The sequence below is a fragment of the Anomalospiza imberbis genome, chromosome 4, assembly GCF_031753505.1.
Source record: "Anomalospiza imberbis isolate Cuckoo-Finch-1a 21T00152 chromosome 4, ASM3175350v1, whole genome shotgun sequence".
NCBI lineage: Eukaryota > Metazoa > Chordata > Aves > Passeriformes > Viduidae > Anomalospiza > Anomalospiza imberbis.
Window position 1 is genome coordinate 71,604,338 of NC_089684.1, and position 141,612 is coordinate 71,745,949.

The 141,612-nt window shown below is 51.2% G+C and overlaps 2 protein-coding genes across 6 annotated transcripts in view; both read left to right on the plus strand.

Moving 5' to 3' along the window:
• The window catches only part of LOC137473281 (transcription factor COE4-like), a 19,479-nt gene extending 11,978 nt beyond the window's left edge, over positions 1 to 7,501 (plus strand). The window contains 9 exon segments of the mRNA XM_068189162.1: positions 1,034 to 1,151; positions 2,580 to 2,713; positions 2,794 to 2,920; positions 3,683 to 3,771; positions 4,222 to 4,287; positions 5,022 to 5,163; positions 5,485 to 5,664; positions 6,421 to 6,612; positions 7,123 to 7,501. Of these exon segments, the coding sequence (XP_068045263.1) occupies positions 1,034 to 1,151; positions 2,580 to 2,713; positions 2,794 to 2,920; positions 3,683 to 3,771; positions 4,222 to 4,287; positions 5,022 to 5,163; positions 5,485 to 5,664; positions 6,421 to 6,612; positions 7,123 to 7,193 (1,119 nt within the window). The 3' untranslated portion in view covers positions 7,194 to 7,501.
• A 5,081-nt stretch (positions 7,502 to 12,582) lies between these two features.
• DYSF (dysferlin) lies at positions 12,583 to 83,806 on the plus strand. Of its 5 annotated transcripts, XM_068189163.1 has the most exons (57): positions 15,115 to 15,303; positions 16,997 to 17,052; positions 17,551 to 17,642; positions 18,730 to 18,835; positions 20,217 to 20,331; positions 20,414 to 20,607; positions 20,964 to 21,092; positions 21,202 to 21,264; positions 21,381 to 21,431; positions 21,509 to 21,539; positions 21,937 to 22,052; positions 22,832 to 22,958; positions 23,228 to 23,331; positions 23,967 to 24,035; positions 24,113 to 24,156; positions 24,259 to 24,341; positions 25,911 to 25,952; positions 26,660 to 26,775; positions 27,081 to 27,194; positions 28,536 to 28,713; positions 29,724 to 29,848; positions 30,778 to 30,884; positions 32,761 to 32,953; positions 33,657 to 33,812; positions 34,516 to 34,647; positions 34,963 to 35,129; positions 35,419 to 35,533; positions 35,625 to 35,730; positions 36,221 to 36,363; positions 37,804 to 37,977; positions 38,637 to 38,742; positions 38,982 to 39,059; positions 41,771 to 41,952; positions 42,776 to 42,916; positions 43,735 to 43,764; positions 44,463 to 44,489; positions 45,314 to 45,355; positions 47,308 to 47,409; positions 47,997 to 48,158; positions 48,710 to 48,875; positions 49,615 to 49,688; positions 53,386 to 53,448; positions 58,363 to 58,461; positions 59,032 to 59,160; positions 59,897 to 60,052; positions 61,273 to 61,364; positions 63,016 to 63,186; positions 63,657 to 63,799; positions 66,415 to 66,554; positions 67,286 to 67,374; positions 67,591 to 67,686; positions 69,637 to 69,778; positions 77,109 to 77,208; positions 77,469 to 77,647; positions 78,435 to 78,544; positions 79,477 to 79,624; positions 80,735 to 83,806. In XM_068189163.1, the coding sequence occupies exons 1-57, from the start codon at positions 15,210 to 15,212 to the stop codon at positions 80,771 to 80,773; spliced, it is 6,348 nt and encodes a 2,115-aa protein (XP_068045264.1). In that variant the 5' UTR covers positions 15,115 to 15,209; the 3' UTR covers positions 80,774 to 83,806. The 5 variants fall into 5 exon arrangements, with proteins under 5 accessions (XP_068045266.1, XP_068045268.1, XP_068045264.1 ...); XM_068189165.1 differs by lacking the exons at positions 15,115 to 15,303; positions 45,314 to 45,355; positions 53,386 to 53,448 and adding an exon at positions 12,583 to 12,695; XM_068189164.1 differs by lacking the exons at positions 45,314 to 45,355; positions 53,386 to 53,448.
• Positions 83,807 to 141,612: the final 57,806 nt, after the last annotated feature.

Here is a 141,612-nt window from a genome sequence, read left to right on the forward strand (position 1 = left end):
TTGGTGGGGCTGGGGTGGGGTTGGGGGTGGCCCTGAGGGGTTTGGGGTCCCTGGAGGAGTCTCAAGGGGGTCTCTTGTGGGGCTGGGCTGGGCTGGGCTTGGGGATGGTCCTAAAAGGGGTTTGGGGTCCCCTGGTGTCCCCTGAGTGTCCTGGGGGAAGGAGCTCGGCAACCTGGGGGTCCCCTGGGGGGGCTGGTGACCCCAGACTGTGGGGGCCACCCTCGGGCCACCCCTGTGACACCGTGGGACACCACCACTGGCCCCTCCTGTGGTGTGACGGGGTGGGGACATTGTGGGGACACCATGGGGACACCACAGCCAGCCCCTCCTGTGGTGTGACAGGACTGTGACAGGGATGGGGACATCGTGGGGACACCACACACAGTGTCCCTGTGGTGTGACAGGGATGGGGACATCGTGGGGACACCACACACAGTGTCCCTGTGGTGTGACAGGGATGGGGACATCGTGGGGACACCACACACAGTGTCCCTGTGGTGTGACAGGGATGGGGACATCGAGGGGACACCACACACAGTGTCCCTGTGGTGTGACAGGGATGGGGACATCGTGGGGACACCACACACAGTGTCCCCACTCTGTGCCACAGCCGTGGCAGGGGAGAGGATGCCACGGGGACACTACAGGGACACCGTGGGGACACCACACCCTGTTCCCCTGCGGTGTGACAGGGATGGGGACATCGTGGGGACACCACACACATCATCCCTGTGGTGTGACAGGGATAGGGACAGCACAGGGAAACCACACACAGTGTCCCTATGGTGTGACAGGGCCATATTAGGGGAGGGGACACCATGGGGACACCACATCCTGTCCCCCTGCAGTGTGACAGGGATGGGGACATCGTGGGGACATCAGGGGGACACCACACACATCATGCCTGCAGTGTGACAGGGCCATGTCAGGGGAGGGGACATCTGGGGACACTACAGGGACACCACAGCCGGTGCCCCTGTGGTGTGCCAGGCCAGGGGACACCGCAGGGTGACCATGTTCCTTGTCCCCGCAGGTGGTGGTGTCCACCACGGTGCACGTGGACGGCCACGTCCTGGCCGTGTCCGACAACATGTTCGTCCACAACAACTCCAAGCACGGCCGGCGCGCCCGGCGCCTTGACCCCTCCGAAGGTCAGGGGACACCTGGGGGACAGCTTGGGGATACACGCTGGGACCCTGCCAATGTGGCCTGGCACCCCCTGGGTGACCTCTGCTGTCTCCACCCTGCTGTCCCCAGTGTTTGTGCCCATCCATGATTGGGTGTCCGTGGGTTCCTCCTCATCTGTGTCATCATGGCCACCTGGGGACACCTGGGGACATCTTGCGGACATGTGTTAGGACCCTGCCAGCATGGCCTGGCATCCCTTGGGGTGATCCCTGTGTCCCCACCCTGCTGTCCCCAATGCCTGGTGGGCCCATCCATGGGTGTCTGTCCCCATCCATGTCACTGTGGCCACCATGGGGACATCTTGGGGACAAATTTTGGGAGCCCCCAGCCTGGCCTGGCACCCCCAGGGTGATCCCTGTGTCCCCACCGTGCTGTCCCCAAGTGTCCCCATCCAGGTTGGGTGTCCGTGAGTGCCTCTGTTTGTCTCCACCCGTGTCACCGTGGTCACACGTGCATGTCCCCAGCCATGTCCCTGTGGCCACCTGTGATTGTCCCCATCTGTGTCCACACGTCTGTCCCCAGCCATGTCCCTGTGGCCACCTGTGTCCCTCCGCAGCCATGTCCATGTCCCTGTGTCCCCGTATCTGTCCCCATCCATGTCCCCATGTCCCTGTGGCCACCTGTGTCTGTCCCAATCCATGTCCGTGTCTGTCCCAGTCCATGCCCTCATGTCCCCATCAATGTCCCCATCCATGTCTGTGTGTCTGTCCCTACCCATGTCCATGTCCCCATGTCCCCATGTCTGTCCCAATCCATATTCATGTCCCCATCCATGTCCCCATATGTGTCCCTGTGTCCTTATGCCTGTCCCAGTCCACATCCATGTCCCCATGTCTGTCCCAATCCATATCCATGTCCCCATCTGTATCCATGTCCCTATGACTGTCCCTGTGTCCCCGTGCCTGTCCCCATCCATGTCCCCATGCCTGTCTCCACATCTGTCCCACTCCATGTCCATGTCCCTATGTCCCCATACTGTCCCTGTGTCCCCATGCCTGTCCCCATGTCTGTCCCAATCCATGTCCCCATCCATATCCATATCGCTATGACTGTTCCCATGTCCCCGTGCCTGTCCCAGTCCATGTCCCTATGCCTGTCCCCTCTTCCCTGCCTGCACCCCACTGTCCCTGTCCCCTCCACCCCTCTGTCCCTGCCATCCCCGTCCCACGACCCCTCTGTCCCCGCCATTGCTGTCCCTGTCCCACCCCTCTGTGTCCCTGCCATCACTGTCCCTGTCCCCTCCACCTCTCTGTCCCTGCCATCGCTGTCCTTGTCCCCTCCACCCTTGTGTCCCTGCCATCCCTGTCCTGCCACCCCTCTGTCCCTGCCATCGCTGTCCCCTCCAGCCCTCTGTCACTGTCCCCTGCCATCGCTGTCGCTGTCCCCTCCAGCAGCCACCCCCTGCATCAAGGCCATCAGCCCCAGTGAGGGCTGGACCACAGGCGGTGCCACCGTCATCGTCATCGGGGACAACTTCTTCGATGGCCTCCAGGTGCTCTTCGGCACCGTGCTGGTGTGGAGCGAGGTACGGGCCCGGGGGTGGCTCGGGGACAGCTCGGGGACACCGCGGGCCGGGCTGAGGCCGTGTCCCCCCCCCCCCCGCAGCTCATCACCCCCCACGCCATCCGCGTGCAGACCCCCCCCCGCCACATCCCGGGGGTCGTGGAGGTGACATTGTCCTACAAGGCCAAGCACTTCTGCAAGGGCGCCCCGGGACGCTTCGTCTACACCGGTGAGGGATGGGGACAGCGGCACTGGGGACAGCGGGACTCGGGAGGGGACAGCGGGACTGGGGACAGTGGAACTGGGGACAGCGGGACTGGAGTGGGGACAGTGGGACTGGGGAGGGGACATTGGGATTGGGGTGGGGACATCAGGACTGGGTTGGGGACATTGGGACTGAGGGGGGGACTGGGAATGGGATAGAGACTGCTGGGACTGGGATGGGGATATTGGGATTGGGATAGAGACTACTGGGACTGGGATGGGGATATTGGGATTGGGATGGGGACACCTGGGACTGGGATGGGGACATTGGGATTGGGATGGGGACACCTGGGACTGGGATGGGGACATTGTGAATGAGATGGGAACACCCAGGACTGAGATGGAGACATCGGGAATGGGATTAAGATGGGGACACTTGGGAATGGGATAGAGAGTCTTGGGATTGGGATAGAGACCTGGGAAGGGGACACATGACCCCATAAAGGGGTAGAGACCCACGAGATTGGGATGGAGACCACCATGAATGCGATGGAGAGTCCTGGGAATGGGATGGAGACACCTGGATTGGGATGGGGACACCTGGGACTGTGACCCACACTCGTGGGATGGGGGCACAAACCCCAGGCAAGGAACACAGACTGTGGGAAGGGGACAGAGCCCCTGTGACAGAGACACAGACACCTGGGACAGTGCCCCAGCCCCTTGGGACAACGTCCCCGCCCCCGGGACATAGTGACAGTGACGCCATGGTGTCCCCTGTCCCCAGCCCTGAACGAGCCCACCATCGACTACGGGTTCCAGCGGCTGCAGAAGGTGATCCCACGGCACCCCGGGGACCCCGAGCGCCTGCCCAAGGTGGGGGACAGCGACACCCCCGGGGGACACCCCGGGGACATTGGGATTCCCTGGCAGTGCCCCAGGGGCAAAGGGCGGGCAGGGAGGGGGTGACAGTTCTTGTGTCCCCCGGGTTTGGGGCAGGGAGGGACGGGGGGGGATGCTGGGGACACAGAGGGGACACGGGGTGGGGGTCATTGGGGACACAGAATATGGGGGCAGGGGGGACACGGGGGGGATCATTGAGGACACAGAGGGGACACCGGGGGGTCACTGGGGACATGGGGGAGTCATTGGGGACACAGGGGGGACACAGGGGGGGAACACAAGGGGGTCACTGGGGACACAGAGGGGACACAGGGGGGTCATTGGGACACAGAATGGAGACACAGGGGGACCATAGGGGCTGGGCTGGGGTTGCAGCACCCCCTGACCCCCCTGTCCCCTCCCCTGTCCCCTCGCTGTCGCCAGGAGGTGCTGCTGAAGCGCGCGGCCGACCTGGTGGAGGCGCTTTATGGGGTCCCCCACAGCAACCAGGTGTGTGGGGACCCCCCCGGGACACCCTGGGACCTCCCCAGGACCCCCCATCCTGGGACAACCCCGGCGACCCCCCCAGTGTCCCCTGGGACCCCCTATCGTGGGACACCTCCCTGGGACCCCCTTGGGGACACCCCTGGGACACCTGGAGGGTCCTGGCCCCCTCCCCAGCCCCTTCCTGGCCCGTGTGTGCCCCGGGAAGTGACACCAGCTGGGACAGTCCCCGGGAGGTGACACCAGCTGGGACAGCCCGAGCCACCCCTGGCCCATCCTCTGGTCACCCCGGGCTCTGTGGCTGGTGGGGTGACACCGAGGGTGGCACTGAGGGGTGACGCTGTGGGGTGGCACTGTGGGGCACCATCGAGGGGTGACACTGTGCTGGAAGGTGGCTTTGTGGGGTGACAACGAGGGGTGACACTGCAGGGCACCATCGAGGGGTGACAATGAGAGGTGACACTTTAAGGTGATGCTGTGCTGGAGGGTGACACTGTGGGGTAGCACAGAGAGGTGACACTGAAGGGTGACACCAAGGGCTTACTCTGTGGGGTGACGCTGTGGGGTGACACCGAGGGGTGACACTGTGAGGTGACACCAAGGAGTTACTCTGTGTGGTGGCACCATGCTGGAGGGTGACACCGTGAGGTGGCACTACGAGGTGGCACTGCGGGGTGCCACCCAGAGGTGCCACCAAGCAGTGCCACCCTCACCCAGTGACGCCGCTGCCGTGTCCCCAGGACGTGCTGCTGAAGCGGGCGGCTGACGTGGCCGAGGCGCTCTACAGTGTCCCCAGGGCCCCCGCGCATGTCACTGTCCCCTCCTTCGGCGGGGGACAGCTTGGCCTCGCCATGGGCGACTCCCCGCAGGGCTCCGAACAAGGTGCGCGGTGGCCTTGGGGTGGCGGGAGGGCTTTTGTCACCTCCCCGGCTGGTGCCACCTGTCGCTGTCCCCTCAGGGCTGTGACCAAGGTGCGCGGTGGCCTTAGGGTGGCCGGGAGGGCTTTTGTCCCCTCTCCAGGAGGTGCCACCTGTCGCTGTCCCCTCAGGGCTCCCCATAAGGTGCACGGTGGCCTCAGGAGGGCTTTTGTCCCCTCTCCAGGAGGTGTCGCTGTCCCCTCAGGGCTCCCCATAAGGTGCACGGTGGCCTCGGGGGGGTTGTGTCCCCTCGGCGGGCGGTGCCACGGTGTCGCTGTCCCCGCAGGGTTCTCGCGCAGCCCCGGGACGCCCCCGGCGCGGGGGTTCGGCCCCCCGGGCTCGACCCCCCAGCAGGGCTTTGCCGGGGCCACCGGTGGCTTCGGCGGGGCCACCATGGCCGGGCTGGGGGTCCCCGGGTCTCCTCCGAGCTTCCTGAACGGCTCCACCGCCACCTCCCCCTACGCCAGTAAGTGACACATCTGGGGACACCCCTGGTGGGGGGTGGACACGGGTACGTGGCGGTCCCCAAAGACGCGTGACAGCCTTGGGGGGTTCCTGAAGTCATGGCTCCTCCCAAGGGGTCCCCAAAGTCATTGTGGGGTCCCAGGGGGTCCCCAGGGTCATGGGTCAGCCCTGTGGGGTCCCCAGAGCTGTGTGACAACCCTGGAGTGTTCCCAAAGCCATCACTGAGGGCAGGAGGAGGGAGCAGGGACATGGCCAGCTGAGGTGGGACAGCCCTGTCCTTGTCCCCATCCCTGTGCCCATCCCTGTTCCTGTCCCTGTCCTCGTCCCCATCCCTGTCCCAGCCCCATCCTGGTCCCTGTCTCTGCCTCTCTCCCCATCCTTGTCCCCTTCCTTGTCCTGGCCTTGTCCCGGCCTTGTCCCTGTCCCCTTCCCTGTCCTGGCTCTATCCCTGTCCCCATGCCTGGGCCCATCCTGACCCTGTCCTTGTCCCAGTCCCTGTCTCTGCCTTTCCCCGTCTTCATCCCCGTCCCTGTCCCCGTCCCTGTCCCCGTCCCTGTCCCCGTCCCATCCCTGTCCCATCCTTGTCCCTGACCTGTCCCTGACCTGTCCCTGACCTGTCCCCGTCCCTGTCCTGTCCCTGTCCTGTTCCCATCCCTGTCCCATCCCGGTCCCTGTCCCTGTCCCTCTCCCACCCCACCTCCTGTCCCCTCGCGGTGTCCCCTGCTCCCACCCAAGCCATGTGTGGCTATCCCCTCAGTCCTGCCCGCCAGTCCCCCACTGGGCGCCTCGTCCGTCGCTGTCACCTCGGGCCCTGGCACGGCCACCTCGCCTGGTGGCTTCTCCTTCTCTCCGGTGACGATGATCTCGGCCGTGAAGCAGAAGAGCGCCTTCGCCCCTGTGCTGCGGCCACAGGGGTCCCCCCCGCCCGCCTGCGCCAGCGCCCTGCAAGGTCAGGCTGTCCCCAAGGCCACCAAGGCCACCAAGGTCTTTGACACCCAGCCCTCGTGCCCCATGGAGGGTCCCCAGTGTCACCACACTGCTGATGTCCCATACCTGGGCGTGGTCAGCTCTGCCCTGGGCCACCCTTGTCCCTCTCTGTCCCCAGTGTCCCCAGTGTCCCCAAGGTCCATGACATCTGTCCCTGGGTGGCCCTGTTCCACAGAGGGGCCTCGGTGTCATTGTAATCCTTGGACCTGCCCAATGTCCTGCCTGTGGGCGTGGCTGGGGCTGCCCTGTGCCACTCTGGGGCCTGTCCCCAGTGTCCCCAATGTCCCCAGTGTCCCCAACACCCACCCCCCAAGTCCCCCTGCCCCACGGAGTGTCCCTGATGTCACCGCACTCCCTGCCTGATGTCCCTGCCCATGTGACGCCCATACCCGGGATTGTCCCATGCCACCCTTGTCCCTGTCCCACTCTGTCCCCAGTGTCCCCTGGCTGACGCTGTCCCTGCCCCGCCCAGACCCAGCTTTCGAGGACTCGGACAAATTCCACACTCCGGCGCGGCCGCTCCAGGGATTGGCCTATTCCTAAGGACGGCGTGTCCCGAGAGGCTCCAGACCCCCCATCCCGCCGGGACAAAGACTGGGGACATCCCTGTCCCCTGTGCCCTCCTCTCAGAGATGGGCGGAGCCACCAGGCGGAGCGGGATCAGGGGACCCGGCCCCCCGATGTCCCCACCCGTGGTGGCCCTGGCCTGGCCCGGCTGAGGGGGGACTTGGGGAAATCCTGGAAGGAGCCAAAATTCCTGGGTTTGGCCTCGGGAAGAGGTGGAGAGAGCCGGGAATGGGGGCAGAGGAGGGAGCCGGGGTGGACACGCCGGGATGGGCAGGAGGGGTGGTCCAGGATGGGTGGGATGGAAGCTCTGGAAAAGGATGGGAGCTCCAAGGTGGGATGGATGCTCCAGGTTGGGATGGATCATCCAAGGTGGGATGGATGCTTCAGGTGGGATGGATATTGCAGGGTGGGAATGAAGCTCTGGAAAAGGATGGATGCTCCAGGTTGGGATGGATGATCCAAGGTAGGATGGATGATCCAGGTGGGATGGAAGTTCCAGGATGGGTTGGATGATCCAGGTGGGATGGATGCTCTGGGATGAGATGGATGTTCCAAGGTGGGATGGATGCTCCAGGTTGGAATGGATGCTTCAGGTGGCATGGATGTTCCAAGGTTGGATGGATGCTCGGGAAAAAGATGGATGATCCAGGATGGGATGTAAGCTCCAGGGTGGGATGGATGCTCCAGAATAGGGTGGATATTGAGGATTAGAGGGATGATCCAGGAAAAGATGGATGCTCCTGGGTAGGGGGAATGATCTGGAGGGGGATGGATGGATGGATGGATGGATGGATGGATGGATGGATGGAGGAATGATGGATGATGGATGGCTGGGGTGATGGATGGATGGATGATGGATGGATGGCTGGATGGATGGATAGATGGATGGATGATGTATGGATGGGTGATGGATGGATGGATGATGGATGGATGGCTGGATGATGGATGGCTGGATGGATGGATAGATGGACAGATGATGGATGGATGGATGGATGGATACTCTGAGGCAGGAGGGATGATCTGGGACAGGATGGATTCTCCCAGGAGAGATAGATACTCCAAGGTGGGACAGATGCTCCGGGTGGGAACATCCTGGATACCCCAGGATGGGACAGATGCTCCGGAGGGACCTGGCTCCCGCTGCTTTTCCCGGCTCTCTCCTCACTAAAATCCAGATCTCACCCACAATTCCAGAATCCGATCCCAGAATTCCGGGTCTCCGCCTGTCCGGGATCAGGATCCTGGTGCCACCTGGAGTGTGGTCTCCTGTCCCCTGGACACCGTGGTCCCTGTCCCCTGCCATTAATTATCGCCATTATTATCGATATTAATTATCAGAATTATTTTGACCACAGGGAGGGGGGAGGTCCCTGGGTGTCCCTGTCCCCTCCCCCAGCCGGGAATTTTGTACATAAAACGGGAAGAATTCCCAACATTCCCCCTTTTTCCCCGCTCGGGAGTGGCTCGTGTCCCTCCCCTCCGTGTCTGTCCCCTCTCGGTGTCACCGCGTGTCCCCCCCACCCCGGGCTGGGGGGTGACCCTTGGGGACAACGTCCCCCCCCTCGCGGAGGTGGCGCAGGGCGTGGCCGGGGGCCGGAGTGGGAATTAAAGACCTTGTGGAAAAGCTGCGACTCCCGGGATTTGTCACCCCCGGGATGGTGACACCGGTGTCACCCCGCTGTCCCCACCCTTTGGGGACACAGCGGGGATGTCCCCATTCCCAACGCTGGAATCCCGGGAATGCTCCAGGCGCGACTCCCGGGAGCTGCCCCAGCCCCGTGTCCCCTCCCCCCGGTCCCCTCCAGCTGCGGTGTCACCTCCTGTCACCTCCCCCCGCCCCCGCGCGCCGGGATGAGCGCAGGAGGAGCTGGAATTAATTGCATTAATCAAGAAAGGTTAATGAGGAGGTGGCGGTGCCAGCGCGGGGGGGTGGCACAGCTGGCACCGGCACGGGGATGGCGACACGGGGCGGGGACACCGAGCGGCGACACGGGGCTGGCAGCGCGGCTGGGGACACCGCCTGACCCCCGTGGGGATAGCTGGTGACCCCCGTGGGGACGGACCACGCGTGGTGGGGACGGAGGTGACACCGTGACCAGCCTGGGGTGGTGGCACCGTGAGTGAGCATGTGTGGCACGGGTGCTGGGGACAGTCTTGGGTGTTGGGGACACACGCAGGTGGTGGGGACAGTCATAGCTGATGTGGACACACGCAGGTGCTGGTGACATGCAGAGGTGTTGGGGACGCACGTGGCACAGGTAGGGGGACACTCACATGGCGCTTGTTGGGGACACACAGAGGAGTTGGGGACAGTCACAGGTGATGGGGACAGGCACGTGGCACAGGTGGTGGGGACGCGCACAGGTGTTGGGGACACGCATGTGGCACATGCCATGGGGACACTCCCTGGTGTCAGGGACGTGCACAGGTGGTGGGGACATGTGGTGGGGACATGCACAGGTGTTGATGGCACACATGTGGCACACGGGGACACGCATGTGGCACGTGCTGTGGGGACACTGACAGGTGTTGGGGACATGCACGTGGCACAGGTGGTGGGGATGCTCCCAGGTGTTGGGGACACACAGATGGCACACGGGGACACGCATGTGGCATGTGCTCTGGGGACACTCACAGGTGTTGGGGACACACATGGCACTTGTCATGGGGACACTCAGGCAGTGGGAACTTGTTCAGGTGTTGGGGATATGCATGTGGCACGCTGTGGGGACACTTACAGGTGCTGGGGACATGCTCAGGTGTTGGGGACATGCACATGTGGTGGGGACACACAGGTGGCAGGGACGTGGTGGGGACATGCACATGGCACATGTGTTGGGGACACAGGTGCTAGGGACACACGTGGCACATGTTGGGGACATGCACAGGTGTTGGGGACATGCAGAAATGTGGGGGACACACATGTGGCGCTCATTGAAGGGACACATGTGGCACTTCCCATGAGGACATTGACAGGTGTTGGGGACATGAGGTGGGGACAGGCACATGGCACAGGTGGTGGGGACACTCCCAGGTGCTGGGGACACACAAGTGGCACACAGGGACAAGCATGTGGCACATGCCGTGGGGACACTCACGAGAGAGGGGGATGTGGTGGGGACATGTGCATGTTGGGGACAGGTGGTGGAGACACACGTGGCACTTGTCACGGGGACACTCAGGCAGTAGGAACTTGTCCAGGTGTTGGGGACACACATGTGACACACTGTGGGGACACTCAGAGGTGCTGGGGACACGCATGTGGCACGCTGTGGGGACACTCCGAGGTGTTGGTGACACACTTGTGACACGCTGTGGGGACACTCCCAGGTGTTGGGGACACGCAGAGGGGACACGCACGTGGCACAGGCTGAGGGCACTGGTGATGGGGACACTCGCAGGGCTTGGGGACCCTCGTGTGGCACAGGGCTTGGGGACATGCACCGGTGGCCCTTCCCATCCCCGTGGGTGCCCTCGGCTTTGACCCCTCCCAAATCCCGAATTTCCCCCAAATCCCCAGGTCCCAATCCCTGCTCTCCCTGGTTTGGGGTTGCGGCCGATCCCGGGATTTGGGTCTGGGAAAAATGGGAATGGGATAAACTTCAAAAAGAGGGAAAAGCGGGAATGGGATAAACCCAAAGGGGGAAAAGTGGGAATGGAGTTGGATAAACCCAGAAAGGGAAAAGTGGGAATGTGGTGGGATAAACCCAAAGAAGGAAAAACAGGAATGAGATAAACCCAAAGAAGGAAAAATGGGAATGGGATAAACCCAAGCAGGGAAAAGCAGGAATGGGATAAACCCAAATAAGGAAAAACTGGAGTGGGGTCAGATAAACCCAAAGAGGGAAAAACAGGAATGAGGGGATGGATCAGGGGGATATCAGGGAACAGGGGGATCCCAGATCCTGGATCCCATCCCGTTTTGGGGTGGGATTGGGGATCCCGGATCCCATCCTGCTTTGGTGCGTGATTGGGATCCCAGATCCTGAATCCCGGATCCCATCCCAGTTTGGGGCAGGATCGGGGATCCCAGATCCTGAATCCTGAATCCCATCCCGGTTTGGGGTGGGATAGGGGATCCTAGATCCCAAATCCCAGTTCCCATCCCAGTTTGGGGTGGGATCAGGATCCCAGATCCTGAATCCCGGATCCCATCCCAGTTTGGGGCAGGATCAGGGATCCCAGAATCCTGGATCCCATCCCAGTTTGGGGTGGGATCAGAATCCCAGATCCTGAATCCTAGATCCAGTATCCTAGATCCTGTCCCGGTTTGGAGCGGGATTGGGGATCCCAGATCCCATCCCGGTTTGGGGCGGGATCTCCCGGAGACGCTTTCTGGGAAAGGCGCGGGCTGGAAAGAATTCCCAAAAATAGCCGCGGGCGGGGCCATTCCCAGCTGTTCCCACCGGGAATGTGAATCCCATAACGGGGCGGGGGACACCCCAGAATCCCCCTGGGGACACGAAAAGGGAGTTGGGAACCCCAAATTCCCATCCCAGGGAAAACTGGGGGGATGGGGATCCCAGAATTTCCTTCTTAGGGATAAGGGGGGGGGATTGAGGACCCCAAAATCCCTCCTGATGTCCTTAAGGGGGGGTGGGGAACCTCAAAATTCTCACCTTGGGGACAATAGGAGGGGGGTTGGGACCCCTAAATTCCCATCAGGACACAAAAGGGAGTCTGGGAACCCCAAAATCTCCGCCTGGTGACAATGGGGAGTTGGGCACCCCAAAATCCCTCCTGATATCCCCAAAGGGGGGGGTGAGAACCCCAGAATTCCCTTTCTAGGGACACTGAGGGAGTGGGGACCCCAAAATGGCCACCTTGGGGACAATGAGGGGGTGGGGACCCTAAAATCCCTCTTAATGTCTCCAAAGGTGGGGTGGGGACCCCAAAATTCCCTTTCTGGGGACACTGAGGGAGTGAGGACCCCAAAATCCCCCTGATGTCCCCAAAGGGACTTGGGCACCCCAAAATCCCTCTCAATGTCCCCAAGGGGAGGGGTGGGTACGCCAAAATTCCCTCTTGGGGACAATGGGGGGGGACCTCAAAATCCCTCCCGATGTCCCCAAAGTGGGGGGAGGGGACCCCAAAATTCCCGTTCTGGGGACACTGGGGGAGTGGGGACATCAAAATTCCCTCTTGGGGACAATGGGGGGGGGGGGATGGGGACCCCAAAATCCCACCCAATGTCCCCAAAGAGGGGCTGAGAACCCCAAAATTCCCTCCTGGAGACGATTTGTGGCTGTAGTGTCCCCAAAATCCCCCCGGAGCCGGGCCCCTTTAAGGGAGGCGGAGCCTTGGAGGGGGGAGGGGGGAAAATCCCGTTTTTTTTTTTTTTTTTTTTTTTTGGGAAGTGGGGGGGATGCAGAGGGGAGGGGGAGGGGACGATGCTCCGCGTCTTCGTCCTGCGGGCCGAAAATGTCCTCACGGGCGACAGCGACATCAGCGACACCTACTGCTCCTCCACATTCCAAGGTGGGAAGCTCCAGAGGAGGGGAAAAAAAAAAAAAACCAAAAAAACGGGATTTGGGGTGGTTTTGGGGGATTTATTTCGGGGAGGTTCGGCAACGCCCGCCTTGGTCCTAAAAGCTGGGAGGAGGCTGGTAGAGCCGCGGGTCCCCCCCTGTCCCCGTTGTCGCCGCCACCCCTTCGGTGTCCCCTCCCCATTCCAAAGTGGGAAGCTCCAGAGGGGGGGAAAAAAAAAAATCGGGATTTAGTGGAATTTTGGGGGGATTTTGGCGGCCCTAAAGGTTGGGATGGGGTTGGAAGCACTGTCGGTCCTCGCTGTCCCCGTTGTCGCCGCCACCCCTTTGGTGTCCCCACCCCCTTCCCGCGTGAGAAGCTCCAGAGGGGGAAAAAAAAAATCGGGATTTAGGGGGATTTGGGTTTTTTTTTTTGGAGGGATTTGAGGGAATTTTGGCCCGAGAATTTGGGATGGGCTTGGAAGAGCCGCGGGTCGTCGCTGTCCCCGCCGTCGCCGCCCCCCCCCCGTTGTGTCGCCGCCCCGCTGGTGGCACTTGGGGACCCCCCCTAAAGCCACCCCCGTCCCCGCGCGGTGCCGGCGCCGCGGTTATTTTGGGATTTTCCGCGCTGGGGGGGGAGGGGACGATCCCAAATTTGGGAATTGTCCCTTCCCGGGGTCCCTTCCCGCGGTCCTTTCCCGCTGGGGACAAAAGTGACATTGAGGGGACAAAGGGCAGTGACGTCACAGGCTGGTTGGGATATTTTATTTTATTTTATTTTATTTTATTTTTTTTTTTTTTATGGGGAAAAATCGGCTTTTTGGGATTCCCCGGGTGTTCCTGGATGAGGGAGCGTTCCCGGTTTTCCATGGAATTCTCCCGGTGTGGGTGTGGCATTCCCGGTGTTCTGCTCGTCCGGAATTCCCAGGTTTTGGGATTTTGGTGTTCCTGGGATTGCAGCATTCCCAAATCCCGGTGTCCTGGGGCTGGGGCATCCTCAGGTCTTGTAGGATCCCAAAATTCCCAGGGATTTATTTCCCATCCCTGAGGTTGCCAGCATTCCCAAATCCCGGGGTTTGGGGGATCCCTGGGGTTTGCAGCATTCCTGGGATCCAAGGATTTTGTTCCCCATCCCTGGGAATTGCAGCATTCCCAAATCCCGGTGCTGGGTCATCCTCAGGCCTTGGAGCATCCCTGAATCCCAGGGATTTATTCCCCATTTTTGGTGTTCCCAGCATTCCCAAATCCCGTTGCCAGGTTATCCCTGGGGTTTCCAGAATTCCTGGATCCTGATGTTTTGATTTCCCATCCATGGGAATTGCAGGATCCCTGAATCCCAGGGATTCATTCCCCATTTTTGGGGTTCCCAGAATCCCTGGATCCCAGGGATTTATTTCCAATCCCTGGCACTCCCATACATCCCAAATCCCGATATTTTGCCATCCCTGTTATTCCCGGCATTCCTGGCTCCCAAGGATTTAATTTCCCCCCTTTGATTCCCTGGATCTGGTGACTGATTCCCCATCCTTGGATCCCAGGGATTTATTCCCCATCCTGGAGTTCCCAGCATTCCCAAATCCTGGGGTTTGGGCATCCCTGGGGTTTCCAGAATTCCTGAAATTCCGGGATTTAATTCCCCATCCCTGGGAATTGCAGCATCCCCAAATTCCCATGCTGGGTCATCCTTAGGCCTTGGAGCATCCCTGAATCCCAGGGGTTTTGGGGTTCTCAGCATTCCCAAATCCCAGTGCCCGGTTGTCCCAGGGGATTCCAGAATTCCTGGATCCTGATGTTTTGATTTCCCATCAATAGGAATTGCAGGGTCCCTGAATACCCCAGGGGATTATTCCCTATTTTTGGGGTTCCCAGCATTCCCAAATCCCAGTACCAGGTTATCCCTGGGGTTTCTGGAATTCCTGAATTTCCAATTGTTAAATTCCCCGTCCCTTGGAATTGCAGGATCCCCAAATCCCAGGATTTTATTCCCCATTTTTGGGGTTCCCAGCATTCCCAAATCCTGGTGTTTGGGTATCCCTAGGATTTCCAGCATTCCCAAATACCGAGGTTTTGCCATCCTGGATGTTCCCAGCATTCCTGGCTCCCAAGGATTTCATTTCCCACCTCTGATTCCCTGGATCCGGTGATTGATTCCCCATCCCCGGGATTTGCAGATTCCCTGGATCCCGGTGCTGGGGTATCCTTGGTACTTGAAGCATCCCTGAATCCCAGGGATTCATTCCTCATTTTTGGGGTTCCCAGCATTCCCAAATCCCTGTGTTTGCCATCCCTGGGAATTGCAGCCTCTTTGAATCCCAGGGAATTAGTCCCAACTCCCGCCCTCCCCTTATCCCCCCAATCCCAGCTCTCCTTCCCACCAACCCGGTTTTTTTCCAGCCCCTCCAGGGGCGTTGCCGTGCTGGGAAGGGCCGAACCGGGAAGAGGGGGTGGGAATGGGATAAGGGAGCGGATCCTTATCCCGGCTTTCCCGATCCCGGCTTTCCCGATCCCGGCTTTCCCGATCCCGGCCATGCTCCGCTGCCTGCTCCAAAGGGCTTCCCAACTTCCCAACCTGGAAAAACGGGATAAACAAAGCGATCCCGTGGCCAGCCTGACATTCCGAGGTGAGGGAATCCCGATTTTTTTTTTTTTTTTTTTTTTTTTTTTGGGAAGAAAGGAAGGGTTTGGAATATTTTTGGCTGCTTTGGAAGCAGCTCCCAGGAAAATTTGGGACCTGGGAAGCTCCCAAATCCTCGGAAAATCCTTTGCTTGGCAGCTTTTATCCCCCTGATCCCAAAGTTTTTTAAATGCACGCTGGAATATCGCTGGGCATTCCATCCCTTTAAATCCTTGAATTCTGCACTGGGATGGATGTGATTAATCCCACATGGAGCAGGGGTTATCCCATTCCCGAGGGATGGATTTCCTGGGAAAACGGAGGGGTTTGCACTCCCGAAATTTCTGCTGGAGGACGGCGCTGCCCTGGCATTTAACTGGAGCTCGGAAAAATGGGAAAAATTCCGATTTTTAACAAGCATTAGGGAAAAGGACGAGTGGGTTCTGGTCCAGGTTTTCCATTTGGAATGGGGGTGCCGCTGATCCCATTCCCGCCGGAATACCTCGGGAGAATCTCGAGAGCTCCATCTTCAACCAAATCCCGATCCAGGGCAATTCCAGGGCTCTGAATCCCGGCAAAAATCAGGAACTAGATGGGAATGAATCTCTGGATGAGGAAAAGCAGCGGGATGGGTTTTCCATATTCCCAGAGCCGGGAAGTTCGGCCTTTCCGAATCCCAAACAGGGAAGGAGTCTCTGAACGGTGCGAAAAGAGCGGAAACCCGGTAATATTTGGAATATCCCGCAGTCTCCCGGGATTTGAGTCACCTCCATTGTTTGGCCTTTTCCTTTTCCTCTTCCCGCAGGGGTCCCTCCCTTGGGATGCGGCGACATTCCAGGAGGGATGAGGGGGGCGTGGCTTTGGGAAGGGGGTGGGAGGTGGGGCTCCCCCCAGGGCTCCCCCCTCACGCCCCTGGAGCATTCCCAGGATTGGGAATGTTGGATCTGGGGGAATCCCGGGATTCCCACCCACAGATTTTGGGGGATCCTGGGGAAACTAAGGCACAATCCCGAGGTTTGGGAGTGGAGGGAGTGGAATGTTTGGGATCTCCTGTGGCTCTTCACACCCCAAATTCCCAGTCCTTAGAAACCTTTGGATGCCTCTGGGGAAACTGAGGCACAGCAAGGAGGGGGTTCCATGGGATTTTCCAGTGCATTTTCCAGCCTGGAAGGGTTGAGGATCCAAGTGGGATCCTGGATCCAATCTCTGCATTCCCAGCCCTGCTTGGGAACAGGGAATGGGGCTGGATCCTGATCCAGGGAATTGTGGGAATTTCTGGAAGCTCAGTCCTAGCTGGGAGGACAGAATGGGATCCAGTCCTGGTCCTGGGAATTTCTGGAAGCCCAGCTCCACCTGGGATCAGGGAATGGGATCCAGTCCTGGTCTTGGGAATTTCTGGAAGCCCAGCTCTAGCTGGGATCAGGGAATAGAGCCTGATCCTGCTCCTGGGAATTGTGGGAATCCCTGGAAGCTCAGCTACCCCTGGGAGCAGAGAATGGGATTCAATAATTTTTTCTAGGAATTCTTGGGAGTTCAGCTCCAGCTGGGAGCAGGGAATGAAGCCTGATCTTGGTCCTGGGAATTCTGGGAATCCCTGGAAGCTCAGGCCCAGCTGACATGGGAGTTTCATTCTGGGATCCTGATCTTTGGGAAGCTCCTGATCCCTGGGAAGATCCCTATCCCAGTTTTTCTCCTTCCAGGTGTCAAGAAGAGGACAAAGGTCATCAAGAACAATGTGAATCCTGTCTGGAATGAGGTGAGAATTCCCAATCCCTAAATTTATCCCTGTTCCCAGAAAATGGCCCGAGTCCAGGTGATTCCCTGGGGCTTCTTCTGCCAGAAAGTTTGGGATCGTTCCCTTTCTGCTCTGGAATTCCAGGTAGAATTCCAACCTCTTCCCCTTCCATCAAGGTCTTATCCCGACCTGGCGTGAACGTTACACGAAATTTCCATGGAATGGAAATTTTTCCAGCACCTTTTCCCTTCCAACCCTGTCCTTGTGCTCCCATGGGCCAAAATTCCAAAAAATAAAAAGGGAATTTGGTGGGAAAACAGGCACAGATATGGGGCTGGAGCAGCTCCTGGGATTTTCTTCCTGGCAATCCATGACCAAGCAAAACCTTTTCCCAAGGCAATTTTCCTGGTGGATTTGCTGGGAAATTTGGCTTTGGGAATGCTGTGATTCTGAGGGGCTTTGGGATTTGCGTTCTCCATTTCCAGGTGCTGATCCTGGCTTCTCCCTCCTCTTTTTCAGGGATTCGAGTGGGATCTGAAGGGAATCCCCCTGGATCCTGATGCCGAGCTCACCGTGGTGGTCAAGGACCATGAAACCGTGGGAAGAAACAGGTGGGAAAAATTCCAGAGCTGGACACGGCCCCTTCTCCCTTTTCCCATTCCCAGGATTCATCCGGCTCTTCCCAGACTCCACGGATTCCCTCTGTGGGATGGCCGTGGGAGGCTGGAGCCGCATTTTTGGGCTGCTTTGCTTGGAATCCGGGGGGAAATTCCAGCGTTGGAAGGTCGGGAATACACAGGGGGTGGTTGTTTGGGGATGGACACTTCGGACACTTGGCCAGGTTTTGGGAAGTGCTGCCAAGATCATTCCCACGGCACCGGCAGTGCCGGGAAAGGCGGCAGGAGCAGAGCCTCCGGTTTCCTTCCTCCGGCTGATCCTGGTGCCTCCCCATTCCAGGGGTTCCCCATGGATTGGGGGCTCTTGCTGGGTGAGGATCGAGGGGATTTCAGTGATTCCCAGCCTTTCCCGGCTCTGTGGGGTGGGACAGCTGCTTGGAAGAGGGAAAAAATAGAGGAAGGGATTTATTTTTAGGGGTAAGATGTTGGGAATGCGGCCCAGGGTGGGAAGGATCCTGATTCCAGGGCTGGAGCTGAGGCTGGAATTGCTGCTGGGCTGAAATCCAAGGGAGCTGGAATTTGGGACTGCTCCAGCTGCTGGGTGCCCATAAATAGCCACGGGAAAATGGGAGGAGGGTCCTGGATCCCAGAGCAGGAAGATTCTGGCTGATGCCTCCCAGGCTGCTGCAAGCCCCATCCCAACCTGGCCTTGGGCATTCCCAGGGATCCAGGGGCAGCCACAACAAATCTGGGAATTCCAGCCCAGCCCCTCCCCACCTTCCCAGCCAGGAATTCCTTGCCAAGATCCCAGCCCAATCTCCCCTTTCCCAGTGGAAGCCATTCCCTGGGTCCTGTCCCTGCAGGCCTTGTCCCCAGTCCCTCTCCAGCTCTCCTGGAGCCCCTTCAGGGCCTGTAAGGGGCTCCGTGAGGTTTCCCTGGATTTTTCCCTTCTCCAAGGGAACATTCCCAGCTCTCCCAGCCTGGCTCCATCTCCGTAGCCTCCCCTGGATTCCCATCCCTGGCTCTGGAATGGTTTGGATGCCCTTGGATCAGCCCTGAGCCCTCTCCCTGTTTCCTGCAGGTTTTTGGGAGAAGCCCGGGTGCCGCTCCGGGATGTTCTGGGCACTCCCAGCCTGGCGGCCTCGTTCAACCTCCCCCTGCTGGACTCGCGCAAGGAGAGCACTGGGGTGAGTGCCCGGCTCCCAGTTTGGGACCAGTACGAGCCATGGCATGGCCAGGGGGGCTCCCAGTTTGAGACCAGGTGGGGCTCCAGTATGGGACCAGTACCAGTCATGACACAGCCAGCTGGGGTCCCATCTTGGGACCAGTTGGTGTTCCCATTTTGGGACCAGTTGGTGTTCCCATTTTGGGACCAGTACAAGCCATAGCATGGCCAGTTGGGCTCCCAGTTTGGGACTAGATGGGGCTCCCAGTTTGAGACCAGTACAAGCCATGGCACGGCCAGTTGGGGCTCTCATTTTGGGACCAGTTGGTGTTCCCATTTTGGGACCAGTACAAGCCATAGCATGGCCAGTTGGGCTCCCAGTTTGGGACTAGATGGGGCTCCCAGTTTGGGACTAATATGAGCCATGGCACAGCCAGTTGGTGTTCCCATTTTGGGACCAGTTGGTGTTCCCATTTTGGGACCAGTGCAAGCCATAGCATGGCCAGTTGGGCTCCCAGTTTGGGACTAGTTGGGGCTCCCAGTTTGGGACTAATATGAGCCATGGCACAACCAGTTGGTGTTCCCATTTTGGGACCAGTGCAAGCCATAGCATGGCCAGTTGGGGCTCCCAGTTTGGGACGAGTACAAGCCATGACATGGCCAGCTGGGACTCCCAGTTTGGGACTAATATGAGCCATGGCACAGCCAGTTTGGGCTCCCATTTTGGGACCAGTACAAACCATAGCATGGCCAGTTTGGGCTCCCAGTTTGGGACTAGTTGGGGCTCCCAGTTTGGGATCAGTACAAGCCATGACGTGGCCAGTTGGGGCTCCCAGTTTGGAACCAGATGGGGCTCCAGTATGGGACCAGTACAAGTCATGACATGGCCAGCTGGGGCTCCTAGTTTGAGACCAGCTGGGGCTCCCAGTTTGGGACCGGTACAAGCCATGACATGGCCAGTTGGGGCTCCCAGTTTGGGGCCAATATGAGCCATGCCATGGCCAGTTGAGACTCCCATTTGGGACCAGTACAAGCCATAGCATGGCCAGGAATCCTCCCAGTTTGAGATCAGTTAGGGCTCCCAGTTTGAGACCAGTAAGAGCCATGGCATGGGCAGGGGGGGCTCCCAGTTTGGGACCAATCTGAGCAATGTCCCTCCCAGTGGCAGCTCTCAGTTTGAAACCAGTCTGAATCACTTCCCTCCCAGTTTGATCCCAGTCCGAGCCACATCCCTCCCAGGCTGAGTCCTGTCCCTCCCAGTTGAAGATCCCAGTTTGACACCAGTCTGAGTCCCTTCCTTCCCAGTTTGATCCCAGTCTGAGTCCTGTCCTTCCCAGTCTGGGACCAGACTGATCCCAGTTCTGCCATCCCAGCCTCTCTGACACTCATTCCCTGTTTTCCAGGCTTCCCTGTTCCTGCAGGTGTCCTACATCCCCCCTCCGGGCGCGATCCCACTTTTCCCAACTCCAGCTCCTCCAGAGCCGGCCCCGGCTGCAGCCGAGCTGGACACGGTCACCGGTAACCACAACCCCTTCCCATCCCAGATTTTGGCATCCAAACCCATTCCCAAGTCCCACATTTCCCTTCTCCCACTGGGCAGAGACGGCTGGAGAGGAGGACACAGAAGATCCGGAGGCCGCGGGGGACACAGAGCCCTCGGCATCCTCAGGAGCACCGGGCTCGGAGCCACCCTCATTGCCAAGGAAACCGCCTGGGAATCACATCCAGGGGATGAAGAGGAGGAGGAGGAGCTCGCCTAAAAAACCTTTATCCAACAAACCACAGGATTTCCAGGTGGGATGAGCTGTTCCCATAAAATCCTGCAGGTTGTCCTGGTGATTCCTTGTCATCTATGCCATGGGATGATCCCAGTGATTCTCTGGCCTCCATCCTGTGGGATAATCCTGGTGATTCCCTGTCCTCTATCCTCTGGGATGATCCTGGTGATTCCCATTCTGGTGATTCCCTGTCCTCCATCCCATGGGATGATCCCAGTGATTCCCTGTCCTCCATCCCAGATCCTCGTGATTCCCTGTCCTCGATCCTGTGGGATGATCCTGGTGATTCCCATCCTGGTGATTCTCTGTCCTCGATCCTGTGGGATGATCCTGGTGATTCCCATCCCGCTGATTCCGTATCCTCCATCCCAGATCCGGGTGAGGGTCATCGAGGCCCGGCAGCTTCCCGGGATCCAGATACGGCCGGTGGTGAAGGTGACAGTGGCCGGACAAACCCGGAGAACGCGGATCCGGAAAGGGAACAGCCCCTTCTTCGATGAGGTCAGCGGGAATTCCCACTCCAACAATTCCTGGGAGAGGCTGGGATGTGGGAATGCACTCTGGGGGGAAAACTCGGATAATGTCTCATCCTCATCCCGGTTTTCCACAGACTTTTTTCTTCAACGTCTTTGAATCCCCATTGGAGCTGTTTGATGCTCCCATTTTCCTCACGGTGAGTGTTGGGAAATCCTGGAATTCTCCCCTTCCCAGTGAAACCCCACCCTATTCCCCAGGATCCTCCATCCCAGCAGGATTTGGGTTGGATCACCCATTTTTCCTCATTTTCAGGTCGTGGATTCTCGGTCGTTCCGCACGGATTCAGTGATCGGGGAATTCCGGGTAAGATCCCATCCCCCTTTCCTGGCATTTCCCGCTGTGGATGAACTCTGGAATAAACTTTTCCTTTAATCCCGCAGATGGATGTGGAGACCGTTTACTCCGAACCAAGTGAGCCTTGAGAAACTCCTTTGGTTTTTTTTGGGAAATGCACCCACACATCCCAACTCTTCCGTAGAGGAACCCCAAATCCATGACCATGGAATCCCAGAATGGTTTGGGTGGGAAGGAACCTTAAGGATCATCCAGTTCCATCCAGGGAAAAATTCCACCATCCCAGGTGGATCCTGGGATCCTGGCCTTGGACACTTCCAGGGATGGAGCATCCACAGCTTCTCTGGAATTCTGTTCCAAAGACCTCTTCCACTTCCCTGGTCCCTTCTCAAGAAAGGAACTGAAATATTCCCTTATCCATTTCCAAGATTTTCATTTAAACCCCACCCAGGAGCATCCCTGACCTCCCTGCACATCCAAGGAGTAATTCCCAGTTTTCCATGTTTTCCTGCAGAACACGCTTTCCGCAGGAAGTGGCTGCTTCTCTCGGATCCGGAGGATTTTTCCGCAGGAGCCAAGGGCTACCTGAAGGTCAGCGCATGTGTGCTGGGCCCTGGAGACGAAGCTCCTGTAAGTATTCCCACTGGGGATGGGCGGGGGGGGGGTGTCATTCCAGCCCTGGGACATTCCAGTTCTGGGATATTCTGGCCAAGAACCACCAACTGCCACGGCCATTCCCAGGGAAGTCACAGCTTGGATTTTCCTCTGTTTTTGGGGAAAAGTGCTGCATTGTCTCATGGAATCCTGGAATGGTTTGGTTTGGGGGAGATCTTAAATCCCATCCCATTCCCACCCAGGGACACCTCCCACTATCCCAGGTGGATCCAAGCCCCAGTGTCCAACCTGGCCTTGGACACTGCCAGGGATCCAGGGGCAGCCACAACAAATCTGGGAATTCCAGCCCAGCCCCTGCCCACCCTCCCAGCCAGGAATTCCTTGCCAAGGTCCCAGCCCAATCTCCCCTTTCCCAGTGGGAGCCATTCCCTGGGTCCTGTCCCTCTGTCCCTTGTCCCCAGTCCCTCTCCAGCTCTCCTGGAGCCCCTCCAGGCCCTGCAAGGGGCTCTGAGCTCTGCCTGGAGCCTTCCCTTCTCCAGGGGAACATTCCCAGCTCTCCCAGCCTGGCTCCAGAACAGAGGGGCTCCAGAATCCTGGAATGGTTTGGTTTGATTAAATTCCGCCCCCATCCATGGGCAGGGACACCTTCCCACCATCTCAGGTTGCTCCAAGCCCCATCCACCCTCACTTTCGACACTCCCAGGGATGGCAAATCCACCCAGCCTCTGTCTTTTGGGATTTTCCAGCTCATTCCTGAACCGGGGGTGACTTTTCCTGTTGTCCTCTTCCCACAGCTGGAGAAGAAGGAAGTGGCCGAGGACAAGGAGGACATCGAGGCCAATCTTCTGCGCCCCACCGGGGTCACCCTCAGGGGGGCCCAGTTCTGCCTCAAGATCTTCAAAGCCGAGGATTTGCCCCAGAGTAGGTTTTTCCCTCAGATCCTTCGGAATCGTGACATTCCGGGCAGGAATTAGGGCCCGGAGAAGGGAACGATCCATATCGTAATCCAAGGATATCGGGCAGTTTTATGGGAGAGGAGTTTCTTACTTGTCCAAACTGGTTTTATCCCCCTGCTTTTCCCGCCTGGAGAGCGCCTCCTCCATGGGAATGCTCATCCCGCTGGTGGGACAGCTGGGACCCTCTGGATGCTGCGTAATTCCATGGATTTTGGTATCTCCCTCTTTTCCCAGTGGATGACGCCGTCATGGACAATGTCCGGCAGATCTTCGGCTTTGAGAGCAACAAGAAGAACCTGGTGGATCCCTTTGTGGAAGTCAGCTTTGCCGGAAAAACGGTCAGCGGAGCGGGATGCTCCGGGATCCTGGGAATGGCAGCGGGAGGAACCCAGGATTGGGATGGCAGCAGGGTGTTCCCGGGATTGGGATAACAGCGGGATGATCCTGGGATTGGGAATGACAGTGGGACATTCCCTCCCAGATCTCTGGGACTGGGATTTCAGTGGGATGCCCTTGACGCTGGAATGGCAGTGGGACATTCCCTCCCAGACCTATGGGATTGGGATGGTACTGGGATATCCTTGGGGTTGGAATGTCAGTAAGACACTCCCTCTGGATCCCTGGGATTGGGATTTCAGTGGGATGTCCTTGAGGCTGGAATGGCAGCAGGACAGACACCAGGAATTTGGGATTGGAATGGCAATGGGACATTCCCTCCCAGGTCTTTGGGACTGGGATTTCAGCGGGATATCCTGAGGCTGGATTTTAGGGAATCTGAAGTTGGATTTGGGGGAAATCTGAGCCTCAATTTTCGGGAACCCGAGGCTGGGTTTTAGGGAATCTGTCGCCAGATTTTAGGGAAGCTGAAGCCAGATTTTAGGAAATCTGAGGCTTCCTAACTCCATGAACTGGCCCAGCAGCCGCTTTCCTGGGACGACACCAACTTTTCTCTCTTCCCATCCCTCCCTTCCAGCTCTACTCCCGGATCCTGGAGAAAAACGCCAACCCCCAGTGGAACCAGTGCCTGACGCTGCCGGCCATGGTGAGCACTGGTGTCCCCAGCGTCCCCTCCCGGTGTCCCCAGCGCCACTCACCCTCTTCCCATATCCCTTTTCCCAGTTCCCTTCCATGTGTGAGCGGATGAGGATCCGTGTGACCGACTGGTGAGCGGGAAAGGGCATTCCTAGTGCCCGGAGCAGCGGGATGGGCATGGGGGCATCCCCTCCCCCCACCATGGTCCCCAAAGTGACGATGTCACCTCACAGGGACCGTCTGACGCACAATGACGTCATCGGCACCGCTTTCCTCGGAATGTCCAAGATTTCGGCCCCTGGCGGGGAGCTGGAGGGTAAGGGCGGGAAGCAGGCCGGGATTTGGGATGCATGGCCTTGGAGGAGCTGCATGGCATGGCTGGAGGTTGGTGGTGGCTTTGGGGATGTCACTGTCCCCATCTGGGGACATAGGATGGGGTCCTTCGGTCACTCCAAGCTCTGCCCCATTTCTGGATGGATCCAGCCACTCTGGATTTGGGATTTGGTGGATTCTTGGGAATAGGGAAAGGAAGTTGCAGGTCCATGATGTGGCTGGAAGTTGGTGGTGGCTTTGGGGATGTCACAGCTGTCACCATCGCCACCTGGGGATTTGCGATGGGGAGTTGGGGTCACTCCGAGCTGTCCCCCATTTCCAGATGGATCCAACCCTTCTGGATTCTTGGGATTTGGTGGATTCTTGGGAATGGGGCTATGGAGGAGCTGCATGGTGTGGCTAGAGGTTGGTAGTGGCTTTGGGGATGTCACAGCTGTCAACATCCCTGCCTGGGGACAAGAGATGGGGTCCTGGAGTTGCTCTGAGCTGTCCCCCATTTCCAGATGGATCCAACCCCTCTGGATTCTTGGGATTTGGTGGATTCTTGGGAATGGGGTATGGAGGCTGCAGGTCCATGGGTGCTGGAGGTTGGTAACACCACTGCTGGCAGCCATGTCCCCCTTGAGGTGTCCACCCCTCTGAGGTGACATTTAGGGGCTGTCACAGGGTGGGAATTCCCATCCAGCCCGTGCTGTTCCAGATCCTGGGAATTTTCTGAGGATAAGGACTCCCAGGCATGGCAGGGCTCAGCCGGGTGTCACTGTCACTGGTGCCAGGTGGGAGGGCGGGAATTTGGGACATGGCTTTGGAGCTGCTGAGGGCTTGGAGCTTCCACCTGCACGAGCTTTTCCTGCTGCCAGTGCTTCCATGGAATCTGCGATCCCAGTGTGAATTCTGCACTTGGCTTTGGGACCTCCCCATGAGCTGCAGGGACACGGGATGGCCACGCTGGAAAAAGCTTGGAGCATGCTGGGATAGTGGGATGTGTCCCTGCCCATGGAATGGGATGAGCTTTAAGGTCCTTCCAAGCCATTCCATGATTCTGTGGATCAGGACACGATCCAGAGGCTCCACCCGTGTCCCACCCCTGGCTTTGTGCAGTCCCCTCTTCCCAATCCCAACACAAATCCTGGGATGGGCTGGAGAGAGACAGAGAGGCTGGGAGGGAGGATGGGAGTGGTGGGATCCAGGATTGGCATCTCCCTTCCCACCACTGGCATCTGCTTGATCCTGAGGAAATGCCTGGGAATGCAACTCAGGGATGCTCCAATCTCGCTCCACCCCAATCCCAGAGCCTCTGGAATTATCCAAGGCCAGGCTGGACAAGGCTGGGAAGTGTCCCTGGATGGGCTTTAAGGTCCCTTCCCACCCCAACCATTCCATGGTTCCTTGATTCCATGATTCCATGATTCCATGAAAAACTTCTCCCTTTCTCTCTCTCTCTCTCCGCACTAAAACCCATGGGAATCTCCCCCCTCATTCCCATCTCCGTCCCTTTTCCATGCTCCTCTTCCAACCTTTCCCAACCTCTCTCCCTCTCTTTGTGCCTCAGATGAGTTTCCTGCTCCTGTGAAGCCTCTGAAACCCTCGGATCGTACGTTCCCAGTAACATCCCAGTTTTCCAGTGCCTTCCGGGTCTGGTTTTACTGGTTCCACAATCTGGACTGGGGGAGGATCAGCTGGGATGAGTTGGGCACCTGGGGAAAAGGGAATGGCTCCGGTTTGGCCCTTTGGGGATTCCTGGGATGCTGTTGTGTCGGGAATGTGGAGCCAGCCAGACGCACAGAGCTCAGGGCAGGATTCCCGCTCAAAATTCCATAAAAACGAGTGGCTCTCCTCATGGAATCACAGGATTGGAAAATCCCTCTGATCCATTGGCTGCCAAGGCCACCCCGTATCCGTGTCCCCACATGCCACATCCACAGGGATGTTCAATCCCTCCAGGGATGAGGACAGCCCTTTTCCTGGAAGGAATTTTCCCAAAAATCCAACCTAAACCTCCCTTGGCACATCCTAAAGCTCTTTCCTCTCTCCTGTTGTTCTTACTCTTGTCTGACCCCTCTCTGACCTTGCTCTTTTACGTGGGGACTTTTCCTGGGATTGGGGATTCCCAGGATTCTGCGCCACACCCTCCGTATCTTTCTCCTGCTCCAAGGTGAGGTTGTGGGATTCAAAAGGGGTGGAAATTCCAGGATTTTGGTGGCCTCCAACTGTGTGATCTCTGTGATCCTACAGCGAGCGTGATACATTCCCAAGGTTCCTCCAGGAATCCCTAATCCCTCTTTTCCCTGCCATTCCCAGTGGATGATGGTCTGGGATTCCTGCCGACCTTCGGGCCCTGCTACATCAACCTGTATGGCAGCCCCCGGGAATTCACCGGATTTCCCGATCCCTACGAGACGCTCAATTTGGGAAAGGTGACATCGGCTGCTTCCCAGCACATCCCAAAATAACCTCTGGCTCCTCTTTTCCCAAATAAAAGCTGCTTCTAACCCAACCTGGCTTCGTCATCAGGAGCCTGCACTGCGTTTCCTGCTCCTGGTTATTCCTGCTAACGCCTCCCAATCCTGCTCTGCTCTCAAAATTCCACCTTGGAAGCACCGGCTGGAATTCTTTGCCTGCTCCTGCTGCTCTGTGATGAAGCTCCTTGGAAGCAAAGGCAGAGCTTGGCCTGGGGAAGGGAATTCTGGGATCCTGACTCCTGTTCCTGGTCTATCCCAAGGGCGAGGGGGTCGCGTATCGGGGCCGGATCCTGGTGGAGCTGGAGACCAAACTGGTGGAGCACATGGAGCAGAAGGTGGAGGAGATTCCTGCCGATGACATCCTGAGGGTGGAGGTATTGGAATTTCTGGAAAATCTCTGGGATTGGCATGTGGGACACAATGGAAGGGATGTTGGCCATGGGTGGGGATTGTCCCATGGTCTGTGAGCTCCTGGAGAGGTCTCCTGCTGGATTTCCATCCTGAAGTGTCCAGGTTGGTCCATCTGAGCTGGTCCTGGTAAGCATGGAATTGTGGGGTCATTAAATGCTTTGGGTGGGAATGGACCTTGAAGATCATCCCATTCCATGGACAGGGACAATTTCCCTGATTCCAGGTGGATCCAAGCCCCAAAGTCCAATCTGGCCTGGGACACTGCCAGGGATCCAGGGGCAGCCACAGCAAATCTGGGAATTCCAGCCCAGCCCCTCCCCATCCTCCCAGCCAGGAATTCCTTGTCCAGATCCCAGCCCAATCTCCCCTTTCCCAGTGGAAGCCATTCCCTGGGTCCTGTCCCTGCAGGCCTTGTCCCCAGTTCCTCTCCAGCTCTCCTGGAGCCCCTTCAGGCCCTGCAAGGGGCTCAAAGGTCTCCCATGATTTTGTGGGAAATTTCCCTTCATTCCGGCTCTCTCAGATTTCCTCCTTTGGCTGTTTTCCCATGAGAAGTTGCAGCCTCCTCTTCCATCTGCTTTTCCTAAAATTACCCCAAAATTCCTGTGGTGCAAAGTTTGTTGTTCCCCCTGCAAGAAAATTCCCATTCTGGGATCACTGAGGTTGGAAAATCCCTCCAAGATCATCCAGTCCAATCTGTGCCCAATCCACACCTTGGCACTGAGTGCCACATCCAGGACTTACTTGGACACCTCCAGGGATGGGGATTCCAAAGCTCCCTGGCCATGCTTTCCATGAGGAAATTCCTGCTGATGTCCAACCTGAGCCTCTCCTGGGACAACCTGAGGCTGTTCCCTCTTTTCCTGTTATTCCCTGTGATCAGATCTCAACTCCCACCTGGTTCCAACCTTTCAGGGAGTTGTGCAGAGCCACAAGGTCCCTCTGTATCCTCCTTTTCTCTGGAATGAGCCCCTTTCCCTGCTCCCTCAGCTTTTCCTGGTTCTTCAGCCCCTTCCCAATTCCCTCAGCTTTTCCTGGATCTCCAACCCCTTCCCAGTTCCCTCAGCTTTTCCTGGATCTCCAACCCCTTCCCAATTCCCTCAGCTTTTCCTGGTTCTCCAAACCCTTCCCAATTCCCTCAGCTTTTCCTGGTTCTCCAACTTCTTCCCAATGCCCTCAGCTTTTCCTGATTCTCCAGACCCTTCCCAGCTCCCTCAGCCCCTCCTGAGGATTTATCCTCTTCCGGCCCACCTCATGGAGATCATTGGCAGCATCTCCTCCACGTCCAATTCCTGTTCGCATTCTAGAAATACCTGCGTCGACGGAAATATTCCCTCTTCGCTGCCTTCTACTCGGCCACGATGCTCCAGGGCGTGGATGGCGCCATCCAGTTCGAGGTCAGCATCGGGAATTACGGCAACAAGTTCGACACCACCTGCCTGCCCCTGGCCTCCACCACCCAGTACAGCCGGGCTGTCTTCGATGGTGAGCACAGCACGGATTCCATCCTTCGGGATGATCCAAACCCCGCTGGTGGAAGAGAACCCTGGAATTATGGAATAGTTTGGGATGGAAGGGATATTAAATCCCATCCTGTTCCAGCTCAGGGACACCTCCCACTGTCCCAGGTGGATCCAAGCACCAAAGTCCAACCTGGCCTTGGACACTGCCAGGGATCCAGGGGCAGCCACAGCAAATCTGGGAATTCCAGCCCAGCCCCTGCCCACCCTCCCAGCCAGGAATTCCTTGCCAAGATCCCAGCCCAATCTCTCCTTTCCCAGTGGAAGCCATTCCCTGGGTCCTGTCCCTCTGTCCCTTGTCCCCAGTCCCTCTCCAGCTCTCCTGGAGCCCCTTCAGGGCCTGCAAGGGGCTCTGTGAGGTTTCCCTGGATTTTTCCCTTCTCCAGGGGAACATTCCCAGCTCTCCCACAGCCGAGGGACTCCAGAATCCCAGAATGGTTTGGGTTGGAAGTGACCTTAAATCCCATCCCACCCCATCTGTGGGCAGGGACACCTCCCACTATCCCAGGTGGCTCCAAATCCCAATGTCCAACCTGGCCTTGAACACTTCCAGGGATCCAGGGGAAGCCAGAGGTTGTGTCCAGGTGATCCTGCTGAAGGTGTCCCTGCTTGGACCAGACAACTCCAGAGGGTTTTCCCACCTCAGCCATGGGGAATTTTTGTCTGGGAAGGAGCAGGGAAGCTGGGACTTCTCTTGGCTCCATGGGGTGGTTTTTGGGACCACCTTTCCCTGGCTTCCATCCCATCCCACCAGGAATGCTGAGCTGGTTTCTGGCCTCGCTGCCACAGCCATGAAGCTAGATCCTGTTGGATCTTGGGATCTCAAGGATTTGGGGAACACCATTCCCATCTTTCTCCTAAATACCTTCCAAGGGGAATTCCCATCCCAATCACGCTCTTCCCCCTTCATCCCCACTGCCGAGGGGTGGATCCCGTTATCCCAACATCCTGAGGTGACACCGTGCTGTCCCCCAGGCTGTCACTACTATTACCTGCCCTGGGGGAACGTGAAGCCGGTGGTGGTGCTGTCCTCGTACTGGGAGGACATCGGCCACCGCATGGACGCCCAGAATCTCCTGCTCTACGGAGCTGAGCGGCTGGTGAGTGACCGGGGACGTCCCTGGGGACCCCAGGAGGGGACAGAGGCCACCTCCAGGTGGGGAGTGTCCAGTGACATCCCTGGGGACACCTCTGAGCTGAGGAGTGTCCAGTGACATCCCTGGGGATATTCTGGGGACACTGGCAGGGGACAGAGGCCACCTGCAAGCTGGGGAGTGTCTGGACACAGCTGTGTGTCCACTGCATGAGGAACTTCATGGAATCATGGAATAGTTTGGGTGGGAAGGGAACTTAAATCCCACCCAGTTCCACCCCCTGCCATGGGCAGGGACACCTTCCACTATTCCAGGTGGATCCAAGCCCCAGTATCCAACCTGGCCTGGGACACTGCCAGGGATCCAGGGGCAGCCACAGCAAATCTGGGAATTCCAGCCCAGCCAGGAATTCCTTGCCAAGATCCCAGCTCAATCTCCCCTTTCCCAGTGGAAGCCATTCCCTGGGTCCTGTCCCTACAGGCCTTGTCCCCAGTCCCTCTCCAGCTCTCCTGGAACCCCTTTAGTGACTCTGAGGATTCCCTGGATTTTTCCCTTCTCCAGGGGAACATTTCCAGCTCTCCCAGAGCATTCGTTCCATCCTGGAGTCGTTTGCATTTGGAGAAACCCTAAATCCCACCCCTTTCCATGTTCAGGGACACCATCCCACGTTTCAGGTTGCTCCAAGCCCTGTCCAACCTGGAGACAATTCCAGCGATCCAGGAGCTGTCCTTTAGCTCCTGTGAGTTGGGGATTTCCCACTGGATTTCCCTGTTTGTTCCCCTGGACCTCCAGCCATTTGGATGCAGATCCCTGGTGGGACCCAGAGAGGAATCTCTGATCCCTGGGAGTTTCCCCAGCCTCTTGCTGGGAATATCCTGGAAGCAGGATGGGATTCTGGCTGATTCATCAGCTCCTGATCCCCACTTTTCCTGCAGGAAGCAAACCTGGAGAAGGTCCATGTGGCTCTGAAATCCAACCGTTCTCCGATTGAGCTGGAGGCTCTGGGATCCCAACTGCTTGATGACGTCATTGCTGACTGCAGGTACTTCGGGAATTCAGGATGGGAAACCTTTCCGGATGTTTCTTCTTCATCTTGGAAGGAACCACAGCCTCTGCCCCTCTTCTCCTTTCCTTTTCCCCCTTTGTTCCTCTTTCCCCCTGCTTTTTCTCCCCTTTTCCCTCCGTTTGCCTCTTTTCGTCCTTTTCCTTCTCTTTTCCCATTTTTCCTCTTTTTTTCCCCTCTTTTCCACTTTTCCACCCCTTTTCCTCCTTTTATCCTTTTTTTTATTCCCTCCTTTTTTGTCACTTTTTTCCTATTTTCTCTCCCTCCTTTCCCCCTTTCCCCCTTTTCCTCCCTTTTCCTACTTTCCTTTTATCCATATTTCGCCTTTATTTCAGTTTTTCCTTTCCCATCTTTTTCCCCTTTTCCCCCCTCCCCCCTTTTTTGCTTTCTTTTTCCTTTTCCCCCTTCCGCCTTTTTTTCTGTTTCTTTTTTTTTCCTCTTTTTTCATTTTTTCCCCTCTTTCTCCCTCTTTCTCCCTGTTAACATTTTTCCACCCCCATCTTTCCCCCCTTTTCCACTACTCCCCTTTCCTTTTTTTGTTTTTTTTTTCCTTTTTTCCCATTTATTTTTCCCTTTTTCCTCTTCCCTCCTTATCCCCCTTTTTCCTTCTTTACCCCTTTTTTCCATTTCCCCCCTTTTCTCCCTTGTTTCTCTTTTTCCCTTTTCCTCTCTTCCCTTTTTTTTTCCATTTTTCTCCTTTTCCTGTTTTTTTTCCTTTTTTTTTGTCTTTCCCCCTTTTATTCCCTTCCCCCTTTTTTCCCCTTCTTGCCTTTTCTTCCCTTTTTTTGTTTTTCCCTTTTTTCCTTCCTCTCCCTTTTTTTATCCTTGCTTCCTTTTTTTATCTTTACCCTCTTTTCCCCCCCCTTTCCCCCCCCTTTTCCCTCTTTTTCCAACTTATCCCTGCTCATTCCCCTTCACTCCAAATTCTTATCCCTGGAAGTGTCCAAGGCCAGGCTGGATGGGGTTTGGAGCAACCTGGGATAGTGGAAAATCCCAAACCATTCCATAATTCCATGTTCTCCCTCTTTACCTGTATATAAAAAATGGGATTTACAGATCCCAATCCCTATTCCTGAGGTAGGGATGTTGCATCCTTAAAAATCTCCTTCATAACTCTCCACGGCCTAAAAATAAATTTATCTTTCTTTCCATCTATTTTTTCCGGAGGAAATCCTGATTTGTGGCTTGGGAGCTGGGAGCAGGAAGTTCATTTATAGCAGCGGATCCATAAATCCTTGAATTTTACAGGAAAACCTCCCAGTTTGGCACCTGATCCATTTTTCCAGGAGCTTGGATAATGGATATTAAAATGTGGGCATGGCTCATTCCCATCCTGATTCCAGGGGGAATTCCAGCTGTGGTTTGAAGCTCTCTTGCTCTTCCTGTTCCCAAATATCTTTGGTGGCTTCTCAATTCCTTGGAAACTCGCCGAAACTATGGAAAAACCATTAAAAAAGGCTGGAAAATCCCACAAGAAGCTGGATGAGCTATTGGGAGTGGATTTGGGATGGGTTAGTGATCATTAATGATGATTAGTGACCGTTAATGACCATTAATGACCATTGATGATGATTTGTGACCATTAGTTACCATTAATTACCATTAATGATGACTGGTGACCTTTAATGACCATTAATGAACAATTCATGATGATTGGTGGCCATTAATAACCATTAATTACAATTAGTGACCACTAATGACCATTAATCACCTTTGATAAAGATTGGTGACCATTAGTGACCACTAATGACCATTAATCACCATTAATGATGATCAGTGACAATTAACAATCCTTAATGGCCTTCAAAGTCCATCCTGATCCAACCCAATCCCTGATTCCCGCCTATCCCTGCAGCCTGAAGCTTCCCGATGTCCTGGGGAAGGCATCCAGCACCCACCTGGATCAGAACCTGTTCCGCTTCCGGACCACCCACCTGGAGCAGATCCTGAAGGTGGCCCTGAGGCTCAAGCACGACAATTCCGGCCTTTCCCAAATCCTGGATCAGGCGGAGGATTGGCTGTGCCGACTCCGGGCCATGGCGGAGGAGGTGACTCTTCCTGGTTTTCCCATTGTAGTTTTGGTGGGAAATGGGGGTGATGTTCTATCCTGGCTCCCAAATCCATGGATTCTCCCACGGTGCCAGGTTTGGCTCTGATGGTTGAGATTGGTCTTGCTCATGGATGGGTTGAGGTCAACTCATGGATAGGGAGCAGCCCTGGGAGAAGGACTTGGAATGTTGGTGGGTGGGAAGTTCCATGTGCTCCGGGCTGATCCCACAGCAGGAAAAGTGGAAATCCTGGAGTCCCTCTGCCATTGAACCAGGCTGGGAGAACTGGGAATGTTCCCCTGGAGAAGGGAAAAATCCAGGGAATCCTCAGAGTCGCTAAAGGGGCTCCAGGAGAGCTGGAGAGGGACCGGGGACAAGGCCTGCCGGGACAGGACCCAGGGAACGGCTTCCACTGGGAAAGGAGAGATTGGGCTGGGATCTTGGCAAGGAATTCCTGGCTGGGAAGGTGGGGAGGGGCTGGGCTGGAATTCCCAGATTTGCTGTGGCTGCCCTGGATCCCTGGCAGTGTCCAAGGCCATGCTGCATGGACTTGGATCCACCTGGGATAGTGGGAGCTGTCCCTGCCCATGGAAGAGGATGAGCTTTAAGATCTCCCCGAAACCATTCCATGATTTCCCGATCCCATTCTGGGCTGTGCTGGTGGATCCCTCCTAACGGTATCCCATGGATTTGTGTTTTCTAGCCCCAGAACAGCCTCCCGGACATTGTCATCTGGATGCTCCAGGGGGACAAGCGTGTGGCCTTCGCCCGCATCCCAGCCCACCAGGTCCTGTATTCCCGGAACATCTCCAACTGCTGTGGCCGGAACTGTGGGAAGCTCCAGACCATCTTCCTCAAGGTACCTTTGGAAGCATGTCCATGTTGATTTTCCAAACAGTTTTCCCACTAAATTTCATTAAAAAAGATGGAAAATCCAGCAGGAAAGCTCAAATCCCAACACAACATTCAGCTCCGGTTTCATGGAATCATGGAAAATTTTGGGTTGGGGGGAGACCTTAAATCCTAGACCTTGTCTGTGTTCCTGTCCCTCTCCCTGTCCTTGTCCTTGACTTCGTCCATGTCCCTGACCTTCTTCCTGACCCCGTCCTTGTCCTTTTCCCTGGCCTTGTCCCTAACCCTGTCCTTGTCCTTGTCCATGTCCCTGAACTTGTCCCTGTCCTTGATCTTGTCTGTGTCCTTGTCCCTGTCTCTCTCCTTGTCCTTGTCCCTGTTCCTGACCTTGTCCTTGTCCCTTACCTTGTCTATGTCCTTTTCTCTATCCCTGTCCATGTTCTTGTCCCTGTCCCTGACCTTTCTGTCACCTTTTCCTTGTCCCTGATTCTATCCCTAATCCTGTATAGGACTACTGGAATTCTGAAGTTCCTCAAGATCAGCTGGGGTCACATTTTAGGGACGTTGATGGTGGCATTGGGATGATCCTGAATGTCTTTTCCAGCCTCAATTCCATGATCCCAAAGCGCTCCACTCCTGACATTATCCCATGACTGCTCCATGTCCCACCTGCCCCATCCAGGGTCCCACCTGCCCCTTTTCCTTGTCAGTACCCGCAGGAGGAGGCGATGGGGCCACGGATCCCGGCACAGATCCGGGTGCGGCTCTGGTTTGGATTGGCCGTGGATGAGAAGGAATTCAACCAATTCGCCGAAGGAAAACTCTCCGTCTTTGCCGAAACCGTGAGCATTCCCAAGGGACCTCCATCCCAGTGGTAAAAGGGGGTGGGCTGGACCTAAAACCTCATTGTTCCCTAAAAACTGTGGGAAGGAGGAGCTGTTTCCACCAGCTCAGCCTGGAATGCTGAGGGGAAAATTGGGAATGAGCCATGGAGCTGCATTGTCCCTCACAACGGGAAAATCAGGATGCCATGGAATGGGTTGGGCTTTTCCCAGGAAGTCTGTCCCTCTGCAGGGATTATTCATGGGATTCTATGGGATCATTCATGGAGTTCTGTTATTCCAACCCCAAATCCATCTTTCTTTTGGCTCTCCCAGTATGAGAACCAGACCAAGCTGGCGCTGGTGGGGAACTGGGGCACCACCGGCCTCACTTATCCCAAATATTCCGATGTCACCGGCCGGATCAAGCTTCCCAAGGACAGCTTCCGGCCTTCTGCAGGATGGACCTGGGCCGGGGATTGGTTCATCTGCCCAGAAAAGACGTGAGTGGGGCTTTTCCACCAGGAATTCCTGGGAATCCCAAAATCTGATGGCAAAATCTGGGATGCCCCCATGTTTCCTTGTCTTTGCCCACAGATGTGATTCCCCCTCATCCAAATCTTGGGATATTCCAAAACTGAGGAGCTTTGGGGTGGGATTTTCATCCTGGTTTGGTTTTTTCCTGAGGAGGAACTTTCCTTGGAAGGGTGGGAGAAATTTGGGAGCGCTGAGGATGGCACAGGAGGAAGGTGGGATGGAGAATCCCCGATTTTGGGTATTCCTGGGATTCAGGTTGTTGCACGACGTGGACGCCGGACACCTGAGCTTTGTGGAAGAGGTGTTTGAGAACCAGGTCCGGCTTCCCGGAGGACAGTGGATCCACATGACCGACTCCTACACGGATGTGGTGAGGGAAAACTAGGAATTCTGTGAGCCGGGCTGGAATCCCAGGGGAAACATAGGGATTGGTTTGGGTGAGAATTCCCTGTGTCCCACAGAACGGGGAGAAGGTCCTGCCCAAGGATGAGATTGAGTGTCCTCCAGGCTGGAAGTGGGAAGATGTGGAATGGGACACGGATCTCAACAGGGCTGTGGATGAGAAAGGTACCAAAGATGGAATTTTGGGATCTGGGATTTGGGAAGTTTGGGATTTCTCTCCATGGTCTATGGATGAAAACATTCCCATGGCTGTAGGAACTGGATCCGGAGAAGGGATCAGACTCTGGGGGATCATTTTCCTTTTTCTCTGCTTGGAGCTGTGGGAATTCCCAAAGGCAGTGCTGGGATAATCTGGGAAGATCCTGGTGGAAAAGAAACAGAAAACACCAGGCTGGAGAGTGCTGGGATGGTCCTGGGAGCTGGAATGGCTGGGGGGAGGGAGGGAAGAGTCCCCAGCCTGGGATTTGGAGCCAAGGACACCATGGATCCATCCCTGGGCATTCCAGAGGGATGGATTGTGCCATAGGGAAAGAAATCCAACCAGGAAATTTTGCTGGATTCAGCCACACCTTCTCTATTGGAAATTCCTGGTGGGAGCCAAGGTGGTGGGGGAGGCTCTTCTCCCACCTCCACCACGTATTCCCTTCTTCCCAAGGCTGGGAATACGGGATCACGATCCCGCCGGAGCGCAAGCCCAAGGCCTGGGTGCCGGCGGAGAAGATGTTCCACACCCACCGGCGCCGGCGCTGGGTGCGGCTACGCCGGCGCGACCTGGAGCACATGGAAGCCATGAGAAAGGTGGGATTGGCCGGGAAAAGGTGCCACTGGATCAGGATGTGGCCTTGTCCCTCAGGTTGGGTGCCTGGCTTTGTCAGGATCTGCTTTTCCTTGGAGGTTGAGGGGGGCTCGTCCTGGTTTCCAGTGGAAAATGCCACATTCCCAGGGGTGGAGAACATTCCGGAGGGATTGACAGGGATGAGGGGTGGGATGGTGACATCCAGGGAAGTCCCCGAGTGTGGGACATGGGGGAGGGCCGATGTCCCCAGCCTGTCCCTATCCCGCTTCCCTCTAGATGGTGCCATTGGACCGGGAATGACGCTTCTGCTCCTCAGTCCTCCCCCACCGGTTCCCAAGGCCACTTGTCTCCCTTCCCAGAAAATTTTCGGGATAACTGTAGCCACTGTCACCCCATTTGCTGTGGGTGTCACTGGGAGAAAAACCTTCCAGGCTTGGGGTGGATGATCTAGGGAGAATTCCAGAGGTGGCAGAGCCATGGGAGGGGTTGGAATGATGGCAAAGGGAAAAGCAGGATGGGAAACGGAGCTGCTGGAGCTCCACAGGTCTGGGCAGGATCTGGCCCCAGCCCAGCGATCCCGCTCCAAATGGGATTCACCCAGGGATGGGTGGAGGGCTGCTTTCCCAGTGTGGATCCCATACCAGTAGTGGTAATGGTTGGATTGGGACAATCCACCTCCATCCTGGGAATTGTCCAAGGCCAGGTTGGACACTGGGGATTGGAGCAACCTGGGATAGTGGGAGGTGTCCCTGAACATGGATGGGGTAGAATGGGATGGGATTTAAGATCCCTTCCCACCCAAACCATTCTGGGATTCTGGAGCCCCTCTGCTCTGGAGCCAGGCTGGGAGAGCTGGGAATGTTCACCTGGAGAAGGGAAAAATCCAGGGAATCCTCAGAGTCCCTGAAGGGGCTCCAGGAGAGCTGGAGAGGGACCGGGGACAAGGCCTGCAGGGACAGGACTCAGGGAATGGCTTTCACTGGGAAAGGAGAGATTGGACTGGGATCTTGGCAAGGAATTCCTGGCTGGGAAGGTGGGGAGGGGCTGGGCTGGAATTCCCAGATTTGCTGTGGCTGCCCCTGGATCCCTGACAGTGCCCAAGGCCATGCTGGATGAGGCTTGGAGCAGCCTGGGATGGTGGGAGTTGTCTCTGGAAGTGGCTGAGCTTTAAAGTTCCTTCCATCCCAAACCATTCCATGATTCCATGACAATCCCCAGGGCCTTTCCCAACCAAAACCAAATGACCTCAGAGATCTTTCCCAACTTGAATATTCCTATGATTCTCCAAACAATTCCATTACTTCCGTCCATTATTCCAGCCTGGGGGAGACACAGGGAAACCCTGAAGTGGAACAACTGTATCCAACAACATCCCGAAAAATCTAAATCCATCTTTTGGGTCAGTCCTGGAAAACCTGATCCCTGTGATCCCTGTTTGGCAGCACAAGCAGGAGGAGCTGGACGGGGATGGTTGGGAATATGCTTCCCTCTTCGGCTGGCGCTTCCACCTCCAGCAGCGCCGCTCCGACTCCTTCCGCCGGCGCCGCTGGAGACGCCGGATGGAGCCTCTGGAACGCACCGGACCTGCTGCCGTCTTCGCCTTGGAAGGAGCTCTGGTAGGGAACAGCTTCTCCCATTCCCAAATTTCTGCCTGGGAATGTTATTGGCTGCTCGTTATGTGCTTCCGGTTAACCCGTTATTCGCCCTGTTTGTTCCCTGCTTTCCCTCTTTGTTCCCAACTTTCTCCACACTCTGGATTTCCCAACCTGCCACTTTTCCAATGATTCCATGAGAGCCAAAGCAGCACAAAGCTCCCATTCTGTGTTTTTGTGGAATTTTTTCCTCTCCTGTTTGGCTTTTTTGCCCCACCTTCTTTCCTTGCTCTGTATTTCCCTCCAATCCAGAGTTGATCCCTTTGAAATAAAAGCAGCTCCATGGTGTTTTCCATGAGCTGTTCCCATCTCAGGGGATCCTGACTGCCTCTCACCCCCAGAGCTCCCAGCAGGAATTTTCCTAGTCCCTTTTTCCCATGGGATCTGCAAATCGGAATTCTCAGCCTTGGAAATTGCTCCTTTTCCCACAAATATTCCAAGGCCAATGGGGAATTAAGAGAACTTTGGAATCTCCAAGAGCTGATCCAACCTAAATTTTAGGATTCTGGGGAATACTGGAAGCCCAGACTCCTCTTGGATGCCCCAGAGAATTCCATCCCAGTTGGGAATCCCGGCTCTGGAGTTAATCCCGGCATCCCGACTTTCCATTGTTTTCCTTGCAGGGAGGAGTGATGGATGACAAAAGCGACGATGGAAAATCCGATGGAAAATCCGCATCCACCCTGAGTTTCGGAGTCAACAGACCCACGATCTCCTGCATTTTTGACTGTAAGGATCCCAGGGGAGCAGGAAAGGTGTTTCCCATCCTTTTCCCGGAAAAAGATGGAAAAAAGAAAGATGGAAAAAGGGTGAAGGGGAAGATGCTGCTTATGGGAACATCCACAGGCTCCATGATCGGAGCTCGGGATATCCTGGGGGGATTAATCTGGGATTCCCTCAGATGGGAGACTGGGAATGATGGAATAACATCCCTGAGATCTTTTCCATGTTTCCCATTATTCTGGCAGCTGGGAACAGATTCCACCTGCGCTGTTACCTATACCAGGCGCGGGATCTCATGGCCATGGACAAGGACAGCTTCTCCGGTGAGTCCAGATCTACACTGGAATGGAATTCCGGGAACAGAGGGACAATCCATGGGCCAGGACACCTCCTTCCCCTATCCCAGGTGGATCCAAGCCCCAGTGTCCAACCTGGCCTTGGACACTGCCAGGGATCCAGGGACAGCCACAGCAAATCTGGGAATTACGGCCCAGCCCCTCCCCACCTTCCCAGCCAGGAATTCCTTGCCAAGATCCCAGCCCAATCTCCCCTTTCCCAGTGGGAGCCATTCCCTGGGTCCTGTCCCTGCAGGCCTTGTCCCCAGTCCCTCTCCAGCTCTCCTGGAGCCCCTTTAGGCCTGGAATGGGCTCCAAGGAATCTCTGGAGCCTTTCTCTTCTCCAGGCTTTATATGATGGAGCACAGGGAGAAACTACCATGGGACGTGCCCAGGGAAAATTCCAGAGGGTGACAGGATTTAATCAGGACCTCAGCACAGTCTGCCCCCTTCTTCTCCAGCCTCCTCAGGAAATTCCTTGTTGGATTTGATCCAGTGGAAGGTTCCCAGCCCATGGGGTTGGATCTGGATGATCCCTAAGGCCCCTTCCATCCCAAAACAGTCAGCGGTTCCATGATTCCATAATTCCTTATCATCCCCCTTCTCCCAGCTGCACAGGGGGGCAGCAGTCCCTGGGGTTTGGGATTTAGGAAGGGAATTTCTGTGGGAAAAAGGGAATCCAGGTAGAAAACAGGGGCTGGCCTTTGTGGAGGAGTTTTCCATGTCCTGCTGCTCCACCATTTCCCAGCATAACTCCAGGGATTTCTGAAATTCCCAGAATTGTGCTGGTGTGGTTGGGACTTCCCACACTGGGGTTTTTTAGGATAGGAAAGAAGTTGAGATAGAAGAAATTCTTTTATCCATGGGATTTCCATGCTGGAGGTGCTTGGAAGGTTGGACACAGATGGAACATCCCTTTGGAATGTGGTTGAGGGGGGATGGAATGCCTGGAATTATCCCAGCAGCCGGAAAATCCCACATCTTCATCCCTGGAGGCTGGGCCATCCCAGTCAGGTATTCCCACTAATGCTTTGGAGCTGGAAAAGCGGGAAAAGGGAATGTCACCTCCTCTGGATCAGAGCTGGGATAATGTGGAATGTCCCAATTCCTGGGAAAAGAGTCCACTGGCGGGAGAGATCCAACATCCCTCCAGGGCTATCCCTGCGTGATTCCCATTAGAATTTACAGAGGGATTTGTGTGGGATTTCCCTCCAAATTCTGGGATTTCAACCCCTCTTAGAACAACACATCCCAGGAATGATGGGAAACAGGGACAATCCCAAAACTGGGGGAGCAGCTGGACCGTGATCCCGACGGAATCCTGCTTCTCCCAGTAGTTGGAATAATGTGATTTTTGGGAATAAACACCCCCGAGCATCCAAAAAATCCCCCAGTGCCTGCTCCCACCTGGAATTCCCACAAAAGGCTCCTTGTTGGGATGAGGAGGTGGGAGCGAGGTGAGCTCATGGCCCAGGAGGGGAGTCCAGAATCGTTTTCCTTTGGAAAAATCCCGGCCAAGGACAACATGAGCAGCAACGTTCCACAATGTGGGATTGTGATTCCCGCTGCCGGGAATAAAGGAGTTCATTAAAGGGGCTCGGCAGTTGGAAAAATAAACATTCCCTGCTCCCAACAAAGGGGCTTTAGAGAGGCTTCCATGAAAAAAAAAAGAAGGAGAAGGGAGGGAAAAATGGAAAAAAAAAGAAAAAGAAAAAGCAGCTCCAAATCCAGGGGTTTTTGTTTATTGTAATGGATTTGGCTGAGGAAAAGTGGGAAAGGCTCTTCCCAGAGTGGGTTGTTGGGAATGTCCGAGTAGGCCTGGATTGTTAAGTGTGGATAGAGGGGGAAATCCAATCCTTGGTTTCCCAGTTCCTGGGAAAAGGGGGGAATGCTGCTGGGATCAGCTGGCCCTGCTTCCAGGGGGTGTGGGATAATCCTGGGATCTCAGTCCAGTGGTTTATGGGAACATCCTGGGATCTGAATCCAGGAATGTGGGATTTTCCTGGGATCTAAATCCAGGGATGTAGCATTTTTCTGGGATCTGAATCCAGGGATGTGTGTGGAGTGTTCCTTGGATCTGAATCCATGCGTGTGGGATAATCTTGGGATCTGTACCCAGGGATTTGTGGAATAATTCTGGGATCTGAATCCAAGGGAGTGTGGGATAATCCTGGGAGCTGCATCCTTTGACTCCCATTAAAGCCCCCAGGGATGTGTGGGATGTTCCTGGAATCTGCATCCAGGGATGTGTGGGATGGTCCTCTACCTCCCAGCCAGGAATTCCTTGCCAAGATCTCACCCCAATCTCCCCTTTCCCAGTGGAAACCATTCCCTGTGTCCTATCCCTCCTTCCCTTACCCCAAATTTCCAGCTCTCCTGGAACTCCTTTAGGCCCCGGAAGTGGCTCCAAGATTTCCCTGGATCTTTAGAACAATCGCAACTCTCAGACTGAGTCTTTCCAGCTGGAAAACTGCCTGGAAAACCAGGCAATTTGGGCTTGGAATGCCAAATTCCAGGTGGAATAGACTGGGCAACTCCTTTCTCCTCAAGCAAGACCTGAGGAATCTCAGGATGAGATGGAGCGAGCTGAGAATTCCCAAATTCTTTGGGAGCTGGTTCTGGATGGAGCTTGGAATTCTGAGAAGAGCCAGAGCTGGGATCCATCCCTGAATCCCAATCCTTGAATTCCATTCCCACAGATCCCTATGCCATCGTGTCCTTCCTACACCAGAGCCAGAAGACGGTGGTGGAGAAGAACACCCTGAATCCCACCTGGGATCAGACCCTGATCTTCTATGAGATCGAGATTTTTGGGAATTCTCAGGATGTGGCCGAGTCCCCTCCCAACATCCTGGTGGAAATCTATGACCACGACACCTATGTGAGTATGGCGATTCCCGCAGAGAATTCCCAGCCTCTGGAATGTGATGTCTGGCATCTCTGGGTGGTTCAGGCTTTGAGGTGGACATTCCAGAGGGGAAAAATTCCAGGGAAAATCCTGTGGTGTCCTTGAGGTTCCATTCATTGAGCTTCCTCACTGTCATTTAAAGGGGGAAAAATAACTGAGTTTCCTCATGGAAAAACCTTGGGATAAAGTCGGAAGCAGTCATGGAAGTATGGAAATGCCCTCTGCTGTTTGCCATGTCCAAAGGGCCTGGGAATGATGGAATTCTGGGGGGTTGGTGGCAGGAACTCGAGGTTTTTCCCAGAAAAACCATGCTGGGAAAAAAAAAAAAAACCTGGAAAAACCAAGTGCAGGAGGGAATTCTGTGGAAAAACACTTGGAATACACCTCGGGAAGGGCTTGGGAATATCTCAGGAATCTTTTTCCCTCTCTCCTGCTCCTTCCCAGCCAGAAGCAGGAAAGATTCCAAAGATCCCAGTGTGAAGCAGGGAGTGGGATTTTTAGGAGCTGCCAAAGGCTCCGAGTTCCTGCTCTGGAAAACTTGGGATAGGAATTCCTATAAAGGTGTTTTTCTCCTAAAAAAGTGTTTTTCCAGCCTTTGGAATTCCTGGGAAGAGTTGGAAAACTGGAGGCTCTATGGGCACCAATCTTATTTGTTTTCCCTGCCCCAATACCATGAGGGGATCATCCCTCGCTCCCGATTTTTGGCTGAGGGTGGGAATGGATTTGTATGGGAAAAGGGATCGGAAGGACGATCCCGATTCCCACGGTTCCCAATTCCCTGGAATTCCCTTTCTAGGGTGCGGATGAATTCATGGGACGCTGCATCTGCCGGCCCAGCCTGGAGCGCTCACCCCGTCTTTCCTGGTATCCTGTCCTGAAATCCGGCCGGAATGTCGGGGAGCTCCTGGCTGCCTTTGAGCTGATCCAGAGGGAAAAGGTGAGATCCATCCCTGAGCCTGGAATGCTCTGAAATTCCGGTTATTCCCCATGACCCAACTTTTCTAGGTGTTGGGTTTTCCACTGGTACCATTGGAGCCTGCAAAGAGCTGGAGGGATTTGGGATTTGTCCCTTTTTGAGGGATAATTCCATAGGATGAGGTTTTCCAGGTGGGAAAAGACATGGCTTAGGGTTGGCCTGATGGAAAACTGCAGGATTCCAGGTGGGATGGGCTGGATGGATCCTTCTGTCCTTGGACAAGTTCTGGGGGGAGAGGGGGGGGTCTCAGGGATATCGAGGGAGCTGGGAATTGCCAAATCCCTGAGGAATGCTGCCCTTTCCTTTGAATTATTTCTGGAGGGGGTTTAGGAGAGCTGAAGCCACTCTGGCTTTTCCAACGTCTGTATCCTGGATGTGCCAGGGAAAAGGGATGGGTTGGAAAGCTCAGTCCCTGTATCCCATTCTTCCTTCTGAGCCCTGAGGTTCTTCTGGGAATGGGAATCCTACAATTCCAACTTCCCTGGAAATCCTAGCCCAAACACCAGGACCGGGCCCCAGATATCCACACGTGGCCTCTTCCTCCTCCTCATTCCCTCAGAACTGGGTGGGAAAGGCCTTAGAAAGGCCTTGGAATTAGATGTGCTCCTGGAGGAGGTGTTTGATCCCTGTGGGAATCATCTGGGTGGATTTGGTATTTCCTGGCTGGATGAGAGTCCAGGATTTTTAGAGCTGGGAACTGAAGGGGCTGAAGTTTCCCTGCTGGAAAAAGAGGAATTAGCAGTGGGAATGTTAATGGGAATTGTGTTCTCTCCCTGCAGCCGGCTGTTCATCACATCCCTGGATTTGAGGTAATTCCTGACTCCTCCTTGAAAATCTAGCACCATCCCCAGCTTTCCCAGGGATTTGGAGCCTGTTTCCAGCCTGGCAGCAAACCCTCCATCCTGTCCTAGGGAATTCTTTTAGGATGAAGGAATTCCCGTGTAGAAATTCTGCTTTTCCTCAGCTGATAAGGAAAACTGGGAATGGGGTAGCTCCTCCCTGACAGGGCAAATTTATCCTATTCCAGGATCCATAGGATCCCATGGAGATGCTCCAAAGGCTCTGGAGCCAGGCTGGGAGGGCTGGGAATGTTCCCCTGGAGAAGGGAAAAATCCAGGGAAACCTCACAGAGCCCCTTGCAGGGCCTGAAGGGGCTCCAGGAGAGCTGGAGAGGGACTGGGGACAAGGGACAGAGGGACAGGACCCAGGGAATGGCTCCCACTGGGAAAGGGGAGATTGGGCTGGGATCTTGGCAAGGAATTCCTGGCTGGGAGGATGGGGAGGGGCTGGGCTGGAATTCCCAGATTTGCTGTGGCTGCCCCTGGATCCCTGGCAGTGTCCAAGGCCAGGTTGGATCCACCTGGGGTAGTGGGAGGGGGTGTCCCTGGATGGGATTTAAGGATTTTTCCTCCCCAAACCGTTCCTTGATTCCCTTTGGATGTCAGCTCCAATTATAAACCTTAGGATGAGAATTCCTCTAATTCCATCCTCTCCTCCTCTTTCCTAGAGCGAGCTCTCCTCTAGCCTGGATGAGGTGAGTCTTTGGGAATTCCTTGTTTTTCCTCTTGGAATTGTCCAAATTTGCTTCCTTGGGAAATCCTCTTTTTCCCAGATGGGTTAAGCCAGGAGCATCAGGATGTTGGGAATATGAGTGACCTCCAGCCTCCTGGCCGGGAATGTTGGGATCCATTTACCCTATGGAATGAGGTGTCCCATCCTTTCAACCCAGGCATGCCAGAGCCGGAATGTTGGGCTGTCCTTGGGAAATCCCAATTCCAAACTTTCCATAGGGAATTTACTGTGAATCGAGGATGTGCTGGACTGTTCCAGTTGTTATGAAGGAAATTTTCATCCCTTGTCCTGGGAAAAATTCAGGGATAGTTTGGATGGGGCTTGGAGCAACCTGGGATAGTGGAAGGTTCCCTGCCCATGGAATGGGATGAGTTTTCCAATGGAAACTATTCCATGAGATTCCATAATTCCCGTGATTCTGATTCTACACCCAGAATCCCAAGACTTTATCCTTGTGCATCCCATGGAACCTATCCCAGTCTGAACCAAGAGTTGGGATCTTGGAAAACTCCAGGCAGGGAAAGGGAACAACTCTTGGAATGTTGTGGTGGCCCTCGGAGATGTTAATCCCAAAATCCAGGAGACGAGCTAGGAAACACCTGAGCTACATTCCCAGGAAATGTTGGATTGGGTGGGATAAACACATTTTTCCAAGATTTTTTTCCCACCCAAGCCACCTTTCCTTGGGAGCTCATCCCACTATTCCGTGTGTCCATAATAATATCTTTCCTCTTTTTTCCTCTGTTTCTTCCCACTGCCGGAATTCCGGGATGGGGCATTCCACAGCTCTGCATCCCTGCCTTGTTCTATGAGGGGCTCCTCCAATGGGTATCACTCTCTTCCCTTTTCCCTTTCCTTCCCTTTTCCCAGAATCCAAGAAAATCCCATCAGAGCCTTTCAGGGAGAGCAGGATTGCAGGAACCCCATCCTGACAAAATTCCTGAGACTGCATCCCAAGGATTGGTGCTGGCCAGAGCATCTGGTGCCTCATGGATGCTCCTGAAGGACCAGGCTGGCTCCATCCTTATCCATTTTTTCTTGGGAATGGCCTTTTGGGGCTAAATTCATGCTGAACTCTGGCATTTATCTTTGGATCACATCCCAGCTTCCCTAAAAACTGGGAATCTTTTCCAGCCTTTTTTTTTTTTTTTGACCTCATCCATGTTGATTTTCACTCATCCTGATCCAAATCCGGGTTGGAATCCATGATCTCCAGAGCTCCTTGCCACCTGGATTCCCTCGGATTTATCCTTATTCAACCCATCCTGGCTCCCAGCAGGATTTTCATGGATTTTCCTCCCTCCAGCCAGCTTTGTCTGGGAATTACTTTTCCCCACTCCCATCCTGATCCTTCCCTGCTCCCCCCTCATCCCTGGCATTTCCTGCTCATTCCCATCCATTCCAACATTCTGTCCTCTGACATTCAGCTGGAAACCAAGAGAAGGCCTGGAAAACCACTGGGAGAGCAGCAGGAAGGACTTAAAAAACCCTGGAAAGACGCAGGGTTAAAATCCAAGTTGATCCTGGAAAGGATGGATGGGGCAGGAGTTTTTTTCCAAGGATTTCCCATTGGATTTGCTGAAGGATTGATCACTAAAATCCATTCCAACCCAAACCATTCCATGATTTTCGGCCTGAGCAGCCTGGAATGAGGCTTTTTGGAAATTAGAGTTCCAGAGGTAACCCAGGGAATGTGGGAATTCTCTGCAGCTCTCCATTCTTTTTCGGATTATCCTGGATAAAATTCCCACTCCCTGCTAGCACTAACTCACGCTGGGAGCAGGTGGATCATGGGATGGAGGAGTGGCTGCTCCATGTGGGAATCCCAGGCACCTCTTCCCACATGGAATTCCTGAAAACCTTCTCCTAACAAGCAGCTGGACTCAGGAACCAGCAATTCCCAAGGAAAATGAAGTTTTATGGGAATAAAATGGAATTTTATAGGAAGGGGGGTTAGAATTGGATGATCCTTAAGGCCCTTTCCAACCCCAACCATTCCACGATTCCATGTGGAAAATCCCTTTGGAGAGCCAATCCCTCACCCAGTTCTGTAATTAAAACACACCCACACGTCATTGAATCCAATAAAATTACAGTTGGATGAGAATTCCATGCTCCTGGGATGGATTTTCAGAGGTTTTGCTTTCATTCCGGCCTTTCTGGGGGCTCTGGGAGATGCAGGAAAAGAAAAGGGGAGGAATTCTGGCTCCCACTTTCCTCCTCCAGGAAGGCAAATTGAGACTTCCTTGGCTGCCTCCCAGATTTGGGATGATCCCAATGCAATTCCCAGGTAATTTCACCCGAACCCTATCCCATGGATTTCTGGATTATCCATGAAGTGTGGGATGAACCACAGCCCCTTCCCAGATCCAGAGGCAATGCCAATCCCCCATCCCACAGTGCTGCTCCCACTAAATTCTTTGCGAATTGCCCAACTACGAACCAGCTGCTGCTGCTTCATCCCTTTCCTCATCCCGCCGTAATCCCACGATGTGATAGAGGCGGTTCCATCCCGCCATTCCCTAAAAAAGGTTTAACCTTGGAGGGCAGATCCCTGGGAAAAGCTCAGGAATGTTGGATCTTCTCCAGGATAAATTAAAGAGTTAAAACCACTTTTCCGGCACCTCCATCCTGCCATTCCCACCTCTGGCTGTCCTGGATTTCCTGGGAGAGAAGAGTTTGGCAAGGATGGAGATTCCTTGTGGATCCAACATGGAAAGGGGTTTAATGTCCCATCCTGGCACTTCCTGATGTTTTCCTTTCCCTCTCCGCTCCCGCAGTCCGCGGATTCTGACCTTCCCTATCCGCCACCGCAGCGGGAGCCCAACGTTTACATGGTCCCGCAGGGAATCAAACCCATCCTGCAGCGCACAGCCATCGAGGTGAGCCACGGATCAGGGAACGAGAGCCGGGAATGGGATCCCAGGTGGACTCTGGGGTGCGAGTCCGAAAAAAATGGAGGCACCAGGGGGAACTTCTGGCTCTTCACAATTCCGTGATAGGAAGGTGGAGATCTTGGTGGAAGGTGGGGATGTTGGAGTCTGCTCCCAGGGAACCAGGGATGGGATAAGGATGAAGCTCAGGGAACGAGGGCTGGGATAAGGATGAAGCTCAGGGGATGAGGGATGAGATAAGGGTGAAGCTCAGAGGCTGAGGGATGGGGTAAGGGTGAAGTTCAGGTTGGATATCAGGAGGAATTTCCTCATGGAAAGGATGGTCAGGCATTGAAAGTGCCCAGGGAGCTTTGGAATTCCCATCCCTGGAAGTGTCCAAGGAACTCCTGGTGTCGAGATGGGGATCAGTCACAGGTTGAACTCCATGACCTTGGAGGTCTTTTCCAACCTCAGGGATTCCATAATTCCCACCACTGCTTGTCCTACATGGTTTGAACTCCTCCACTACTGAGGAGCTCCATGGGAACCTGGAAGCAGAGCTTTGGCTCAGGATTTGGTGTCCCCTCATCCCACAGATCCTGGCCTGGGGGCTGAGGAACCTCAAGAGCTTCCAGCTGGCCAGTGTGACCTCGCCCAGCCTGCTGGTGGAGTGCGGGGGGCAGCGCGTCCAGTCCGGCGTCATCAAGAATGTCAAGAAGAACCCCAACTTCGACATCTGCGTGCTCTTCATGGAAGTGGTGAGGTCCCAATGGGACTGGGGTGGTGCAGGGGGAAGGGAAGGTCCTCAAAAATGGGGTGAAGTGCCTTAAAATTCTATAAACAAGGACCTCAAAGTCCCATAAAGGTGGATCTTGTGAAGGGCCTGGAGGTCCCATAAAAATGGTTCTTGTGCTGGAGGACCTGGAGGTCACATAAAATTGGATATTGTGGTGAAGTACCTCAAAATCCCATAAAAGTAGATCTTGTGATGTAGGACCTCAAAATCCCATAAAAGTAGATCTTGTGAAGGACAGTCCTGTAAAAATGGATTTTATGGTGAAGGACCTCAAAATCCCATAGAAATGGATCTGGTGGAAGACCTTAAGACCCCATAAAAATGGACGTCATAAAAGTGTCACATGTCATGTGGAAGTGTCATAAAATTAGTTCTTCTGGTGAAGGACCTCAAAATTCCATAAAAATGGTTCTTCTGGTGAAGTTCCTTCTGCCCTTGGTTTTTTGGGGCTGGTGCAGAACCTCTGCCCTCCCTTTCCAGCCTCATTCCGTCTTCCCTTCCCTCTTCCCGCAGCGTCTGCCCAAGGAGAGCCTCTACAGCCCCCCCATCATCCTGAAGATCATCGACAACCGCCCCTTTGGCCGGAGACCCGTGGTGGGACAGTGCACGATCCGCTCCCTCCAGGAATTCTACTGGGATCCCTCCCAGCAGGACACGGGGGCTCCCCAGGAGCAGCCAGGTACGTGGGAATGTTGGGATTTGTGTCCTTCATGGAGTCATGGAATGGTTGGGTTGGGAGGGAACTTAAAGATGATCCCATTCCACCCCATCCATGGGCAGGGACACCTCCCACTATCCCAGGTGGATTGAAGCCCCAGTGTCCAAGCTGGACTTGGACACTCCCAGGGATCCAGGGGCAGCCACAGCAAATCTGGGAATTCCAGCCCAGCCCCTCCTCACCCTCCCAGCCAGGAATTTTTCCCCAATATTCCATTGAAATCTCCCCTCCTTCAGTTCAATCCATTGCCCCTTGTTCTGGCACTCCATGTCCTTGTCCCAAGTCCCTTTCCTGACTCCTTGAAGACCTGGATGGGATAGGGATCATGGGATTGGGATCTTGGAGATGAGCTTTGGGTGGTGAGAAAAGTCTGGATGATGTTGGGATCATGGAAATGAACTTCATGTGGTGGGAAGGGTCTGGGAGATCTTGGGATTATGGAGAAAAACTTTGGATGGTGGGAAGTGTCTGGGATGAGTTTGGGAGCATGGATATCAACTTTGGATGGTGGGAAGGGTCTGGGATGAGTTTGGGATTGTGGAGATGAACTTTGCATGGTCTGAGAGTTCTGCATGGGATTGGGATCATGGAACTAGGGTCTGGGGAAAACTGGAATCACTCCTGGAGGTTGATCCCAAGGTTTTTGGGCTCTGGGATTCCCAAATCCCAGGATCACGGTGCCTCCCCACTGTGGTTGCAGATGACGTCAGCCTCACACCCAGGGACGACGTCCTCATTGACATCGATGACAAAGAGCCCCTGATCCCCATCCAGGTACGGGAAATGCGCTGGGAAGGTCCTGGATTCTTTCCGTACTCCAGTGGATCTGGTGAGGGTGGATCTGAGGTGCCAATGTGAGGCCAGATCCAATTGGATCCATCCATTTCCGACTTCCATGTGTTTTCCCTCCCTCTCCTCACCTGCACAACCCCAAATTCCTCCTCATTCCCTAGGAATGAGAGGCTGGATTTGCTTTCCCGATGGAGAGAAATCCATGCCAGCTTCTTCCCAAGGAAAGCAAAAATTCCCTGAGGCTCTGTCGTCCTTGCTCCATGGCCGGGTCTCCTTTTCCCAGTTTGGCTCCTGGCTTGCAGGAATTTTACTGGACTGGGGTTGCAGAATCCCAAATCCATGCTGCTGGGAGCGGGGAATTGGTGCAGTTCCAATGATTTTGAGAGATCTCAGCATTCCCTTGGGAATGGATCAGGATGGACACACCCCTGGAGCTCCCATTCTTCCAGAAACTTCCCGTATCCAGAGCCCTCCGGTTCCTTCTCCAGCAGAAGGAATCTTTGGGACAGACCTGTGCCGAGCTGTGCATGGGATGCACGGATCCCAAGGCGATCCCGATGCCTCTGGAGAAGCTGGGAATGGTGTCAGAAATGTTTGGTGGATCTTTTCCCAGTCTCCCATCCCTTGGTGGGATATCAAGGGCTGGAATTTCCCTTCTCCCTATTCCTGGATGCCACAGGGCTGGAAAAGCTGGAGTTTCCAGAAGGAATCTGCCTTCCAGGTGTTTCCTGCCTCAGTTTCCCTGGCCTTGAGCAATTCCAGCTGTGGAAGAGCTGCTTAATCCAAGATGTCCAACTTGGGCATGGATCCTGCTCTTTATCCACATCCTTGGTGACTCCTGGGGATTTCTATTCACAAGGATTTTCTGGTGCTTTTGGATATTTGTGGTGTATCCCAAGCCAAGCTTGGGCTGGGTCCCACATCAAGCTGGGAATCAGGAATTTGGCTAATTCCCAAAAAAACTGTGGATGTGGCCCTGCTCATTCCTGCTTATTCCAAATCCTCATCCCTGGAAGTGTCCGAGGCCAGGTTGGACGGGGCTTGGAGAAGCAGGGATAGTGGGAGGTGTCCCTGCCCATGGAAAAGGTGGAATGGGATGAGATTTAAGATCCTTCCCACCCAAATCATTCCATGATTCTGTGATCCTATTCACAGCTCCGTTGGGATCTTGTCCTGAAATCCTTCAGCCTCCGCTGGGAATGGGACAGGAGAATTGGGAAATTTGGCTCCAGTGAAAAGTGTGGAAAGCAGCTCCCGAAATTGCTCCTGATTGGAGCATTGAGAAATTGGGAGAGCAGCCTCATTCCCTCCTTTTTGCTTCCCATTTAAGGATTTATCCTTCAAATTTACAGCTAGTCTTCATCTTTTGTCAGGGAAGTAACTGGGGCTTGTCCATAGAAAACATGGAATTTGGGAACGGGACTTTTTGTAATAAAATCCCCCTTTTTTAAGTCCAGGACAGAGAAACTTGGGAGAAAACTGAGGGAATAATGTGGGAATCAATGAGATCCCAACTTGAGATGTGGATCTTGATCCCAGTTTCCCATGACCCAGATCCAGGGTTTCCCATGATCTGGAATTAGGATTTCTCATGGTCCAGTGCAGGAAGCACTCGAACATTCCCATTGGTGGGATTCCCAGTTTGTCCCGTTTTTCCAAGTGGTCAGGATGGGGGGAACACCCTGGGATGCCCAGAGTGGGATTGGCCATGCCCATGATTCCCTGGAATCCTCTGCTCAAATTTCCATGATTAATTAATGGAAAACCACAGTGGTGGCGAACCTGCTCCAATTTTTTCCTTTGGGAATAAAATCTCTGGTTAGAGACACATCTCCCTTTATACCCCCTGGAACTCTGGGAGCTGATCCTGGGAATTCGGGATCCCATCCCAAAGATTCCAGAGGAAGGAATGAGACAGAGCTTTGAAATCCTGGAGCTTCATTCCCTGGGGTAATATTATTGGAAGTGTCTCTAAACTCGGATCAAATTTAAGGGAGAATTTAAACAGCAGGAAAACTGGGAGAGGGATGTGACAAAACCATTCCAAAGTGGAAAAATCTGGCAATTTTTCTTGGAAAAATCATTTCCCAAACAATCCCCCCTGCCACCAATGGAGATCTTCAGTTTGATCACAGATTTGTCCTCTGTTTGTTTCTTTCCTTGTTTTTCCTGTTATTTCGGGAAAGGAGGGAGCTTCTTCCTGGAAAGCCAACCCAAAATTCCCGCCTCGGAATTTTGGCCCTGGAAGCTGCTCCTCTCCTGGAGGTGGACATGGATTGAGGTGTGGAGGGACCATTGGGATCATTCCGCCCATCCAGGGCCAGATTTGGCAGGTCAAGGAGCAATCCCGGCTCCTGCTCCGCTTTCCTGGGAAAAGGGATGGATCCCAAGCCAGCAGTTCATGCTCAGGGCTCTTTAGAAGCAGGCGCCAGGATTTTTCATGGATGCATTTCCTTGTGTGGCTCCGGAGTTTTTCTCCCTCCTTGCCAAGCCTGGCTTTGGTCCCTGCTCCAAAGGATGGTTGGAACAAAGGATCCCTTTGTTGCTTTCCCTGGAAAATCGGGAAAACAACCAGAGGTGAAATCCGTCTGCTCTGAGGTTTGGGAGCACGTTATCCATCTCATTCGAGTGGGATCAGGAGTTCAGCTGGAGTTTAAAACCAGTTTAATTGTACGGGAATCACATCCCAGTCACCCAAAGTGAGGAAAATCCTAAAAATCATGGAAAAGCAATTTTTCCTGGCTAATCCCCTCTAGTTTGGTTCTTTGGGAAAAGGACACGGAACAGGGTTTTGGAAAGGTGGAATTTGTGGAAGAGGCTGCTGGATCAGGCCTTGTCCTGCCTGCTCTGCTCCCAGTGTTTTCTGAGGGTTCATTCCCATGGGAAGAGGCTTGGGAAGGACTTCCACAGTGCCACAGAATTTGTTCTGTCTACTCATGGATAAACCATCTGGAAAGGAGCTGTTCCTGGCAGCCACTGGGAGCCGTGAGGGAATCCTAGTGGAAAATGATCCTCAGGGAAGTTTTTCCTTGTAGAACAGCTGGAAATTGTGGAGTTTGGCCCAAGGATGCGGTCTGGATCTGCTGGGATCAGAGCAGGGTTTTGGGAACGAGCCTGAGCTGGATAACTGGGAATGCTGTCAGGATTGGCCTGATCCTCAAACCTGGCTGTTTTCTGGGAAGAACCTCTCATTCCTCCCTTTTTCCACATCCAAGGGATCCTTGGAATCCTGGAGCAGCGCTGCCACTTCCTGCCCATGGAAGGGATCCCAGGTTTTGGTTTGTCCAGGATGAGCCAGGCTTGGACCTGGACCTTGATCCTGAGAATTCCCAATCCTATTCTAAATCCCCCTGGCTCAGATCCTTCCCTGGATTCAGGGATAACTCCCTGAGTTTGCAGCCCTTGATATCTAGGGAAAAGCCTCTCCTCCACTGGGAGTTACTAACAGCTTTTCCATATTTTTCCCCTTTAATATCCCATTTTTCCTGTACCTCATTACAGCTGTTTGCCGAACATCCCTAAAAACAAACCCTGCACTCATCCCAAATTTGCCTCCTCTCAGGAAACCCCAGGGTTGGGAATTTTAGTTTGGATTAATCCCTTTAATTGTTGCTTTCGCTGCTGCGTGTTCATCCTGGTTCCCGGAATTCCTTGGATAACGGATCATTTTAATTTGTAGCTTTCCGAGGGTTTGACGAGCTCAGCACTAATTAACATCCCGGATTCCCGGGCCCCGCATCATGTAGGTATTGCTTCCTTTCTAATTGCTAATTAATCGCTTAATTAATTAACCGCTTAATTAATGACCTGAGTCCATGAGAATACAAGGATGAAGATGGAAGGAGGTGTTTTCCTTCTGGGAATGATCCCGCTTGCTGCTTAGGAAAATGGCAATTTCAGCTGGCTCCCAGTGTGTCCTTGGGTTTTCCATTCATTCCGAAGGGAATGAGGGGGGGTTTTGAAGGAATTCTGTCCCCAGCTCTGGGATACCAGCACAGAAAGGACATGGAAATATGGGAGTGACCCAGAGGTTGGACCAGGATGATCAGAGGGATGGAGCAGCTCTGCTGGGAGGAAAAGCTGGGAGAACTAGGAATGTTCACCTGCAGAAGGGAAAATTCCAGGGAATCCTGAGTCACTAAAGGGGCTCCAGGAGAGCTGGAGAGGGACTGGGGACAAGGGACAGAGGGACAGGACCCAGGGAATGGCTTCCACTGGGAAAGGGGAGATTGGGCTGGGATCTTGGCAAGGAATTCCTGTCTGGGAGGGTGGGGAGGGGCTGGGCTGGAGTTCCCAGATTTGCTGTGGCTGCCCCTGGATCCCTGGCAGTGTCCAAGGCCAGGTTGGATTCACCTGGAATAGTGGAAGGTGTCCCTGCCCATGGAAAGGGTGGAATGGGATGGGATTTAAGGATCCCTTCCCTCTTCCTGCTCCCTTTCTTTTCCATGAGAAAAGCAGATGTTGGGATTTTCCCGGGTTTTATAGGGAGGGCAGAGGAGCTGCTTCGCCTTCTCAGGGATAACACTCCAGAGGAGCAATTCCCTTAATCCCAAATTCATCCCGATCAGATTCCCCATGGAATCATGGAATGGTTTGGGTTGGAAGGACCTTAAATCCCATCCCAGTCCACAGTTTCCATGGGCAGGGACACCTCCCGCTATCCCAAGCCCATTCCAACAGGATCTTGGACACTTCCAGGGATCCAAATATTGTCCAATGGATGGATTTTTCCATCCCAGAGAGGTGGCAGTGCTGGGATCCCAACTATGGAAGCAAAAATTCCTGAAATAACCCCCCATCCCACTGTCCATCCACATTTTTCATTTCCATGGATATGTTTTTGGTTTAGGACAAACAAAATCCAGGGGAAAAAATAAGAGGGAAAAGTTGCAGAGCATTAATTTAAAATCAAACTTCAGGAATATTAGGTGGGAATAAACCATCCCGTTGTACAGGTTTTTCCAGGATCCTCCAGGAATGGGAGACAATGTGATAAACCCCAGCTTGCAGAAAGAAGGGAATGTTTCCTTGGGAAAACCATCTTGTTTGGAAAACTGAGTTCCCATCTTCCTTCCCGGCTCCTTCTCCTTTATGTGTCTGGAGCGCCGCACAAAAGCAGGAGCTGGGAATGAGGCCCAGGGGCTGCAGCTGGGGAAATCTTGGAAAAAAGCTTTTCCAGCCAAAAAAGTCCAGCTCCGTGCGGAGTGTGTGAAGGAGGTCCTGGATTTCACTGGGATCTGCCTCCGGCTGGGGTGTTATTGGTGACGGGGAAGAGTTTACACTGCCAGAGGGCAGGAATGGGTAGGATCTTGGGATGGAATTCTGCCCTTTGAGGGTGGCAAGGGGGCTGGGCTGGAATTCCCAGATATGCTGTGGCTGCCCCTAGATCCCTGGCACTGTCCAAGGTCAGGTTGGACACTGGGGCTTGGATCAACCTGGGACAGTGGGAGGTGTCCCTGCCCATGGATGGGGTGGAATGGGATGGGATTTATGGCCCCTTCCAACCCAAACCATTCCAGGATTCTGGAGCTGCTCTGCTCTGGAGCCAGGCTGGGAGAGCTGGGAATGTTCCCCTGGAGAAGAGAAAAATCCAGGGAATCCTCCGAGCCCCTTGCAGGGCCTGGAGGGGCTCCAGGAGAGCTGGAGAGGGACTGGGGACAAGGGACAGAGGGACAGGACCCAGGGAATGGCTCCCACTGGGAAAGGGGAGATTGGGCTGGGATCTTGGCAAGGAATTCCTGTCTGGGAGGGTGGGGAGGGGCTGGGCTGGAGTTCCCAGATTTGCTGTGGCTGTCCCTGGATCCCTGGCAGTGTCCAAGGCCAGGTTGGACACTGGGGCTTGGATCCACCTGGGACACTGGGAGGTGTTCCTAGATGGGATTGGATAAGCTTTCTGGTCCCTTACCATTCCATAATTCCATAATTCCATGATTCCCGGGCACCTCCCAGAGGAGAGGAGCTCAGGAGGGACTCCTGGACACCTCTGCTCCTCCATTCCCTGCTGAGGAGCCCTGCAATGCAATTAGTCCGCCCTTACTCCACTGATACTCCAGCTCGTGCTGCTTTCCAAATCCCTCATCCCAGGACACGTTAGCGGAGTCGAGCGGAGCCAATTCCAGCTGATCCATGTCTGTAAACTATTTGGGATAATTGGTTGTTTGCTGTGCTTGCTCCTTCCAAATCCAAGCCCACATTTCACGGCTTCTCCGATTACTGCTCCTTGGAGGAGCTCTGGGTGTTGGATGGCTCCTCCTGGGAATGGTTCCCATCCCAGCGCTGCTCCCCCTGGAATGTTCCTGATGGTTTTGATATTCTCAGTTGGGAGCCAGCCCATGGCACTGCCACTGGGGAGGGGAAAAAGTATTCCCAGAGAAAACTTTGGGATTTCCACAGTTAGGGTTTGTAGGATCATGGAATGGTTTGGGTGGGATCTGAAAGCTCATCCCAGTTCCATGGGCAGGGACAACTTCCCCAATCCCAGGGTGATCCAAGTCCATCCAGCCTGGCCTTGGGCACTGCCAGGGATCCAGGGGCAGCCACAGCAAATCTGGGAATTCCAGCCCAGCCGCTCCCCACCCTCCCAGACAGGAATTCCTTGCCAAGATCCCAGCCCAATCTCCCCTTTCCCAGTGGGAGCCATTCCCTGGGTCCTGTCCCTGCAGGCCTTGTCCCCAGTCCCTCTCCAGCTCTCCTGGAGCCCCTTTAGGGACTCTGAGGTTTCCCTGGATTTTTCCCTTCTCCAGGGGAACATTCCCAGCCTGGCTCCAGAGCAGAGCAGCTCCAGAATCCTGGAATGGTTTTGGTGGGAAGGGACCTGAAATCCCATCCAATCCCACCCCATCCATGGACATGGACACCTCCCACTATCCCAGGTGGATCTAAGTCCCAGTGTCCAACCTAGCCTTGGACACTCCCAGGGATCCAGGGTCAGCTGCAGCAAATCTGGGAATTCCAGCCCAGCCCCTCCCCACCCTCAGTGCCAGGATTTTTTTCCATAAAGGAGAAATTCTCTTTCTTCCAGCTATGCTTTGTTTCAGGAACTGCTGCAGCTCCTGGAATGACGGGATTGGGTGAAATGATCCTTTTATTCCCAGGATATCCAAATGATGGGTCCCTCTTGGGAAAAAGGTTGGAGTTCCAGGGTGGTGAGAGGGAAGAGGGATAGAACAGGCTTAAAGTGACAGGAAAACTCTGGATAATCATGGCAACAGGTTTTCAGGTGGGAATAAGCTCCTTTTCCAGGAAAATTTCAGGATTTGGTAATTTGAGGTTAAATTTATCCACAAGGGATTCTCACCCGGGGGTTGTGCCTAGTGGGATCCATGAAAAAGCTGGAAAAGGAGCACAAATCCCAATCTCAGAGATCGTCTGGGCCATGGATAAACCCCCGGAGATGCTTTGGGATACCTGGAGGGAATTTTATCCATCCCCTGGATAAGGGAAATTCCTCAATCCATTCTTTGTCGATGCATTGGTTTCCATGGCTTTCCCATTCCCAGATGGAGTCATATCCAGCACCATCAACATTCCAGCCACTCCCCTTCCCTCCTTTTTATGTTTTCCCTGTTTTTCATTGGAATATTGGTCAAAATCCACCAAAAGCTCTAATCCAGCTCTTTCTCTTGGGGCTGCAGAGGATTCCGTGGGTAAGTCCTGGGATGAATTCAGTCATTTACCTTCTATCCCAATACCTGTGGAATGTCACAATGTCCAAATAGAGCCTTTGAAACAATAAAATGGGAAGTGACAGAAGGAAAATTGGGATTTCCACCCCCCCCAAAAAAAGGAGGTGGCAGAAGCCTTGGAGTGAATTTCCAGAATATTCCAATTAAATCCAATGTCTATCCATTAAATCCCGCGCCATTAGCTTCAATTTTAAATCAAATAAAACTCCATTTGGAATCCTCCGTGAGGTCACCGAGCTGGAATTCTGTGGCCTCCTAAAAAGAGACACCAGAATTTTCCAGGAATTTTTCATGGATTGCCAGCAAAGCGGTCTCAAAAATGGGATTCCTATAAAATCCATAGAATATTGAGCCATCATAGTCTGTATTTCCTCCTGGAATGGTTTACACTGGGAATAAGGCAATGGGAGTTGGTGAGAGCTGAGGTTTTGTGGGATTTTCCCTTTTTTTCATACAAGGGTTGTGTTTTTCTGGAGACCTGAGCACCGCTGAGTTTTAATGGAAAGATGGGAATTGTATGGATTCATTCATTTATCCACAGGTTTTGTTGGGATGGGGAGGTTGGGAGGTGCTGAGATAAAACCAGGAAGTCAATCCCTGTCTCTCAAATCCCAGAAATTTCCAGGGAAAACCTAAAATTGGGGCATTTCAAGCTGTTAACACCAGAGTTTTTGGTTCATTCCCTGCATGGAAATCCAGGGAAACCATCCTCTGAGGCCAAAAATTCCCTAAAAATGCTCCAAATTCTTGGAATATTCTTCTTGGAGCTCTACCTCATCTTCCCATGAGGAATAATACTTTTGGGAATATCCACAGTGGCTGTAACACCCAGATTTGGGCTGGGAGCATCCCAAAAACCTGGAAATCAGGGATAAGGTTGATGCAGGGTTCGCTTCCCAATCTGGGAGCTGATGCTGTTTTCTCGGGATTTATTTGTGGAAAATGAGTAACTTTGGGACCTCTGGCTGCAGGAGGAGGAATTCATCGACTGGTGGAGCAAATTTTACGCTTCCACAGGAGAGAGGGAAAAATGTGGATATTACTTGGAAAAAGGATTTGACACCTTGAAGGTGAGTGACCTCCGTCGGGTTTGGATCCTTGGAATTCCACTCTCCACGGTTTCTTTGGGATTTTCAGCATTTTTTCCCATCTTGGTGCAAAAAAAACCCAAAACATTTTCCCCAGGTGTGGAAAATTCTGTTTCCTGAGGAAAAGCCTTTTGGGAAACTTCTGGGAATTTTCCCTTGGGAAGTGGTGGAGGGAGTGGGGAACTGCCACCTTGGGAAGGGTTTGGGAATGAGAAAAGTCAGGGATTTCCCAGAGAGGAGGGAGATTAAGGCACAAGAAATGCTAAATTTAACACAAACTCCTAAATGGGGAAGATTTTCCTTGGTTTTAAGGAAAATATTCCCAGCTGGAAGATCTCTATCCATGAAAACCCCCCCAGGAGACCTTGGCTTTGTCTGGGTCATTGGGATGGGCTGGAATTTATTGTGGGTTTCCCAAATTCTCCTCTTCTCATTGCTCCAGAGGGAAATAAAGGGGAAAATTCCCAGAAATTTCTCCCTGTGGGATGAATTTTCCCAGGATTGAGGAATTTGGTTGGAAATTTTTTCCCTGCTCCATCTTTTCCTCCTCAGGTCTACGACACGGAGCTGGAAAATGTTGAGGAATTTGAGCATCTCTCTGACTTCTGCCACACCTTCAAACTGTTCCGGGGGAGATCCCAGGATTCCAGTGACGACCCCTCGGTGGTGGGGGAATTCAAGGTGGGATGGGCCCTCTCCCCCAGCATTGTGTCCGTCGGGGTGGGAATTGTGGGATCTTTAAAGTCCTTTCCAGCCCAAATTGTTCCCTGAGTCCAGGAATTGTGGGAGCTGTGGAATCCTAATCCATGGAAGTGAACAAGGCAGCTTGGAAGGGGCTTGGAGCAACCTGGGATAGTGGGAGGTGTCGCTGCCTATGGAAAGGGTGGGAATGGGATGGGATTTAAGGTCCTTCCAACTCAAACCATTCGAGGATTCTGGAGCTGCTCTGCTCTGGAGCCAAGCTGGGAGAGCTGGGAATGTCCAGCTTGGAAAAAAGAAGGATCTGGGATTAACTTTGAGCCCCTTGCAGGGCCTGGAGGGACTCCAGGAGAGCTGGAGAGGGACTGGGGACAAGGCCTGCAGGGACAGGACCCAGGGAATGGCTCCCACTGGGAAAGGGGAGATTGGGCTGGGATCTTGGCAAGGAATTCCTGGCTGGGAGGGTGGGCAGGGGCTGGGCTAGAATTCCCAGATTTGCTGTGGCTGCCCCTGGATCCCTGGCAGTGTCCAAGGCCAGGTTGGATACTTCGGCTTGGATCCACCTGGGATAGGGGAAGTTGTCCCTGCCCATGGAATGGGATGAGCTTTCAGATCCCTTCTCACCCAAACCATTCCATAATTCCATGATTCATTCTGGTCATTCCAAGTCTTCTCCCATTTACATGCGCTCTTCCCTGAATTTCCGTGTCCTTCCCAGGGTTCTTTCCGGATTTACCCTCTTCCCGACGATCCGCGCGTTCCGATGCCTCCCCGGCAATTTCAGCAGCTCCCGGCCAGGGGACTCCAGGAATGTCTGGTCCGGGTTTACATCATCCGTGCCTTCGACCTCCAGCCCAAGGATTCTAATGGGAAGGTATCCCGGGGGGAATGCTCCGGGTTGGCTCCTGTAGTGGATTCTTGCAACAGCTCAGCCCTTATTGGTCAAAATTGGGTCAAAATTGGGTCAAAATTTGGTCAAAATTTACAAGTTTGCCCTAAAATTTAGGAATTTGTTTCTGTTTTCTGCCCCCCACCTTGGAATATCTAGGAATTCTAGGGGGCAAGTCTTCCTTTGCCCACTGGGATTTTTCAGCATTAGTTCTGTGAGTTTTGAGTTTGGTTTTATTTATTTTTTTTTTTTTGGTGTTTTTGTGCTGAAGGGAATAAAATCCCATTTTTCCCAAAATTCCCTTCTTGCAAAGGTTTGCTGGTCTGGAAGGGAAATTCTGGGAAAATGGGAACTGTGTAGGTCCAGAACTCCCCAAAATTCAGGGAAGGAAAAAATCCTTTTTAATTATCTTGGTTCCACTGGAAAAGAGGGGAAAATTTAAGGAATACTGTGGGAAATATATGAGGAAGTATCTAAGAAAGATAGATGGGAAAACAGTAAATACACATGGAAAATTTATGGAAAAATAATGAATAGACATGAAAATGTATGGAAAAACATATGGAGAAAGTATATGGAATATATAGAAAAATAGATGCAGAAATTCCAACCACTTTTGAATTTTCCCCAGTTTTTTTAAATGGATTTGGAATGGAAGTGTTTAATTCCTAAGAAATCCACCATGAGTAATTCCTGAGGATGAAAAAGAAGGAAAAAAATATGGGAGTTTTTCTGTTTAAAACCCCAAACCAACCTAAATTTGATCCTAAATTTCCCCTGGGATGGGAATTTTACGGAGGCTGATCCCAGCCCAAGGAATACCTGGGTGCTCATTCCATTCCCTGAGTGCTGTTTCCCATCCATTCCTTAAAAAACAAATCAGCAGGAAAAGGAAAATCTGGGAGAAGTGATGAGAAAACTTGGCCTGGGCGTTTTCTCCAGGGAATTCTTGGATGTGACTGGGATGGTGGATCACTGTAGATCCAGGTAAAGTCTTTTAGGTGGAATTGGATCTTTCCCTTGATTTTTTTTTCCTTCTCCTGGCAAAAAACCCAATTTGATTTAAATTCCCCACTTTCGAAGTTGGTGCCGAATTCCCAGAATAATTTTATGTGGGAGAGGGATGGGATTTGGAACTGCCTATGGAGCAGGGTGGGACTGGAATCCCATGGGATTTTTGTGTTTCTTTTTGTGCCCACCTCCAGTGTGATCCCTATGTGAAGATTTCCGTGGGAAAGAAATCCATAAATGACCAGGAAAATTACCTTCCCTGCACTCTGGAGCCTGTCTTTGGGAAGTAAGTATGGATTCTGTTTGGTATCCATGGAATTTCTTGGATGTCCTATTGAGGAAATTGTGCGGGGCCAACTGGAACTTCCCATTCCAACACCCATTTCCAGGTTGGAGCAACCTGGGATAGTGGGAAGTGTTCCCTGCACACGGCAGGGATTGGGAATGGGATAGATTTTAAGGTTTCTCCCATCCCAATCTATTCCATGATTCCCTTGGCTCTCGTTCACCAGTCCCTGGGATTTCTGACCTGTGGATTGCGGAGCTGGAATTCCATAGTGGAGGAATCTGGATCATCCCATTGTTGGGAAAGAGTCTGGGGAACTTCTCCTCATCCAGGAATTTTTGATCTAATGTCTGAAGGAAAAATGTGAGGAATGGGGAGGAATGGGACACATCCACATGTTCTGGAAAAGGATTATCCATGGATAATTGAATTGTTTCCCTCAGAAATGGGATAAAATTCCAAGGATAATGGTTTGTTCAGGGAAAAGGTGTTTGGCAAGACTGGAAAAGGAGCAGGGAAACTGAGGAAAGCTCAGTTCCATGGGGTTTTGTTCTCCCAGAAAATCAGAGAATCATGGAATAGCCTGGGTTGGACAAGACTCGTAAGGATCATTGATCCGACTCCTTCCTCCTTCCCAGGACAGTCCCAACAATCCCACCCTGTCCCTGGGAACACTGTCCAAATGCTCCTGGAGCTCTGGCAGTCTTGGGAATGTGGCCATTCCCTGGGGAGCTGTTCCAGTGCCCCACCACCATCTGGATGAGGAATCTGTTCCCAGTATCCAACCTAACCCTCCCTGGAACAGCTCCAGCCATTCCCTGGGCACTGTCCCAGAGATCGGAGCTGCCCCTTGGGATGAGCTCCAGGCTGCCAAAATCCAGGACTTGGGGCACAAGCAGGGATCAAATCCTGCTTCCCATAAAATCCATCTGATTTTCAAGGCAAAGCAAGAGGAAGAGGGAGATGAATTTAAATGAGATCTTGGCAAGGAATTCCTGGTTGGGAGGGTGGGGAGGGGCTGGGCTGGAATTCCCAGATTTGCTGTGGCTGCCCCTGGATCCCTGGCAGTGCCGAAGGCCAGGTTGGACATGGGGGCTTGGATCAACCTGGGACAGTGGGAGGTGTCCCTGTCTATGGGTGGAGTGGAATGGGATGGTATTTAAGGTCCTTTCCCACCAACACCATTCCAGAATTCTGGAGTCAGACTGGAAATGTTCCCCTGGAGAAGGGAAGGCTCCAGGCAGAGCTCAGAGCCCCTTGCAGGGCCTGAAGGGGCTCCAGGAGAACTGGAGAGGGACTGGGGACAAGGGACAGAGGGACAGGACCCAGGGAATGGCTCCCACTGGGAAAGGGGAGATTGGGCTGGCCCAAGGCCAGGTTGGACACTGGGGCTTGGATCCACCTGGGATCGTGGAAGCTGTGGAATGAGAAGGTCATTAAGGTGTCTCCCAATCCAAACCATTCCATGATTCCATGATAAGCGAAGCCAGCACAACACAGCCATGGCCTTGCTGGATCAAGGTGATGTGGAAGCTCAGGGACTCTGATCCATCCCATCACCGGTGGGTTGGGATGGGGTGTGGGTCCATTCCCATGGAATTCCAGCAGCCCGATCCTCTTTTCCCAAGCATTTCCCCATTGCCGTTTCCAGGATGTTTGAGCTGAGCTGCACCCTGCCCCTGGAGAAGGACCTCAAGGTCACCCTCTATGACTATGACCTCCTGTCCAAGGATGAGAAGATCGGCGAGACCGTCATCGACCTGGAGAATCGCTTCCTCACCAAATACGGGGCTCGCTGCGGCCTCCCCCAGACCTACTGCGTGTGGGTTCCTCTGTGCGCTTGGCATGTCCGTGAATCCCGGGATTGGGATGCTGAGGTGGCCACGGGATCACAGCAGTGTTGTCCTGGGGGACCTGGCTGAAGCTGCGCATCCCAGAGTCCTGGTTCTCATCCAGGGAGGTCCTGTTGCATCCCTGGTGGCTCCTGGTGACCTCGGGCTGAGGACACCCCCAGAGATGTGGCTTTCCCATCCCAGGAACAGGAGATTGGAGTGGGATATTGGCAAGGAATTCCTGGTTGGGAGGGTGGGGAGGGGCTGGGCTGGAATTGCCAGATTTGCTGTGGCTGCCTCTGGATCCCTGGCAGTGCCCAAGGCCAGGTTGGACACTGGGGCTTGGATCAACCTGGAACAGTGGGCGATATCCCAGCCCGCGGCACTGGATGAACTTTAATGTCTGTCCAACCCAACCCATTCCACGATTCCATGATTCCATGATTCTGTTTGGTTTCAGCTCCGGCCCCAACCAGTGGCGAGACCAACTCCGCCCTTCCCAGCTGCTCCACCTCTTCTCCCTGCAGCACAACTACAAAGCTCCCACCTACAAATCTGACCGGATCATCTTCCGGGATCAGGAATACGTCCTCTCTGAGCTGGGTAAGATGTCAGGCATGCTTTGGGATAGCTGAATTTCCTTGCTCCAGACAAAGGGATGGAGCTGGACGTCATGGAGACATCACCAGCTTTGAGTGATGGCATTGTCCACATCCTCCTTCTCTCTGTCCACATTGGTTCTAAGCCATTCCCAAGCTTGGCTGTGCTCCAAATCCTGGGATCGAACCCAGACCTTCAATCCAGGGACATTGACCTTGGGTTTGTGGGAAGCTCCAAACTGATGTTTCAAGTGCACGGAAACATCATGAGGAGCATTATGGAGGCCAGGATTAGGTAGTGGACGTGTCCTCCTCCTCCTCCTCCTCCTCACTGGCCATGTTGGCTCTGGACTATTCTCAAGCTTGGCCATGCCCCAGATCCTGGGATTGAACCCAGACCTTCAATCCAGGAGCATTGACCTTGAGTTAGACCAAACCTAACATCTCTGGATTGGGAACAAGAAGCTCCAACCTGATAATCCAAGTGCTGCCAGAGCCAGAAGAGCAACTCTTCCATTGGAATCTCATTTTGGGAATGGTCACTAGAGGGAGACAATATCCCACACACAGACCTGGGAATTCTTTTGGGATTTGGGGAACTCAGGGAACAAACCCAACTTCTATGAAGAGGAGAAAAGCCCCGGACTTCTGGGGAGGAGTTTTTGGTCTGCCCATGGCACCTCCCCCTGACCCAACATTCCTGGGCCAGGAGGCTTTTTTTGGGAAAACGCTGCTTTAAGGCACAAAAAGAGGGTTTTAGTCCCAGGAAGAGGTGAAATCCCACTGGGCCTGGCCCAGGAGCTGAAGTTTGGAATAATGGAATGGTTTAGGTTTGGACAATAAACGTGATCCCATTTCACCCTCTCCATGGGCAGGCACACCTCCCACTATCCCAGGTGGATCCAACCTGGCCTTGGATACTTTCAGGGATCCAGGCACAGCCGCAGCTTCTCTGGGAATTCTCTTCCAGGGCCTCCCCACCCTTAGAGCCAAGAATTCCCAATATCCCACCTAGATTTTGGTTGGATTTTTTAAGGCCACCACACCCAAGATGTCACCAGAGACACAGAACAAGGCACAGCCCAGGGCTGATCCCTCTCTTGGGAAAGTAAGCATGAATCCCTTCAGGAATTCCAGTTTTCCTCTGGGGAGGAGGGAAGCAAGGAATCCTCATGGAAAAGTTTTCCTGGGAGAACTGGGTAGGTGTTAAAATGTGTTCCCCCCATGGCAGCGCCTGCTGTCACCTTCTCCGGCTTTAACGGCAGCGAGTTCAAACAGCAGAACAAAGCCCGAGGCTTGACCCGGAGCAGATCTGGAATCCAGCTGCAAGCTCCGGACGGGGAATAAACTGGAGCTGTTAAACACGAGAGCCAGGATTTTACAAGCCCCTCCCCCCGGCCCGTTATTCCATAACTCCCAGATTTTGTTGTTCTCTGAGAGGGGCTCATTCATTTCTTGGCGCATAAAGCCGCACGTGTGCGCACACGCCAGAATTCCAGGGTTTGGGAAATGGTTGGGAATTAGCCAATCATTTGGTGGTTGGAGTGGAGTGTGTCCTTGCCGAGGAAGGAGCTGGGATATCTCACTGGGATTTGGTGGAGTTGGAATGATATTTATGGAGCACATTGTGTTTCAATTGTCCTGGAAGTTGCATGACCAGAGTGGGGTGAAGTCCCCCAACCCCAGCCTGGGATTTTGGGATTGTTTGGGTTGGAGTCAGAGAAACAGGGAATCTTTTAGGTTGGAAAACACCTTGAAGATCCTGGAATCCCAGAATTCAGATTGGAAAAGACCTCCAAGATTGAGACCAACTTTGTCCAAGTGTCCTGTCCGGTTGTTCCTGGGACACCTCCAGGGGTGGGGACTTCACTGCATCCCTGATATCCAAGGATAGGGCATCATGTCCCATCCCAGGAATGGGATGGGGAGGCAGGAGTTGACCATTGGCTGTACTGGGATGGATCCATGGATGGATCCAGACCAGGAAGAGAAGGCAGCAATGTCCATTATTGAGGAATCTTGGCCCATCTGTGGTGGGATCAGGTTGGTGTGAAGTAGGTCAGGCAGAGGAGATAATTCCAGGTCTTCTGTGGATGGAGGACCACAAATATCCTGGAGGGACTGGAGCAGGGACTTGGACCGGAGTAGGAACTCGGAAAAACCCCCTGGCTGTGCTTGTGATGTTTCCATGTCCTTTCTCCTCCTCCCATTCCCGTCTTTCACCCCAAATCCCGCAGAGAAGAAATGGCATCCCACTGGGACCTCATTCCTGTCTGCCCAGCTGAAGATCCTGGATGGATTTAAACTGTTGGGAATGGGAACATTGGCAGAGGATTGATGGGAATCCTGATTTCCAGGACTTTAGGAGACCTGGATTCATTGGATTCTCCTTTCCATGGGATCCAGCTGGATCCTTGTCATGTTTTTCTGGCTGTGATTTGTGAGGTAGTTGCACAAGGGTCTCCATGGGTTTTCCCACTGGGAATGGTATCCCTGTGCCCAGCAGGGTTTGTGGTGATGGATTTGGGAATGGAGGCTGTGCTGCTCCAGCTGTTCCTGGCCAAAATTCATCCCTCTTCAGAGTGAGAGGGATTCACTCTGCTCTCTTCCCTGTGGCAGAAGATGGAAAACCCCCAAATCCGCACCTGGGGCCGGTGGAGGAGCGGCTCGCCCTGGCCGCCCTCCGGAAGCAGGGATTGATTCCGGAGCATGTGGAGACCCGGGGCCTTTACAGCCCGCTCCAGCCGGACATTGAGCAGGTGGGTCCTGGAATGTGGCCGGGATGTGCCCAGGAGCGGCATCTCCTGATCCAGCCGTATCCAGGGGGAGAATGCTGCTGGGAATGTCTGCCCTGGGATACGGGATTTTCCCTGGGAAGGGAGGTGGTTGTTCCCTTCGGCATATGCTCCAATTTTTAAATTAAATTTTACTTGATTTAGTTTAATTTAAATTAATTTTACATTTTTGGTTTAAAAGTGCTACTCAGAATTCTTCTCCCAGAATCCTGGGAATATCCAGGAATTCCTTGGACACCTCCAGGAATGGGGATTCCAAACCTCAGTGGGCGCTTCCAAGGCCTGACCACCCTTTCCATGAATAAATTCCTGCTGATGTCCAACCGGAGCCTGAAGCCATTCCCTGAGGCCATTTCCATTTTTTTCTGTTATTCCCTGGGATCAGATCCCAACTTTCAGGCAGTTGTGGAGAGCCAGAAGGTCACCCCGATCCCTGTTTTTTCCAGGCTGAGCCCCTTTCCCAGCTCTCTCAGCTTTTCCTGGTGCTCCAGCCCCTTTCCCACCTCCCTCAGCCGCTCCTCAGGATTTACATTCATCAACACATTCCCAACTATCCCTCAAATAATTTAAAAATAACCTTTAATGCCACTTTTCCATGGAGGAATCCTCCCCTCCCACCCAAGGGTCCCAGATCTCCCTGGGGAGGTTCAGGTTTGGAATCTCCCAAGGTTTCAGGGCTCTGTTTTTCCATGCAGGGAAAGCTCCAGATGTGGGTGGATCTGTTTCCCAAATCCCTGGGACATCCCGGCCCCCCTTTCAATGTCACTCCACGCAAAGCCAAGAGGTAACTTCCCATTTCTTCCTCATCTTTTCTTTAGGAAAGGAGTTGGGAATGCTTGGAAGCCTCAGGTGGGGATGGATTCATCCACCTGGATGAGGGACAGGTGTGGAATAATCTCCAGGAAAACGGCTCCCGCAGGGAAATCTATCAGTGGGACAACCGGGCTTCCAGGTGGATGAGTTTTCCGCCTTCTCATGGTTTTATTCCCGGATTTTCCAGGTTCTACCTGCGCTGCATCATCTGGAACACCAAGGACGTGATCCTGGACGACCTCAGCATCACCGGGGAGAAGATGAGCGACATCTACGTCAAAGGGTGAGTGTCCCGCTCCGGAGCCTCCTGGATTCCGGAGGCTGGAGCTGCAGGAGTAGCAGGGAAGGAGTTAAGGTGGTCCTTGGATTGGTATTGCTGGGATAGAATTGGATTCTGCTGGGATGGAGGGATCATCATGGCTCTCCAGTTATGGATCCATGAATTTCCAACTGTGGATTCATATCTTCAAGTATGGATCCACACTTCTCCAACCATGGATCCACACCTCTCCGACTATGGATCCACACCTCTCCAACTGCGCATCCACCTCTCCAGCTATGGATCCACACATCTCAGGCTGTGGATCCACACGTCTCCAGCCATGGATTCACACCTCTCAAATCATGGATCCACACCTCTTCAATCATGGATCCACCCTTTTCCAGCCATGGATCCACACCTCTCCATCTCTGGATACAGAGATATGGAGATACATCTTTTAGGAAGACACGTTTCTGCTGAGCTCACAACCTTTTTCTTCACACTTTTGGGATGATCCCATGGCAGTATTTTTCCTTGGACTACTTGGATGTTCCTATAGTGGGATAAGATATAGAAGCAGCCTGGCCATGGGGAGAGGAGCTCGTTGTCTACTCATTCCCAGCTCCTTTCCCATGCTCATAGGTTGGATTATTTGCATGGCTGCTTTCTTTGGAATTCCCTTTATTCCTGGAAACAGCCCCTCTGGCACCTTCCCTTCCCTTCCCTTCCCTTCCCTTCCCTTCCCTTCCCTTCCCTTCCCTTCCCTTCCCTTCCCTTCCCTTCCCTTCCCTTCCCTTCCCCATTTAGGATTTATCTTGTGTCCAATGGTGCAATCCCAGCCAAGGGAGTTCCTTTTTTTTGTGCTTTTTTGAGATTTATGGGCAGGAAGAGGCAGGATTTGGGAGCAGACTGTAAATCCCTGGTTTACAATCCTGGTTTCCCCCCTGTAAATCCAGAATGCCGTGCAGTTTTCCTGGTATTCCCATCAAGTCTGTTGTTATCAGCTCCGGTTGAGCTGTTCTGTGTCTTTTGGGGCTCCTAAAAGTTGTGCTGCTGGAAAAGCGGGATCATCCAGGGGTTGCTGAGATCTCTTTCCCAATTTTTAGCATCCAAGAGAATCCTGCAAGGCTTGAAATGAGTAAAGCCTTGCTCAGCTTCCACATCTTCCAGCCCAAGGAAAGTCATCCTGAAAAAACCTATTGGGAATGGGTGAAATGATCCATTTGTGTCTCAGGATCTACCTACGGATCGGGAATCCTGTGGAGAAAGTTCCTTCCGTCCATTGCTGCCTCTGGAACCTGCCTATCCTAGATTGGGTACTAGGGAAAAATTCTTCATGGAAAAGCTGTTGAGCACTGGAAAGGATTCCCAAGGAATGTTCAGGCTGAGAGAGCTGGGAATATTCACCTGGAGAAGGGAAAACTCCAGGGAGAGCTCAGAGTCCCTGAAGGGGCTCCAGGAGAGCTGGAGAGGGACTGGGGACAAGGCCTGCAAGGACAGGACCCAGGGAATGGCTCCCACTGGGAAAGGGGAGATTGGGCTGGGATCTTGGCAAGGAATTCCTGGCTGGGAGGGTGGGGAGGGTCTGGGCTGGAATTCCCAGATTTGCTGTGGCTGCCCCTGGATGCCTGGGATTGTCCAAGGCCAGGTTGGATGGGGCTTGGATCCACCTGGGATAGGGGAAAGATGTCGCTGTCTGTGCCTGGGGTGGGATGGGATGATCCTTAAAACCCTACCATCCCATACCATTCCATGATTCCGTATTTCTGGACTTGCTAGCTCCAGCACTGATTCATCTCCCAGCTCTGGGACTGCTGCATTCCCTTTCCCATCTCCAGGTTTTCCTCACCCCCAGCAGCCATTGGGATCAGGAATATTCCATTTCCCACTCGCTGATGTTGTGACATTGGGCGAGATCCCAAATCCTTCCCACAATCCTGATTTTCCATAGGCTCTGTTTGTCCCTTGCAGGTGGCTGGTGGGACACGAGGAGAACAAGCAGAAGACGGATGTCCACTACAGATCCATGGGAGGAGAAGGGAATTTCAACTGGAGATTCGTCTTTCCCTTTGATTATCTCCCAGCGGAGCAGATGTGCTACGTGGCCAAGAAGGTGAGTGGTCCTGGATGGAATTCCTGCATCCCTGTGGGAATCCTGGGGTGAAATGGGAATGTCAGACTTTCACAAGTAGAGCCGTGCAAAGCTTGGCCTTTCCGTGGTGTTGGCAGCAAAATTTTGGGAATTTTGTTTAAAAATCTGCATTTGGAAGCAAAATGGAGTTGGAATTAGAGGTGATTTTTTGGAGAGACTTATCCCTCTGGGAAAGATTCATCCAGGCTGGAGCAGGAAAAACACTGGAGCAAGTGTCCAAATGCTCTTGGTCGACAGGGTTATTCCAAAGCTGGAGATGGCGATTCCATGGGGATGGTTTGGTGGGAACCTCTGTTTTCCGGCATGGAATAATGGGCATTGTGTTGTGCAAAAACTTCCCAAAAATGCCAAAAATGGGGAAAAGAAAGACCTGACTCCAAATTCCTGATGGGAACATGGGTTGGGATGTGCCACGGGAAGAAAAGCTTTGAATTCAGGGAGATGATTGGATTGGGAGTTGAAGTGGATGGGGTTTTTTGGATGGGATTTTGATTCCCTTGTTCCTCCAGCTGCTCCAGGTGTTCCTTGGATCAGTTCATGGGAATTGCACGGATGGAAGGAAACAGGAATGGGGTTGGGATGGGTGCACAGAATGATGCAGTGGAAAACTGGATGATGGAAATGATGAGAATCAGGGAAAACTGGACACCAAGCAATAGAGGAGATCAAATAATTTAAATTTCCTTCACCTGGAGATTAAAGGGATTAAGAGGAATAATCCAATGGAAATTCCCTATTCATGTCAGGGGGTGGAATCGGGTCATCTTTAAGGTCCCTTCCAACCCAAACCATTCCATGATTCTGTGACTTTTGGCTCTTTGAGGTCTGTGGACAGCAGGGAAAATCCTGGCTTCCTGTGGCACCTCCCTGGAGGCTCAAAGTCCTTCATCCACCTCATCCCGAGCCTTCATCCCTTGAGGATGCTCAGATTTGGGACACCAGCAGGAATTTCCTCATGGAAAGGGTGGTCAGGCCTTGGAAGTACCCAGGGATGTTTGGAGCCCCCATCCCTGGAGAAGTCCAAGGAATTCCTGGATGTGGCACTGAGTGCCAAGGTGGGCATCGATCCCAAGTTGAACTTGATGATCCCAGAGGATTTTCCAACCTCAGTGATCCCATTATCCCTGCTCCCTGCTTTTGCTCAGCCTCAGTATTCATGGAATATGAGGTGCCCAAAGATTTCTGCTCGCAATGGGACCATCCCTGAAACCCACTGTGATCCCCAAAACCCACTGAGATCCCCATCCCATCTTATTTTCCATGGAAGCAGCGCCTCGGCCGGGAAGATGCCAAGCAAATCTCCCATCCCAGTCAATTCCCAAATTCCAAAGCCCTTGCTGGGCAGTTCCAATGATTGACAGAATCCCAGCTAGGCCCATTTCACGCCTCATATCCCACAGATCCCAAGTACAGGGTGTACTACATCCAATTATCCTGCTTGGAAAAAGCCTAGACCCCCTCCATAAACCCCTTTAAGCAAATCCATCCCACTGTGCCGATCTGGAATCTTTTCCCACCACATGGCTTCCAATGCTGGATCCGAAAATAAACACCTTGTAAAAGCTCTCTGTAAAGGCTGGAATAATGAAGAAAAAGCCAGATAGAGCATTCCGGCCCCAGGAATTTTTTGATCTTACCATGTGCTGTTTGAACTCCAGCTTGGTTCCTGCGGCCGTAAAAATCCCGGCTGGAAAGGCAGGCGCTGGAAGGTGGAATTTCAATCAAAGGTTGGGAGTGACTGTGGGGCATTGGGAGCTGCTCAAAACCACCTGTGCCCAACCAGGCCGGGAGGGAAAGGGTTTTCCAATGATTCTCCTTTTTTTGCTCCATGCTGGAGCTCCCAGGAGCGTGGCCAGGTGGATTAGGAATCATGGAATTATGGAATAATTTGGGTGGGAACAGACCTGAAAGCTTAGCCACTTCCATCCAGGGACAAATTCCACTATCCCAGGTGGATCCAACCCCAATGTCCAACCTGGCCTTGGACACTGCCAGGGATCCAGGGGCAGCCACAGCAAATCTGGGAATTCCAGCCCAGCCCCTGCCCACCCTCCCAGCCAGGAATTCCTTGCCAAGATCCCAGCCCAATCTCCCCTTTCCCAGTGGGAGCCATTCCCTGGGTCCTGTCCCTGCAGGCCTTGTCCTCAGTCCCTCTCCAGCTCTCCTGGAGCCCCTTCAGGCCCTGAAAGGGGCTCTGAGCTCTGCCTGGAGTTTTCCCTTCTTATTCCAACGATCCCAATTCTCCCAGCCTTTCCCACAGCAGAGCTGCTCCATCCCTCTGATCATCCTCATGCCTCCTCTGGATCGCTCCAAGAGCTCCAGGTCCTTTCCATGCTGGGATTTCCAGAGCTGGAATTCCTGTAGGTGAGGACTCCATGGGTCATCCCAACTCAGGTTGCAAATACTGTCGCCAAAAAAAACCAAGGATTCCCCTGGATAAGATGGTGTCCATGTTATTTTGGTCTGATGGGAATGCCTGGGGTGCTTGGGAGCCTGGAAATCCAGGGAAAACCATTGAAAACCCAGGGAAACCCAGTGCCACTCTTTTTCCTGCTTTTCTGAACCTTCCAACCACTTCAGGATGGTGTTCCGTGACTTTCCTGGCTGGGTTAATGTTATTAAGATTTTTCTTCTCCTTCTGAGAGGGGAATTTCTCCCAATCCAAGTTTCCAAAATATTTCCATGGAAGAGAAATAGTCCCATCTTTAGGACAGCTCTTAAGAAAGCATGGAAATGCTTTTTTAATGCTTTTCTCAGCATTCCTTTCTAATTTCCATCTTTGTTCCCGTGTTTTTTTGGTGCCATCTTCCTCTTCCAGCCCTGGAAAATTCAAACCATGTTGGCTGCATGGGAAGAGCACATTCCCAGGTTTTTGAGTCCTGCAGGAAATCAGTTTCTGGGGTGGAAAATGAGAAAATCATGGAATGATTTAGGATGGAAAAGCCTTCTAACACCATCAGTTTTGCCAAGGCCACCACTGACCACGTCTCCAAGTGCCACATCGAGAGGCACTTTTTTTAAGTGCCTCTTAAATCATTCCAGGGATGGACATTCCATAGTTTCCCTGTGCAGCCTCTGCATGGCTGGACAACCCTTTCCATGAAGGAATTTTCCCTAAAATCCAGCCTAACTTGGAAATTTAAACTTTGGATTCCCAGTTAAGCGTGTTACCGTATGGGTCATGGGACAACCAGGACAATCCGAGGTTACCTGGATGTGGATCCCATTTTCCCAGGCATCCACTAAGGGAAGAGCTCGGCTCCCACAGCCCGCAGGTGCCATGGGGTGGAAAATGCATGGAATTGCTTTTGGAACGTTCAGCTTCCCATGCCAATTCCCGCAGCAGCTGGATGTGGTTGCCACATCCAGATCTGGGAAGTTCTGTAGGGTAGGAAAGGGTTTGCATGAAATGTTGGAGCAAACGGCATCCCCATGGATGTGTCAGGCCTGGTTTTGGGATTCCTATGGACATAGAGGGGCTGGAGCGTGTCCAGGGAAGGGAACGGAGCTGGGAAGGGGCTGGAGAATTCCTGAGGGAGCTGGGAAAGGGGCTCAGCCTGGAGAAAAGGAGGATCCAAAGGGACCTTCTGGCTCTCCACAACTTCCTGGAATGTTTGAACCAGGTGAGAACTGGGATCTGATCCCAGGGAAAAACAGGATAAGAGGGAACGGCCTCAGGCTGTGCCAGGGGAGGCTCAGGGTGGACGTCAGCAGGAATTTCCTCATGGAAAAGGTGCTCAGGCCTTGGAAGTGCCCAGGGAGGTTTGGAATCCCCATTCCTGGAGGTGTCCAAGGAATTCCTGGATGTGACACTCAGTGCCAAGGTGGGGATTAGACACAGCTTGGACTGAATGGTCCTGGAGGGATTTTCCAACCTCAGGGATTCTGTGACATCCAAGGGGAGTCTCCTGAATGTCCAGGACTCCCAAATTCCTGCAGGATGCACCTGAAATGGGACTTTTTGGGAGTAGACTTCCTCTCCTTCCCAAAAATCAGGTTTTCTCTTTTGTATTCTGGAGCACATCCACAGTCCGGGAGAAATGCAGCCCTGTCAACACTTTCCCGGGAATTGGAGCCGATTTTTTCCCTGCTGCTTTATCCACAAAAACCCATAAAATATCCCAAAGCCTCCCCTCGCTTGGAAAACAAACCCCCACACAATAATTCCAGCCCTTTTTCCCCATGGCTTGGACAAGGCCGGGATATAAATTTCGCGCTCTGTGTTGTTTTTATAGGGAATGTTCGGAGCTCCATTTAATCACGGAAGCGAATTTCACGCTGCCTTGAAAGGGACCCATAAACTTCACTCGGCATCAAATTCCCTCTTCCCAATTCCCTGTTCCTTTTCCTGCCTTTCCAGCGGAGCTCTGGGTGTTCCTAGCTGGACAGGGCTCGGAGCAGGGAGGTTTTGTCTCCGGCAAAGTGATATTTTATGGTGTTTTTATATTAAAAAAAAAAGTGTGTGTGGGGGGGAATTTGGAGAGATGGAGCATTGAATTCCCACCTGGAAACGGTCAAGCCCCACCTGAGTTATCCCTGGAATGCCGGGATGTTGTTCTGAGAGATTGGGATGCAAAGCCAAGGTTTTGTTCCCTTTTTCCTTGGACATTGCAGTGGGAAGGATGAAAGGTGGAATCCCAAAGTCTGCTGAGTTTGCCAGCAGTTCCATGGAATCATGGAATGGTTTGGAATGGGAAGGACCTTAAAGCCCATCCAGGGACACCTCCCACTGTCCCAGGTGGATCCAAGCCCCGTCCAACCTGGCCTTGGACACTTCCAGGGATGCGACAGCCATGGCTTCTCTGGGAATTCCATCCTAGATCCTCCCCACCTTCACAGCCTGGAATTCCTTCCCAATATCCCATCCAACCTTTCCTTCAGCTTCATTGTCCTGAGGGACATGGATCCAGTTGGGATAGGTGGGAGATGATCCCGAGTGCGAGGTTTTCCTCAAGTTTGGCTCCACGTGGATGGGATGGGACCATGAGAAATTCCAATGAATCATTGGATAGTTGCATCAACCCAGAAGGGAGCATGGGATGCGCCTGGAGCATGGACACATCCATGGAATGTGGGAATGATGGGATGAACATCTGAGTCAGGAATTCACTGGGAAGAAGAGGCACCTGGAGGACATGGAGCTCATGGAAGTTTCCTTTCCAGGGAACATTTCAGCTGGGAAATGAGGTGGTCTTGAGGGTCCCTTCCTGGCCAAACCAGTCCATGATTCCGTATTTCCCACTTTTCCAAGCCCAGCTTAGATGGGTTTCTCCTGGAGAGACAATCTAAAGGAGCTGGTGGTGTTCACCTTGGAGATGGATCTTCTGCCACCTTGGAATGGAATTTTCCAGCTCCTCCTGAGGTCATCCCAACTTTGTTATCCATGGATCCATGGCTCCTGGATCTTTGTGGATCCCTTCTTTCCCCAGTTTCTGGGAAAGGGACGAATCAACATCAACTCTTCCCCTTTTTTAGCAGTTTTAATTCAAAATGGCTGGAAAAGCTGGGAAATATCCCCCTGGATAAACACCCATCCCAACCCACTGCAACCAGCACAGTGGAGAGAGGGAATTTTCCATGGAATTCCTTTGGGATTTCTGGATTATCCAATATCTCAAATGCATCCATAAAATGCTCCAATGCAAAATTCCTGGCACATTTTCCCAAAACCGGGCAGGGAACAGAGCAAAATTGAAACAGAACCATCCAGGGGGATCTCTTAAAATGAATCCAATGGGATTGGAGTGCCCACACACTCCCATCTGGAATATTTGTGTTCCTATGGAATGTGACACGTTTTTCTGCCTTTTTTATAATTTAATATTGGATGAAATAATGAATCTGAGTCTTGGGGTGAATTTATGGAGCGACGGGTGAATAATACTGGAGTTTCCTGGTTTTAATTAAATCCCGTCATTTCTGACACTTCCAGGAGGAATTGCCACTGGGACACCCTTGGAGGGGTGTCAGGAATCCCACTGGGATTTTCCTGCTTTTTGCTGGAGCCAGGAATAACAATCCCAATAATCCCTTGGCTTTGGGTGGGATTTTGTCCTTCCCAACATTTCTTTTTGGACATCAGGTGGAATTTTTTAAATGGAAAGTGTGGAAATGCCCAGGGAGGTTTGGAGTCCCCATCCCTGGAGATGTCCAAGGAATTCCTGGATGCTGAGCTGGGGATTGGGCACAACTTGGACTCGCTGGTATCCCAAAAGGCTTTTCCAACCTCAGGGATTCTGGGATTCTTAATCCTAACTCCCAGGCACCTCAACAGTGGTGTTAGATCCCTGTTAGAAAAAATTCCTGATTTCACACATGGAAATAGTGACACAGATTCCGCTTCCCAGGCAGTGGATATTCCTTATTCTGGGGTGCAGAACTGATGGATAACTTGGGAATGTTCCCCTGGAGAAAGGAAGGGGCTCCAAGAGAGCTGGAGAGGGACTGGGGACAAGACCTGCAGGGACAGGACCCAGGGAATGGCTTCCACTGGGAAAGGGGAGATTGGGCTGGGATCTTGGCAAAGAATTCCTGGCTGTGAAGGTGTGGAGGGGCTGGGCTGGAATTCCAGATTTGCTGTGGCTGCCCCTGGCAGTGTCCAAGGCCAGGCTGGACATTGGGGCATGGATCCACCAGTGTGATATTAGCAGATTCCTGGTATACCATGCAATCATCCTTTCCATATCAATTTTCCATAATAAATTCAGGAGCCATAGGTGGCCTGAAGGTGGGACTGGCATTTGATGGTCTCAGGTTGTCCCACTGCCTGTGACAGACCTGGGAGCAGATTGGAGCCATGGTGGATCCAGAAGGGGAGGAATCCTTGGTAATTCCCTACCGCAAGTGCTGATTTAGGCGTCAATCCCATATTTTTCCATGAATTAAGAGGAAGGCAAAGTTTAGCAGTGCCAGCACTCAACGCTTATTGTTCTCTTCACCTTGGAGAGTCACCCTCATTGGAATTGTGGGAATTTCTGTTGCTCCTAAGAATCCTGTTTGGGATCCCATGAAGCCATTTCCTAAATTACATTAAATCAAATTAAATTATTTAAATAAAATTAATTACATTAATTTAAATAATTAAATTAAGGCAAAAATTTTTGCCAACACCTTCCAGATGCATCTTGGGATTTCCACTCATTATCCTTATCCAAGAGTTTTCCAGAGCCTGTGCTCCTGCAGATCCACAGCAGGACACCCCAGGAATTCCAAGATTTCCAGAGCCAGGCTCTGTCCAATTCTTCTGATGAATCTTTGATTTTCCATGGTTTCTTTCCTGGTGGGATTTTAGGAACACTTCTGGAGCTTGGACAAGACGGAAAACAAGATCCCACCACAGCTGATCCTCCAGATCTGGGACAACGACAAGTTCTCCTTTGACGACTATTTGGGTAAGTTGGGGATTTTGGGATCCATCCCAAAAAAGGGAAAACATCACTGGCACAGGTTGTCCGGACAAGCTGTGTGTGCCCCATCCCTGGAAGTGTCCAAAGCCAGGTTGGATGGGGCTTGGATCCACCTGGGACAGTGGAAGTTCGGAGTTCGGATTGGAATGGTTGGGGTTGCCCAAACTCCATGGGATCAGGGAGCATTCCATGTTTTAAGGATTTTCCCACTAAGAATGTCTCACATGGAATGTTCTTCCCTGCAGGGTCCATCCAGATGGATCTCAACAGGATGCCCAAGCCTGCCAAGACGGCAGAAAAGTGTTCCTTGGATCTTGTGGATGATTCCCTGTCCTCCAGCCGCTCCGTATCCCTCTTCGAGCAGAAAACTGTCAAGGGCTGGTGGCCCTGTGTGGCTGAGCAGAACCAGCAGAAGATCCTGGCGGTAAAGTGACCTCTCCATGTTTTCCCTTGGACCTTTCACTCCAGTTCCCATCCCTGGAAGTGCCCAAGGCTTTAAATTCCTTCCCAGTCCGAACTGTTCTAGAATTCCCTGAAATCTTCATTCAGTTCAAGCCAGGGCAAGAAATTCCATTTCCAACTGGAGATTTTGTGAATCCAGCTGGACCAGCTGTGGTTGGCTGGAAGTTTTCTGGCAGTGTGCAGAGGAATGATCGGTTTTGTGGGATTTTTCACCCTGGTTTTTGGAATGCGCTACCGAATTTGATTCCGTATCACGACTATTCCCAACAATCTTGTGTCCTAAACACCAGGAAAAAATTCCAGCTGTCCCAGAGATAGATTTAAAGGTGTCTGGTCTCCTGTTCCAGGTTTTGGTGGATTGAGGGAATCCAGGCAGGGAATTGGGTCATTCAACCAAAAAACCCTGAGTTGGTTCCAGGGAAATCAGGAATCAGGGAATTGGGAAGACTGGATGTGGCACTCAGTGATGATCGGTCACAGCTTGGACTTGATCCCAGAGGTTTTGCCAGCCTCAGCGATCCTGGGATTCTGTGGTTGCCCAAATTTGGGTGTCAGTGTGATCTGGGATTTCCTGGAATATCTACAGTGACAGGTGAAGGATCTCTGGGATCCTGGTCATTGTTGGGAGTGGCTTTGTTCTGCCTAAAGCATATTTTCTTCCCCTAATCCCTATTTTCCATCCCATGTTCATTCCTCATCTTTCCCCCTGTTTTTTGGATAATAAATAAGTTTTTGTTTAACGCATCCAGGGCAAACTGGAGATGACTTTGGAAATCGTGGCGGAACAGGAGCACGAGGAGCGTCCGGCTGGGATAGGACGGGATGAGCCAAACATGAACCCCAGGCTGGAGGATCCCAAGTAAGAACACCCCGAATGGAAAAGCAACCACCAGGGCATGGAATTCTCAAGGACCAAATGGGAATTCTGGGCTGGAGGGAATTGGGCTGAACTGGGTTTGCAGCTGGGTAGGATCCACTCTGAACTGGTGGGGACTGGGAGGTCTGGAGGACCAGTTCTGTGGAACTGGGAGGCTGGCCTGGACCATGAATCCAGTGGGATTTGGGAGGTCATTCTGGACCATCAAGGAGGACACTGGTGGGATGTATCCAGGAAGATGGAAGAGCTGAGCCAGTCCAGGGGGATTGGGAGGTTAGTCTGGAGCATGAATCCAGTGGGATTTGGAGTCTGGTCTGGATCACCAATCCAGACTTGGGGGGACTGATCTGGACCACCAGTCCAGTGGGATTGGGAGACTGTTCTGGATCACCAGGGAGGATGGTGATGGGACATACCCAGAGGGATGGAAAGCTGACACATTCCCATGGGACTGGGAGGCTGGCCTGGATCACCATTCCAGTGGGATTGGGAGGCTGGTCTGGACCATAAATCCAGTGGGATTGGGAGGCTGGAGGACCACCAGTTCAATGAGATTTGGGAGACAGGTCTGGACCACCAAGGAGAACATTCATGGGATGTATCCAGAAAGATGGAAGACCTGAGAGTAGTGGGATTGGGAAGCTGCTCTGGACCACGAATCCATTGGGATTGGGAGTCAGGTCTGGATCACCAATCCAGCAGGATTTGGGAGACTGGTCTGGATCATCAAGGTGGACATTGATGGGACATCCCCAGAGGGATGAGGAGTTGACACATTCCAGTGGGATTGGGAAGATGGCCTGGATCACCAATCCAGTGGGATTTTGAGGCTGGTCTGGGACCACGAAGGCGGGTGGGATTGGGGATCCAGGAGGATGAAATTCCAAGGTGACCTCCCCTTCCCTTGGCTCCAGGCGTCCTGAGACCTCCTTCCTGTGGTTCACATCACCGTACAAGACCCTGAAGTTCATCCTGTGGCGCCGCTACAAGTGGGTGCTGATCCTGGCCATCCTCCTCTTCATCCTGCTGCTTTTCCTGGGAATCTTCGTCTATGCCTTCCCGGTACGGAGCGGTTGGGAGAGGACAGGGATTGGCTGAGATCTGAGGGGTGGTGGACTCAGGGGGATGGAAAAATCCGTGCTGAGGAACACAGTGGGTTCAAAAGGGACTTTTTTGGGTTTGGGATCCTCATGGAAAACATATGGAGGGGTTGGAGCATGTCCAGGGATAAGAATGGAGTTGGGAAGGGGCTGGAGCGCCAGGAAAAGCTGAGGGAAAGGGGTTCATCCCAGAGAAAAGTGGGATCGGGGGGACCTTTTGGCTCTCCACAATTCCCTGAAAGTTTGGAGTCAGGTGGGATTTGGGATCTGCTCCCAGGGAACAACAGGACAAGAGAGAAAGGCCTCAAGTTGTTCCAAGGGAATTTTAGGTTGGATATTGAGGAAAATCCCTCATGGAAAGTGGTGTCCAGCCTTGGAGCAGTGGTGGAGTTCCCATCTGTGGAATTATTCCTAAAACATCCAGATGTTGCATTTGAGGACATGGATAATGATGAACAATGGTTGGGGCTCTTTTCCAACCTCAACAATTCCGTGATATCAGGAATGGTGGAGATCCCAAAAAAACATGGGAAGGTCATTCCTGGGGTGTCCTCAGCAACATGAAGTGCTGGCACTGGGACAAATCCCAAAGTTTTCTGGAATGCAGAGGGAAAAAAAGTCTGAGATAGCTTTGCCAGAGGATGGGAAGGAGCAGCGGGATCCAGAGGAGATGAGGAGGCTCCAGCAAGTCAAGGAAAACTGGGAATGCTTCCCATCAGTTGGACACTGAGATGGTGCTGGAGGGAGGGACCAAATTTATTCCAAGGGTTTGAAGAGGTGGGAATTTATCTTAAAAATTTTTGGGAAGAGCAGCTAAAATCCAGGAATGACTCCCGGTGCTCGTCAAATTCTTCCAATGATTCCCTTATTTTTCCAATCATTCACTCGGCTGTGATTCTTCCAGTGATTCCCTCATTTTTCCAGTGATTCCCTCATTTTCCAATCATTCCCTTATTCTTCCAGTGATTCCCTCATTTTTTCCAATGATTCCCTCAACTTCCCAATGATTCCCTTATTTTTCCAACAGTTCCCTCATTTTCCCAGTGATTCCCATGTTTTTCCATCCTTCCAGAACTACGCTGCTATGAAACTGGTGAAACCTTTCAACTGAAGCTGCCCCCGTGCCTGCCTGGAAATTTTGGGGAGGAATTTTGGAAGTGGAGAAGGAACAGCCTCATCCAGGCCTCCAGCTGCTGCCAAAGACTCCGCTTCCCTTTGGAATTCCACCCGGGAAGCATCACCTAACCAAAGCCTCCATCAAAATATTCCTGGTTTTCCAGCCTTCTCTGTTTTGTTTGAGTTTTCCTGCTGCTCTGGTTGGTAAATCCCAAATTCCAGTAAAAATCTGAGGAGGGAGCGGGAAAAGGACCTTTCCATCCATAAGCTGGGAATGTGCAGAGGATCCTCAGGGCAAGATTTAGGATTTTCCAGCCTGTGCAAATCCCACGGATTCCAAGCACTTTTCGTTCTCTGATCCCGCCTCAGTTTCCCTTTTCCCTGTATTATCCCATTTATGCATTGTGAACCTATGGAAAATATGTTGGAAAACCAGAATCCCTGGGATGACATGTTGCATTCCTAAAGCTGAAATCATGGGAATGGGAAAGACTGTGGTGCAAAACCTGGGATTTGGAGTTGGTGCTCCACAAAATCCCAGTTTCTCTTGGATTTTGAGGCCTTTGCATTCCATCATGGAATTCTGGAGCTGGTTTGCCTTTGGAGCTGCTCCACAATCCCACAGGTCTCCCATTCCAACTGGGAGAGGAATTCCGGGAGCAGCTGGGCTTTGATTTCTTTTTTCTCCTGCTGTCTCCCAGCCACTTCTGTGGGAATTCTTGGCTTTTTTAGTTGCAGTATTTGCAGAATCCCAGAATCCCTGAGGTCAGAAAGGAACTTTGGGATCGTTCAGTCCAAGCTGTGCCCCATCCCCACTGAGTGTCACATCTGGGAATTCCTTGGACACTTCCAGGGACGGGGATTCCAAAGCTCCCTGGGCACTTCCAAGGCCTGACCACCCTTTCCATGAGGAAATTCCTGCTGATGTCCAACCTGAGCCTCTCCTGGGACAACCTGAGGCCGTTCCCTCTTTTTATGTTATTCCCTGGGATCAGATCCCAACTCCCACCTGGCTCCAAATCTTCAGGGGGTTGTGCAGAGCCAGAAGGACCCTTTGGATCCTCCTTTTCTCCAGGCTGAGCCTCACTGATATTCCTTCAAAATCAGCCAATTTTCCCTTGTATTCCCAAAGATTCTTATGGAAAACATCCCAACCCATGCTTGCCTCTGCCAGGCATTAATGGAGCAAAAAACCTGTCCCAGGGCGGGATTTGTTTCCCAAACAAATCCATGATTCACAACCTGCTCAGCCTCCCACAGATCTGATGGGAATGCTGGGACATTCCTGCTTTTGCTGTTCCCTCCTCCTGTCCCTGGAGCGAGATTATCCCGTGGGATGTGGCACTTGGGTATTTGTGACCTTGGTAGGGTTAGACTTGAGCTCAGAGGTCTTTCCCACCCTGGATGGTTCCATAATTCCATGATTCCCAGAGTTTTCCAGTGCTGGAGGATTTTAATCCTCAGATTCTCATCCTGCAAGGAATCTTCTCCCATTCTCCCACCAGAAAAATCCCATTAATATCCAGCTGCTCCGACACCTTTGCTAATTTGGGATCTTCCCATCCTCCCTTCAGTAGGATGAGCGTTATCCTTGATTCCATGTTTTCCTTGGAAGCTGTGGCTGCTCCAAACGAGTGAGGAGCTGGGAAAAGTGATCCTGAGGGATCAGTTTCCCGGGAAAAAACCGCTGATGGCAGCTCCTGCCCCGCTCTGGCTGGGATTTTAAGCCAGTGCTTAAAAAATCAGGAAAACAGCCCAACTGCTTTGTTGGATGGGGATGTAATCCATAGGGGATTAAATCCCAGGATTCTCTTTGAAACATCTTCCAGAATGCACAGGGCAGCTCCTTCTCCATGTTTTCCACACAGAAAATGCACGGCTTTGGGATTTATAGGGATTTATAGGGATTTATAACCCCATCAGCTGCTGCTGAGCTTTGGCTGTTCCATGGCCCCCTTCCCAAAAGGTGGAGTGAGGAATCGGCTCCGGATTTGCACATCCCAGGGTGGAGGTTTTGTTTTCCGTCATTAAATGCTTCATTTTCCTTTGGTTCTTCCCTAAAAGCCTCCACGCACCCCCCATCCCTGTTTATAGCCATCATCAAATCACCAGGATTGGCTCCAATTTTCCAGAGGTTTTATTATCCCAAAGGATCTGAGAAGCTGAGGATAAAAGTTGCTTCTGTTTGGCCCTTGCTGGGATTGGGAATTTGGGTTTTATGGGAATGTTGGTCCTGCTCCTTTCCCACAAGAATCCAGCTGTGCCAGAGGGAATCTGGAATTCCCTGAGTGCTCTCCTGGAATCCACAGTGGGAATTTAAGTCCAATATCTCTTGGATTTGCAGGGATTCTGGGATTTCCCATCCTGGTGTAATTCCCCGTGATCCCAAGCCAAAAGCCCCAAATGGATGTGTAATCCATGTTGGAATGCCAAATGTGGGATGCTCATCCCCCATCCTATCGGGAACACAATGGTCTATCCCAGAAAGACAAGGAATCAAAATCCATCCATGGGTTTCCTTTGGAACGTCCAAGGCTGGCTTGGATAAGGATTGGAGCCACCTGGGATTGTGGAATACCTGGAATGGGATGGGCTTGAAAGTTTGGGATTCACTCCAGAGACACTTCCAGTGGGAAATCCTATTTTATTCCCAGCATTCCCCTGGCAAACCTGGGACAGCAGCGATGGGAAAGAAAGATCCAGGGCATCCAGTTCCATAAAGACAGGGTTTTCCAGCAGGAAATCTGTGGTCCCAGTCCAATTTTCATGCCAAGAGGATCCTGGTGGGTAAATTCAGGTTGGAGCATCTGGAAAAACCAACTCCATCCCATTTTTTCCCCCTGAACAGCCACATCCAGCTCAGGCCTGGTTGTGTCTCCTCCAAATCCAGGTGGAAGCTGTAGAAAGAATTCCCTGTGGCTTCTGGTTATCCAGGGAATTGGATGGAATTTTTTCTGGATCACTTGTGTCTTCCTTATCTGCAATAATCCCCAAAGCACTGTGATTCCCAAAGAAATGCTCTGAAACATTCCCGTTTCCCAGTGTTTTGATTGTGGGGATGGAATTACAGCTCCTCTTGGGAGTGGGAATGGGAAAATCGGGATTGTGGAAAAGGGAAAAATTCTGGGGAATCCTCAGAGTCCCTAAAGGGGCTCCAGGAGAGCTGGAGAGGGACTGGGGACAAGGCCTGCAGGGACAGGACCCAGGGAATGGCTTCCACTGGGAAAGGGGAGATAGGGCTGGGATCTTGGCAAGGAATTCCTGGCTGGGAGAGTGGGCAGGGGCTGAGCTGGAATTCCCAGATTTGCTGTGGCTGTTCCTGGATGCCCTGGATTGTCCAAGGCCAGTTTGGACTTTGGGGCTTGGATCCACCTGGGATAGTGGGAGGTGTCCCTGCTGATGGATGTGGTGGGAATGGGGTGATCCTAAAATCCTTTCCATCCCAAACCATTCCATGATTCCAGGATTCCTTGCCCATGCGTGGAAGTTAATTGCCAAATGTTCCACTGATCCAGCGCTTCTCTGATCCCAGATTTCCTTGGCCTGATGCCAGGAGTAATTCCAGCCTGGAATTCCAAAGTGTGGAGATACTTTTGGGACCATCTGGACACAACACCCCTGTTGTGTTCCCATTCCTTCCAGGAGCTGGAGGATCTGGAAAACTTCCATCCCACACAGGGCCTGAATTCCCTAAATCCCCTAGCATCCATCCCAAAAAACCCTGGGAATGAGCTGGATGGATTTTGCTCCCCACTAAGTACAGTTTTCCAGGCAGTGCCCGGTTTTATCCACTCCGAAGGGAGCCCCTTCCACCCAGAAACGCGGATTTTGCTGGAGCGCTTGGAAAAGAGGGAGATGAGTGCAGGGAGAGTGGGAAGAGAAGGGGGATCCAAGTCAAGGTGCTTCCATAAATTTTTTTGGGAGCTGTTGGCAGCTGGATTTGTTGGTTTAACCCCTGCAGATGGGGCCTGCTGTGGGTTCTGCTCATTCCTGGGAACACAGATCCAATGGGATGCTCCCTAAAAAAGACCGTTGTGGCCTCCTGGCTCCCAAATCTGTGAGTTTTCCAATGGGAAGCTGGAGATTTCCCTGGATTTGAGCAACACGACTCATTTTGGCCTTGCCTTGAGGCCTGACCCCTACAGGCTTTCCCAGGATGGTGATTCCCGGTGCTGGAATTTCCCCCCTGGAAAATGCGGTCGTGGAAAAGGAGGTGATGAATTTAAAGGTGGATTGATAACCTGAAATTCCTGAAATTAGCTCTTTCCATGGATAACTCCGTGTTGTAGGACAGCTGCAGTTGGGATTCATCCCAGAAAAGCCCAAACCCTGGGACTGAGGGATGATTTGTAGGGATCTGCAGGAGGCTTCCAAGAAATGAGCCGTGAAAATGCTCTGGGTTTGTCTCCATCCGGAATATGCTTCCAGAGGAAAATGAATTGAATTTGTCCCACCTGCTTTTTCCATTCCCATCCCAGCCTTCCCGAAGAACCAGTCCCTGAAATGTGCCGGGTATTTTTATTCCTTGTAAAAAAAAAAAAAAAAAAAAAAGGAAAAGGCTCTGGATGAATTCAGGGTTTTATTCCAGCTGGAGCAGCAGCTGAGGTTGGATTTGGCCTGGATCTCCCCTCAAGGCTGGAACCATTTCCATGATCCTTCATCTTCCCAAGCTTTCCCAGAATCATGGAATGGTTCAGGGAAAGGACCTTAAAAGTTCCTCCCGTTCCATGCAATCCATGATCCTTCATCTTCAAGCCACCTCAGGCCATGGGATTCTGACTTTTGGGAAAGGTTTGGTGGATATTTAGGCTATTGGGTTGAATATGGAAATCATGGAATCGTTTGGGGTGGAATGGACCTTAAAGTGCATCCAGAACCTTCCCCTATCCCAGGCTGCTACAAGTCTTGTCCTTGGACACTTCCAGGGATGGGGAATCCAAACTTCCCTGGAAAACAGGATTTTGAAGGTTGGATTTGGAAATCTTTCCCAACTTTTAGGATTCCCTGAGTGCTGCTCTTTGGCATTTGGGATGATTCCAGGGAGACTCCCTGGCCCTTGGCTGCTCCATCCCTGTCAGCATTCCTTGTCCCATGGGTTGAACATCAGGAATTTCCATGCTTGGCAACCTTTTCCATGAAGGAATCCTTCCCGATATCCAATCCAAACCTCTCCCAGTGCTGTTTCCCTTTGCTTTCCCCTCTTTTTTTGTCTTTTTCCCACTTTTCCCTCCATCATCCCCAACTTTTCCACTTATGGTGTGTACCCAGACCCCATCCAAGTCCAGCATCCCAGGAAGGGATGGGAATTACAGCCTCACAAATTCGGGAAGTGGCAACTTTCCCAAATCCAGCCTATTTTTCCCTCCTTTTCCTTCTTCCCAGAACTCATGGGAATGAAATTCATCCATTCTCCCACCTCAGTGTTGGGATCTCCTGAAGGTTTTCCCTGGAAACAGCCTAATCTCATGTTTATGAAAATCATGGACCCAGGCCACTTTAACTGGATGGAATTCCTGGGGCCGGTGGAGGAGGGAGGAACCTCTTAATCCGTGTTTTTTCCACCCTTTGGAGCAGATTCCAAAGGTCCTGCTTCTGTCCCAAGCCAACAAAGACAAATAGGATTTGGTGGATATGGAAAAGTGGGAAAAAGAAATCCCAGGATACACCAGAGATTTACAATTCCTCTTTGCCAATGAAAACAGTGGGAAGAATCATCTGTTGGCAAATCCGTGGCTGGAAAACAAAGCCTGGATTCATTGTCTCCCTCTACAGAAAACAGGGAACAATCAAGATGAGTCACTTCCAAAGGGTGGGAATGGCCTTGGAGCTACCCAGCGACTCCAAAGAGGGACAGGGAGGTCATTGGAGAGGTTTAGAGTTCTCCGTGCTGGAATGCCAGGAAGAACTCATCCCTCTTTTCACCCCAGGGAGTGGGAGAAATTGGAGTCAGGTGCCTCCAAATCATTCCTGGTATTTTTTTTTTTGGGGGGGAATTATGCAATCCGAGGGAAAACAAACAGGACAATAACACAAATGCAGGTTGGATTTTATTTCTATTTTCCATTTGCCCGAATAATCAGAGATTGGGAATTCCATTATTTCCTTTGCAAGGAAAAAGCCCTAAAAATACTCTGTTCCCATAGGATAATGAAATTTCCTTCAACTTCAGCACCGTTTTTTAAAGGAATACCGGAAATCCCAAATTTTGTGGGCAATGGAGATATCTGGGATCATCTCCCTCATGGTCTGAGCTCCAGAAATCCCAGAGATGTTGAAGTCTTTAATCAATTGATTAATTATTAATTCATTTATGATGAATTAATTAATTTTAACCAATTAACTTATTATTAACTAATTTTTAAAGTCTCAACTCGATCCTGAAAAATTAACTTGGAGAGGATCCCTCCCTCCCTCTTTCTTACCTCTCCCACCTCTATCCCAACCAGGAATTACCACACAACAGGGATTTTTCCCAAATATTTAATTTTGGGAAATTCCAGCCTTCCCACAGAACTAGATGTCAGGGAGTTGGACATGGAAAAAAGCTGGAAAAGAGACAGGGAAGAGAGCTGGGATATCTGGGAGAAGGGAGACTCCCATCCACGTGGGATGAGATTGGAATTCCCAGGCTTGTTTAACCCATCCAGAACCAGAGAACAGCCAGGAATAAATCCCAGCCAAGCAGAAAAACCAAAAATTGGGATAAAATAGAGAGGAAAAGGCTGTGGATGCATCCCGGATTTTATTCCAGTGGGAACAGCAGCTGATGTGGGGTTGGGCCTTGACCTTCCCTTGAGGTTGGAATTTTTCCATGAGCCTTCATCTTCCCAGCCACAGGATCATGGAATCATGGAATGGTTCAGGGAAAGGACGTTAAAGCTCATCCAATTCCATGGGCAGGGACACTTCCCACTATCCCAGGATGCTCCAAGCCCATTCCAACCTGGCCTTGGACACTTCCTGAGACAGGGACCTGCAAGTTCATGGAGAACCAAATCCCAAATTCCGATGGTTCAGAGCTCCTCTGGTGAGGACAATTTTCCATCCTCTCCTCACCATTGGGAAAATTCCCCTTGGACAACTTCTGGGCTCCATGGAAAAGTTCCAAACCTTTGTGTACAAGTCCTCCCTGTGCCAAGGAGAAGCTGAGGCTGGAGAGGGTCTGGAGCAGGAATTCCAATCCTGGTGTGCCAGTGGGTGGACGAGACATTCCAGGCTGGCTATTTCCAAGAGTTCTGCTTCCCATTAAAGTGCCGACGAGCAGCTGGAGCTCTGGAGTCCATTAAATGCCACTTTTTGGGAACATGCTTGGATTCCAGCTGTTTATTTTTATATCCAGGGAGCTGAGCACTGGATGCTGAAAAAGAAATAAAAATGGACAATGGGATGAGGGATGGAAAAAACCATTGGAATATCAAACATGGATTCTCTGCTCTGACATCCCAGACATGGAAAAACCCTTTTAGAAATATCGGCATCTTCAGCACCCAGAGGTAATGGAAAATCCAGAAATCCGTGATTGGAATAGCCAGAATTTGTACAGGGAAATGTGGTTTATGATTTCCCTGGAATGGATTGCCTGGGAAGAGGGATGGGGATCCTTCTTCCAAAGGTGCCACTGGGGAGACATCAAACCTGGGAGAAACGGGATGGAGTGAACAAAAATTGTTCCAAGTTCATCATTTAGGAAGGAATTCCTGGCAGTGAGATGAGTGAGGGGCTGGGATGGAATTCCCAGAGAATTGTGGAAGTCTCATCCTTGGGAGTGTCCAAGGCCAGGTTGGACTTTGGGGTTGGATCCACCTGGGACAGTGGGAGGTATCCCTGCCCATGGACGGCGTGGGAATGGGATGGGATTTAAAGTCCCTTTCCACCCAAACCATTCCAGGATTCTGGAGCCCCTCTGCTCTGGAGCCAGGCTGAGAATACTGGAAATGTTCCCCTGGAGAAGGGAAAAATTCCGGGGAATCCTCAGAGTCCCTGAAGGGGCTCCAGGAGAGCTGGAGAGGGACTGGGGACAAGGGACAGAGGGACAGAACCCAGGGAATGGCTCCCACTGGGAGAGGGGAGATTGGGCTGGGATCTTGGCAAGGAATTCCTGTCTGGGAGGGTGGGGAGGGGCTGGACTGGAATTCCCAGATTTGTTGTGGCTGCCCCTGGATCCCTGGCAGTACCCAAGGCCAAGCTGGATGGGAATTGGAGCTGCCTCATTCACTGCGCAGCTCCCAACACATTCCCAAACCAATCCCTTGGATCAGGTGGTTCTCCGCTGGACCAAATCCAGCATTTCTCTCCTCCAAGGATCCCACCAGCAGCCGGGAATTGGGACAGCTCCGCTTTTCCACACCCCACAGAGCCGGAGCAAATGCCGGCAGCTGCTTTTCCAATAACGGTTTATGGGAAATCCATGGATTTACATCAAAGGATCTCTCCCGGCCAGGTGGAAAGGCTGAGCTCGTAACCTTTTATTGCTCCTGCTCCAGGGAATTGTTGTCCCACTGCTGAGCCTTGGACATCGGGAACGTGTTAAATCCAGGCCCCTCTGCAGCACCTTCCTCTCCCTACCCCACCATCCCATTTACACAGGACCCAGGGAATGGCTTCCACTGGGAAAGGGGAGATTGGTCTGGGATCTTGGCAAGGAATTCCTGGGTAAGAGGGTGGAGAGGGGCTGGGCTGAAATTCCCAGATTTGCTGTGGCTACCCCTGGATCACTGGCAGTGTCCAAGGCCAGGTTGGACTTTGGGGCTTGGATCCACCTGGGATAGTGGGAGGTATCCCTGCCAGTGGGTAGGGTGGGATCTCTGGGATTTAAGGTCCCTTCCCATCAAAACTATTCCAGAATTCCAACTCAGAGCTCTTCCAGGTGCCTAATTCCACACCTGGAAGGGGCTTCAGGTGCTCCCAGAGGGAACAGGGTGATGTGATCCAAGGTGGCTTCCCAGGGATCATTCAGCACCATCCACAGGGAAGTTTTGGAAAACCAAGGAATCCTAAAATCCCTGACTGGCTTGGGTGGGAAGGGACCTTAAATCCCCTCCCCTTCCATGGGACACCTTACACTATCCCAGATTGCTCCAAGCCTTTTCCAACCTGGCCTCCTGAGCTCCTGGAAGTCTGGATCCATCAGCTGATGGTGACATCACAACCCCGAGCCGTCAGGACATTCCCGACTCCCAGAAATATCACTTCTCCGGAGGCCGGGAAGCAGCAGCAACCCATCCATCCTGTCAGCACGGCTATTCCCAGTTTTTTTCTGGCTCTGGGAACACAGGGAGGGTGGGAAGTGTGAGGGAAGGGGGGGTGGTGGCACATCTGGATGCACTCGGAGCTAGGGTGGTGGCAGCTGTTCCCTCATCCCGGTCTCTCCGGGTCTGGAATCAATTTCCAAGGGGTTTTTCCTGCCTAAATTGGAGCCCAAAGTCTGCTTGGCTCCTTCTCTCCCGATTTTCCAGCTGGGATTTTATTCCTTAGCCTTGGGAGGCTTAAAAATAGAAGTGGTGGAAAAGGGGACTGAGCCGCTCTTCCAGAGGGAAGGAAAGGAGGGAATTCTGTGCTCCTCGGAGCAGGGAAGGGGAGAAATTCTGGCAGGAGATAACCCTGAGCCGGGTTATTCCCAAAGGGATTGAAAATCCGACTCTCCCATTCCTGGTTTTTGTTGGAGGTCACTTAAAGTGAGGTTGAATCCTGAGAGTGAGATGAAATCCAGGATTTTTCCATGAAAAAATGGCATCGCAGGGCCTGCTGAGGGACCCCTGCACTCCAGGGAAAAATCCGGGATGGGATTTGTTTAACTACATCAGAAATTTGTCCATGTAAATCCCCTGGACTTCCAGGGGGCTCCCTTGGTGTAAAAACTGGGAAAGGGACACCCAAAAGCATATTTTTGGGAAGGCAGGAAAGGATCTCTGTGTCCAGATTCAGGTGGAATGTGCAGCTCTATGGGAAAAGAGCTGATTTAAGGGATTGCAATCAATGAGGGACAGGAAAATTGGGAATGGCATCCCACTGCTGGAGGACAGAGTTGGGTGGGATATTGGGAAGGATTTTTGAGAATTTTGTCCCAAAAAAGCATCAAAACCCAGGTGATTTCACAGATTTTCCATATCCACAGGTCAAATTCTTGCTGGGAATTCATTCCATGTGTCCTTTTCCAGCCCTTGGAGAGCGATTCACCCCGATAGGGTTGGGAAGTGTCACCTGAAGCTCATCAGATCTGGACCATCCGGATTTTGGGAGCAGGAGCAGCTCCCTGGTGACACTTGCGCCTCTGGAGAGGTTCCTCCATCCCAGGAGAAAAAAAATAGTGGGATCATGGAATGGGTTGAGATGAGATGGACTTAAAAGCTGAGCCAGTTCCATCCAGGAATAGCTCCAACTATCCCAGGAGAATCCAACCTGGCCTTGGGCACTGCCAGGGATCCTGGGGCAGCTACAGCAAATCTGGGAATTCCAGCCCAGCCCCTGCCCACCCTCCCAGCCAGGAATTCCTTGCCAAGATCCCAGCCCAATCTCCCCTTTCCCAGTGGGAGCCATTCCCTGGGTCCTGTCCCTGCAGGCCTTGTCCCCAGTCCCTCTCCAGCTCTCCTGGAGCCCCTTCAGGCCCTGGAAAATGCTCCAAGTTTTCCCTGGATTTGTTCCTTCTCCAGGGAGCATTCCCAGCTCTCCCAGCCTTTCCCCCAGCAGTGCTGCTCCATCCCTATGATCATCCCACTCCTAAAAAAAAGCCCGGAGCAGTCCATGGACAGCCACTCTAAATCCTGATCTTTGCTCCTAAAATATCCATGAGGAACTTTGGGAAAAGCTGGGCTCTGGACGTTTTATGGAGTGTTGATAGAGCTTGGGATGGATTTGGGATCTTCACATTCCTGCATGGAAGAAAAAATCCCAACCAAAAAGCCCTCCAAAATTTCCAACAAAAAATTAGGTGGAAATGCTGGAAATCAAAGGATTTTCCACCTCTTCCAACATTCCAGCTTCCCCTCCAGGAGTTATGGATCCACATCCCATTTTAGGGCCTGAGAAGGGAATTCCCAACAGCACCCAATCCTCATTCCTGCACTTCCAAGTGTGGGAAATCCACCAGAAAAATCGAGATTTCATCCCCAAGTCACTGGAAAGGACAGACAGGAGTCTTGCCATCCTTAGGAAAACTCGGAATCTGTGGGACAAAATCTGTGTGGAACAAAAAGTTATTTCTAGCCGTGGTTGGGCTCCATCTGTTCCTGCCAGATTTGGGGTTTAAAAATCCAGGACCTCTTTTTATCCCTGCTCCTCTCTGGAATTCCTTTATTTTTTTTTTTTTTTCTGAAAATTCAGCTTTCCCAAAAACCTTTTCCTGTTTTTTTGCCCCCAGTCCAGCTCCACTTCTTCTTCAGGAAGAGTTTTCCCGTCTCTGCTCTTCTTTATGGGATTTCCATGCCCTGACGCGACCCCCATTAATTCCCAAATAAAGACAAGAACTCCTCTGTTTTTTTCCACCTTTTTCTTCCCCCTCCAATCCTTCTGTTTCTGGGCTCATAATTTTTTACGAGCTCAGTGATTCCGAGCGATTTCATTTCCCAGCTCCCTTCATTATTTCCATGTTGGGAATTTTATTGGCGGGGAAGGTAAACAAATAACATTTGTTTTCCCTAATATCCACATTCCTCCCTTGTTTTCCTGGTTATTCCCAGTCTGGCTTCTGTTTGTCTCATATCCCGTGGCAACGTGGAAGGGATGGAGATGTCGGAATATTTTGGAACCTTTTTTTCTTGGGTAAGGTTTGGGCTTGGAATGAGGGGGTTAATAAAAAGGGGTTTTGGGGAAAAAATTACTTTGGGGGATACATGGCGAACAATTCCCAGAGAAATTGTGGATGTCTCATCCTTGGAAATGTCTAAGGCTGGATTGGATGAGGTTTGGAGTAACCTGGGATAGTGGGAGGTGTCCCTGCCCACAGAAAAGGTGGAATGGGATAGAATTTAAAACCCCTTCCCAACCCAAAGCATTCAATGATTTTATGAGGGATACAAAAAATTCTCCCCCAGCAGCTGAGCCCCCAAAAGGAAGCAGACATCCAGGGAATCCCAGAATTCCCATACCGAGCTGGTGCTGTGTGCACACCCCAGAGCAGGACCTGTCCATCCCCTCCCATCCCATCCCATCCCATCCCATCCTGGAATGGGCAGGGAAAAGCTCCCCATGGGGTGGCATTCTCAGCATCATCCTATCCCAAAAATCCAGATCCATCCCTGGGAAGCGGGAAGGGAAAATTTTGGAGTGAGAAGCACTAGATTTCAATGAGCCGCCCCCATTCCGTTGGCTAGAAATAAATCCATGGAGTACAAAAACGCTCTCAGGGACTCACAGGTGCTCAGAGCCTGTCGAAATTTTCCGGGACTTGCTTTTCTTCCATGAAAATGGGATGCAAATCCATCCAGGGCATGGAAGAGCCCTTGAAAAACACCCACGGAGCAGAGACATCCTGCCCCGAGCGTGGATGAAAAGTCCTTGATTGGAGGTTTCTTCCCGTTTTCCCTCTTGATCCATAAGAAAAGCGGCTCCTTTGACGTGTTTGTCAATGCCTCGGGAAGAGGGAATGAGCGCAATTAGCTCGGGAATTGTTGCGGAATAAAGGTCAGCTCATTAGTGCATGGAATTAATTCCCAAGTGGTTTTTCCAGGAGGCTCTCCAGGCCCTTGGAGGCTCAGCCAGGTGAGGCAGGGGTAGGAGGGAATTGTGGCTTCTCTGCTGCCTCCGGCACAAAACGGATCTGGAATTTTTCTCTCGGAGCAGCTGCGCAAGGCAACACTGGAGGCAGCTGTGGGGGTGCAAAAATACCCCTGTTTTCACAGAATCCCAGGAAAGTTTGGGATGGGATGGATTTAAAGTTCAGCCAGTTCTTGCCAGGGACACCTCCCAGTGTCCCAGGTGGATCCAAGCCCCAATGTCCAACCTGGCCTGGGACACTGCCAGGGATCCAGGGGCAGCCACAGCAAATCTGGGAATTCCAGCCCAGCCCCTCCCCACCCTCCCAGCCAGGAATTCCTTGCCAAGATCCCAGCCCAATCTCCCCTTTCCCAGTGGAAGCCATTCCCTGGGTCCTGTCCCTACAGACCTTGTCCAGTTGTTTCCAGTTGGATCCTGCACAGGATCCGATCCCAATCCCTGTTGTCCTCATGGTTAACGTCTCCTGCCTCTGGAAAAATGGAAGGAGCTCTATTCCCTCCTGGAATTCTGAGGGGAGCGCATTCCTTTTTTATTCCTACCTTTCCCACCCATTCTGGCTGGGCTGGGGCAAGATCTAAACCCAGCCTAAAGCCAGGCCTAACCTCCCACTGGCCTGCATGGAAATTCCATGAGCTGCTCCCTCACACCTGCAAAATTCCTCCTTGGAATGGCCTATCCTGGTGTTAAAGTCAGCTGCAAAGATGTGGAATTCAAATTCCAACAACATTCCGTGATTTTCCAGCCACAAAGAGGAAGTTTAACCTTTCCCTCACCTGGGGAAGTGGGATTGGGAGCAGGGAACAAAGCTGTCATTCCTCACTTTTGCTCCATGGATTTCCTTCCTGGCTTTAAGGAACCCTGGAATTGCTGTTTTCTGACAGACCACAGGGACAGCTGAGCAGAATTCCCTCCAAATTCCAGGAAATGTTTTTCTGGGATGAAGCTAAGAGTAAGTAAGCAAACCCCTGACCTCGGAGTTACCCAGGAATGTTGTCCTGAACTCCACCAGTGATTCCGTCTCTGGAGCGGCTCCTCTGGGATTTGCCAGCAGCAGGTTGGTGTGGATGTTGGGAATTTGGGATTTTTCCTGCCAGGAGCAGGGATGGCCCCTGCCGGGCACGGGTGCAGCCTTTTGGGGAGCTCATGCCCACCTCAGAGCTGGAATTTCCATGGGACTTTTGTGCTCATGTTTTCCTTGGATTTTCACTGGGGTAACAACCACCCAAGGTTGGATAAGGCTTGGATAAACCTGGGATAGTGGGATGTGTCCTTGCCCATGGATGGGGTAGGAATGGTGTGGGATTTAAGGTCCCTTCCCACCCAAACCATTGCAGGATTCTGGAGCCCCTCTGCTCTGGACCCAGCCTGGGAGAGCTGGGAATGATCCCCTGGAGAAGGGAAAAATCCAGGGAATCCTCAGAGTCCCTGAAGGAGCTCCAGGAGAGCTGGAGAGGGACTGGGGACAAAGGACAGAGGGACAGAACCCAGGGAATGGCTCCCACTGGGAAAGGGGAGATTGGGCTGGGATCTTGGCAAGGAATTCCTGGGTAGGAGGGTGGAGAGGGGCTGGGCTGGAATTCCCAGATTTGCTGTGGCTGCCCCTGGATCCCTGGCAGTGCCCAAGGCCAGGTTGGATTCACCTGGGACAGTGGGAGGTGTCCCTGCACATCCCTTTGGAATTAGAAGGTCTTTAAGGTCCCTTCCCACCCAAACCATTCCATGATTCCATGCATCCCGAGCTCTGCCTTTTGCTTTTCCATCTATCCAAAATCCTGGGTTATTCCCTCCTTTTCCCAGAAAGACTCCCTAGGGGTACTGGGCAAAACATTCCCTCCTAAAATAGCTGGGAAAGGGGCCTGGGAAGCTGCAGAGATCAGAGGTGCTCCAGCAGAGCTGTTGGGATGGATGCATCTCAGATGTGGAAGGGAATGGCTCCATCCCAGGAAAATTCCTTTTTCCCCTCCCAAAACTGACCTGGCAAAGGAGGATTTGAGAATTCCCACCAGATTTTGTTGTTTGTTTGTTTCAGCTTTTATTATTTTTTTTTAAATTATTATTATTATTTCTTAATTAAGTTTCTCCTGATTACAAAAGCAAATGGAAAAACCTGGAATTCTGGGTGGGTCCAGGGAACAGAGTGCTTGGAGAAGTCTTGGAAAAATCCCAATTCCTGTTTAACCTGGGCAGGGAGAAATATGCTGGATGAGAAAATATTCCATGATTATTTCTATGGATGATACCAGGATTTAGAGAGACAGGAATGGGATAATTCCCATGAATGTTGTTCTGAGGGGGAACTGCAGGAGGGAAAAATCTTTAATGGAATCATGGGATACTGGAGTAATTTGGGTGGGAAGGGAACTTAAATCCAATCTGGTGCCATCCAGGGACACCTTCCACTATCCCAGGTGGATCCAAGCCTCATCCAGCATGGCCTTGGGCATTCCCAGGGATCCAGGGGCAGCCACAGCAAATCTGGGAACTCCAACCCAGCCCCTGCCCACCCTCCCAGCCAAGAATTCCTTGCCAAGATCCCAGCCCAATCTCCCCTTTCCCAGTGGGTGCCATTCCCTGGGTCCTGTCCCTGCAGGCCTTGTCCCCAGTCCCTCTCCAGCTCTCCTGGAGCCCCTTCAGGCTCTGGAAAATGCTCCAGGTTTTCCCTCGAATCTTTGGAGAACACTTTTATTTGATGACCCTTTGCTGGACACTTCTCTTGTCCCTGCATCCCAAAAAAACCCTTGGATAACTCCTCATTCAGAGGGCAGGGATCTCCTCGATCCACAGGTTGCCCTTGGAGATGATCCCATGGCTGTGGAAGCAGCTCTGGAACTGCTCCATCCCAAAAATTCTCTCTAGAGCTTTCCCTCATTTTCCAGAGGGAAAAACTGCAGCTCCTGTTGGAAATGGACAGTGATGAAAAAATGCGGGATTCCAGGTTTGGTACTGGGATATTTCCCAACTCGGGCTCCCATCTTGCTGGACATGGATAAAATTTCCTGGATGGATTCCAAGCACCAAATTCCGTAACACTCTCTGAGGTGGGGGAATCACTGCCCTGCTTTCCCAGGGAATATTCCCCTGGGATTTTGGAATTCAGGATTTCAGCCTCTCTTGGGATGTCCATGGATATCTGGGATATTCCAACGAGGAATTGGATGCTCCTGACTCTAGAAAAGAATTGGGATGAGCTTTGCCCTTCCCTCTGGAGCAGCGAAGGTGATTTTCCTGGAAAAGAGCCGGGGGGGGGGGGGGAGGAGAAGGAGGAAAAATGGGAAAAGCGGGAATTCCTAATGGCAACCAGAGGGAGCTCTTCCATTGCAGATGAGGCCAGAATCAGTTGAATCCTTAATCTCCCATTCCAAGTTTTTCCTGGAACAGCCGGGGCCCCTTCCTCGTCCCTGTCACCCGAGGCTCCCAAAAAAATTTTATCCAGATATTCCTGGAAAATGCCTCCACCTCCACCTCTTCAAGGATCCCCTCCCCATCTTTCCTCTAAAGCTTTCCACTCCAAGGACATTCCCTGTTGGTTTGTTTTTTTTTGGTTTTTTTTTGTTTTTTTTTGGTTTTTTTTTTTTTTTTGCTGGGCTGGAACCAGTCTCTGAGCCTGGTGGGAGAGAAGGATCCTGGAAAATTTCCTCCCGATGGGACAAGTGGAGCCAAGAGGATTCCAAGGAGAAATTCCCATTCCCTGCTGAGTTTGGGATGTGGGATCATGGATCCAATATCAGGGAATTTCCAGAGACAGGTCCCCATGGAATGCTGAGTGCTGGGATCCCTCAGAGCTTTTCCAGGGATTCCCTTTCCATTGTGGAGACATCCCATAATTTCCACTTGGCTCTTTCCAAGGAATTAAAGGGAAGAAGGATCAAAAAAGAAAGGAGAGGAGATCCTTCTTTTCCTTTGGGATTTGAAAAAAGTGTGATCCGGTAAATTTTCCCAATGGCTCAAATATTGGAGACCATTCCATGGATGTCTTTAAGTGTTTTCCAAAGAATTCCCTTGGGAAGGGATGATGGGGATCCCCGAGCTTTTCCTGTTCCCTCCGGAATCCCTGCTCTGTATAAATGAATTTCTGAGCCCTCCCAAACGTTTATCCAGGTGTGGATTAATTTGAGGAATATTTTTTCAGGGATTTATCCAATTCTCTTCATCCCAAGATCATCCCCAGTTCCTGTCTCCAGCCTTTGGCATTCCCAAAAGCCCCAGTTCCTAATTTCCCTGTGCTTTTCCCGATCCCTGTCCCAGAGTCCTTTCCCAGCAATTCCGAGTATCCCACATTTCCTCTTCCCAACCCACGGATTGGATTTGGGTCTTTTCCAACCTCAATAATTCCATGATTTTATTCCTCACTTGAGTTATCCCTCCTCAGATCCAGCTGCTCTCCCTGGATCTGCTCTTCCTTAGCAGGGAATGTTTGGAAAAATGAGCCCTTCCCAAATTTGGGAATTCCAACGGATTCAGAGCATCATGGAAATTTGGAACACTGGCCAAGAACGTGGAGAAGTGACCTGGAAGAGCAGGAAAAGCAGCCCAGATTCCTCAGGCTCATTCCAAAGGGAAGCTCCCAAATAATTGCCTGTGGATGGGATCAGGTGGGAACAGATCCAGGCGGGATGCGGGATTGGGAATCCATAGGGAATTGCTCCGTGTTGGATTGGGGTCATTCCAGCTCCCTTGCTGTTACAGCTCCTGGGCTGGGAATTCTCCAGGGAATGTGGGAAGGTGCTCTGTGAGGTTTGGGATAATGGGAAGCGAAGTCACATCCTCCCCAAAAAATTAGGGATGAGGGAGGGATTGGTTTCCAGATTCCAGAGGGAGCAGAGCCAAGATGTTCCCATTCCCATGGGAAGATGTGGCTGCCAAAGGGCACAGCAAATTCCAGGGGCTCCAGGAGAGCTGGAGAGGGACTGGGAACAAGGGACAGAAGGACAGGACCCAGGGAATGGCTTCCACTGGGAAAGGGGAGATTGGGCGGGGATCTTGGCAAGGAATTCCTGGCTGGGAGAGTGGGGAGGGTCTGGGCTGGAATTCCCAGATTTGCTGTGGCTACCCCTGGATCCCTGGCAGTGTCCCAGGCCAGGTTGGATGAGGCTTGGATCCACCTGGGATAGTGGGAGGTGTCCCTGCCCATGGATGGGGTGGAATGAGATGGGATTTAAGGCCCCTTTCCATCCAAACCATTCCAGGATTCTGGAGCTGCTCTGCTCTGGAGCCAGGCTGGGAGAGCTGGGAATGTTCCCCTGGAGAAGGGAAGGCTCCAGGCAGAGCTGAGAGCCCCTTGCAGGGCCTGGAGGGGCTCCAGGAGAGCTGGAGAGGACTGCAGACAAGGAAGATCCAAAGATCCCGCATGGGCCATTCCCACAGGAATCCAGGAGCAACATTCCCTGCTCCAAGGGCTCCAGAAACCGCTGCTCCTCCTGAGAATTTCCACTCGGTTGGCATCCCATGCTGAATTTATGGGAAAACTCCAGCCCTGGAAGCATCCAGCTCCTGCAGGACTCAAAGCACGCTCCAAGGAGCTGTTGAAAAAAGTGGGATCATGGGATTTGGGATCATTTCCAAGCAAGGCTGGAAGTTTGGATACAATGGGAAACTCCAGGAGCAGCTCATGGTTCCTTCGGGATATTCCAGCATCCATCTCCCGCAGCCAACCCTGATCCTAGATTTTTAGGTTTAGGATTTGATATTCCACTGATTGCTTTTTCAGGATCCTGGATCTGGCTCCAAGGGAGCCGAGGGTTCAAAGAGCCCATAAATTCTCTGGCAGTTTTATCAGCTCCCAAAATTCCTTTATTTTCTCCCATCCTCGTCATTCCCACCGGGACCCAAATTTACAGACTCCAAAAAATCCAACATTGTGTCCCTGATTTTGTCACATCCCCGATTTTTTTTTGGGATGCTGCTCCAGATCCCGTCTGCGCAGCAGGTAGCTGGAGCAAGCTGGAAAAACCCAGGAATAAAGTTGGTAGATGGAACAGCAGGGAAAAAAAAAAGGATAAAAAAGGAATTTCCACCCTCCCATCCCACTGTTTTTCCTGGAATTTTCCTCTGGTTTTACACCTCGGAGTTGGAGTTGCCAGATGCCTGCAGGCAGCTCAGATTCCAGGGAATCATTAATTCCAAACAAAGCTTTTCCCATTGTTCCAGCTTCCAGTCCTGTGCTGGCATAAAGCTGGATGGAGAAATTTGGGAATACATCCCTAAATCCACCCTCAAAATATGTGGATGTGAGGTTTGGGATGCTCCCAAAATTCAACCATCATGGAGATAAAGGAGAGGATCAAGGAATTTTCTTAGTTCCCAAATTTTAGGGATGAAACGGAATCCAGGACAGACAAAAAACCTCCTCAATTTCTCTCTCTGCCCTGGGATGTCTCGGGAATGTGCAGGAATTCCATTTCCTCACCTGGAAAACTCAGCTGGAAACTTGTCCTTTTGCCTATGGAAGTTGCACTTCCAAGAGAAAATTCCTGGAGAAATCCTGATTTCCCAGAGCCAACAACACTTGGAAGATCCCCCAGGCTCTCCAAGGCCTCAATTCCATGCAGAAAAAACTTTGATTTGTAGAAAAATCCTTGGAAAAGCAGAATCTCTGTTAAAATTCAGGCTGAATTTTAGCAAGGAAGTTTCTCCCACAACTTCCAAAAATCCCTAGGGTTAGATCCCACCCTTGGGATACCCCAGGAGCAACATCTCCTTTCCCAAGTTTTCCCTATTCCTCTCCTCATTTCTGGACTCCCAAACTAAGGAATTTCAACCTGCCAAAATTCCCCCGTTCTCTTCCTGCTGTTTTCCCAGGGATACAGGATAGAGCAGGACAGTGATGGGCACTTCCCACCACCATCCCAGATCCCAAAACCTCCCATCTTCCAAGAAACTGGGATAAAATCCCTAAAAAAACAACGTTTTCCGCATCAGCCACTTGAAAGAGCCCAGATCACCTCCAAGTATTTTTATGGAAGGAGTTTTCCTCTCATTCCCGATTGTAAATCCCTGATGTTTTCCAGCTGTTGGCTCCTCATCCAGGGGTGGAAGGTGTCGGAGCAGCTGCACCAGGCAGGTGGCGGCCACTGGGAAGCTCCACAGCTGCTGGAATGGGAAGAACTGGAAGCAATTCCAGATCCTAATGGAGACGGTTCCTCATTAAATGGGAAGTTCTGTGGGTCTGGAGTGGATTTTCTTCCAGAGGCAATTCCTGCCCAAATTTTTGGAAGCCGAAAGGCAGACAGGCAGTTTTTGGGAGTTGGGAAGGGATGGGAGGCAGCACTGCAGGGAGATTTTGGGGTGGATTTTTGACACAAATCCATGGATGAGGGAACACTGGGAAGTCTTTTCCAGCCTGATGGAAGATCATGGAAGACACGAGTGAAGGACTGAGGATGGGATTGGGAATGAGGAAGGGGGAAGGTTGGACCCACTTGGAGTTTTAGGAGTTTAGAGGAGGGGAAATGTCCCCTCAGGTCGGGAGAATCCAGGTGCTAATTTCCCTAAATCCCACCGTGGCACGGGATGATCCCAGCCCAAACCAACAGCTGATTCCACTTCTCCTGCACTTCCTGATCCTGAGATTCAGGACCCAGCAGAATCGTGGAATGGTTTGGAAGGGACCTAAAATCCCATCCAGTTCCATCCAGTGACACCTCCCACCATCCCAGGTGGATCCAACCTGGCCTTGGGCACTGCCAGAGATCCAGGGGCAGCCACAGCAAATCTGAGAATTCCAGCCCAGCCCCTGCCCACCCTCCCAGCCAGGAATTCCTTGCCAAGATCCCAGCCCAATCTCCCCTTTCCCAGTGGGAGCCATTCCCTGGGTCCTGTCCCTGCAGGCCTTGTCCCCAGTCCCTCTCCAGCTCTCCTGGATCCCCTTTAGGGACTCTGAGGATTCCCTGGATTTTTCCCTTCTCCAGGGGAACATTCCCAGTTCTCCCAGCCTGGCTCCAGAGCAGCTCCATGGCCTTCCCTGGATTTGCTCCAGCAGCTCCATATCCTCCTGAAGTTTGGATCCAGCAGCTGGGATCCACCTTCATATCTCTGCAGGTAGGCTCTCACCTGAGGGAGCACAGGGACACAATTCCCACCTTTCCTTTGGGATCTGCCCAGGGCACGGAGGTGTCTGGGCTGGGCCATTCCAGCTTCATCCACAACATCCCCAATTCCTCTCCCAGGGCTGCTTCCCATCCCGTGCTATTGTGGAAAGACCTCACTGAGCTGGTGGTGGTGTTTTCCATCAGGATGAGATTCCATGCAGGGAAAAGCTCTTCCAGAAAAATTGGCTTCCAGTCACGCTTGTTATTCCATAAAAAAATGTGTCCTCATCATTCTCTAATAACCAATATTGGGATTATCCCTAATTCATGGGATCTATTCCCATAGGTTTTCCTATGTCTTATGATCCCAAAATCTTTTAAATATTAGGATTTATCCTCTGTTCCCCCCTGCTCTTCCCAAAGTCCCAGGAGATACCAGGAGATAGGGAAAACCCTTTTTTTTTTTTTGGAATTGCTGCCTAGGCATCCTTGAGGAAATTATAAATTATAATAATTCCGTATTTAAGTGTTTCCAAGGTTTCCTGAAGCCACAAGTTTGGATGGAGAGAGCTGGGAAATACTCCCAGGTATAGTTAAATCCATACAGGAAAAGAATTCCTGGTTTGGGATTCATTGGGATTATTTCAGGTGGAGAAGAAAGAAAGAAAGGAGGGAAAAGGAAAATCTAAAAGTGAAATCCCATGGGAATGCCAAGATTAAAAAAAGTGACCCTCTGGCAGTGGGAAGACATTCCCACTTTTCCTGTCACTCCAGAGTCTTATCCAAGTCCCTCTCCTGCTCTCCAATATCTGTCCCACATTAATCCCACCCATCACCACATCCCTTCATTCCAGGAGATGGGATCTTCCCACAAATCCACGGAAGCTGCAACTTCCACAAGGAAACAATGGGAATTCCCACTTTTGGATTTGCTGTCCCACATCAGCCACTTGGAATGACCTTGTAATTCCCAACTCAGCTCATTCCCTCCATTCATCTAAGATCCGTGAAGGAATGCAGGGTTTTATTTGGAAAAAACAGAGATTCCATGTGGTTCTCGTCCTCCTGGAAGGATTTGGCTCCTTTGGGAAAGGTTTGGCACCTTGGCAGCCTAAACCAGTGGGAATTCTGTGGGCATTTAACTTGCTGGGTTTATTCCTGCTCAACTCGTGCCTGGGCAAATGTGGAGAAATTGGAGAGAATTGGGAGAAGAAACGAAAATGGAAGCACTTTCTTTGGGAAGAAAGAATTCCATGGATCATGTGCTGGATACTGGCTTTCTGGGATTTTGGTTGGATGGGAGATCCCAGGTAAAGCTTGGACGTGATAATGGTTTAAATGTGAAGGGGAATGTGGAGGGGAAGGTCATTCCAAGTACGCAATAATGAGTTTGGAATGATGGGGAATTTAGACCATCCATGAAATCCATTGGATTTGGAATGGTTTCCAGGGGGGTGGGGTAGGAATGGTTTCCAATGGGGTGGGAATCCATGTAGACATGGAAGGGGTGATCCAATCTGGATGTGTTGAATCCCTAATTTTTTATTGATTTTCCAAACCAGGGAATCACTGCAGGGAATCGGTGGGAATTTTATCCTGAGACTTCCCAAACCACTGGGAATTCTTTATTTTTTTGCCTTTTTCTCCTTTTCCAGCTGGAAAAGTTGGTGATAACTGGGACACAAAGCATTCCAGTATTTGGGAAATCAGGAAACTAAACTTGGATTTCATCATCACCCACTGGAGGGGGGGTAAAAATCCCACAACTCATCCCAATTCCTGCCACATTCCAGAGGGAAGCATCTCTTTCCTCATGGTGGGGGAATAATCGGTACAGGAATAGGAAAATGCATTCCTGAAAAAGCAGTGATGCCAAGGACAGAGATTTTTGGGATGGGAGAATTTGATCCCGTAATCAGTGACATTCCCTGCATTTGCATCCCTTGGGTTTTTTTTCAGGAATGCCTTTGTGGAATCCGACAGGTGCATTGGATTTGGAACAGATTTTTCCCATTATCTTCCGGGGGAGCTTCAAGTTATCCCAGAGATCCGTCAGAGCTGGCGGAGGTTTCCAGGGAGTTTCTGGATGGAATTAGCTGTAGACTGGGGTCAGTGCCAGTGGCCTCTCCATGAACTTGGAATCCCGGCCTTGGAGCAACAACTGGGAAAAATCCATGAGGAGTTCTCCCATCTTTCTTCCTACTTCTTGGGAGATCCATTTTCTTCTCCCTTTTCCTCATTTTTGTGTTTTTGTCATGGCCAGGGAAGAAATGAAGCTCGGGAATTAGGTGGGAAAGAATCCTTGGAAAACGACAGAGCTAGAAATCCTCTTTGGAGGATTTTTTATCTCATGTGGAGTTGAAGAGGACTCGAAACAAATCCTGCTGAGGGATGTTAGGAATCAGAGGGAATTTCCTCATGGAAAAGCTGATTAGATATCGGAATGAACTGCCCAGGGAGGTTTGGGTCCCCATCCCTGGAGGTGTCCAAGGAATTCCTGGATGTGGCACTCAGTGCCAAGGTGAAGATAGGGCACAGCTTGGACTTGATGACCTTGGAGGGATTGTCCAACTGAAATCTTTCTGGGATTCTGGGAAATTTTTCCGTGTGAGGGTCGGGAGGGGCTGGACTGGAATTCCCAGATTTGCTGTGGCTGCCCCTGGATCCCTGGCAGTGTTGGATCTACCTGGGACTGGGGGAGGTGTCCCTGGCTGCAACTGGGTGGGATTTAAGGTCCATTCTAACTCAAACCATTCCGTGATTCCATGATACCATGATCCAGACGTTGAGTTTGTTCAGCACCCAGAGATTTTTCCAAGCTCAAATAGGGAATAAGCCACCTGACTGAGATGGGAAAATCATGGAATTACTCCAAATTTGGGATTCTGTGGGACAACCTGGATTTGGGCTTGCTCAGGTGAATTTTGATCCAGGGCAGCTCTTTGTGCATCCCTGTATCCCAAAATTCCAGGTGGGACTTCATTGCGAACTCTTCTCTGGCTCTCCCTGTGCTCAGGGTGGCTCCAGGGTGTTTTCCATCTTTTCCTTGGGATGAAACCTCAGAGCCTGAGCTGAGCCCTTTGTTCTCAGGCACTTCCACCTTCCATGAGGATCCATCACAGGGTCCAGACTTAAGCAACAAGCTGAACATGGGGCAACTGGAAAAGAGGTGGAAAATCGTTAATCCTGGTTTATCCATGGAAAAAGCATGTTTTAAATAATCCTGGCCTGTTTTATTTAGAAGGAATTCTCTGGGAACGGCAGGAGCCGCTCAGGAAACCATGGATTAAGAGACTCCAGGATGGGGCTTTGATCCTTGAGGTTCCTCCAACCCCTAATTCAGGAATGGTTTCCTTCATCATCCCATGACTTCATCATCCCTCCCCTCCTTTGCCAGATTCCAAGGGAAGCTGTGGATGTCTTCCAGCCCTTCGGTATGATGGAAGAACTGGCACATCCATGATGGATCCATAAAATGAGCTCATCCTGGGAATGTTTGCTGTGGTTCAGAGGAGTTCAATTCCCTTTTCCCGCTCCCTTCCTCCCTCCTCCTTCCCATTTTGTGGCTTCTTTGGTGTTTCCCGGCTCCAGCTGGGATCAAAAGCAGGAAGGGGGTGTTGGAAGGATGGATATTTCAGCAGGACAAGGAAAAATGGGGTACTTTTGGGAAATCTCAGTCAATCCTTTCCCCACAAAATCAAAACCAGGGATGTCTTGGACCAAGGGATGCTTCCCCTGAGCTATTGCTTGGGAAAGATCCAGGAATTGAATGTTTTGTTCATTGATGAGCTGAAGGTTGGATTAATCTGTTCCAGACTGGCTTAAAAAGGCCGGGATTAGATCCAGCCCCCTTCCTTCAGGAGATCTGGGGGGTCCTGATGGATTAGGAAAAAAAAATCTCAGAGGAAAAGATCTCCAAGGAGGGATTGACCAGAACCCTTTAATGGCACCCTAATTTTCCCAGATTTGCTGTGGCTGCCCCTGGATCCCTGGCAGTGTCCAAGGCCAGGCTGGACACTGGGGCTTGGATCCACCTGGGATAGTGGGAGGTGTCCCTGCCCATGGATGGGGTGAGAAAGGGATGGGATTTAAAGTCCCTTCCCACCAAAACCATTCCAGGATTCTGGAGCCCCTGTGCTCTGGAGCCAGACTGGGAGAGCTGGGAATGTTCCCCTGGAGAAGGGAAGGCTCCAGGCAGAGCTGAGAGCCCCTTGCAGGGCCTGGAGGGGCTCCAGGAGAGCTGGAGAGGGACTGGGGACAAGGCCTGCAGGGACAGGACCCAGGGAATGGCTTCCACTGGGAAAGGGGAGATTGGGCTGGGATCTTGGCAAGGAATTCCTGGCTGGGAGGGTGGGGAGGGGCTGGGCTGGAATTCCCAGATTTGCTGTGGCTACCCCTGGATCCCTGGCAGTGCCAAAGGCCAGGCTGGACATTGGGCTTGGAGCAACTTGGGACAGTGGGAGGTGTCCCTGGATGTAGCCGGATCATCTTGAAGGCCCCTTCCCACCTAAATCATTCCATGATCCCATGGATGTTTTTCCATGGACAATCCAACAACCAGGATACATTTTTTGCTCCCAGGGTGGATCCTCTGCTCCTCCACATCCTCCCCATGATCCTCATGAGGAATGAAACCTCACCTCACCCCAATCCTTTGGGAGCCACAGCTTTGCCAGGATTGCTGGATCAGGGATTGACCCTCCATAGGTATTTTTTTAGGAAGAAAAGTTGGAAAAATTCCCACGTTTTACTGTAGAGTGAATCCCAAAGTAGAAAGAATTAAATACTACAAACTCCAAAAAAATGAGAATTTATTTCTCCATGTTCTGGCTGGAGTCAAATTTACCCAGGGGACACCTCCAGGACGATTAATCCCTGGATTTGCTCAGGCCTCCGTGCATCATGGAAAAGACTCCATGGAGAGATTTACTGGGAGCGAATCCATTTTTTTCCCTGGATGCCAAATTCACACCTTCCCTGGAGCAGCCACTGAAGTGGCTTAGCTTCTTTTAAGAGCCCGGAGTGTTTGGAGAGTGAGAAACAGGGAATTCAGGCCCGGAATTCAGCTCCTGGCAGCTGAGGGATCACCAGGAAGCACTGAACATTTCTAGGAAAAAAAAAAATCCGTAGTGTTTCCAGCTCTGTTTCGGCTAAAAGCGTTTTGATCCAAACAGAGCCCGATCCCAAAGAAAATAGAATGTATGGATGTTCCCAGACAGAGGTGGCACCTCTGTGTCCCCTGAGGGACATTGGGAGGTTCATCCCTTTTTTTCTCCTTGAGGGTGAGCATGGAATCATGGAATAGGTTGGGTGGGAAAGGACCTTAAATCCCATCCCATTCCATGGGCAGGGACACCTCCCACTATCCCAGGTGGATCCAAGCCCCAGTGTCCAGCCTGGCCTTGGACACTGCCAGGGATCCAGGGGCAGTCACAGCAAATCTGGGAATTCCAGCCCAGCCCCTCCCCACCCTCCCAGCCAGGAATTCCTTGCCAAGATCCCAGCCCAATCTCCCCTCTCCCAGTGGGAGCCATTCCCTGGGTCCTGTCCCTCTGTCCCTTGTCCCCAGTCTATCTCCAGCTCTCCTGGAGCCCCTCCAGGCCTTGCAAGGGGCTCTGAGCTCTGCCTGGAGCCTTCCCTTCTCCAGGGGAACATTCCCAGCTCTCCCAGTCTGGCTCCAGAGCACAGGGGCTCCAGCCTCAGAGAAGCTTCAGGGTCTCCTCTGTGTCCTTCCATTCTCTGATCCATCACAGACATCACAGGAATTCCATGATTCTGGAAATCCTTGGACAGCTTCAGCCTGGCTGAGGAATCAGATTTGGGATGGGTCTACAGCATTCATGGGGCTACGGAGTTGCCACTGGGAACCCAAAATTCCAACGGTGAGCTAAGGAAAAGTTTGGTTTCTGATTGCAGGGCAACATATCCTGAGTGTCCAGAAACTGGAAAAAGCCTTGACTTGGAGAGGGACTGGGGACAAGGCCTGCAGGAACAGGACCCAGGGAATGGCTTCCACTAGGAAAGGGGAGATTGGGCTGGGATCTTGGCAAGGAATTCCTGTCTGGGAGGGTGGGGAGGGGCTGGGCTGGAATTCCCAGATTTGCTGTGGCTGCCCCTGGATCCCTGGCAGTGTCCAAGGCCAGGTTGGATCCACCTGGGATAATGGGAGGTGTCCCTGCCTGAGGAAGAGGGTGGAAGGTGATTTCCAACCCAAATACTCTGGAATTCCATGATTTGGAGTTCTGGTAAGGTCAGGATTGTTCAGACCAGGTACTTTCCATGAAAACTCCATGGATAACAATGCTCAGAAAAACATGAAAAAGCATCAAAACAACCTTATCCCAGTGGGAAAACATTCAGGACAGAGGTGCAGGAACAGGTTAACACCTTTTCCTTGGGAATAAAACAAACCCAAAGTAGAGCTCCGGGTGCCGTGTGGAGCCTCTGGAGGTGGGACAATGCCTTTTTCTGTCTCTGCCGTTTCTCCCTCTGGTTATTCCAGCGGCACATGGAATTCTGCCACCCCTTGAGTCACCGACGCCACCTCCCTGCTCCCTTCCCAACGTGCCCGGCTCCTTAATTATCCAATAAATCCACAAGCACTTTCCTGTCATCTCGGGGCCACGCTGGGAACGGCTCAATTCCTTGTCTGAGTGCGCCTGCGGCTCCTGCCAAATTCCAGGGGCAGCCAAAACCACGGGAAGGCTGCAGTGAGAGGGAATAGGCTCGGAGCACAAGCAAATCCATGGATTTTATTGGTGGTGATGTTCGCTGCTATCTACACAGTGGCTTTTCTGCCCTGGAAAAAGAGGGAATTTTGGGTGCAAAGCCCAGGAATTTCATCCCTGGTTTTCCATAGGTGTTTAGGTTTGGGATTTGTCCCTTGAACAGGGAAGGCTCTGCTGGTGTGTCTCATCCTCCCTGATTTGCTGCTGGATGATTAAAGGTCAGGAGAGTTCCTGGATTCAGGAATTTCTCTCTGCCAGGAACATGTTCAGGGCTGGGAGAATGGTGGAGGTTCCTGTCAGGTGACAGCTTTGATTGACAGCTCTTCATCCCCCTGATCCCAAAGTCTGCCTCATCCCTGGAAGTGTCCAAGGCCAGGTTGGACACTGGGGCTTGGAGCCACATGGGATTTAAGGTCATTTCCAAACCAAAAAAGTCCGGAATTCAGGAGCCTCTCTGCTCGTGGAGAGCTGGGAATGTTCCCCTGGAGAAGGGAAAAATGATGGGAATCCTCAGAGTCACTAAAGGGGCTTCAGGGGACCTGGAGAGGGACTGGGGACAAGGCCTGCAGGGACAGGACCCAGGGAATGGCTTCCACTAGGAAAGGGGACATTGGGCTGGGATCTTGGCAAGGAATTCCTGGCTGGGAGGGTGGGGAGGGGCTGGGCTGGAATTCCCAGATTTGCTGTGGCTGCCCCTGGATCCCTGGCAGTGTCCAAGGCCAGGTTAGACATTGGGGCTTGTACCCACCTGGGATAGTGGGCATGGGATGAACTTTAGGTTCCTTTCCCACCCAAACCATTCCATGATTCCAGGATCCTTCTTGATTTCTGAACATCACTGAGAAGCCCTCTGGATGCCACATCTCCAAGAGAAACTTCCAGGGTGTTGTGTGGACCTTTCTTATCCTCCATGATGGAATGGAGGCTAAAAAACCCTGGAAGTGCTGGATGAAGGCAGGATCAAGATCCAAACCCCTCCTTTCAACCCTTTTGTGCCCCAGGATCCTGGACACGCCTCCAAACGGAGAACGGGGCCTTCCCATTCCTTGTCCTTTTCCAACTCTTTTTCATCCCAAAGCGTTTATAGTGGGAACATTTCTTTTTATAGCCTCTTCCATCACCGGATGTGGAAGATGTTGACACATCCAATTATCCCGTGGTTTGGGTGGCCTGGGGACACGGAGACGGGAGTGGTAACATTGGAGCAGGGAAAGAAACCACTTCCATCAAAGCGTTCCCGGGATCCTGCCGGCGGCACGTCCCGGCTGCTCCGTGGGGAACGGGAAGGGCAGGAGCTGGGAGTGTTCAGAGGTGGCCCCGTGCTTCATCCCACGTCTTCTCCTGACCTTCCGGGGGGTGCTCCGAGACTTTTGGTTGTTTCTCTGCTCTTCCCTGGTTATTTTCTGTGTCTCTGCTCTTCCCTGCTCTGGCTGGAAACTCCGGAATTTGTGCCAAGGAAGTCTTTTTTCATGGCATCCTGGTGCAGCCCTGTGAGATTCCCGCTTTTATCCAAGAGTTTGTCCTGCTTTCAGTCTGGAATTGGGAATAACTCAAGGAATGGAAGATTTTCCCTCTGTCCTCCTGCCCTGGGGATTCCCTGCAGATCCCACCTCTCTGTTTGGAGCATTCTCAGTGATTCCATTTTTCTGGTGCTTCCCAGCTGCTGGATAAGCCCTTGGCTGGGGTTTGTGAGGTCAGTGGTGGGCATGGAATGATGGAATGGTTTGGGTTGGAAAACCTTCAAGGATCATCTCATTCCGCCCCTGCCATGGACAGGGACAAATTCCACTGTCCCAGGTGGATCCAATGCCAATATCCAGCCTGGCCTTGGACGCTTCCAGTGATCCAGGGGCAGCCACAGCAAATATGGGCCGAGATCCATTTGGATCCATGGTGGACACAATGCTTCCCACCTGGAATGAAGGAAAGCGACTTAAAGTGTCCAAGTCCAGGTTGGACATTGGAACTTGGAGCACCCTGGTACAGTGGGAGGTGTCCCTGCCCGTGGATGGGGTGAGAATGGGATGGGATTTAAGGTCCTTTCCCACCAAAACCATTCCAGGATTCTGGAGCCCCTCTGCTCTGGAGTCAGGCTGGGAGAGCTGGGAATGTTCCCCTGGAGAAGGGAAGGCTCCAGGCAGAGCTCAGAGCCCCTTGCAGGGCCTGGAGGGGCTCCAGGAGAGCTGGAGAGGGACTGGGGACAAGGGACAGAGGGACAGGACCCAGGGAATGGCTTCCACTAGGAAAGGGGAGATTGGGCTGGGATCTTGGCAAGGAATTCCTGGCTGGGAGGGTGGGGAGGGGCTGGGCTGGAATTCCCAGATTTGCTGTGACTGCCCCTGGATCCCTGGCGGTGTCCCAGGCCAGGCTGGACACTGGGGCTTGGATCCACCTGGGATAGTGGGAGGTGTCCCTGCATGGAACTGGGTGGTGTTGAATGTCCCTTTTCTACTCAAAGCATTCCATGATTCCATGATCCTCTGGTGGATTTGGCAGTAGGGAAAGAAAACCAATTTTCTTAAAAAAAATAGGGAATCAGGATAATCGATCCAGATGGAATCCCATTCCATGGGATCCAGACCATCCTGGTGCTCCTGATTCTGTTCCTGGAGAAAAAGTCTCCTCCTTGGTGTTCTCTAATCCATGGAAGCTGGGCAGGGATTGGCATTGTGGTTTCTCTGGAGGTGTGAGATTTGGAACAGCTCTAAAGCCCACTCCAGAGGGAGGGATGACAGGAGCCACATTCAGGAAAAAACCTGGAAAAGAGAGGGCCAAGATGGCCCCAGATCCGAATGCAAATCCCAGAATTCCCTCTCCAGTCCCTCTCCCTCCTCCTGCTCCCAGGCTGACCTGGAACAGAAGTTTCTTCTCCCAAAAAAAAAATGGATTTGCTGACAGGCCCAGCCTGGAGGGTGGATTGAACCCCATCCCGGAGGATTTGTGGTGGATCCGGGCAGAATTCCAAGCAAACACAAACACATTCCCCAGTGCCGATGTTGTGGATCCATCCCTGAGGAATGGGAACAAAGGGAGATTTCTCTTCCCAAACCTGGAGAAAGGTCGGGAAACAACAGAGAGGGAATTGTGTCTTCCCTTCAAGTTGTTGGGGACATGTAGCTTCCGGTGAAAATGGATTTGTGGCAATATTTACGATTTATGACAAATTTACCTTGGAATGAGTTTATCCTGAGGCAGATCTGGTGGTGGCCAGACCTTTTCCAAATGCAACCTTGGATTTTGGATTTCCATATCCCAGGAACGAGGAACGGCCCCAAATCCATGGGTAGATATCGTTTAAAACATAAAAAATTCCATGTTTGCAGACCTGATTATATCCATCCATGGTTGCAGCTCCCCAGCAATTCCAAGGTGGAAAAATCAGGGAAGAAAAGGAATTAAGATCCTATGGATGAGATTTCTCTGGAATTGGTGGTTGTGCCCAGAAGAAATCCACAGGCTCCGTGTGGCAGATCCCATCTTGGAAGAGGAATCAAAGTGCTTCAATGTCCGTGGATGCTCTGGAGGTCTCCCAGGAAAAGGGAACTGGGAATAAATAGCGCTTCCATGAGGGGAATGGAACAGGGTTGTTCCAAGGAAAAGCAGGAGGGAAAAAGGACGTGGAAGTTGAGTTTTTGAAGGAGTGACAGTGCTGGAGCTCCGTGGTGGAACTCCATTCCGAGTGCCCATGTGTTTCTCAGGAATAATTCCCTCGGGAAAGGCTGAGGAGCGGCACAGCCACAACATGGAGTGGAGTGGGAAAGGTTTTTCCTTTAATTATCCCAGGATTTGTCTAATGTCGCCTCCCACAGGGATTTCCTGCTCTCTCTAGAGTTTTAAACCCTTGGAATTTGTTGTTCTCCTGTTTTTTTCCATTGTTAAGTGCTGCATCCATGAATCCCAAATATTTTGTGAATATAACTTCATTTCCATGAAATTCTGCACAAAAATTGTCCAAACCCCTCTCTCCACCTTGAATTTGCCATTCCAATTTTTCCCTTATTTTTAGGATTGCCCACAGTCTCATTCCCACTTTTTCTTAGTTTTGTAGGAATTTTTTGACTTTTAGGAATTCCTTAAATATTTCATTTTCTGGGATGGAAAAAATTCCTATCTTTTTAAAATCAGATCTCCAAGATTGCCCAAATCCAATGTCATCAAATCCAAATATTCCCACCATAATAAAATCAAACAACTCCGTGGTATCCACAAGGAATATTCCAGTATTCCCAACTGGAGTTTTCCTGGAAATTTAATTTCCCACAAAGCTTCAACTTTTCGCTTCTGGCTTCCAACTGGGAATTAAAACAGAAGGAAAAATGCTGGCATTTTCCCTAGGAAAGAAATGTGATTTTCTAAGAATTTTTGGGAATATTTTGGGTCAAAATTATTAAAAATGAGTGTTCAACCATAAAAATGGTGGGAAAGGAAGGGATTCCAATATGGATTTCCAGGGGTTTTATTTTTCCCCTCTCTGGATCTTTTTATGGATCCCAACATTCCTTCTTTGTTCCAAGGGCCGTAATTTTTGATGGAGGTGCTTTGATGGATCTGATCCCGCTTATTCTTCAATTAACTGGGAAAAAGCTGCTCTGATCCCAAAAATGGAAAAGGATTTGGGTGGAAAACCAGCTTGGAATTTGATTTCTTGGCAAAACACAGCAGCAAATTCCATAACTGCATTACTTTTTGGGGTCATGGAATAGCCTGGGTTGGAATGGAGCCACAAGGATCATTGATCCAGCTCCCAAAAATTCTAGGCAAAATTTGGATTCCTTTGGAGGTAAAAAAAAAAAAAAAAAGGGAAAAGAGGGATTAATCCACCGGGAATATCCTAAAACATGCATGACTGGGTTGTGTCCAGGAGCTCTGGAATTGCATTTCCAACCTTCTGGAATTGCATTTCCAACCCTCTGGAATTGCATTTCCAGCGCTTGGAATGATCCATCCCAGAGGGTGCCAGAGGGCCTGTTAATATCCCTTTAATTCCCAGAAAAAGAGGGCTCCCAAAAAAAATCCGGTGTTTATTTGACAACACCAACATTGGGAAATGTCAGCGGTCAGAGCCGGAAAATTCATGGATGGAAACAAACAATGGATTTAATTTGGGATTTCAACACCCGGATGGAATTTGATGGGGTCAGGTCTGACTGCTTTTTCCCAGGAATTAAACATTTGGGGTTTTTTGGGATTAGTTGGACTGGAGCTGAACCCAGGCTGGATCCAGCTCCAAGAGGGATGGAATTCTGTCCATCTTCGGAATTCTTAGGGATTTAATGTTCTCTTATCCTATGGCAATGGCTTCCAGAGTGAGTCCTCATCCAATGGGAAATGGGGATAAGAGATTCCATATTTTCCTCAGGAATATCCTGTCCAGAAGGATTCAGATTCCCTGTTTTCCTCAGGAATATCCAGTCTAGGTGCAGGAGGACACAGGTTACTGGAATTCTGTCTTATGTTCCTGTGGGAAATATTCCCATCTGGCTATGGATATTAAGGAAGATTATGGAAAAAGATTTGGTTTTTTTTTTCCTTTTCTTTGAATGACAGCAATTTCCCATAGGAAAAGTTCCATGTTTCCCATGGATAAAATAGAATAGAATAAAATAAAATACAGTTAAATATAAAATAAAAACAACCAAAAAAAAGATAAAATAAAAATTAAATTAAAGTAAATTAAATTTAAAATATGAAAAAATAAAAATAAATTTAAAAAAATTAAAATTCCCAGTTTATAAATCAACTTCCATCAACTTCCAGACCCTTGAAAAATTATTTAATCCATGTTTTTCCAACCAATTCTTCCACATTTAATGGATCTTGTTTTTTTTTTTGACAGGAAAAAGAAGTGGAGATGTTCATGAGCAGCTCCTAAACTCCAAGGCCATGTAAACATTCCCTAAAATCTGGAAATTAAGGAAACTCCATCAGCAAGCAGGAAAATTGGGATATGGGAAGGGAAGATGAAGCACAAACCCAAGAACCCAAAGGATTTTGGGGCAGGGATAAAACAGGACAAGGAATTCTCAACCTGCAGCCAATGGAGAGGAGTGGCAAGCAAAGGACAAATCCTTGGAGCTGTCAATTCCTCCTGGATATTCCATGCTGGAGACATCCAAACAAAACCCCAGTCCCGAGCTAATGGATCTCTTTCCCATAATTCCAGAGGGAAAGGAGAAAGGAAAACCTCATCTCTCCTCTGATTGTCAGAGCCAGGCTGGAGGGAGTGAAAATGAATGAACTGGGAAAAGACAGGGTTCATTGTTCCCATGATCCTGCTGTTTTCCAATGGATGCTTTGGAAGGGGAAGTGTCATTAATAACATCATCCATTAAAGGGGTTTGGGATGTCACCTCCTGGGTCACCCCCCCACCCCCCCAGGTCATGGAAGAATCTTGGATTGCCAGGAAAATGTCCCAAGTTGGAGAAATATCCAGCAAAATTCATGTTTTGTTTGAAAAGGGAGAAAAACAGAGCTGGAGTTGCTGGAGAGCTCCATGTCCCAAAATCCCCTGGAATTTCCTCAAGAAATACAATCCCAGTTTGGATTTTGAAGGTAAAATTCCTGTCTGGGATTAAATGAATTTATCCCCATTTTGGTCCAACTGGGACCAAAATTCCTTCTCTATCTGTGGGTCCCCAAGTCCGTAAAGGCAACAAGAAGTGAATTCTTTCCAGCGCTTTTGTTGGAATCTGGGATTCCAAGAAAAGTCCCTTAAGAAGCAGAATTGACTCAGAAGACTCTTCCAGGAAAAAGGCGATCCCGGTGGGATTGATAAATGTCCAGAATGTCCATCAGGAATGTGATGTCAGTGATGAAATCCTGATAAGTGGGAATTTTGGAGAGGCGACTTAAAAGAATGGGAAAGGGGCCAAAAACCACAGAGCACCAAGGTCGGCTCGGGAATGGCTCTGGAATGGGATGTTCTGGGCAGTATGCAAGGGAAATGTGGACAAATCCCATAAAACTGAGAGATTAAAAAAGGGGATTTCACATCAAAGGCCTGGATGGGACAAAGATGGAAAACACCGGAATGTCCTGAGATTGTTCGGATTGAGCCTTTCTGAGCAGAAAGCCTGCAAATTCCAAAAAACAAATGGAAATTTGGGATGGGAAATACTGATGGAGTGGCCAGGAGAGGCTCAGTGGGCAGAGTGGGAGAAAGAAAAGTCATGGAACAAGGTCACGGAGATTCCCAGAGAAGCTGTGGCTGTCCCTGGATCCCTGGGAGCACACAAGGACAGGTTGGATCCACAGGGGATAGTGTGAGGTGTCCCTGCCCATGGAATGGGGTTGGAATGGGACAGGATTGAAGGTCCCTTCCCACTAAAACCATTCCATGATTCCTTGGATTCTACTGGGATAAGCACTGTCCAGTGTGACCCTGTTTGTTCTCCAAAGTCCAATCCCACTATCCAAAATCCAATCCCACTTTTCCAAATCCAATCCCACTCTCCAAAATTCAATCCCACTCTCCCAAATACAATCCCACTCTCCAAAATCCTATCCCAATCCCCAAATCCCAATCCCACTCTCCAATCTCCAGTCCCACTCTCCAAAATCCCCATCACACTTTCCAAAATCCCCATCCTACTCTCCATAGTCCAATCCCGCTCTCTGGAATTTTTCCCCCCACTCCTGACCACTTCCCTCTTTCCATTATTTTTTCCCTTCCCATGGATTTTTTTCCCCCCAGATTTATTCCCTCCCGGGTGTTTTCCAGCCGTGTTTATTCAGGAGGATCAGCTCCACCTCTTCCCTGCCCTGCAACACAAATGAATTGGACACTTTGTTCCCGGGAATGCTCCAGGGAGCAGCAGGACATTATTTTGGGAATGTTTGTCTGTCAGATCAGCAGGTCCAGCAAACACCCACAGGCTGGAAACCCATTCCGATTTTTGGGAGGTTTTTTGGGGATGTTGCTTTTTTATCCCTGCTGGAAACAAATCTGGTTGTTATTAATCCTGGGATTTCAGCAGGGATGGCTCTGTTGCATCCCAGAAATTGTGGGAAGAGGCTGGATCGTGGGGTGAAAGTGAGATCTTGGATCTGGGGATTTTTAAGTAGCTCAGCTCCTCAAAGCTCCTTGTTCTCCATGGACAAAGTCAATTTTGGAATGATGATCCCAGTGGGAATATTTATTTCAGATATTCCCGCCCACCTGAGATCAACTTATCCTCATCCTTCCAAATTCCAAGAAAAGAAAGGGAATATTTCTGATAGAATAAAACCTGGAGAGAAATACAAAAAAAAATTCATTTGGTTTTTATCCTCTCAGATTTTGTCCTATTTCCCCATTATTTTCATCTTTCCATTGGCTGTAAAATATCTTGGAATTGGAGAATCATGGAATGGTTTGGTTGGGAAAATTCCATTGGGTTCCATGGGCATGGACACTTCCTACTATCCCAGGTTGCTCCAAACCTGAGAGACACCGGGATCCCTGTCCAGGCTTCCTTGGTATTGATCCATTGGGATCCAATCCCGATCTATTGGGATTCTCCTCATGGGAGGATTTAGATTCCTTGTTTAGAGGCAGTGCAGGGTAATGTGATTTTTGGGATTTGGGAAAATAGTCTGTCCCTGGAGTTACATGGATGAGATGAAGGAAGGGAAGGGAAGGGAAGGGAAGGGAAGGGAAGGGAAGGGAAGGGAAGGGAAGGGAAGGGAAGGGAAGGGAAGGGAAGGGAAGGGAAGGGAAGGGAAGGGAAGGGAAGGGAAGGGAAGGGAAGGGAAGGGAAGGGAAGGGAAGGGAAGGGAAGGGAAGGGAAGGGAAGGGAAGGGAAGGGAAGGGAAGGGAAGGGAAGGGACACCTCCCACTGTCCCAGGTGGATCCAAGCCCCAATGTCCAGCCTGGCCTTGGACACTGCCAGGGATCCAGGGGCAGCCATAGTTGCTCTGCGAATTCCAGCTCAACCCCTCCCCCACCCTCCCAGCCAGGAATTCCTTGCCAAGATCCCAGCCCAATGTCCCCTTTCCTAGTGGAAGCCATTCCCTGGGTCCTGTCCCTGCAGGCCTTATCCCCAGTCCCTCTCCACAGTTTTTTGCTGTTTCTCCCAGATGTCTCAGAAAAATAGCCCAGAAAAGATTCCCACCCTACCATCAACCACATTCCATAAGGGGGCCTTCCCACCAGAACCAGATCCAGATCCAGATCCAGATCCAGATCCATGCTCACTCTTACTAATACAGAGCAGAATCCCAAATTTCTGTCAAAAAGGGGCAATTTAGTGGGATTGGACTTTGGTAAACAGCTGGATAAAAATGGGAAGATGAACTCTTCCATTGTATTCCTTCCCTGGATTTGGAGCCAAAGCAGAACCTGGGTGGTGTTTGTTTAACCTCCTGAATCCGAAGGTTTTCATTCCCTGTGAATCAGCTTTCAGCTGCTCCAGGAATTCCTGGGAGGGAAGAGGCTTCATCCGTGGGTGGGCTTTTTTTGGGATGAGTTTCTTATTTTGTTGTTTTTCTTTTCTAGGATTTTGGCCCGTGGATTGTCCGGGATGTCCCAAAATGCAAGGAGTTGAAGTGAAAGGAAAATGTGGAGCGAGAAATGTATCTCAACTTTTCCAAACCTGGAATGAGGTTCGGGATGGGTTCACTCCATGTTATCCTCAAGTGGTTCCTTTCCAGCTTGGAATATTCTGGGATTTTGGAATAAAACCCTTTCAGTTTTTCCAGACACAGAAGGGCTTGGACCTGGATCCTGAAGGAATTAGGGATTGTGTTTTCCACCTGGAATTTCCCAGTCCTTGGAAGCTGCTCATAAAGCTCCCATAAAAGGGAGATGGTAAGACACCAAAACTCGTGAATTCCTTAAATAAAACTTGGAAGAAAAGAGTTAAAGGTGAGGAAAATCCCTTTTTTCCTGAGGTAGGGAGACCACCAAGAGTCCCAAAATGGGGAAAATTAATGTTTGGAGATGCTTTAATGGGAATTTTAAGGAGGAATTGCTACCGAGTGGAAAAATCCATTGGCCATGGAGTGATTCCTGTTTGCCAATTCCGATGAGTCATTCCCGAGTCAGGAATAATTGGACAAAAGGGGCCAAAAGCAGCCATGTCCTGCCAAGGTTTTCTTAGGGAATGGATTTAAATCTTTAATGGGAGCTCTCTTCCCGGAAAGCTGAAACCACAGTTCTCCATAGAAAGGTCAGGAGTGGATTCCAAAGGAATTTCGACAAAATGTTGGATTTGAAATCTTTCAGCTTTAGCAGGGAAAAAAAAGCAGGGAAAAAATATTTAAAAAAAGGGATTGGTTTCATCCAAGTTCCCCCGGTTTATCATGGGGGATCCCTTGAGATCTGAAGGAATAGGGAGAGTTTGGGAACACGAGGAATTGCGGCTCCTGAGGGAATGGGAATTAATTATCCTCATTTTTTGAGGAGATTGGATCCATCCATCATTACCAGCTCCCTGGAAAAGGGACAGTTTTAGTGGGCAGGGAATCATGGAATGATTTGGGATAAAAGGGATGGAAAGATCCCATTCCAACCCCTGCCAGACCCCAGGGAAGCCAGGAGGTTTCTCCCAGAAATCTGGAGGGATGGAGATGAATTCACTCTTGGATCATCCTGATCTCCCAGGATTCCTGAGAAATACATCCCCAGAGCCGTGGGAAAAGAGGATCCCACATCACCAAGAGGATTTGGTCCATGTGCATCCATGCCTCAGTTTCACTTCCCTTTCTGGAGAAGTCTTCCACTGTTTCCTTTGGAATGGGACATAGGCCTACTTGGAAAAGTGGGATAAAGTGGGATTCACTCAGGAATTTTTCCCAAATTGCTTTGGATTCCACAGGAATTAAGGAACCATCATGGAATCCACAGGACCAGCAACTCCTTCACTGATGGCTGACAAAAAATTCCTCGGAGACCCATGGCTGGTGGATGTCTTGGAATTCCGCATCGCTGTTATTCCTGAAAGATATTGGATGATTGGTGATGATGGAAAATTGATCCATCAGGGATCAGGAGATCACGGAGAGGAGGCAGCCAAGGGGCTCCTCTTATGATCAATGGATTTAAATGGAAATGAAGTAGGAATAGATGGGAATTTGTGAAGGAATTCCTGGCTGGGAGGGTGGGGAGGGGCTGGGCTGGAATTCCCAGATTTGCTGTGGCTCCCCTTGGATCTTTGGCAATGTCCAAGGCCAGATTGGATGGGATTTGGAAAAACCTGGGATAGGGAAAACTGTCTCTGCCTATGGATCGGGTGGGAATGGGATTCCAAACCAAACTGTTCCAGGATTCTGGAGCCCCTCTGCTTTGGGATAGCAGAGAATGTTCCCCTGGAAAAAGGAAAAATTCAGGGAATCCTCAGAGTCGCTAAAGGGGCTCCAGGAGAGCTGGAGAGTGACTGGGGACAAGGCCTGCAGGGACAGGACCCAGGGAATGACTCCCATTGGGAAAGGGGAGATTGGGCTGGGATCTTGGCAAGGAATTCCTGTCTGGGAGGGTGGGGAGGGGCTGGGCTGGAATTCCCAGATTTGCTGTGGCTGCCCCTGGATCCCTGGCAGTGTCCAAGGCCAGGCTGGACATTGGGGCTTGGATCCACCTGGGATAGTGGGAGGTGTCCCTGCCCATGGACGGGGTGGGATTGGATGATCCTTAAAATCCCTTCCAACCCAAACCATTCCATGATTATTAAAATGCTGGAAAGGTCACAGGAGAAGCAGGACCCACCGGGATGTTGTGGCTGGATTGGCGGTGGTTTTCCCAGCTGGACACACTTGAGATCCTTCATTTTAGAGGAAAATCCTGGGAGAAGTTCAGGCCCTGCTGGATCATCCTGGACTGGTGGTGGCTGAACAAAAATCCCATTTCCTCACAGTAAAATTGGAATTTTCCCTTGCCCCCTCCCCTCACCCCCCAAAATTGAAAAATCCTTAAAAAGGGGGATGATTTCAATTGCTTGGATCAAATAACTTCCTATCTTTAAGGATTTCTTTTCCAGCATTTATAAAATCCTTTATTTTCCTCGCCGTTTGTATCCAAACCACATCCCAGACACTTCAACCTCATCCAGAAAAAAAAATTCCATGTCTTCCTACAGCCCTTTGATTCCTTGGGAAGCATCTGGCCTGCAGGAATATGGACAGGCAGCAAAATTCCCTTGGAGTGCCAGGGCATTTTATGGATTATCCGGACAATAGGAACCAGGAGGTTTTCGACACCTCGTAAATTCCAAATCCCACGGGGTCGCCTCGTGCTGACACATTCGGAGCTGAAAAAGGGGGAATTTTAATCACGGGATTGATGGCACGACACAACCATGGGAATTCACAGCCCGAGTCCTGGGATGATCCCACTGTGTGGGCAGCAGGAAAAGTGGGGATTCTGTCCCTCTGTTCCACTCAGCTGAACAGATTCTGCTATTCCATGCATCAGGGATGGGCACGGATCCTGCAATTCCCTGCATCAGGGATGGGCACGGATCCTGCTATTCCATGGATCAGGAACATGCACAGATCCCGTTCCTGGATCAGGGATGTGCCCAGACCCCACTAACCAGGAATGTACCCAGATCCTGCTCTTCTCCCATGGATCCCACACCTGCCCACCCTCCGTTCCACTCAGTCCCGGGGTTTTCCCCAGCCTGTTCCCAGATGAGCCAATTAAACAGAAAACTCCACTTTTCCCGCTCATTTCCCTCCCTCACACCCTGCCTGGCAAAGGATGGGATTTTCCCTCCCGCTTCCCACCCTTCCCTTTCCCAAGCCCTTTCCAGGCCCTCATCCCACTCATCCTGGGTGATCCTGAGGGCTCCCTGTGTGTTTGCCTGTTCCCCATTAAATCCCAACGCCTGCTCATCTCATCAGGGAATGAGGGCTGGAACGACTTAACTTCATGGAGCAGCTCAATCCCACATCCCTGGCTGCAGGATCCCCAGGAAAAGGGAGAATTCTGCCCCGCGCAGGTGAGACCTCACCTGCAGAGCTGCTCCAGGATCCCAGCTTCAGGAGGAGGTTGGGAGCTGCTGGAGCAAATCCAGAGGAGACTCCAGAGCTACTCCAGGGCTGGAGCCCCTCTGGAGAGGCTGGGAGAGCGGAGAATGTTCCCCTGGAGAAGGGAAAAATCCAGGGAATCCTCAGAATCCCTAAAGGGGCTCCAGGAGAGCTGGAGAGGGACTGGGGACAAGGCCTGCAGGGACAGGACCCAGGGAATGACTCCCATTGGGAAAGGGGAGATTGGGCTGGGATCTTGGCAAGGAATTCCTGGCTGGGAGGGTGGGGAGGGGCTGGGCTGGAATTCCCAGATTTGCTGTGGCTGCCCCAGGATCCCTGGCAGTGTCCAAGGCCAGGTTGGACACTGGGGCTTGGATCCACCTGGGACTGGGGAAGTGTCCCTGCCCATGGAAAGGGATGGGAATGGGATGGTCATTCAGATCCCTTCTATCCCACCCCATTCCATGATTCCCAGATGATGTCATGGACACCATTCCTGATCCCTGACACCTCCTGCTCGGGACCTGCAGCACTTTTATCTTGGCAGAGCTCCCACTTCCCTCTGTTTTTTGTGTGGGAGCGGCAGAGCTGAGGGTTAGCATGACTTTCCAGGGATCCCAGTGTCCCCATGAACTCTGCTCTAATTCCTCACATTCCCGGGCATGGTTTGATGCCATGGACCTCTGGAATATCTGGTTGGGATCACCACATTCCCAGATGGAACCACCAACACAATTCAAGGCTTTGTGACAGATAAATACAGGGATTCAGGGATTGCTCCCAATTTTAGCCACATCCCTGGAGTGTGGGGGTTTGAAATCCAGCAAGGTCTAGTCTATCTGGGTGGGAAAAATTCCCCATTTTCCTCGGGATCCTGCAGCCAGGGATGTGGCATTGAACTGCTCCATGAATTTTAGTCATTCCAGCCCTCATTCCCTAATGAGACGAGCAGGCGTTGGGATTTAATGGGGAACAGGCAAACACACAGGGAGCCCTCAGGATCACCCAGGATGAGTGGGATGAGGGCCTGGAAAGGGCTTGGGAAAGGGAAGGGTGGGAAGCGGGAGGGAAAATCCCATCCTTTGCCAGGCAGGGTGTCAGGGAGGGAAATGAGCGGGAAAAGTGGTGTTTTCTGTTTAATTGGCTCATCTGGGAACAGGCTGGGGAAAACCCCGGGACTGAGTGGAACGGAGGGTGGGCAGGTGTGGGATCCATGGGAGAAGAGCAGGATCTGGGTACATTCCTGGTTAGTGGGGTCTGGGCACATCCCTGATCCAGGAACAACGGGATCTGTGCATGTTCCTGATCCATGGAATAGCAGGATCCGTGCCCATCCTGATCCATGGAATAACAGGATCCGTGCCCATCCCTGACGCAGGGAATTGCAGGATCCATGCACATTCCTGATCCATAGAATAGCAGGATCCGTGCACATTCCTGATCCATGGAAAGCAGCTATAATATTGGATGTGAGGAATAAAACCATCCCAGGGATTCCTTCCTGGAATGTTCAGATTTGGATTGACAAATCCCAGCCCTGATGTCAGTCCCGAGTCCTGCTGCTTTCCCAAGAATATCCCAATTTTTGACCCTTCCTTCCCTGTTTTCCCACAGGTGGGAGCTGCAGTCTCCCCTTTCCCACCTTTCCCATTCCCATCAGCATTCCAAGATCTCCCTGGCACCACAAAGATTTAACAAAACCTGTTCTTTTCCGTGATGGAATATTCCACTCTAGTTTCCCTGTTCCCATCCCACTCATGGGCTGCCACATTCCCAGAATTTCGGGACACTTCACATCCCAGACATTCAGGAATCCGGGTGTCCATGTGGGTAAAAAATCTGTGGCTTTTCCAGTCTTTCTGGCAGGAATTTCAGCTGGATCCAAGCTCCTCTTCCAAGCTGCATCCAGGGAGTGAACAGCTGGATTCCAGGGATTCACAGCTGGCCTGGGGATGGTTGTTCTGGAAAATCAGGTGGAAGGAAGGGATTAACACTTTGGAGGATCTCGTGGCATCAAGAGGAAAATCCATGCTGGAAGAGGGAACACCAACCCTGGAATCCGGGAGAGAGGAGGGAATTTCAGCTTATCCTGCCCTGATTTTGGTGATGCAAAGACTTCTTTGGGATTGATGGAGTTTTTTTGGGAATGCCAAGGAGAGCAGCTTCTGTATCCATGAGGTTGTTCTGGCTTTCCTGGTACCCTGTTCCTCGTAAAGCTAAATATAAAATTCCAGGATTTTCCCCCAGAATTTTCGTGCCTTTCTCTTCCTCTCCTGAAATCCCACCTGGTCCGGTGAGCTGTAAGTTCCAAAATCCAAGGGAAATCGATGTTTGGGATCAAATTCCTGCACTCCAAGGAAAAAGCAGCCTCCTGGATCCAGACATGAGTGAACACCAGTAAAATTCCATTTCCGAAGGTCACCACCATGGGATTGGCAGGAAGAACACAGAGAATTCCTGGGACCTTCTTCAGGAATCTCATGGAGCCCCAAATGTGTCTGGAGATGAGGGTGGAATTTTTTCCCTGGGAACAGCAGCTCCCAGTCTGCTCCAATCCCAGCACCTTCTTGTTCCAAAGGGATGAAGGGATTGAAGCCAGGGTATTCCTGGAAACCCCAGGAAGCTGGAAGAGCTCCGAGGGGCTCCTCTGCTCCTGCTCTGCATTTTGTTCCCATCATCCTCTCCCTCAAACGTCTGGAAAAAATCTGGAATTTTCTTCCCAGGCTCTGCCATCTCCTTCCTGCTCCTGTCCCGGTTTCTTCTATGAAATACTGGAATTCCAGAGGGTGCTGTATGCTGGAATTCATCCCATCATGGCTCTCAAGGTGCTGTCAGTGCCTCTGGAATCTGCCTCTGGGATCCTATGGAATTTTCTCCCAGCCAAGGCTGCGCCAGGCACAGGTGGAGTGTTTTGCTGGGATGAACGAGTTCCTGGCTGGAAGTGCAGGGAGGTCCTGGTACAGGTATTCCCAGATAAGTTATGGATTCCTCATCTCTGAGAGTGTCCAAGGCCAGGTTGGACATGGGGGCTTGGAGCAGCCTGGGACAGTGGGAGGTGTCCCTGCCCATGGATGGGGTGGAATGGGATGGGATTTAAGATCCCTTCCCACCCAAACCATTCCGGGATTCTGGAGCCCCTCTGCTCCGGAGTCAGGCTGGGAGAGCTGGGAATGTTCCCCTGGAGAGAAGGGAAGGCCCCAGGCAGAGCTCAGAGCCCCTTGCAGGGCCTGGAGGGGCTCCAGGAGAGCTGGAGATAGACTGGGGACAAGGGACAGAGGGACAGGACCCAGGGAATGGCTCCCACTGGGAAAGGGGAGATTGGGCTGGGATCTTGGCAAGGAATTCCTGGCTGGGAGGGTGGGGAGGGGCTGGGCTGGAATTCCCAGATTTGCTGTGGCTGCCCCTGGATCCCTGGCAGTGTCCAAGGCCGGGCTGGACATTGGGGCCTGGATCCACCTGGGATAGTGGGAAGTGTCCCTGCCCATGGAATGGGATGGGATTTAAGGTCCTTTCCCACCCAAAGCATTCCATGACTCCATCCTGTAATTTTCCCTCATTTCTAAAGAATTTTAGCCCTTCCAGATCCTTGGATTTCTGTTGCTCCAGTGAAATCATCCCCATCCTGCTCCAACCTTGGCACCTCCCTGTATCTCTAGAAAAAAATCTTCAAGTTTTATGGAACTTTGGAATCAGAAATCAGGGAATGGTTTGGCTTGGAAGGGACCTTAAAGCTTCTCCTTGGTTTGTCCCAAGGAAAGTTTTCAAGGATACTCCATGGATTAAACACCATTTACCGGAGTCCTTAATCCCAAATTATCCACACCAGAGCATGACTGGGATGGGAATCCTCATTTTTATCCCGATATAAATCCTGTGCACTTCCAAATCTTGGGGTTTCTCCTGGTGAGGGAACTCTGGAAAACTTTTTAAGGGATAAACCCATCAGTCTCATGGCTGCTTCACTCCCATGGAATTGGAATTCCTGATTTGCTGGGTGGTTTCTTCCATGGGAAAAATTCCTGAGGCTGGGGGTTGAAGAGCCAGATCCATTTGGGAATAACAGCCACGAAACTCCCTCCTTGGGAGGGATCCTGGTGTGGGATCTCTGTTTTCCCGGGATCTGGAGCTCACGGGGCTGTCAGTCAGCTGCAGGCTGGAATTCCCACATAAAACGCTTGGAATGTTTTGAGGAGAGCCATGATCCTTGGAAAAATTATGGCCTTGGACACTTCCCACCTGTAACGGGATAAAAGTTCTTAGCACCAGCCTATGGCTGCTTCCCAGGAATAAATCATCCCAACCCCTCCTTCCAGGAATTCCGGGATCAGCTCTGAGCCATAAATTAAGAGAAAGTGGGAAAAGCTCTGCTCCCGAATGCCGGGACAGGCTTTGGATGTGGGAAATATCCTGGATGGACTAGGAATTTTCATGGATCCTCCTCCTCCTGCTCTGGATTTAAACAGGAGCTGCTCCTACGCTGAACATTCCCAGATTCCTCTGGAGAGGATTTGTCCCACTCAGCCCCTGGGGGTGTTCCCAGATCCATAAATTCCCAATGCCTGGGAAGTGTTCAACCCATTCCCTTTGTAAGGGAGGCGGGAAAAGGCTTCCAGCCTTTCTTTTTCCTTCCTTTTTCCTTTTTTTTTTCCTTTCTTTTTCCTTTTTTTCCCCCTTTCTTTTTTCTTCCTTTTTCCTTCCTTTTTCCTTCCTTTTTTCATCTCTGGAATGTTAGGAAGGTGCTCGGAGTGACTGGCACTGCCTACTTGGAATGCGGGGAGATTCCATGTTGAAAAATTCCCAGAATTTCTCATTTATTATTATTATAAATTATTTATACTGTTATTAATTAATATATAATTATATCAATTGATCTATTAATTAATTAGTATATTAATAAATAACAACAACAATAATTATAATAGAATCACCGGTTTGGGTGGGAAAGCTCATCCCATTCCAACCCAGGACAGCTCCCACTATCCCAGGTGGATCCAACCTGGCCTTGGACACTTCCCAGGATGCAGAGGCAGCCACAGCAAATCTGGGAATTACAGCCCAGCCGCTCCCCACCCTCCCAGCCAGGAATACCTTGCCAAGATTCCCATCCATCCCTGCCCTCCATCTTCTCAGTGAATATTCCAATCCCCTTTTGCGTTCCTGACTTCGCAACCCATCTCAAATATCTAAAAATCCAGGAAAAAACAATTCCCAAAATTCAACCATGCTGAGTAACTCCTTAGGCTTCCTAAAAAATGGAAAACTTTAATCTCTTCCTATGAACATTCCCAAATTCCCTTTGCTCTTCCCAGAATTAAGAAGCTCTTCATCCCTCCCTTTTCCCTGGAATATTATCTGTGTCCCAGGAATATTCTGCTCCAGCCTCCCGGAACGTTATTAACAACCCCAGCAATGGAGAGAGCTGTAAATCCTGGCATCCTCCAGAATTTTACTGCGCTCCGAAGGGTTGGTATCGTCAGGCTCCACAAATCATTGGGATAAATCGGATTTCTGGGATGGCATTTCATCAAAATATTTTATGGCTCTGCCACTCCAAGCTTGGATTTACGGCGACGGCGGCTCTGCATGGAAATTCAGGGAAAAAAGGGAAAATAACTCTGAGGCAGCTCTGAGTGGGAGAAGTCAAAAGAATTCTTGGTTTTCTTTCCCAAACTTTCTTGGGAAAGGTGGGAGTTTGGGGATCTGTGTGGGTTTGGCTCATCCCATTTGGCTCAGTGCTCATTACCAGGAGAAACTCTGATTCTCCATGCTGGGAATTGTCCGTGGATAGGTTGGAGCAACCTGGGATAGTGGGAGATGTCCCTGCCAATGGGATGGGATTTAAGGTCCCTCCCAAGCCAATCCATTCCAGGATTCTGGAACCCCTCTGCTCTGGGAGAGCTGGGATTGTTCCCCTGGAGAAGGGAGAAATCCGGAGAATCCTCAGAGTCCCTGAAGGGGCTCCAGGAGAGCTGGAGAGGGACTGGGGACAAGGTCTGCAAGGACAGGACCCAGGGAATGGCTTCCACTGGGAAAGGGGAGATTGGGCTGGGATCTTGGCAAGGAATTCCTGTCTGGGAGGGTGGGGAGGGGCTGGGCTGGAATTCCCAGATTTGCTGTGGCTGCCCCTGGATCCCTGGCGGTGTCCAAGGCCAGGTTGGACATTGGGGCTTGGATCCACCTGGGACATTGGGAGGTGTCCATGGGTTGGAATGGGATGGGATTTAAGGTCCCTTCCCACCCAAACCATTCCATAATTCCATGTAATTCTATTTAAAAAACAATTCCAGGGATGGAAAGTCCAAACCTCTCCTGGAAATCTGAACAAATTCCTCAGAATAAGAAAGAGATTTCCTGATTTTTTTACATGTCCTTCCCTTTCTCATTTCCCTGGATCCTGGAGCACCTGGACTCCTCATCCCAGGAAATATTCCAGGGAATCCCCAGGCTCTGCTGCCACTCATTCTCACTCATCCCACTTTTCCCTTCTCTATTTCACCTTCTCCTGGTGTTTGTGCTGGACACACAAAGCCCACAGTCCCTCTTTTCCCACTTTTCCAGCTTCGATGCACTTTTATTCCCAGAAAACCACATTAGGGGAATTTTTTGAGATCCCTTTCCTCTTCCTCATCCCATCCCTGTCAATCTCTGTGATTTCCCCTTTCCTATGAGTTTTCCTCCGCTCCAGCACTGGCATGGGATAAAATCCCAATCCTACCTGAAAAGCGGGATGGGAATCCCAGCAGGAAACTCCACCCGTGCCTGGCACAGCCTTGGCTGGGAGAAAATTCCATAGGATCCCAGAGGCAGATTCCAGAGGCACTGACAGCACCTTGAGAGCCATGATGGGAGGAATTCCAGCATCCAGCACCCTCTGGAATTCCAGCATTTAATGGGAGAAACCAGGAGGGGAGCAGGAAGGAGATGGCAGAGCCTGGGAAGAAAATTCCAGGATTTTCACACATCTTTGAGGGAGAGGGGAAAGAAGATGGGAATAAAGGGCTGGAATTATCTGAGATTTAATTTAAGTAAAACCGGAGTTTCCTGGGCTAAGCCAGACTTTAGTTCCAAGTGGAGCTGGGTTTAATCTGCCATTTCCCTGTTTCCCCGTTTTTCTACACATTCCCGCTTTTCCCAGGAGACAGGAATCCATGGGGTTAATTATCCCGTTAATTATCCCTGTTAATTATCAGGATATCTAACCCTTCCTGGGATTCCTTCTGGGATTCCCTGCAGGGTTAAAATCCCTGGGAATGGGAAAAAACCCTTTGGAAGTGGTGCTCCAGGACAGGCTGGGATTTGAGGATCCCAGAGGACCTTTCCAACCTTAAAAGTCCTGGGATTCAGGGATTCCTCTTCCTTCAATCCCAGCTGGAGGTTGAGCACAGCTCGGGAGGCGGAATTATTAAAAACCGGGTTTATAATTAAAAACCAGGTTTATCACAATTAAAATCAGATTTTGTCATTTAAAATCAGCTTTAGCCTGGTTAAAACTGGGTTTATCATTAAAATCGGGTTTTATATTATTAAAAACCAGGTTTATATCACTAAACCCCAGGATTTAGCATTAAAAACCAGGTTCATGCTTAAAAACCAGGTTTATTGTTATAAAATCTTGTTTTGTCATTATCAAAAACAGGGTTTATCACTATTGAAACCAGATTTTATAATTTAAAACCAGGTTTATCCTTAAAAACCAGGTTTATTGTTATAACAACCAGGTTTTATTGCTTAAAACAAGGTTATCGTTATAAAGAAGCAGGTTTATATCATTAAAAACCAGGTTTATATCACTAAAACCCAGGGTTTAGCATTAAAAACCAGGTTTATATTTATTATAACCAGGGCTTAACATTAAAAACCAGGTTTATCATTATAAAAAACAGTGTTTATCATTATTAAAACCAGATTTTATCATTTAAACCTGGGTTTATCGTGATAAAACCCAGGTGTGATCCTTGAAAATCAGGTTTTTCATGATAAAAGCGGCATTTATAATTAAAAACCAGGTTTACATTATTTAAAAAAAAAATTAAGGAGAACCATGGGAAGGAGGAGGGAAATCCATGGAAAGGAAAAGGGAAAATGAGGAGGGAAAACCATGGAAAGGAGCAGGGAAATCTATAGAAAGAAGGAGGGAAATTCATGGGAAAGAGGAGGGAAAACCATGGAAAGGAGAAGGGAAAAGGAGGAGGGAAAACCACAAAAAGGAAGAGGGAAAACCACAGAAAGGAAGAGGGAGAACCATGGAAAAGAAGATGGAAATGGAGGAGGGAAAATAATGGAAAGGAAGAGGGAAATCCATGGAAAAAAGGAGGGAAATCCATGGAAAAGAGGAGAGAAATCCATGCCCATGTCTCTTTTGCCTTTCCAAGATCCGTATTATCCCAAAATCAGTCCCTGGCTCATTCTCTGCCCTCCAGGGGAAATGCAGAGCATGGATTCAGGCCCGGGCATCTCCAGGATGGGAAGGAATCTTAAATCCTGGAAATAAATCAGGAGCCAGAGATGCTGGGAGTGGCACAGGTTCCGATATTGGATCCATATTTTACAGCTCCTGGCTCAGCCAACAAAGGGAAAATGGATTTTTTCCACTGGGATGAGCGAGGATCACATCCAAGGGCAGGGACTGCTCCCACTATCCCAGGTGGATCCAACCTGGCCTTGTACACTGCCAGGGATCCAGGGGCAGCCACAGCAAATCTGGGAATTCCAGCCCAGCCGCTCCCCACCTTCCCAGACAGGAATTCCTTGCCAAGATCCCAGCCCAATCTCCCCTTTCCCAGTGGGAGCCATTCCCTGGGTCCTGTCCCTCTGTCCCTTGTCCCCAGTCCCACTCCAGCTCTCCTGGAGCCCCTCCAGGGACTCTGAGGATTCCCTGGATTTTTCCTTTCTCCAGGGGAACATTCCCAGCTCTCCCAGAGCAGAGGGGCTCCAGAATCCTGGAATGGTTTGAGTTTGAAGTGACCTTAAATCCCTTCCCATTCCCATCCCATCCATGGGCAGGGACACCTCTAACTATCCCAGGTTTTTCCAATCCCAGTGTCCAACCTGGCCTTGGACACTTCCTGGGATCCAGGGGCAGCCACAGCTTCTCCTTCCTAAAATCCCATCTATCCCTGCCCTCTTTCCCTTTAAAGCCATTCCCAGAGCGCAGAATCCCCATTAAACCCTTCTCCAATTCCCAGTTTTTTTCCAGGCCGGCAGGAATCCGATCCCAGCCCTTCTGATGAGGTGAGAGCTGAGCCAGGCCCAATTCCCAAGGTGTGAACTCAAACCAGACAGCGCCAGATCCGTAACAAAGCCCAGCTGCTCCCAACGTTCCCGAGGTGGAAAATTCCCGCTCTCTTCGTTCATCCGGCTGGGATGTGTCAGGAACAGGGCAATGCCTGCCCCGCACATGGGATGCAGCCATTCCCATAAAAATGGTATGGGATGAGGGAATGGCTGGGATGGGCTTGGGCCGGCAGCTCCCAGTTAAATCTCCGTTGGATCCTGGGAATGTGCGTAGTGGGATGGGCTGAGATCCATAAAACCCATCCCAGCACAGCTGTGTCCCGTGGGAATGTTACCCAAATCCTGGCCCAGGCATGGGGTTGAGCCCAGCCTTGGCAGATGTGGAAGGGCCCAGTTGGAATTTTGGGATGAGTCCATGGAGAGGAGGAGCTCCTGTGCCATTGAGCCAGGCTGGGAATGCTGGGAATTTTCCCCTGGAGAAAGGAAAATTCCAGGGAATCCTCAGAGTCCCTGGAGAGGCTCCAGGAGAGCTGGAGAGGGACTAGGGACAGGACCCAGGGAATGGCTCCCACTGGGAAAGGGGAGATTGGGCTGGGATCTTGGCAAGGAATTCCTGGCTGGGAGGGTGGGGAGCGGCTGGGCTGGAATTCCCAGATTTGCTGTGGCTGCCCCTGGATCCCTGGCAGTGTCCCACGCCAGGTTGGATCCTCCTGGGACAGTGGGAGCTGTCCCTGCCCATGGCAGGTGGTGCAGGTGAAGTTTTCACCTTCAGGACAATTAATTATCATTAGTGAAGGACATTAATTAATAAATTCATTCCCATTTAAGAGCATCTCCTACTCCTTTGATTTGCTTGTTTCCCTAATTTTCTGCTCCTTCCTTTAATCCCAAGTTTTTTCCTGTTTCTCAGCCATGCTTCCCATGCTCCTGATAATCCCAAAGCTGGAACAATTCCCATTGGAGCTCCCAGGAATCACTCCAAGTCCTCAAATACACCTAAGAAAGCAGGAAAATCCCCAGTGACCACTCCAGGGATAAAACCAATAAAAAAAGGGATTTTTAAAATAAAATCAATGAAAATTAGGATTTACCCCCCCCAAAACTTTGCAGGGACCATTCCAAAATCCCAAAGATCTCTGGTGCCCAAAATTCCCAGGCTGAGGGAGGTTAAAGTTGCCACAAATCCCATTTGACCTCCTGAATGGAATTAATGAGCCGGAAAACTTCCCGTGGATAATCCAATGAGGTGGATAAAAAGGTCCTGAACTCCTTGGCATGAAGTCAATTCCAAGAGAATTCCCTTTCCCTCTAATCCCTGCTGGAAGAATGGCCCAATCCTGGCTTTTCCTGGAATTTTAGGGCATTCCCAGCCCTGTTATCAGATGTTTCTATGGTTTTTTTGGAAAGCAAAATTCATAAATTAATAATAATATTCCTTCTATGCCAATCAGGAGGAAAAATTCCAAGAAAAGTGAAAATTTTGTATTCCTGAATTTATTCCTTCCTTGTTTTTTATTCCAGCATCCATCAGAAATCCTAAATTTAGACTGGGATTTGTTGGTCCTGAATTTAACCCAAATTTAAGCCAGTTCAAGGCTCCAGACTGGGAAAATCCTGAATTTTATCCCTGTTTTTAATTGGTTTGGATCTTATAAAATCCATAAATAAATGGAGCCTTTGATGAACTTCCAGGATTTTCTTCCCATCCCAATCCAAAGAAATCCCTCTAAAAATTGGATTTTCCTGCTGGGCTTCAGTGGAATTTTACTCCGGGGAGTTTAATTCCAATTTGGAATTGTTGTGGTTTAAGGCAGGATTTAACCAAAATTTGGGAATATCCTGGAAAAATCTGTAATTCCAGGTGTTTTTCCATGCTCCTGGAAAAACAGGGAGAGAGGATTGGCTGTTTGGGGTGTGATTCCTGCAATTAATAGTTATAATTATAATTAATGATAATTATAATTAAGGAATGCAGAATTCCTTCAATAGATCCTAAAATCCACCAACAATCCTAAAATCCATGGAAAAATCCCCCTTTGGTCTGGAGATGCCGAATCTTCCCAGTGATTTTTCCAGGGATGGATACAAAATGAATTAGATCAGCCTTTAATTAACTCCCGCTTAATTAAAATATGCAAATCACCATTAATTAGCAGGGTGGGGAGGCCCTGGCAGAGCTTTTCCAGAAATTCTGTGATTGCGCATCTCTGGACTTGTTTAATGCAGGCTGGGATAATGGGAAAGGTGGGAATGAGGGGATGGATCCCAATCCAAACCAGGAATGCTGGAGCTGAGGGAATCATGGAGCAGGGAGGGATGGGAGGGTCTGGAATTCAGAGGTGACATCACTGGGGAGCAGAATTCCATCTGGGAATCATTGTCTGAAGGGGAGGTGGGAATTGGAGCCAAAGGACGGTGTTGGCATGGGAATAAAGGGATGGGAAGCGCCATGGAGAGAAATCCCATGGGAATCCGGGAGTTAATGGGAAATCCTGGAAAGGTTCCCGGCAGGAAAACTCTGGGAGAGGTTTGATTTTTAGGGATGAGCTGATCCCAAAGGGTTTTCCCAACCCAACCCATTCTGGGATTCTGGGATTTGGGAATGACTTGTGCATTGCATGGTCCTGGTAAAAAGGTATCTGGGACAATCCCTCTCTATCCCAAATGCCATTTTTTGCTTGGAGAAGGAGTATCAGCACCAATCCTTCCCTAAAATCAGATCTTGGGAGGGAATTCTTGGCTGGGCTGGAATTCCCAGAGAAGCTCTGGCTGCCCCTGGATCCCTGGAAGTGTCCAAGTTGAGGTTGGATCCACCTGGAATAGTGGGAATTGTCCCTGCCCATGGATGGGGCTGGAATTAGATGGAATTTAGATCCCTTCTAACCCAACCATTCCATGATTTTTTGCTCCCAAAAAATCGAGGACCCCACTCCATCTTTCAGTCCTTCAGAATTGCATGTGCTGAGTCCAGCCCCTTCCCTGAAACTGCTCCTGCTTGCCCTATTTTCTGTTGTCAGCTTTCCCAAAATTCCGGGATCCTTGTCATTGTCCACAGATAAAACCTTGGAGCTGTGGGATTTCGTCCTTCCATGGAATCTGGAAGTTCATGCACCTCAGGTTGCTCCAGAGGAGGTTCAGGTTGGATACTGGGAAAAACTCCCTCATGGAAAAGGCTCTCCCTGTCTGGCACAGAGGGTGGAATTCCCAGTCTGATTTCTTTGACCCTTTATTCCAGCTCTTCCCTCTCCTCTCATTTCTTCCCCCCTTTTTCACTTTTGCCCCCCCTTTTTTTCCTTTTTCCTTTTCCCTTTTTACTATTTTACTTTTTTCTTTTCCCCCTTTTTCCCCTTCCCCCCCTTTCCTCCATATTTATCCCCCTTTTTCCCCTCTATTCCCATTTGCCTCCTTTTCCCCCTTTTCCCCTTTTTTCTTTTTCCTCCTTTCCCCTTTTCCCCCTATTTCTTCCATATTTTCCCCCTTCTCCCCTTTTTTCCTTTCCCCCCTTATTTTCCCATATTTTTCCTTTTTTCCTCCTTTCCTCTCTTTTCCCTTTCCTCCCTTATTTTCCCTTTCCCTCCTCTTTCCCCCCTTTTTTCCACATTTTTTCTTTCCCCTCCCTTTGCTCCTTTTCCCCTCTTTCTTCCATATTTTCTGCCCTTTTCCCTTTTTTCTTCCCCCCCCTTATTTTCCCTTACCCCCCCTTTTTTTCTTCCTTTTTCTCCTTTCTCCTCTTTTTCCTTCCCCCCCCCCCCCAATTTTCCCTTACTATTGCTTATTCTCCTTGTTCTCCCCTTTCCCCCTTTGCTCCCCTCTTCCCCCATTTCCCTCCTTTTTTCCCTCTTTTCCCTCCCTTTTCCCTTTTCCCCTCGGCATTTTTCCCAGCTGGATAACGAAGGCTCAAACTCCTCCAGCATCGTTTGCTCCAATACATCACAGGTGAGCAGGGAAGCAAGAAAACCGGGAATGGGATATCCCGGGGTGGATCCTGAACTGCCCCTGACCTCCAGCTCCCAGAATTCCATGCTCAACAATCCATCCTTCCTAACGGATGGCCGGGAATGTCCCCACGGGGGTCCCCAAGGGTTACTCAGGGGTGGCTTCACAATGTGCAAGGATTTGGGATCATTCCGGGAGTGCTCCGAATCCCGGTCGCGGAGCCAGGTGTGGAGGCGGAAAATGGGAATTTCACCTCTCCCAGCTCCATGGCGCAGTGGGAATGTGGTTTGGGATGAGTTTTTCCCTCTGGGAGATGGGATTAGGCAGGATCCCAGCATGGTCCCAATTTAATTTAATTCTGTGTCCTGGCGAGGAATTCCTTCAGGAATTCCTGAAGTTCAAGGAGCACTGGCCCAGAAGTTGTTCCCGCGGAAAAGATGGATTTGGGAAAGCCATGGGAGAGGAGGTCATTAGGGGGTGACCTGTCGCCTCCGATCCATCACCGACATTCCCAACCAGGAGAAAACCACGGGAATATTCTCCTTTACTGGTGGAAGGAGATTATTCTGTTTATTCCATTTATTCTGGAATTTATTTATTAGCACTGATTTAGGTGGAAAATGTGGGAATTCCTGATGGAGACCTGGCAATTCCCTCTTTCACTGTTTCCAAGAACATTCCCATTTTTCCTAGGAAAGGGAATATCCAGCACATCCCAGGATTGTGTGGAGGCTGCATCTCCTGGGATATCCAGAGTGCATACACACCCTTCCCACTTTTCCTCAGGGTCTTCCGATGGGAAACCTGGTTATTTTTCAAGGAAACCCAGCCATTTTTCAAGGAAACCTGGCCATTTTCCAAAGAAAGTCCCCATCCCTCCATGCCATCCACACGGATATTCTCTGAGGAAAGTTCTTGTTCCATGGTGTGATCCTTGGCCTTTTTCCCACTTTTCCAAGTGCGGAGATTCCTTTAGCAGGAATATTCCTTCTCTCCAAGTGCTTCATCCCAAAAACTTAGGAATTATTTTTCCCATTCCCATTTCTTCCACTCCTTTTTTTTTCCTTTTCAACAGCCATTCCAGCATTTCCAAGGCCACCACTAAACCCTGTCCCTGATCCCAATTTAGACTGTTCCCAAATTTTCCAGGTATTTCCTGGAGTTAGAACCAAATCTATTTCCAAAGATTTTTCCTGCACTACAAAAAACTGCATTTCTTGGCTCCTCCCTAAATCCCTAGAAATGGGAATATCTGGGAAAAGTGGCCTGGGAATTTTTTTTCTTACCTGAGGAAAACTCCAAGGAAGAGATGTTGGAAAAATGTGGGATGAAGCCTGGAAAATGATAAATGTTGGGAATTAACAAAAAAAAAAAAAAAAAAAAAAAAAAAAAGTAATAATAAAAAAAAAAGTATTAAAAAGACAAGGAGCTCAAGGCTTCCCAGATTTTGTGGCAGCCAAAGGCTGGAGGAGAATTCCAGAGGGTTGGAGGTGGCTGTGCTTCCCTAAATTCTGTTAAATCCCATCACGGATCTGCTCCGGACCATGGGATCCAACCAAATCCTCCTGTAAGTTTGGGAAGTGTTGATTCCATGGAATTTGTCAGGCTGGAGATGTAGCGGATAAATTTATCGGGATGGAGAGTGATGTCAGCTCTGGAGATTCTGTTTCCCTTCTGGAATTTCCCTCTTGGAAAAAAACCGTTGGATCCTGCATTTCATGTGGGTTTGATGTGGAGAGTGCAGCATCCCAAGGATTTCTGTCATTCCATCTTTTTCCTGGATGCTGGCGCAATTCTAGGCAGTTTTTGGGACAATATCTGTCCCACTGGGCTTCCCCAAGCTCCTCCAAAGAAAAGCAGGAATTTGTGTTGGGAGACTTGGAGAACTTTCTTCCCACCCTGCCTCCTCATCCATTGATGGAGGCAAAGCCTTTGGAAAGGGATTTAGGAGCTCCCTGGATCCTGGAATTTTGGCTCTGCCTTTTTATGGATCAACTCCCAAAAGCCCAATGCAGCCCTTGTATCCCCACGGGAGATTTCCTTGGAATCCCCATGGAGTTTCCCTGTTGGGAAGCAGTTTCCCTTGGGAATGTCTTTGGGACAAGCCAAATTGGGAATTTTTTCCTGTCATTCTCCTGATTCCCAAATTTTCAATCTTTTGTTCCAGCTCTCTCTACAAGCAGCATTCAATGACTGGGATAATGGGATATTTATCCAAGGATTCTTGGAGCCACCACCAGAAGAAAAACCTCCAGTAGAGGCCAGTACAAACCAATAAAACCCAGTACAAACCAGTATAAACCAGTAAAAAACAATACAAACCAGTACAAATCAGTATAAACCAGTACAAACAATACAAACCAGTAAAACCCAGTACAAACCAGTATAAACCAGTACAAAAGGAGTTCTTTGCTCTCTAGCAAGAGAATTTTCCAGATTATTTTTAAAACTTTTTTTTGGGAGGGCCAAGCACTCTCAATGCCACAGGGACCAGGATTCCGAGTCTGGAATAAAACCCTATGGAATTGGGAGGGATTTTGGGAATCGAGTTGTGCCCAGCAAGAAAAAACTTCCCAGCATGCATAGGGATTGTGCAGCTGGGAGAAGAAAAACTTTAGAGTGACCAAACTGGGGAAAATCCAGGGCCTGAAGGGGCTCTAGGAGAGCTAGAATTTGGGATAAGGCCTGGAGGGACAGGACCCAGGGAATGGCTCCCACTGGGAAAGGGGAGATTGGGCTGGGATCTTGGCAAGGAATTCCTGGCTGGGAGGGTGGACAGGGGCTGGGCTGGAATTCCCAGATTTGTTGTGGCTGTTCCTGAATCCCTGGCAATGTCCAAGGCCAGGTTGGACACTGGGGCTTGGGCCTGGGATCATGAGAGTTGTCCCTGCCCATGGATGGGGTGGAATGGGATTAAAGGTCCCTCTCAACCCAACCATTCCAGAATTCCATGGCTCTCTGATTTTCTAGGATCGGGGGAAAGGAGGGAAAACATTTTTGAGGACGTTTAGTGGCTTTTTGATCCCAAATCAGCTCTTCCAGGGAAGACAGAGCCTCATCCCTGTTGGGATCCAAAGGGAAAACGTTGGGCCGTGGACTGGGATCTGCTCCATGGGACAAAAGGAATGGGCAGGAACTGATCCTGGGAAGTCCCACCTGGACAGGAAGAAGAAATCCTTGGAACATATCCCGGAGAAGATGCTTTGGAGTCTCCTCACTGGGAATATTCCAGATCCATCTGCACGCAGCCTTGGGATGGCCTCATCAGAGCAGGCAGTGGGACAGAGGAGCCTTTCCATAAATCCCATAAATTAGGAATTTTTTACATCCCATAGAAGTTGCTGATGGACCCTTGGGATGATCTGGATCACAGGCTGGAAATCCTGGATTTTATACTCACAAACTGCAACAGCAGCAGGAACAAATTTTCATGGAATTTGCTGGAAAAAAGCCGATTTTCCCAAGCCAGCACCATTTTTCCAAGGTCCTTTCAGTCCAGAGGAATTTGTCACTTCCAGCATTTCCTGATCCCATGGTGGGTATTAAGAAGTTTTCCTTGTGAGTCAAGTGGAAGGGAGGAATTCCTTTGGATCAAGAAAACAGGGATGAATTTAAATGGAAACACCCATATGCGGCTGGGACAAATGTCCTTAATAAATTCTATGCTCCCGACATTCCAGAGAGATCCCCTGGCAAGGTCAGGCTGCCATGAAAGATGGAAAAGAAGGATTTTATGGATGGAATTCCACCACTGCCCTGATCCCCTTTGGAATATTCCCAGATGCTGGAGGGAGATGGAGAAGGAGAGAACTTCAAGAATGATCCAGGTGGGATAACGTGAATTCCACCTGGGATGTGTCCCTGGGGAGGTTGGATTCATTCCCAAAGTTCCAGAGGATGGCAAAGAATACCTGGGAAAGAGGGGGCTGTTCCCAGGACCTGGCAGTGGAAGAGCAGGAATTCTGTGGGAATATAAAATCCAAAAATGTGAGGCTGGAAGGGATTTCTTCATCCCTTTCCCTCTGGATGAGAGTTCAGGGACAACTCAGAAATTCCTGACAGGTTTCCACCTGGCATATCCATAAAAATCCTGGGAAAATCCTTTGAAGAGCATCCTTATCCCTAAATCCTTCAAGTTTCTTTTTTTTTCTCTCAAACCAAATCCTGCTTTTCTGGGAATAAAAGCAGGAATTCTTCATCCACCCAGAGCCAACAGGGACAAGGAGGGTTTCTTCCTTTGGAGATGAATTCCATGGGTTGGAATCCCATTATCCCAGCTTTGAATCCTGTTTTCCTGGCTTTCCTCAGCTTTCCAAGCTCTGGAATACACAGCTCCAGTCTGAACCTTAATTCCAGTTGAGGTTCCTCCTAAATCAAATTCCATGGAATCACAATATATGGAGATATATGTAAAAGATTATTTGAGTTCATGGAATCATGGAATTATGGAATGGTTTGGGTGGGAAGGGACCTTAAATCCCATCCCATTCCCACCCCATCCATGGGCAGGGACACCTCCCACTGTTTCCAGGTGGATCCAAGCCCCAGTGTCCAGGCTGGCCTTGGGCATTCCCAGGGATCCAGGGGCAGCTACAGCAAATCTGGGAATTCCAGCCCAGCCCCTGCCCACCCTCCCAGCCAGGAATTCCTTGCCAAGATCCCAGCCCAATCTCCCCTTTCCCAGTGGAAGTCATTCCCTGAGTCCTGTCCCTCTGTCCCTTGTTCCCAGTCCCTCTCCAGCTCTCCTGGAGCCCCTTCAGGGACTCTGAGGATTCCCTGGATTTTTCCCTTCTCCAGGGGAACATTCCCAGCTCTCCCAGCCTGGCTCCAGAGCAGAGGGGCTCCAGAATCCTGGAATGGTTTTGGTGGGAAGGGACTTTAAATCCCATCCCATTCCACCCCATCCATGGGCAGGGACACCTCCCACTATCCCAGGTGGCTCTAAGCCCCAATGTCCAACCTGGCCTTGGACACTTCCTGGGATTTTAGCCCTGCCCAGGCCCCCTTTGGTGGGAACAAACCCCAGCCCATCCAACTCAGAGTAAATTCCAACCCTTCCATCCTTCCTGCTCCATCCCAGCTCCATTATTTATTTGTTTATCCCTCAACGGCCTCCTTGAAGCTTTCTGAACCATCCCAAGAAGGGTTAAATCCCAGAACGATGGAAGGAAAATAAACTTCGTGAATGTTTAGCCACTGAGAGCAACCTAGGGATGAGCATAAGTGATTCCTGATCTGGAAAACTTCACCTCTTCCCAAAAATATTCCATCACTCCTTTCGCCATATGAGGGCACAATCTCCTTATTTTTTGCATTCCAAGTGGATTCCACAATGGATATTGTTTGAAGCATTTTTCCCTGTGGGAATTCACAGAGTGGGATGTGAGGAAGCAGAGCAGGATCCAGGGAGAAAAGGATCCCTAAAGCTGGGTGAATACTCCCATTATTGAACGAAAAGCATATGCCCATGGTTGGATTCCAGGGAATGTTGGGAATAACAGGAGAAAATAACCATTCCCTCCAAACCTTGCTTCCAGAGCAGGTAAACTTGGGATTTGAATGGATTTTCAAGGAAAACTGATGGCACAGGTGGTTGGTTTGTTCCCTTTGGATCCTGGAGCTGCTCCAGAGGTTCCTGAGGATGGAATTCTTGGAGTGTCCCTAAAAGTTCCAGTTAAAGGTCATTCCATAGCTCCTCGCTCAGAGGAATTTCAGGGATAAGGAGAAGTGTCCAGGCCCTTTTCCCATCCCTTTGGAATCTCCCATTCATTCCTTTGTCAATCATTCCTTAATCCTCTCTGGGTGGTTTTTTTTTTTTTTTTTTTTTTTTCCCTAAGGATTTTCCAGTTCTCTCTCCTGCAGGAATCTTTCATTCCTGATATTCCCAACATCTGGCCCAGGGTTCTTTTCCATGCCTTATCTCCTTTGGGAAGAGCAGCCCTTCCCACCATCCCTTCCCCCCTCATTCCCATTCATCCCGCTCTCCACGTGGAATTTTAACTCCATTTGGGAAGCAGCTTTGGGCAAAGACACGGCATTAAGTAAAACCACCCCACCTCATTCCAAAAAATCCCCAGGAATGGTGTAGGTACAGTTTTCCTACCATGGATTTGGAAGGGGACAGAGGGAAGAAGCAGAAATAGGGATAATTTATAGGATCAGGAATTTGCTATGTGCTGCTGGAAATGTTATCTGTGGGGACCATACCTGTCCCTGACAATTCCCATTCCCAAAATGACCTTTTAATTCCACAACTCTTTCCTCCTTTTCCTCCTGGTGGTTTTTTTTTTTTTTTTTTTTTTTTTTTTTAATCCATCAAAGAGGAACCAGGGAATAAAAACTTCAGGAATGAATCAGGGAAAAAAAATCCTTCCCAGATTTTCCACCGTGCCTGTGCTGCGGAGTGAGTTCTAATTTTCCTTTTATTTTTTGGGAACAGAATTCAATCAGAATCCATCACTTTTTTTAGGATCGTTGCTCATCCTCCTCTTTCTCCGGAATGGTTTGTGCATCTCCAGGAGCTCCTCCCACATCCCCCTTGGAAAAGCTGGAATTCCAGCTGCTTTTTGGTGGCACTGGGATGGTTGCACATGGAAAAGGTCAGGAGGGACGGGAGCAGTGAGTCAGGCAGGGAGGGAAAGGAAACCCGAGCTTTTCAAACTGAAATCCTGCCACAGATCCCATATGATTCCAAAGGCAAAATCAATCCCAGGCGTTCCGTGTTGTTGTTGACATTCCCAATCCCAGAGGGATTTAAGGCTATGGAGAAGGCTCACGTTCGAGTCAAAGTGACCCAAGTGCCCTGAAAAATGACGGAAGTGGGAATCTTTTCGGGATGAGTCAGCAGCCATGGCTTCCAGAAGCCGTGTGGTGAACCCGAAATATTCCACGGGAACAGGCCGACTTTTTTAAGGAATGCGTTCATTCTGGAGAGGTTTGATCCAGGGCTAAATTTAAGCTCCAAGCCCTCCCCAGATCAGGAATGGCCATTCCTTGCTGGGCTGAGGTGGGAGTTTGGAATCGCTGTCCTGCCTGACGATGAATATTCCAGACCTGCCCAGGGAGATTCTCCAATGGATTTTTCCACGTTTCCGATGTTCAGGCGCTTCCTGATCCCGGCTCCCGCACTCACAGAATCATGGAATGGGGTAGGATGGACTTTAAAGCTCGCCCCATTCATGGGCAGGGACACCGCCCTCTATCCCAGGTGGATCCAAGCCCCAGTGTCCAAGACAGCCGTGGACACTGCCAGGGA

Bases quoted from the DNA above. Each gene is read 5' to 3' on its own strand.
- DYSF (XM_068189163.1), top strand. From the start codon at position 15,210: ATGCTCCGCTGCCTGCTCCAAAGGGCTTCCCAACTTCCCAACCTGGAA. The intron at 20,332-20,413 runs GTAACCACAACC...CCCACTGGGCAG, and splicing joins CGAGCTGGACACGGTCACCG to AGACGGCTGGAGAGGAGGAC. The intron at 33,813-34,515 runs GTACCTTTGGAA...TTTCCTTGTCAG, and splicing joins TCCAGACCATCTTCCTCAAG to TACCCGCAGGAGGAGGCGAT.